At 31.1% G+C, this 144,179-nt stretch overlaps 3 protein-coding genes, 2 long non-coding RNA genes and 1 pseudogene across 5 annotated transcripts; 3 read left to right on the top strand and 3 right to left on the bottom strand.

Moving 5' to 3' along the window:
* Positions 1-65,289: 65,289 nt before the first annotated feature.
* On the top strand, positions 65,290-66,564 carry LOC136985433 (uncharacterized). The gene is made up of 5 exons (XM_067282719.1): positions 65,290-65,594; positions 65,669-65,766; positions 65,839-65,998; positions 66,146-66,259; positions 66,357-66,564. The coding sequence occupies exons 1-5, from the start codon at positions 65,333-65,335 to the stop codon at positions 66,491-66,493; spliced, it is 771 nt and encodes a 256-aa protein (XP_067138820.1). The 5' UTR covers positions 65,290-65,332; the 3' UTR covers positions 66,494-66,564.
* A 7,943-nt stretch (positions 66,565-74,507) lies between these two features.
* On the top strand, positions 74,508-75,710 carry LOC136985425 (alpha/beta hydrolase domain-containing protein 17B pseudogene; annotated as a pseudogene).
* Positions 75,711-88,003: 12,293 nt separating this feature from the next.
* Positions 88,004-104,071, top strand: LOC136985417 (deoxyribonuclease-1-like). Its single transcript, XM_067282696.1, has 4 exons — positions 88,004-88,787; positions 88,904-88,992; positions 103,467-103,556; positions 103,959-104,071. Exons 1-3 carry the CDS (start codon positions 88,623-88,625, stop codon positions 103,471-103,473), a joined length of 261 nt encoding a protein of 86 aa, XP_067138797.1. The 5' UTR covers positions 88,004-88,622; the 3' UTR covers positions 103,474-103,556; positions 103,959-104,071.
* Positions 104,072-115,228: 11,157 nt separating this feature from the next.
* Positions 115,229-116,182, bottom strand: LOC136985468 (uncharacterized). The gene is made up of 2 exons (XM_067282759.1): positions 115,997-116,182; positions 115,229-115,964 (listed from the first exon to the last, which is right to left on the bottom strand). Exons 1-2 carry the CDS (start codon positions 116,180-116,182, stop codon positions 115,383-115,385), a joined length of 768 nt encoding a protein of 255 aa, XP_067138860.1. The 3' UTR covers positions 115,229-115,382.
* A 24,166-nt stretch (positions 116,183-140,348) lies between these two features.
* LOC136985409 (uncharacterized) lies at positions 140,349-141,076 on the bottom strand. The gene is made up of 4 exons (XR_010882341.1): positions 141,009-141,076; positions 140,882-140,950; positions 140,566-140,655; positions 140,349-140,373 (listed from the first exon to the last, which is right to left on the bottom strand). It is a non-coding gene; the product is annotated as an uncharacterized lncRNA (long non-coding RNA).
* A 1,037-nt stretch (positions 141,077-142,113) lies between these two features.
* On the bottom strand, positions 142,114-142,731 carry LOC136985403 (uncharacterized). The gene is made up of 2 exons (XR_010882339.1): positions 142,689-142,731; positions 142,114-142,336 (listed from the first exon to the last, which is right to left on the bottom strand). It is a non-coding gene; the product is annotated as an uncharacterized lncRNA (long non-coding RNA).
* Positions 142,732-144,179: the final 1,448 nt, after the last annotated feature.

Below are 144,179 nucleotides of genomic sequence, written 5' to 3'. Positions count from 1 at the left end.
CAACATCCCGTGAGATATAAATATATACGACATAGTATTTCATTAACATCGTAAAGTTACCAGATACGATATTTTATATTTCGTATTTAGGAAACACGTCACAGCATTTACAACAAAACCGAAGAAAGTGATAACAATGAACACATTTTGCCTGTTGTTTTTAGGTGAACTAAACATTTGGCTTGCAACAAGAATTATGTTCGCATTTTGGTTGGTGTTGTGATTATCTTTGGTCACTTTCGTAAACATTTCTGAGACTATACAGAAATTACTGAGCTGTTACAGAAATTAGATTTCTGAAATAATTTTTCGTGGGTGTCCAATGATCCGTATAGGTCTAAGTGCGTTTGGCTTGTTGCCCTCCACTTGTGCACTAACAACAACAAAAATAATTATTTAAAGTGCGATAATTTTGAAAAAATAAAAGATGAAAAAATAATAAAAGAATAATTTTCATTTATCTTATAATTAGAGAAATAGCACAGGAAAGGATGCAGTATTTTGACTTCATTAAGGGAGTTTGAGCAGTTGAAGTGGTTATCGATTTCTTTTATATAATCTTTGTACTATCTTTTGTTATTTTCGCATGAAATAAATACGTTTATAACATAAGAATTATTGTAACGTAAACTTTAACGTTGGTTTTAGATACAGTCGACCTTTCTTTGAAAAATATTATAGTTTTAAGACTTGGAAAAATAAAAATCAGTTTCTCAACGTTACAAAGGGCAAAAAATCTATACACGCTTATATTTTATCACAAATAGCCGATAGTTATGTCTGGACGAGTTCTATTGAATTCACTGTTGTATGTTAAAATATATATTGTTTTTCTTTCAAATACATCATAGAAACATGCCTGAGAAATTCATATAATAATAAGAATAATAAATAGAAATGAATTTTTATAAATTATAGAACAGATAATGATTCCACAAGTGCCAGAATTATTTTGATTGAAAACGGTATAAAATGAGAAAATATTGTTAAAAATGGCATTATTGCTCACGATATTATTGATTATGATTTCGGTATATTTCATAAGTTTAATAGGGATTCATATATATCTAAAGCTATAGAGACGTTTCTTGCGTATTTAATAACTAATATTTTTTTTTTCATTCATTCAATATCTTTTATTAGGTACAAAATAGTACATGCCCGGTACCGCAAAGCATTGCCGGGAGTGGAACAGAAATGTGATATAACACGTGGTGGCAAAAGTATAGTTATTACAGGAGACAGTACAAATACAATAAGCAATGTTTACATAGGTGAACAGTGATTACAGGATAAAGCTAAATGGTTACAGAATATAATGAGATGATTACAAAATTATATAGTAATAAAATAGCAAATACAGAATGGTTACAAAAATAAAAGTAAAGATAAGATATAAAAAACAGGTATAATACAATAGTATATACAATATGATACAAGTGCAAAGGTACGGTACACATTGTAGGGTTGAGCACAACTAGAAAGACAGTCAGTCAGTCCCTTGTGGTGTTGGTTGCAATCCTCGAGTAGTTGTGAGCGAGTTTTTGAAGAAGAGGATAGAGATCCTTATTGTTAATAAGTTCGTGGTGTGGACAGGGCCAGGGAATGTTCATATCTTTGGCAGTGATCTCGATGGCTAGCCTATCCCGCTCAAGACACACACATCTGTACAAGTAGTGGTCTGGACCATCAACCTCCCTGCAGATGGCACAGAGAGGGGAGTGTTTGCCCGTGAATCTGTGGAGATAACTAGAGAATTTACCGTGTCCAGTGATGAGTTGGATAGAGTCAGGGTCAATGGTAATCTTCTGGTTGAGGTACGTAGTGATGTCAGGAATAAAGTTGAAGGTAGAATTGCTATGGTTTTGGCTCCAGGAGCTTTGCCAGCAGTTAATCAGGTCTTTATGGAGTAGGTTTTTAATTGTAGACAGACTGAGTTTACTGTAAATGGGTTGGAGTGAGTTGTCATTCGCGGCCTGCTTAGCAAGCTGGTCAGCTCGCTCGTTGCCGATGGTACCCTGATGTCCTTGGGTCCAGCTGATGTAGTATCGGTTGCTAGAGTGGAGGACGGCTTTTTTGATGGCAATGGTTATGGGATGAGGTTTGTCGCTGTTGATGAGAGAGATAGCTGACTGGCAGTCAGTGTAGATGGTAATCTTCAGGTTGTTGTAATACTCTTCAATCCAGATTATAGCTAAGTGGATTGCTTTCAGCTCGGCCTGAAAGACCGAGCAAAGACTGTCAAGCTTAAAGCCCTGATGAAAAATTTCGGAATTGTTACCATAAACAACAAAGGCACATCCAGTATTGCCGTTGATTCCAGAGCCATCAGTGTAGATGTTTAGGTCAGAGTCCATGGGAGAGTCAGTGATAATATAGTCGTTGATGTAAGGAGCAGGGAGATCAGCAGTAGTGCACATACCCTCATACCTGGCTGCAGGGATAGTGAGGCTGGTGGTATGTATGTCTTGCCCCATCTTGAGGCTTCAAAGCTGGTACCTATTGTTGATGATATCAGTGATGGGTGGTTTCTTGGTAATCACCTGAAGACTAGTATTGGGAGTAGTTCTGTAGGCTTTTGAAATGAGGATGAGGCCTTTGCGCTGCGAAGAGATCAATTTCCTGTGAGAATGGACCTTCTTGGCAGCTCATCCCCAGCTGCCGCAGGCATAAGTAATGATGGGCATATAGATGTAATCGTAGATGACGCCCATAGCTTCGGAGTTTAGACCCCACTTCCTGCGGGCAATCTGAGAGAAAGCCTGAAAGATTAGGTTGGTCCTGTTTGTGATATATTTAATGTGATCGTCCCAACCAAGGCGATGATCCATCCAGACTCCAAGGTACTTAATAGATTTTTCGACTTTGATGGAGTGGCAATTCATACGAATGGTAGGTGTACGAAGGTAGAAGTTCGGATGGCCGGGCTTGTTGAAAACAACGCACTTTGTTTTATTTGGATTGAAGTCAATTTTATGTTGTATTCCCCATTCATGAATTTTTGTAAGGATCTCATTGCCTTTAGTTTCTAGGGCAGCACGAGAGTTGCCACCTACGATGACCAGAACATCATCTGCATATGCGATAGTGCAATCCTGGCCAAAGTTCTTCTGTAGAAAAGTGTCAAAAAGGAGGTTCCACAACAACGGCCCGCAAACGGAACCCTGGGGGCAGCCGCGGACAATGTTTCTTTTGATGTGTTGAGTCCCCTGCTGAAGCACGGCCTTCCGCTCGTTAAGATAGTCTTTAAGTAGATAGTAGAGATTTGCTGGGCAGTTAATTTCTTTCAACTGATGAATAATGAGAGGCCACCAGGCCGAGTCGAACGCCTTGGAGATGTCGAGGCTGGTGGCAAGTACATATTTGTGGGTATCAAGGAGGTGATTGATGTTGTTGGTGGCTTGGTAGCTAGCGTACGCAGGATGATCGCTGACGGCGAAAACCAAACTGAGAATCACTAAGAGCGTTTTTTTTTTTTTTTTCAATTAGGAAAATCATCATTTCCCCTTACGGGGATCAGAATACCCCTCTGTTCCGCATTAGCACTGCAGAGGGCTTCCCATCCTTTATTAGCATTAATCTTTATGCCATACAACAAATAAGACAAGTAAACAAAACAAAGGTATATACAATGTTTACATTGGTGCGTTTCCAGTTGAACAAACACCGAGAGGTGGCCTCACACCACCAGAGCCACATGGGAGGCCTACCCCAGTGACCTAGGTCCGTTTAAAAATGGCGTTAATAAGCCTTGAGAATTCCGGGTAAGTAGATTTAGTCCGAGTAACGTTGTAGAGGTCAAAGGTATGACTTGGCTTTTCATGATAAAAGACACATTCCAGCTCCTGCCGCAGAGCGGCGAATTTGTGGCAATTAAAGATAAGGTGTAGAACAGTTTGCTGATCTTCCCCGCAATCGCACTCGTCTGTAGGGCTCCTATTAATCCTATGAAGGTAGGAGTTACAGATAGCGTGCCCAGAGAGCACTTGAGTAAGGGTGAAGCCTGTGGGCATCCACCATAGGTCTTCCAGCCTTTCCTTGATGTTCGGCAGGATGTTATGAGTATGCCTGCCTTTGGTGGACTCTGTCCACCTAAGCTGCCACCTATTCCTCATTCCCTCTGCTATTTGCCTTTTTATATAAGTGGCTGGTAACACTGTGTAGTCTGTGTTATTCTTGTTAATTGCTGCCTTAGCAAGCTCATCCGCCCTTTCGTTGCCTATCAGGCCAACGTGGGCTCTGACCCACCTGAATTTGATGGTTCCACGTCCTCCACAGCTTTTAATAATATTCTTGATTTCCATCGCAAGATGGTTGCTGTCTTTAAATTGCTTTAATGCATCTATAGCACTCCTGCTATCTGAACACATGGTTACATCCTCGTCACTCATCTTATCGCTATAATACTTGACTGCCATTTTAAGAGCCAACAGCTCGGCCTGAAATACACTGCATCTTCCGTCAAGCTTATATTGTCGGTTGGTCAGCTCTTTCCCGTGTTTGAACACTACGAAGGCTGCCCCGACTCCTTCATCCGTCTTGGATCCATCTGTATACACTTCTATATTCTCGTGTCCGTTCTCTGTTGATTCCATTATAGTTATCCGATCTGGTGGGCTGGGAAGGTCGATGAGAGCCGGCCTGAAACCATAGGTGCCGGCATCAAACCTGAGATCCCCAACACTGATGGCATCCCCTTTCCTGACCCGATAGCGTTGGGCCTTTTCATGTAGCACAAGGTCAATTGGTAAGATTCCACATATCACCAGGAGAGCCTCTGTAGAGACAGTCCGGAAGGCTTTGGCCATACGTAAAGCAGCATGCCTCTGGGCGGCCAATAAGGTCCGTTTGTTCCTTACCTTGTCTGCTGCTATATGCCATGCATTCGCAGCGTAAGTGATCTTGGGAATAAAGACGGCATTGTAAAGTTCTTTGATGGCTGCTGAGTCTAACCCCCAGTCAGCTTTGGCCACCCTGGCAAGGTGATTGAAGAGTAAGTCGCTTCTGGTCTTGACCATAGTGATGTGATCTGTCCAATTCAGATTCTTGTCCAGAACCACCCCTAAGTATTTCATGGATTGAACTATTTTGATCGAGTCGTTATTCATTTTTATAGTCGGGACTCTCTTATAAAGGTCCGTTTCTCCCGGCCTATGAAACACTATGCCTTGCGTCTTCTTTGAGTTGAATTCAAGCTTGTAATTATGCCCAACTTCCGTAACTTTTTCAAGCAGGGTTGTTCCAACTATCTCTATCTCCCTTCTGGAATTGGCACCAAATAGAAGCACCGTATCGTCAGCATAGGCGTATTCTGTCACTCCTTTGTCAACCCTCAAGAACCCATCATACAAGACGTTCCAGAAGAAGGGGCCTGAGTTCGACCCCTGTGGGCATCCTCTATTGACCTTCCGAGTAATCTGGACATTGCCGTGTGTGTAACTGACGTTCCGGTTATTGAAGTAATTCCTCACAAGATTGTAGAGGTTTTTCGGACAGCGCCATTGCCTTAGATGCAAGAAGATCTGCGCCCACCAGGCGTGGTCAAACGCCCCTCTAATGTCCAAACTTAGGAGGCAACAATACTTGTATGCTTTGATAGTGTCTTTGACATCGGTAACGACTGAACAGATGACATCTTCAGTAGATTTGCCCGGTAGGAATCCGTATTGTTTCGGGCTAAACGCCTTTTCATGCAGGACTTGGTAAGTTAGCCTTTGGACGATAAGGTAGTCCAAAACCTTTCCCATCACGGGAAGGAGGCTGATTGGCCTGTAACTGCCCGCCTCGTCTCTCGCCTTTCCTTCTCCTTTAGGTATTATAGTCAGTTTTCCCTGTTTCCAGCGTTCTGGAAAAACGCCATGTTCAAGACATGCGTTGTAAAGCGTGACCAAGGTGTCTGGTATCATCGTCCAAATCTTCTGCACAATCTCACTAGTCAGATTATCCACGCCAGGGGCCTTGCCCCTCTTTAAGTGACGCACTCCATCTTCCACTTCTGCAAAGGAGAACGGAGGCCCATCCTCTGCCTGATAACTCTCTTCGATGGTTTCCCTGACCTTCCTATGCTCTGGACGGTCAGAGTCAGGGTCATCGACCGGAAAAAACCGGTCCATGAGGGCATTGATAGTGCTCTCAGTATCCATCGTAAACTCGCCGTTGGCATTGAGGCTCCGAAGAATGTTTGTTGTTTTAAGCTTTCCTGTGCAACTTCTATATAAATAACTCCATGGCCTGTTGGAACTAGAAGTACAAAAGTCCTTCCAGGAGGCAAGCTTTGTGCTCAAGATAGCCGCCTTATATTTCTTCTCGTGTTCTCGATAAAGAGTATATTTCCTTTGCCGTTCATTCTGGTCCCTTGCCCTTTGATAACGCCGCCTGAGGCAGTTGTTCTCAGACCTTAAAGCCGAAAGCTCAGGGGTCCACCAGGGGACGGCCCTGTCCCGTTTTTTCTTCCTTGGAATTGTCTCACAACAAATATCCTCGAGGACATTAATAAAAGTACTGATTTTATATTCTGCAACTGTACTGTCCTGAATCTCATCCAGCCTAAGGGCCTCAACCGTTTCCCTAAGCTTTGATTCAAGGGTGGCCCAGTCGGCCCTTTTAACATCGTATTTCAGGACACCTTCTTCAGTCTCTCCCGTAATTCCGATCTTGTAAAAGATATAAGAATGATCACTAAGACTAGCGTGTGCCGACACTCTCCAGTCCGTAACATGCCCAAGCGACCTGCCGTTACAGCAAGTGATATCCACCCAGCTTTGCCCTATGGCGGCATCAAACGTGGGGAGGGAACTGGGGTCATTAATAACGTACAGCCCTTTGGCGCTGACAAACTGTAAGAATTCGTCGGCCCGGTCATCGTTATCGGGGTCGCCCCACAGTTGGGAGTGGGCGTTAATGTCCCCTCCTATTATGATCCTCTCTCCTCGAAACTGCCCAACGATATTGTCCAATGGGGCAAGAATCTCCTCAAGATCTTCGGTTATTTGGCAGTAGATGCTGACCAGAACATACTGGTTGGAACCAGTGCCTATAGTGGCGCAGGCCACCCTACGAGTGCTGAGGTTCCCGTGATAGAAAACTGGGATCCTGGCGTTCCTAACCACTATGGCGGCTAGTGGAGAGGGCTCGTGCAAAAGCACGTATTGCTTCCGAACACAACCTATTGAACCCCTAAAACAGTAGGGTTCCTGAATAATAGCAACATCCACTCGTTCCATCGTTTTACATAAAGCTGCCATGGCTCCTTTAGACTTTTGTAGATTAACTTGTAAGACAGTCATTTCATTTTCTTGATTAATGACGGGACTATTGTCCATAATCGATCTTTGTCATTATCATTTTTCTGATTCTCATTATTGATGGGCAGCTCTTGTCGCATGAATTATGGTTAAAGTTACTTCCCTTTTCTTTCTTGCAGTTAACACACTCCTTAATGGTCTTTTTGTTTGGACACTCACGATATGTATGGTCTTGGCCGCACTGACTACATACCCGTTTTCCTTCCGGGCAATCCTTGGCGAAATGCCCGAGACGACAACATTTAAAACATTGTATTACAGACACGAAGTCGTCGACTCCGCATCTGATCCACTGTATGTTCACTTTCTTGAATTTTTTAAGAATATTCCTGTAAACTGGGGTAACTTCTAGTACCCAGTTTGTTCTGGGCTTGTCTCTCCCTCCCAGAGGGAACTTTGCTATGACTTCTGCTTTATATTTCTTGACATCGTTATGAACTGCGGCTATTCCTTCATTTTGGTGGTAAATGCTTTCTATTACTTCTTCCTTGGTGTAATCCTTGGGGACGCCATATATTATCACCCGTGGCTTCCTCTTGGTGGGCTCTGATGTTTTAAGCCCGACCCCTTCTATTTCCTTCCTTAGTTTGACTTTCTCCTCTGCGCTACCCACTTCAATAGCCACTCCGCCTTTCTTCAACTTTCTCACGGCCTGAATACCTACCCCAAGACTTTTGGGGTCAATCTTCTTCTTCAGCTTCTTCTTCGTCTCTTCGGGGTCATCCCCCTCTGCTTCTGGTTCAACGAAAATGACTTCTTTAGTAGACACCGCTTTCTTACTCGTCACAACTTGTGAATAGAGCGGTCTGGTTGGCTGCATAATGCTTTCTATTTTATCGTTAAGTTCTTTAATCTGGACTTGCAGATCTTCTCTCTCTCCCTTCCGAAATAAATCTATGATATCTCCTACCACACCCATTATATAGTCGTAATGTTCTCTCGTTCCCATGCAAGATCCTCCATTTTTAGTCAGGTACTTTCCTAACTCACACTGGAGTCTTTCAGCAACTGCAAACCTGTCCCCATCGGGACCCAACACCATCTCCCCTTCCTCCTTGCCAGCAGAGGAACTTTCCTCACTACAGCTGTCTTCAGGTTTTGGCCTATTAGCCATAAAAGAGCCTTAAAAAGGCAAAAGAGATGCCTGCTTTTAGCTTCACTCTAACGAGCTACTGACAGGACGCACCTCGAGAAGGTAGCAGACTTTCCCAAAAAGTCAGTACGTGTGAACTACAGGTAAGCAAAAAGGCTCGCAAACAAACGCTCCAAAAAAAAATCGCAAAATCACCTACGACACGTAAACGACTTCAGAAAACTTGGGATCGCGTCCCTCACTAAGAGCGTTGTGAGATTCGACGTGCCAGGTTAGTCTATTTGTAATAAGGTGCTCCAACACCTTGCCGAACACGGGAAGAAGGGAGATAGGTCTGGCCTCATCAGGCCTGCCAGGTTTTGGTACAGGTATTATTTTCGCTGTTTTCCACTTGGTAGGGAAGGTCCCAGTTTGAAGACAGCTGTTAAAGATGTTGGTAATTTGACAAGGGTTGAGGTTCCATATGGCCTTAGCCAGCCTACTGTCAATGCCATCGATGCCTGGCGCTTTGTTGTCTTTCAGGCTAAGGAAGGCCTTATTGATTTCATCGTGAGTGAAGATGGGAGAATTTTCGGTAAGAATTGGATCATTCATACTTCTTCTGATGAGCTGATGCCAGGGAGTATCATTGTCTAGGTTGTCGGCGATGCAGAAGGAGTTCATCTGTGTGTCTAGGATGTCGTGGTAGTTGCTGTTGGCTGCATCAGAGTTGTTGTTAACCAAAAACTGTGTTTTCCTAAGTTTGTTTGTGCAAAGTTTGGTGAGGTACCCCCAAGGGTTACTCGAGGCAGCGGTGCAAAATTTCTTCCATGACTGTAATTTAGCTATCTTAATTTCATTTTTATATATTCGTTGGTGGTCAAGGTAAAGTTGTTTAAGGTTGGAGCGACCTGGATCAGAGCTGCAGTTTTGAAAGTTTTTCCTTAGTCGGTTATTTGTTTTACGAAGATGGGTAAGCCTGTCTGTCCACCATGGAACAGAACGGTGCCTTGGAGTAGACTTCGGAATGTATCTGTCGCAGGCTTGTTGAATTAAATTGATGTTGTGTTCGAGAGCACTACTTGCTTCGTCCCTGTCGTTGAGATTGCACTCGGTCATGTTGGTGTTCAAGAAGGTCTGAATATCATTCCAGTTAGCGAGTGCGAGGTTGTAGTTAACTTTCGGGTAAGAGGGAGTATTGGCAGTGCGGTTATTGTTAAGGAGATTGAAGGAAATGTATGAGTGATCACTTAAGCTGCAGTCACCAAGGACCCTCCAGTTGTCAAAATCAGTAACACAGTTTATACTGCAGGCAGCAACATCTATCCAGGTGTCGCCCTGATAGGAAGTGTAAGTAGGTTGGGAGAGGGGGTTGTTCAAAACTTGAAGTCCGTTGTGGGCGATGAACTCCCTGAAAACCTCTCCACGTTGATCTAGATTGTCGCCTCCCCAAGCAGGAGAGTGAGCGTTGAGGTCGCCGGCGAGGATTATATTAGCACCTGCAAAGTTGTCGATGACTCTCTGGATGCAGTTAGTGGTTGCTTCAACGATTGTGACCAGAGGATCGGCACCTCTTTAGTGCCTCGTCAGGACTGACACTACTGTGTCTTCTAGGATAGACACAGAAACCTTAACGGCCGCAAATTTGTAATTCGTGAGAGAGGTCACGTGTGCGGGCGACCGGATTCGGGATGGAGGAGAGTTGGGAGACGGCAGATCGGAAGAAGTGTACACTACACTAAATTTAAACGGAAAATACCCGTTTATTTATGTAAATATTTACACGTATACACAAAGTAACATAGAGTTCTGGTTTGCTTTCTATTAGCGGCTTAAATTGTCTTTAGCTATATAGCTGATTAAGTATTGAGGTTAACAGGTTCCTAGCCGAGAAAGAGAGCTTACAATATTACACGCGATACGAAATACCTTGATCGGCAGCTTGATTATCGTTGTCGTTGATCGAAGATCGTAGAGGTAGCAACGAGAGGGTAACTTCTCAGTCTCTTTTTGTTTCTGGTGTGTGTTTTGAACTGGATCGTCTTGGATCGTTGAGGGAATTCGTCGTCTTGTCAGGTTCAGGAACGGCAACAGGATCGGAACGGCGATCGAGAGATCGGAGAAAGGCGGACGAAGCGGTCAAGAATAGAGCACTCACGTCAAAAAGGAAACAGGATCGGCAAACTCTCGGACTCTCGACGACCCCTTGTCCTTGGATCACTCCTTTTGTATCCTCAAGCCACGTTATCCTTTTTCACCAATAGTGAATTTTTGTTATTAGTTCCCAGTGACACATTCGACGAGTTCCCTGGGAAAGAAAACCACTCCGGGGAGAGAGATGAGATCATTCTCCGTTAATAAAATTGAAAAACTTTCGAAAGACGAAAAGTGAATTTTCTCTCCAAATTTTCGTCAAGTCCGACTTTCACAATATAAATTCAAAAAACTAAAATACTCTACTATAATAAAGAGTGTATACCTTCGATGATTTCAAAGAAACAACAGTATGAATCGCAAATAAATGAATTTTATCAAAGAATCACTGTAAATATTCGTAATTTTTGTCTAATTCCTAGATATAATATATCGCGATAGATGTTCGACTGAATGTTAATGAAGAATTCTGATACTGTAATTAATATTAAATATTATATTATCCGTTCACGAGCATGTCTTAATGGAAACTGTAATGTAGGTCTAAATATTTATCATCCATGTTTTCATTAAAATTAGGCTGTCTTTTTCAATTCGAAAAGATTTTCTCTTTCATAATATTTAAAATTATATCCCATATAATAATATCATTATTAATAAAATTTATATAATCATGTTAGAATTCAATAATGTTTAAATTTTCAAATAACATATGTTTATTTGGGACTACAAAATCAAATTTATTTTACGTATTATTTATTACCAAGTGAATAAAAACCTTTTCTATCTTATGTAATTTCACGCAAGAGACCGCAGGACATTTGAGGACCTCTCAAAACATTTATTAAAAATTATTCATTTTATTGCATTTCTTGTGTATTGAAGGAAAATCCTTTCTTTTTTCCAATGCTCATTAAAGAAGATTAGGCAGGTAAGGAGACAATACAATTTTTAAAGAAGAAATAAAGGTAAAACAATTTTTAACACGTTTTATATTTTCCGGAGCATTAAAAAATGATAAATGACCCAGGTCTCACTTAACATTTGTAAAACACTTATAGAAAATTTCTATAAGTGTTTTACACTTATAAAAATCTTTATGGAAAATATTGTAAGAAGTTTCATCTCGATGAGATAGGATATAGCAGTGTAAAGTAAATAGCATAAATTACAAAATTTATCATCGGAATTGGTATATGTATTAGGAAATGCTAAAACTTAGTGTCATCTGGTATTGGCATAAAGCTTAGAGATTATACAGCATTAGTCACAAATATGAAGTCCCGTTCTTCGCTGAAAGTCATAAAAACAGATTTCTTACCATTATCTAAAAAATTTTCATTTACATCACTTTCGTATTATATTTTTTACATGAAAGATCATATATCATACATCAATAGTACTGTATTTTAATCATAATTATCGTCCTGTATTTTTGAATCACCTCTTAGTATCAACAACATTTTCAAATTTAATAATTTCGCGTACGAGTGATTTGAGACTGGTTTATAATTAAATAGAATGAAGATCCTATATGATAACAGATGGTTTGCTGAGAAAATGACACCACAAATAATAACCAATGTTAATAAATATATAAAAATGTCAGCAGTTTATTCAAAGTGAATACTGAAAATGTCAGTTATTGGTGACATGTCAATTATCCGTGCACACACCACCTTTAGTATTAGGTAATTATTTAATCACAGAATAAATAGATTTTTGTGGATTCATAATTTGTTTATGATATATAACTACGTAGTTATTAGAGAATTACAATCTTAAAATTCTATTTTATAATATAATATTGTTTAATTTTATTTAGTGATAACTTACAATATTATTGTACAGAAACAGTATGTTGATATTGATAGAATAAAATTTATTTTTATCGTAAATTTTAAAAGTATTAAAATTTACATAAATTCAACTATAAATATTAAAAGATATATTAAATGACTATCAGATACCTTCATATTTTAAGAATATATTCACAAAATAAATGGAATGTAACTTAATGGAAAATTATATAAGGGAAGACACAAATATTCTGTATTTGTATGTATAGATAATGGTTTTTTTGTTTACAGTAACTCGACACATGGGCAATCTGTCGAGAGGTAGGACTTTCTATGGAAAATGGCCACTATTTAGGTAAAGAAAACCCGAAAAACTCCACGTGGCCGGTCCGTAGGTGAGGTGCGAATCCACGACCACTAGCGTTCAGTGATTTTATCCACTCGGACACTGGTGAGCACGTATACATGGATATACAGTATAATCCTCGTTACAAAATATAAAATAATAATTTTCCTGTTTAATAACAATTTATTAAGTTTTTATAATTTTTAATATTAAAACATGAATTGATAAATAACAATTGAATTAAATATAAAGCTTTTTATAGTTATTTGGAATGTAATGATTTGTTTAAACACATTAAATGCCTTCTCCTGTGTTCAAGAATTGTTTAATGAGAGATTGCGAAAAATTAATAAAAGTATTTTAAAATTCGATTTTATGAACGTTTAAATTCGATAAAGGAATCTAATAAGAATTTTTGTATAGCTGTAATTTCATATTTAACATTTGTCATATTTAACTCTTTTGTCTATACGTCTGATATTTTACTTACGTTTGACAGAAGTAATGAGTTTATTAAACAGTTTGTAACATTTGATTTTTAGAATTTTCGAAAAGTTAAATTGAAGAATGAAATGTGATCAAGTTTTACTGGATTTACTGAAAAACGAAGTATTCAAGAAAAAGTTATTTGTTTGAAAGGTCGTTAGTAGATATAATGAATAGTTTATAGTATAGTATATAATGAATAGTTTATAGTATAGTATATAATGAATATTTGTACAGTATAGTTATACATGAAATGACAAACGAAAACTAAAGAAAATAAAAATTACTCGAAAGAGCTTGTAACTCCGAATAATAATTCTGCACCCCGGTTCATAAGTTCAGAGGTTACTTAAGAGTAGCCCTAGAGGTAATTTAGAAAAAAAAAAAAAACCTTACAAAATATAATGGATATAAATCCAATTCATAAGAAATCGGACAACTTCTTTTCTTTTTTAATGGACCGAAAATGGCTATTTAGAATTGTTATTGATCCAGCAATCTCAGATTTCTCGAATTGCCATTGGAATCGATTGATTCTACGAGAGTAATTTAATGATACTTCGAATATCGGGAAATTATTATTTGTAACGTATAAATTTAAACATCTCAACAAATAATATAATTTAAGCAAATATTATTTCCGAATTTTATAACACAAAAGTTCAATTATTGCTTAACCCTTTGTTTAAATAAAAAAAATAATTTTAATACCTAAATTATTATGACTGTATTATTAACCATTAATATCTATACTAGACCAAGTATGTTTATTAAAAAATAAGATAATTATTGAAAATATATTCCATTTTATAATCAAATTTATTAATCTTTAATAAAATATAAAATAATTAGAATATTTGCCCACTTTTATGGAAAGTAATTACCATAAAAGTAAACATTAATGACAAATATTCACTAATAACTACCTGATATGTTTTAAAATAAATTTTATTTTTTTGAAAAAAGCATGAATAATTCGATTTTGTATATCTTTTTTTTATAAACTGTACATAATCATTTGGATTTTGTATCTTTAATATTTGGATATTAAATGTTATTTAATTATCATACTGTCGTATTCAACTTATCTGTATCACAAGAGGAAATCGATCTAGATTTCTTTTAAATCTAATCTTAGTCTTAATTGATGATAAACTAAGAATAATGCATTACGAGATTGCTCATTTTTACACTTAAGAACAGCTACTAGACAAGGAATGAGAGATTTGAAAAAGACTTCAGACAAGTCGCAAGTCTGAAATTCTATTCCTTTTAAAAATTGAAAAATATATAATAAAAGTCTGATTTTTGAATTTCTATTTCAGGGCTCCTCTAATTACAATACATATAATTTTAAAGATTACAAAGATTTCAAACTGAACAAAAGTATTTGACTCAGTCATAAATAACGTCGAAATTATTTTCTAAAAACTCTTCATTGAACTCGCAGAAAACAATTTTTTAACACTTGGTTACCTTTTGTAATGTGTCAAATTGTCATTTCTTCTGTTTTAATGACAAAATAGCTTTCATTTCGGAGACAGAACCATTAAGAAGAACTAAGTTTAGCCTATGTTTATACAGAAAGATAAATTTAAAATGGGGATATTTTATCGACCAGTATATAAAAAGTAATAAAAATCTCATAACAAGCATCTGATACTAAAAAATGGAACAAAATAAAAGTATTTATAGTGTATTTTTTCATTTTTAAACGGCTTACTATATTATATTGTGTTGACAATTTCAAAAATAAAGGATAATAATTTCGTCATAAAAAAGTATACTAGTTATATAAGATGACACTTATTGTTTTTCAGAATTATCCAAAAATAAGAAGAAAAAATAACTTCTAAAAGTTAAAACAATAATAATTTTTTATGATGAATATTTTATCTTTATTCACTTAATTTTGTATTTTTATTTTAAATATTTTAAACAAACTTAAGGAAAAATATATATTAACTCCTTCTATCCCCTATTCCCTCGAGTTCCGTTCTCTAAAATTTAAAAACATCAATGCCCTTTATATACAAGTTATCATGCCAAATTTCGTTTTTTTTTTTAACTTTCTGAGATATTAAACTAAATAAAAGCCAAAAATTTTCTTTGCTTTTTGACATTTTAGACTCGGGTTCTTATATACGTAACAACTGGAAAAATAAAATGTTTTAATATTCATTATTCAACTGCAATTTGGTAGAAAGAGACAAAAAGTGTTTGCTTTATTTCTAGATATTAAAAAAGCCTACGATTCGTCATTATTTCTAATTAACAGAGAAAATTGAATAAATATCAGGTAGACAAACAACTTATAAATATGATAGATATATTTTACAATGTAGCAATTAAACAGGAGGGTTACTCCATAATACAAATCGCGGTTATCTGCAGAGTGAAACCTGGCTACCGCGTATATTCAACTTTTACATGTTTGACTTTAATAATTGCTCTGAAATAATGAAAAATGGTCTTTTAAGTATAATGTACTATACATTATATTTATTCATTATGTCATACGTGGACGATATTGTGTTAATTCTGCCGAGAGCATCTGTGTTACAATGGAAGATATAGGACTATACAGTCTCTGAAAAATTAAAAATAAAAATTAATTCTACAAGGGTCGTTCAAGGTTAAACGAAACTTTTAGGCCTATAATTTCGAAAAGTAATTGTAGCACGATAAAAGCCGAAGAGAGAGAGTAGCATTATCCATCCCATTCGGTAGCAAGCATGACGTATTTTGCGAATGCGTAGCAGTTTCAGCGATTATGGCAAAAGCTAATGTGTCCGCAACGGTGCGTAATCAAATTTCTCGTGAAGGAAAAAGTTAAACATTCTGAAATTTTGAGAAGATCGAGTGCACAGTATGGAAAACAAACGCTGTCGTAGGCAAGAGTGTACGAATGGTGTCAACAATTTGGTAAAGGATGAGAACAGGTGACAAATGAAGCAAATGGACATGTTTGTCCAACTGCAGTAACGCCAGTGAATATCGCACAAGTTGAGCAAGTTATCCCGGAGAACCGGCGAGTAACCATGAGACACATTGCCTCGACAGCTGATATGTGATCAGAAATGGGAACCCAAGGAGACATGTGAGCAGCTTCTGAATCAGTTTTGTATCGAAGGTAATTAACTCCCAGCGATTATCATTTGTTTGGGCCTCTGAAAGAGCAGCTGGGAGGAACGAAATTCCTCCCAGCTGCTGATGATGAACTGCAGCAAGTTGTCCTGTGCCGGCTATGACGTCAGCTCACTTCTTTTTACGAGAAAGATGACAGGGACCTATCCCGCCACTCGGAACAGTTTCTACGTACAGATGGAGAGTATGTCGAAAAATTGGCGTAATTTATACATGTTTTGGACATTCCTTTTGGTCTGTAGAAATAAGTCTCGTTTAACCTTGAACGACCCTTGTAATAAATCGTACGTGATGGTGTTTCTTAAACTCCAAAAGAACATATGTACTTTTATATTTAAAAAGTGATAGAAGAAATTAAATTCTCGGGAATCAAGCTGTATTTTATGCTACTGTGAGGACCGGGTTTAACCTGGCCCAAAATCTTTTTTTTTTTTTTTTTTTTTGTTCAAACCCCCTCGTGGGAAATTGTAGAAAAGGTCGAAATTCAAAGGATGTTCAGCCTTCCGCCGCCGGAAAGCACTTCCTTTCTCTCCGGATCCAAACTCTTAGTCACAGAGATCGAATCATCAGCGATTCACCAACTATCGTGGTTGGTGATCGAAGATAACGTGACATGTAGTATATAAGGGGGAAAAGGCTGATAACGGGGTCGCTGAAGGTCCAAATAAGACGCACGTCCCGTCTGATCCGAATTGAGAATCGAGGGCCGAACCCCGAGGACTCCGAAGCCCGCCGGAGACGAGCCGCCACGACCGATCCTCCTGCCATCCTCAACGACCGGAGAACGACCGATCCTCCTGCTTATCCATACGATTACTCCAGTCGATACATCCTAGGAAGAGGTATGACCCCGAAATTTGTAAACTCTCTCTCTCCCCCGCGGTTAGGAACCGGACACGTTAGAGTAGAGCTATTCTCTGTATTTTGTTTGTCTGTCTAAATAAATCGTTGTTTGTTTTCACCATGGTTCCGTTTATTCGAATATCGCCTTAAACTTATCGACGAACCCTGACCACTCGACCTGACAAATAATTACCCAATCCCGACAAGTCGGGATATCATAAAAAGGTTAATATTACCTATGGTATCGAAGATGGAGACGGGGAAATTTTTTTCCCTAGCGACTCGTCGGCGATGGGGAAATTTCTCCCCTCTCTACTTTCAAGATGGCCGCGTTTCCGGTAATCTCGAATCAGATTCTCGAGTGATAATCTCTACTGGGGGCGTACCCGTACTATCTGTCGCATTATGCAAATTAATACTAATTTTTCGACGAGAGGAAAGTTTCGACGTGCAGTACGTCTATCGAAAACCGAAAATTTATTCGTAAGAGAAGTCTTTTTTTTTTTTTTTTTGTGATTTAGGTTTGTATATTTCGAGATAATTCGCATTTTGTGTGATGATATTATTAACGATAGCTTTGTTATTTAATTTATAGTTGTTTTTTTTAACTCAAGATATAAGTGATATAGATATTAATTCCGAAGAATTTTGGGCGGGATGTACTTCCCAGACTTTTTTCCAATTGTTGGAACACGATTATACTGAACTTGGACTTGACTCGCGAATAGACAGAGGGTTTAAATTAGCTGTCAAATTGGGGTTACAGCACACTGTAGACATTTGTTCGAAATGTTCCAAACCGTGCAAAGTAGTATATCGCAACGACAGAAAATCGTGTGCGATGAGATGCCACAAATGTTGAAACTTCAGCTCTGCCTTCGACGGTACGTTTAAAGGTAAATGTGGAAACTTACCGTGGAATTCGATTTTGTCGTTTATATGGCATCACCTTGCGCTCGATTGCACTACAAATATTTCTGCTAATGCCGCCGGAATATCTAACAAAGCTGCAGTCGATTGGCCGAACCATATCAGATTTGTAATGCTAGTAGCACTACATAATATTCTATCGTTCAAAATAGGAGGACCAAATAAAACTGTCGAAATAGACGAGACCGTTATTTGTAAAAGAAAATACGAAAAAGGTAGAAAGCTTAAAAGCACAAAATGGGTCGTCGGAGGCATTTGCCGAGAAGATAAAAGCTGTTTCGTTTGCCAAGTAAACGACAGGTCGGAAAATACTCTCAATTGGATTATATCGAAATTTATTAATTCGGGCACTACTGTATTGACTGACGAATGGAAAGGCTACTACAATATCGACAAATTGGAAGGAATCGAAATATCACACAGGATGGTTAATCACTCTGAAAATTTCGTCGATCCAAAAACGGGAGTCCACACCCAAAATACCGAAAGACTGTGGGGATATTTGAAAAATAAAAAAAAACCTTCCAAAACACTATACAGAAGACCTTTCCGATTCTTACATGTACGCATTTATGTATAGAAAATACCTGAATTGGCCTTCAAAAAAACTAGGAGATCGTTTTTTTACCTTCGTTCGACATTTACGGAATATATATCCCGGACGTGGAAAGGAACCAATATGGAAGGAACCCGCGACAGTCCCAGCAGCCCCTATAGCGGAAAACGGAAAAAAAGGAATGCGGGGGGGGCAACTAAGAAGATTGCAGAGAAAAGTACTACTAAAAAGAAACAGAAAAGAACGACGACATCAAGTATTTCCGAGTCTTCAACATCGATTTCAACAAAGCGTCGAAGGACCGCGAAGGACCAACGCTAATGTAAGTTTATTTATACCATCTATATATATATATATGTTTAAAATAGTTTAAAATATCTTTTAACATCTAGTTAAGTATAATTTATTGTCGTCGTCGTCGTCGTCGACGGTCGCCATCTTGTTTGCACGTTAGCTTGCGTGCAGACAAGACGGCGACCGGAAACGCGGCCATCTCGAACGTAGGGAAAAAAAATTTCCCCGTCGGCGTCTAGTATCTAGGGGGAAAAATTTCCCCGTCGCCATCTTCGATACCACGGGTAACATTAACCCATAAAAATTTAGCCATCCGCCACAGTGGGGTGGGTCTTGCCGACCTGTTCGCCAAAAAAAAGGAGGTACGACTCCGTCCTACCTCCCGGCGTTCCCACGCTACTATTGATAGACAATGTAATGTAATGTAGTGAATTATGGATATTCTTAGGTTATTTAGATAGTTAAAGTTCAGAAAACTTATTGCTCAATTTTAGATATTTAATTCTATTATCATAATTTTATTTTTAGTTATGCTTCACTTCACCTGTTGGTGTTAAAATAAATGTCAAAAGTTAGAAACGGTATAAAAATTTATTGGTTTATTCTTTACATTATAATTTACCCCGTTAGTGCTCTCAGACAAAACTTAAACATATTTAGATTGTGTCCAATATTTATTACGGTGACCAATTTTCTTTAAAAGAAATAGAGGATAGTGATTTGTTACCATCTAATTTATTTAAAATGTTATATCAAAAAATGAGAATTAGTCCTGATAATAAGAATAATTGGGTTGTCTAGGTTTCTAGTATTTTGAATGGGTTTTCTATAGAACCATTTATGGAAAGGAATGAATTTAGAAAAACTCTATTTTCAAACTTAATCCAGAATTTTTTTGAGAAATTCTTGAAATAAGATATAGATGAACTGAAAAAGTTAAAAACCATGAATGTTACACCATTATTTTATATTATTCACAGATCAATAACTATTTATTTCTTAATTTATTATTTATTATTAAAATTTTTTATACAGATGGGATTTAATAGGGATTTTATTATTAATAACAGTATATATAATCTATCTAATGATAATTGTTATAGATATTGCTAATATATAAATTACGATCTCTGTTTGTTTGTTCGCTATACACCCACAGGCCTTTCGACCAATTGCTACGAAACTCGGCAGTTACGTTTATACACTTCTAACTTAGATAATGTCGTACTGTACATTTCACCCCAAAATATTTATTGAATTTCTGTAAATCAATTAATTTCTATCTACATTCAATTTGCTCATTTATATGTAGCGCCATGTATTGGCGAAAAATTTAACAAAATCATAAACTAAATATAAAAATATAATTCTTCAAAAAAGACATAATTTTTAAAACTTGTATATTATATTCACTTAATTACTGCGACAGGTAGCATATAGCACTTTCCAGTCGAATTTTTTCATTTCTGAACGATACTTTCTTAATAAGTGCCCTCCAGTAGCCGAAAGGATAAAACAACCGAACACCTGTAGTTAGTTTGTCCTGGATTTGGACGTGGCCAGTGGGCTGGCCACGTGCAGTTTTCCGGGTTTACTTCGCGTTAGTAACACCTAAATAGAGACCAGCTTTACATAAAAGTCTTCCCGGGATCCATTCCCCTCGGCAGATCGCTCACGTGTCGCGTTGCTGTAACCAAATAAATAATCGCTTGTTAGAATTTGGTTTAGTATGACAGTCACAATGCCGGCCTGAAACTTTTCGTCACAATATTCTCAATTCTTTTATGGTGGTCTTGCCCCTGTATATCATACTCTTTCCTGTTAACAATAGTCTTATCGGTCATATATCAAACTTCGTTCAGAAGAAAATTTTGAGTCGAAGTAACGTTACTTTCGTTCCAAACCGGAAGTTTATGTATATAGTTAATCTAGATTCTAGACCTACTATCACCCTTAGTTTCCACATCTGGTCTCGACTTTCATCTACCTAACCCCTTTCTCGAGATTAAGAAAGGACAGACGGGACGACAGTGAGAATTTATAGGTCTACAAATTTTTCAAATTCCAGTCCAATAATTTTTCTATAAACGCAATAATTAAGAGAAAATATCTCCCACGTATTTTTTCAGTCCTGTTTAATTTATTGTATAGTTTTATTTTTTCCTTCGTTTAGAAATTGTATGAGAAACTATTGCAATAACATAGTTCTTAAAACTAAGAATTGTTATATAATCCTCCTATCCTAATCCTATGTTAACGGAGAAATTGCTCCTTATATAATAAAAATGCATTGAATTGAATTGAATATAATGTTTAAACGTATTTATATATTTTCTTTGTTTCCAAATATTAGTAAATAAAAAATAATCTAGGTAAAAAGCACTCGACTTAAATATAAATTAAGTTAAATGTAAAAATCTTGTTTTTGCATGAAATTGAACTTTTAAACTTTAACAAAAAATCGATTTTCTAAAAGTGATACGTTATAGAATTTGAGATTGATTATATTTAAAGTTAACTTTAATAAATTTTAAATTTTAATGAATTTTTTAGCGGGAAAGTTTATCAAGTTAAGAATTTATTTACATTAAGCTAATGAGTGTCCTAAAGTGTTTCGTATTTTAAATTAAATTTTAGAAGTAAAAATAGTTTTCATTTAATAATTTCGAACTTATTTCATTAATATACTCAATAAAATTACTACAAGAGTCAATGATTAATTTCATATTTTCTTAAACAACGTTATTAACTTGGGACGGCGATTAAAAAGAAAATAGAAAAGGAAACTAAACGGTTTAATTGAAATTTTTATAAGAATGGAAACGAAAGCGAAATAAATAATTTATTACAATAGAAATAGAACCTCGATTATCCGAGATAATGTGAACCGATAAGTCCGCTGATAAAACAGACGAGCACAGCCATTTGGGATTAAAAATTACAAATATAAAAGAGCCTTAGAGAATTTAATTATATATAAGAACAACAGTTTTTATGTTATTTATTATACAGCTAATACGTACAATAGTTTTAAAAATGAAAATGTGTTTTATTGTAATTATATTCTAACTAGCAGATAAGCTCAGCGTTGCTCGGGCAAAAAGTAACGATAGCGAAGATTAAGATTATTACATTACAGCCAATCTTACCCGTTTTCACAGAATTCAAGAATTAGGTCCCCCTGTTTCCAGACTAATTAGAGAATTTTTAGATGGTCTAAAAATATGTTCGATTTCCCGCAAAAACGCAAGAAACCGCATCTGCTCCTGTAAATCTTGCAAGCCGCTTTCTCTTAACATTTCCATTGTTAACAACCTCTTCCCGCGGGGGAATTTCGAAAAATCCTTCTTAGTGTACATTCTCGTGACGTACCCTATTAAAACGCAATCAAAACGCAAAAAACCGCATCCAAAATAGTATAATAGAAGCCGAGTTTTTCACTGTAAGCCTTAATCCTGTCCCTCTCCCCTGCGGGGGAGAGGAATTTCGAAAAATTCCTTCTTAGTGTACGTTCTCGTGACATACCCTAAGTGTGTACCAAATTTCAACTTTCAACTCCTAACCGTTTGGGCTCTGCGCTTATTATCATTATTATTATTATCAACCCATCTCGATTATACCTCGTATATATAGATATGAATGATTTAGATCATATTGAAATTAAATAATAAAAGGTAATAGAAACAAAGCATTTGATCACATTATAACATGAATTATAATACATGTTATCATGTGATCAAATGATTTGTTTAAATGATAACTGAATACACTACTTTTCTTATTCTGTGATCCATAGAAAAATGTTTAAAATGAAAACATGTATTATAAACGTGTTAATTGTATCATAATACATGTTACCATTTGAAACTTTTTTCTATGAATCACAGAATACGAAAAGTAGTGTATTCACTTACAGATTCGAATCGAATAATGCGGAATTTCTAATAATAGAAACTCAGATAATGATGATTTTACTGTAGAATGAACTTTCTATTAAGTAATCTTGCAGATATTTCTCGATACTTAAAAAATATGAAAATAATCGATCTTAAAATATTTTTAATTAATATAATTTATTCGGTTTTAAACAGAAATTTTTATTAATTATCTTATTAATTTTCAGAATTTCAAATATTCTACAATATAAAGAAATATACTTTGTAATAAAAGCATGAGATTTTTACTTCGTAAAAAAGACAAACAATACATGCTTATTATTTCTTTGCTATTTCTGAAGTAGTTGGAAAAATTATTGAACAATGATCCACATTTCTGAACTCGCTGTACACTTGAATAATCATGCGAAAGATTGAGACACACTTTACTAAATATTATAGGACTGCCCAACAGCCCGATTTCAAGTTTATTGACATAAACTTTTAGATATGATTCATATGAGTATTTTGGATGCAGAGGTCAGATCGCTGTCATTGTTGCTAAGGATTTCAACATCAAAATCATGCGATGTCATTGCATACAGAGATAGGGTGGCCATTTCCAAATTTTTAAAAAGGAAGACGTAGCTACCTACGTGGTTTCATTGCTAAATATAACATTCTCTCAGTAAGCTTAACTCCGATGCAAATAACTAGCTTTTACAGATCTTAAATCTTTTTCTCTTATAAATGAATGCGAAGGCGAATTTTTGACAGAGAAACTTGTCGTAAAACCATTGTTTTTCAGCATGTTTCTTAAAGTTTAATCTGTGAAATATTATTTGTTAAAGTAAAATGTATTCTCTAATCCTTTCAATATTACAGAAAGAATAAAGAAGTAATTCTGTGCGTATTTGTCGTTAAATTCTTGTTTATCTAGATAACATTCTGAGAAGCAATCACCTCATATACCTCTTTGAAAAAATGTTGTAGGATTATAACATAAAATATATGTGATATAAATAAATTACAATTTATTAAGTATATGTGATGTCATCACAGGCCTGAACGTCACTTTATTAAGTGATTTTCTAAAATAACTTATCAATAGTACTATAATCGGTGAAACTTCGTTAATTCGAATTAACGGCTAAATTTAAGATTTCCACGAGAAACTATTTTACTTTCATGCAAGTAAATCATTACCTAGAAATATTAAAAAGATGAAATCTTTGATATATTTCGTATAGTTAAACATAATTCAACGAATATCTCATTTTATAATTACTCCTTCCTGCGATTTATTTTAACTGCGAAAGGTAAAAAAGAATTTACGATAAGAACAGAAATCCATTTAGATATTAATTAAGATAATAAAAAAGGTATGAAACATGTAAATATGTAAACGTTTTTAAAAAGTATGATTATATATTTAAATTTAGCATTCGTATTGTTCTTATTGTCTTATTGTAGCATATAGAAAATGAATTGACTAATCAACCAACAATTAATATTATTGAACTTAATTTAACTTTTAAATATTTTTGTATAAAATAAAATAAAAAAGTAATTAAAAATTTAAAATTAAATTAAATTATTTTTATAAATTAAATATTTTTACAAAAGCAAAATGTTTAAATAAATGCATGTATCATGTATATATTTTAACTACTTAATAATATAATTTGTTTATTGTACTTGATCATAACACACATAAAAATACTCGATAATATATTATATTTTCTTTTTCTATATATAATTTATAGTAACATATTTTTGGTCTCTTATACGAAATAATTTTTAAATGAAGATAATAAGAATCATAATTTCTATGTAATCGGATCATATCGTAATCTCTGTGGTTTTTCTCCATATTTCAATACTTGTGAGTTTTCAATCATTCTTATTTTATAAATAAACACCCTCACGTACACACATAAAGATATTTCTATGTGTGTACGTGAAGGTGTTTGTAGAAAGAGAAAGTAACGTACGAATAAATTTTAATACGACAGAAGCAATAATAATAGTTTATAGAATAAATTTTATAAATTATTGCTGCAGATTAACGTGCCGTTTTTGCCTTGCCTGTATCAAGATTATTAAAAGTAAAGATAATTATGTAGAAGTCACTCTCCTTTTTAGCTTAATTCATAAAAAAAAAATCGATAAAAATCAAATTTCTGATAAACTGCGAAAGAAACGTACGACATTATTCGTTCTATCTTAAAAACTCAACTCATTGATGAATTTTGATTAAAATGTCAATATGACAAATATTTCAAAGAATAGTATATCAGGTTATTGTGGAAACCTCCAGATAAATTTAAGAAAAACATTTCAAGTCGCGCACAAAATCTTTTCCTATTCAATTATACAATACCACATAACAAAATATTGTGATTTGTTGTGATCTGATACCAATTTACCTATTAACTAAGTTAATAGGTAAAAAAATTAGGTAACTAAGTTAATAGGATTAGCTATATAGATTAGTTATAATCTATATAGCTAAGTTAGCGTATAACACGTTAATATATTTTACCTATTGAAATATTATAGTATTTAATTTCGAGTAATGTTACATTTATAAAAAATATTGCAAAGGTTGTTCCATATTTGCTACGTCTTAATATGAAAATATACATAAATATTCTTTGATAAACTTAGATATATTTTATATTACTATTTTTTAAAAATAAAACTTAATTTACCTTTATAATATTTTTCAGCGTAATGTCGTACAATAAGAAGATGTGTTGAGATAAGAAGTAAGTTTGATAAAACAGGAAACGTTATTTTACCGAATTGTTTGTACAATCGTTTGCAATCCCAAAAGATATCATCAGAATGGCTTACTACATACTTAAATAAGTAAGCTCATGTTATATAGAAGAGTTTATTCGCCACATTAACCACACAATTTATATAATAAAACATTAATGAAAAATCCAGAATAGCTACTTCTAGAAAGACAAACAAAACTTTCTATAATAAATTCAACTATAGTCTGGCAGAATTACAGATTTTAACATTATTTAATACCGAAGCATCTTAAAATTTCTGATTATTTGTATTTTTTAAAACTACAATGGGCATAATTTAGATTAAATTATAACTATCTAATCAAGAAAATTCAAATAAATTTTTTAATTTTTAAATATGTTTAACCTTTTCTTTTACTATATTAATTTTATGTATTTTATTAAATTAAATTACATTAAATAACAAACGTTTTAAACAACCAGATCGTTAATTATTGCCGGGCTGCAATTGTTATCATACTTTTAATTTATTTAATTTAAAATATATGCGCTCCACCTTAAATTAGTTGTGGCTTGCCCCTGTGAAATATACTGTTCCTTTAACAATGTAGTCGCGCCAGAAACGTTTTAATTAATATAGCGTGACTTCTGGTTTGCCTAGAAAGTTTCTATATAGTTAATCGGGGCCTTTTCTTCTTAAGGTTTCTATACCTCTCTCACTTTTTATTTATCTAACTTCCTTCTGCGATTTAGGAAAGATAGTGAAAATTTATAGGTTTACAATTTTTTCAAATTGCATCTTAATAATAATATACATTCTGCATATATCTTTGTTTTAAATAAATTAATATTCGAATAATTATACTGTTATGTTGTATTGTTTCCAGACAATTACTTTCCAAGAAATTCATAATTATTTGTAAATATTGTGACTTTCCTTAACATAAAAAAATTTGAAATAATTTCCATTTATATAGAAATTTTGTATTATTAAAGATCAGATTGTTTAAAATACTTGTTTTAAATGGTAGTTTATATGATTAAATTAGAATAGCAAAAAGTGTATAAATTATCTTATTCACAAACGTTATATACAGGGTGGGTGGAAAGTAACTAGGTAATGAAAAATGTTATAATTTTTGTAATAATAACTTAATCATTGTAAATTTTATGTGTTCATGTACATCAATGAATGGAATTTTATAATTTATGCATCGTTGGTGTGGACACTGACCGAAAGAGGCTATACGCACAGTGGCGAAAAAAAATGGTCGACCGCCTTAGTTCAGGAACGAGCTCAGAGTGCTGCTCGCTATGAGATATGGAAATCTGTTGATATGCAGAGATGGAGGCGTACGACAAGAGACGTCATGCCACAATCCTTCCGGAAACAATCAAGAATTGTCATAGTTACCTTACAGTTTTTGAATATTTGTCTTTAAAAAAATAACTTGAGCTGCACAGAGAATGAGTTTTTATACAAAGTATCTCTATTAAACACTCGATCAGGATAGAAACATTTTAACAAAGAAAATTTGTTTCATAATCAATAATACGTATAGCTTTAGCTTTTTCTTAAACACAAATTTGCTGAAACTACAAATTTTTGAGACTGTTGGGTTGGTTTGGGTATTGGTGGTTTATGGCGCAAATGCCTCATGGGCCAAACTGAGTAAACCACAAGGTAAAATGAGAAAAGAAACATAAGAAAATGGTGCTCGTAAAGCGAGTAATCAACATAAAATATAAAAGTAGATGTAATTATAATGCTGATATAATAAATTGTTGGATAGTGAACAAAATTGAGCTCTTGTGCCCTCCCAGTCTTACTTCGGAATGTCTTCATTATTATTTTTTATAGCAAAAATTTAAGTATTTATGTACATAAAACATTTCTTTGCGTAAAGTTCGCGTAATGTCCAATGTTTTTCTTATAAATTGGTTTAATATAGGTGATGTTACCTCTACAAAAACCAATTTTGAGTGTGAAACAAGTAAATCATTCTTTCTTTATTCGTTTCTCTGCGAACGTGTAATTTATTTGTATCATAATGCTGTAAATATAAAATAAAAAATGGAAAAATGCTTATATAATAATTATAATTCATCAAAAATTGTAAACATAAATTTCTTAGAATGCTAATTTTAATAAATAATAAATATAACTTTGAACAGTAAAAACATAAAAACAGACTTTAATTATAATACGATTTAAGAAAATAGATCACTAAGCAAATCCAATAAAAACAAATATTTTGTTACAAATCAGGTGAATTTTATGAAAATAATAATTTTTATAAATATATGAAGGATAATAAATAAAATGTACAATGTTTTCTTAATATTTAAATATATAAAATTGGTAACAAATAAATAAAAAACATTTAAAAACAAATTACTAAGAGAAAATAGAAATTAAATATTAGAAAGGGAAATGTATAAGAAGCGCAACTGGCAAATTAAAGCAATAAAAATACTTTCAACGAAGAAGAAGCACATTTTACGTTTTGTAAAATGAGAATTTTTAGAAAATTTTCCCGTTTCTTTGAAGTAAGAAATGGAAAACCGAGACAGATTATAATAATTAATACAAATTTTTATAAAATTATAACAATTATTTCATTTGTAAAATTATTATTGCGGAAATGTAAATTATTTAAAATTTGAGAAAAAAAATTTTCTCCTCTTTCTTCTATTTAATTAAATTAAAAATGGTAAATCTTAAATATATTTATATTCTTGTTGAAAACTTAAGAACTAGCATGAAAGAAACAATAATAATAATAATAAATGAAAATCAATGCGTATGAAGATTCATAAATATTGTATGGAATAAGCAATATAAAACATTATATTAAAGTTTAATAAATATATTTATTAAATTCTATTTAATTTTAATAATTTAAACTAAATTAATAGTAATAAATTTTAATTTATTTAATCCAAAATATTGTGAAGGATACAGTATATTGTAATTTAAGAAAAGTAAAAGCTTATGTAATTTAAATATTAAACCATTTTAATAATAAATTTTCTTTTATATCCCCATTTTAAGTAATAAATTGTTTTATTAAATATTATCACAAGATAATCTTTGATTTAATTAATTTTCTATTCAAGAGAAATCACATCTTGAATGGAAAATTTCTTAATCATTTCCGTGTAATCTATGTAAAAGTAATAATAAACCAATGATTTAATTGAACTTATGGGAATTATATTTCGTAATTCCATGTAGAATTAATTCCTAAAATTTTCATTCGTACGGGAATTAAGTATTATCACGTGAAATCTGCAGGAATTTTATTCATAAATATTATTAAATTTAACGAATAAATATAAAAATTTTCATTTTTATTTAATTAATTTGATTAAATTTTTGTACATAATTATCTTAAAATAACTACTCCGCAATATAAATTAATGCAATCAATACCATACACAGTATATTAATATTATTTTCCATTCTAAACGTACAAAATTTTAGAATAAAGGTAATTATTTAAATGAAAATCTATATTCTTGTAGAAACTTTAAAATCTTTCTTTCCGTCGAAAAATCGCATTGTGGTTCGGATTTCAGAACACCGTTTATCCAATTTATTTTCTTTTCTAGAATAAATTTCTGGATAATATTTTTAAAAGATTAAAAACACTCTAAAAGTAAAACTTAACGAAATATAAAATAAAATAGTTTACTTGCAGATAATACATTTTTCTACTTGCAGACAAACTTGGCAACTGTTTTCAAACTCCAGTTACCACTTTCATCATGTAAGTAAACCAAAAGAGTATAATTTTCTTTAACATAACTATTCCCTTCTATTAGCACTACATGTTTCCAAGCATTATAAATAATAAAATTTCTTCTAAAATACTCTAAATTTTTTTAAAAAACAGTTTTACTGAAATACTTTAGAAATCTTCTAAAATATCCATTAAATATCTCCTCATAATAGAAAATAATATAATTTATTCCGGAAAAAAGTCATAAAATAGCAGAAAGTATTCTTAATTTGTATATATAAAAAGCAAGAAATAAATTTCAATAACTTTACAAATTCAATTTTTCCAAGTGCTTAAACATTTTACAAAATTGCTAAACTCTAAGAAATATAACTTCTTAAAAATAATGAAAATAAAAGTTATTGATTTTCTTTCGTAAAAAGTTTATATTATTATTATTATAAATTGTTTTATTGTACTAAAGGCAAGCCTTGTTTTAGGGGAGAAATCGGTTAATACAGTTCTTGTAAAAAGTTCATATAAAAATACTAGATTTAAAAAAAAAATTAAATTTAGAAAATAATTATCTTATGTGAGATAATATATAATAGTGAGGAAGAAATGTAATAAATTTTTTTTGTTTGTGACCTCAAAAAACAAGTTAAACATACCATTCAAGAAATATTTATTAGAAAACATAAGAACGAGATGTCAGAATCACTTAGCATCTTTACTGATAAACAGTGAAAAAGGAATTGTCGATACAGGTTATTAATATTTCTTCTTTTTATTCTAAAATTGGCATGCATGACAAGAGAGAAAGCACTTTCTTAAATGAGATTGTTTGTCTAAATTTGCTCGAATACAGAAATGGTTTTACAAGAAACATACTAATCAACTGCATTACGTATTCCTATCATCCATTACGATTAAACTTGTAGTAAGTAGCTTTTAACAGCATGAAAGAAACGTAATTCTCTTATTGAATATTCAATTGTACAGTACGCACGCCTTTGATGATGATGTCTTAATATGTTAACTACTAATAAATGTGAATTATTTTCATCATAAAATATAATTTAAAAAACGTTATATTGAATATTTAAAAGTATTGTAGTAATTGCATTTTATGGATATATATTTTGAAAACTTAATAGAAAATTTCGTAAAAATAATTTTATATAAATTCATGTAAACACAATTTAATAATTTTGACAGTTATAATTAAAAAGTTTATTTTTAAAATATACAACTATTTTATTTTTTATAATTTTCTTTGAAGATGGATTATAAAAAAATTATATTTATTAAATTATTTATTTAGATATATTTTTAAATATCTTTGAATCTAGAAAGAAAATAAACAACTTAAATTGAAAAAACCACAATCAATAAATTTTCAAATATATTTTTATAATCTATGAACTTAATTATTTAAAAATTATATAAAAATTTTATTGAAAATTATTTGATATTCGATAAACTTCGAAGTTATTAATTATTTTATAAACAAAAATATTTTATCATGTTACATTAAAACTATTTTTGATCTTAAAACGTTGAATTTGCGTTAATTAATTAAAAAACTTTCTAAAGAATAAAATGGTAATAAAATAATCAAAAAAATCTTTTAAAGTTTAAATTGTTTGTTAAAATTACAATAAAAACATTTCAGTTGACAAAATTTAACAATTTACTTAACAAATAATTCGTTAAATGAGTTTGATAAAGTTTCATTTAAATACAACCCATTTATTCTCACATTGAAGTAAATAAATTACACTTTCTTTCCATTAAGTCTAAAATACTCCATTTATTACAACAACTGGAGAACATCCAATTTATCTCTTCCAGATTGATTTGAATAAATTTGTTGAAGGATATTTTACTTCTTCGTTAAAGAAACTTTAATGATTTCAGTAACAATCGTAAATAAATTTATTTCACATTCCAATTGAGTATACCATGGATAGATTTACAAGTAAGCTATATAAGCTGTAGCTAAGGGGCTCGGGTTCAAAGGGGCCTCAAAAATTTCTACAAAAAAAAATTAAAGCCAAATTTTGTAATAATTTTTTTACAATTCAAAAAAATATACTTTACTTTTTTATTTTGTGTAGTATTTAATTGTATTTATAACCAATATCGTATATTAAATTTCTAGTGATTTATTCCTTTTAATATAAAATTCATCTGAGTTTTATAGGTAGCTTCGCGATAGATTTAAAAGTGGATACAATATAGTTTTTCATAACTAGTAACTAGTGACGTTTAATATGTCTATGAACATATCGGCTGAATATCTGCATTTTTACATAGAAATTAACGGCCTTTAACAGTCGTGTAAATATAACCTTAGCTTATTTTTTTATACCGGTTATAGTTCATTAGTAAGATTTTTATGTGTCTCTCATTATATAAAAAGATTTTTATGTCTCTCTCATTTTTTAAACTTAAAAATATTTATTTAAAAACAATAGTTTCGTGTCTAATTTATAATTGTATTTGTAGGTTAGTGTGGAGTCAAAGAATTTTATAGAGGGTTCGTCAGGGGCTTCACACAGAGTTAAGCTTAGGACGTCGAAATGCCTAAATCCGGCCTTGAGTATACTGTTTATTATATATATTTATTTACGATTATTATTTATTAATAAGAATTTATACGTATCTATTTATATTAATTATATACGAAATTATAATTTTAATATACATACGTTAAATAATTACTTAAATTTACATATTATTCATTAATTAAGCAATTGTACAAATGCTTATTTAAACATATTATAAAAATAAAATTGTTAAAATAACATAACGTACGGAAAATATGCGTTAAACTAATGTTTCTGTTTATTTTCTAATGTCAGAATGGAATTTGTTAAAGAATTATAGCAAACATCTGTCTCCTGTAGTCGGAAAACCTTGAAAAATAGTCATATTTAAATAATAAAATATTTAAAGTAAGGAATTATATTTACTTTGATATTTTGCATTTTTCATTTTTTCCATAATTGCTTCTCCATCTGTAAAAGATCCTCCTTCTTCCAATACTTTTGTTAAAGCTTTGACTATTTTAAATATAATTTTATATTATTCACGCTTCCAATCAATTATTCATAGCCTAAATAAGTAAATAAATAAGTTTTTATATAGTTGTGAATTATTTATGTATCGTTTGAAGTAAGGCACTTTAATTTATTTATTCATTTATGTAACGTAAATAACATTATTTTATTTTATTTTTAAAATAATTATAAAGTTTTTATTTTGTTATAGAAAGTTTATATAAATCTATTCCACTAAAATACCTATTAAATGAAGAAAGTGAATGTGTCGGCATCTTATATTCTTGTTTGAATGTAGAAAGATCTCAAAAAGATTAAAATATATCTTATGAGTAATATTTTAATCAAATAACATTAAAAAAATATGCATACACAAAATATTTTATGCATTTGGCACTAATAGAAATGAAGAACCAAGTTGTTTTCGATCTTCATCCGGTTCAAATTCAATTTTAATATATTGGTAATGGAAAAACATAATGACATGTTTCATTAAGTTACAAAATTAATAATTTGAATAAATTTAATCCGTAGGCAAAGTAAATATATTTTTTCTTGTAGTTTCTGTTAAATTTCTATCTTTTATTCGGTTTATATAACTTTCTCTTGTGGCCAAAATGATATATTTTTTTTTCTAATCATGTTTTTTTAATCAAAGATACAGATAAAATCCAAATACAGTCAAACCTCTTTTTATGCGGGGGATAGGGACCGCATAAAAGACAATGCATAAAACAAATCGCGCGAAACTTCACGAGTGGCTATAAAAAATAGTTTTCGCAACACATTTTAAAAAATATTTTTTTATGCGGTGAATAGAAACTGCATAAAAAAAAGTCTCACGTAGAAAATAACTCGAAACCGTACGAAATATCTAGGAATTGCTTTTTTAACTCCTTGGGCCTTTTTCTGCAACACCTAATGGGGGAAAAAATCCTCTAAGAATTTTAATTTTTATATTAATTAATTATTTCCACTTAAATACGAATCTAACATTAAAAAGTTAAAAATAATCGTTAAATAATGATTTTATTCGATAAATATAGCTGCAGGAAGTGTTATTTCATTTAACAAGGCGTGAAATTTCAAACCTGCAGTCTAAAGCTGGAGGGGAGCTAACTTACCGCATCTGTTCAAATATAACATAATATTTATGGTTTTTATGCTATTAAAATAAGAGGGGACCGAAATAAACGTATGAGAAAAAAATTTTACTGAATAAAAAATGAAAAAACCTGCTGATGTCATAAAAAACAACCAATAGAGTTTTTAAAAATTTTACAGGAGTCAATTATGTTCCAATTTGATTGAAATTTTCATATACCGCACAAAAAAAATCGCACAAAACAAATTGCACAAATAAAAATCGCACAGAAAAAGACCGCACAAAAACAGATTTGACTGTATACATATTTATCAGAGTAACAATTACAAAAATTAAAAAATTAAATTACTCTTAATATTATCAAGTGTTGTTTTTTGATAAAATATTTTTCTGTAGTTGTCGAAATTAATTATTTTGAACTTCAATTTTTTTATTTCCTTTATTAAATTTATTCATGTATTTTTATGGCTTTTAGAAATATTTTAGGTATTTGCATTTCTGACAGGCTAATCTGATCTCGCTTCTTTCAACTCCCTGCTCCAATTGGAAAATATGTTGCAAATATTTCAGTTGAGTTTTATAGAAGAAAATTCTTGAGTTTTTATTTAATTTGAATGAAAATGTATATAATTCCGCACGAAAAATTACATCTAAGAAAATCCTATATATAGTTTATTTCACGTCAGATTATAAGATAAATTAGAACAATAATTTGACATGAAAGATATGTAATTTGATGATATTAAATAACCTAGTTCAAGTAGAAATATAATTTTTCAAATTTTCTGTATAAGAATTTAGGATAATTTTTTTTATAAAACTGTAACGATATAGCCTATTCTAAGTGCAATATTATTTTAAAGTTTGATGTATCTTTGTCATTACATAAAAGTTTAGTTTAATGTATAGAGTATGCATTTGATATGTATGATGTAAGTAGATATCTGCCTTACGATCAGTTTATAAATGTGTAAAATATTCTATTTAAATATCTCGTGTTTTATTAGCCATTTCATTTGTTAATATATGCTTGAGAATTAATTACTAAAAACAGATCTTCCACCGGGCCTAGAATATGTTTGAATTCGATATACGACTCCTCGCTTCACGACTATATTCTCTTCATTATATATCAATGTAATATTATTTTCTATATATATAGTGACGTGAATATATCCACTTTTAACATTATCACAGAACAAATTTCTGCTTCTTTTCAATTAAGACTAAATTTAGAAATGATCCATTTAAGTCTTGAATTTCTTTAATACAATATTTAATCGTTGAATGTCATTATTATACTATTATTTTGTATATGTTTTATTTATTCGTCAATGCCATTTTTTTCGTAAAATATATATATTTTAGAAATTTATTATGGTAATAAATATGCCATATTTTTATTAGGCATGCAAAACAAGTCATTCTGTAATATTTCGTCCAAAAACACCTTTTAAGTGATTATAAAAGTGAGTGATTATATCCGACAAATATTGCTAATTTTAGCTTTTTATTAAAATTTGTTTAGTTACATTAACCATTTTAAAATCGCGTTTATTGCGATTTTAAAATGATTAATGTAACTAAACAAATGACAAAATCGTATAAACTTAGAATTTTTCAATTGACAATATTTTTACGGCTCTCAAATTTATTAATAAGCTGTTGATTAATTTAGTGCTATTCTGATTATATAATAGGCTTATTTTTTTAAAAAGGCTTTTAAATATGCTTATTTTTAAAAAAGTACTAAGATATTAAAAGAAAAATAAACGTGAATATCTTCCAGAGATAACTGAACCCTTGTATAATGATTGGCTACACTTGTAAGATAAAAATCTACTTTAAAGAATAAGAAATTTAATATCTCTGGTTACGTACAAAACCCAGAAAAAGAATGAAAATATAAAAAACTTATTAAAGTATTCTTTTTTCCTTATGATATTTGATATTTTTATACCAATACTTATTTAATATTAGAACGTATGCACAAGCCAGACACAAAACAGATAATAATGCCTCAAGTTCAGAAATTAAAATATCTAGTTTTAGAGTGCAAATAGTGTTTAATAAAGCAGTACCTACAATTCACGAAAAAATTATCCTTTGTTGTTTAATATTTTAAAATCCACTATAAAAAAAATGCTTTTATAAAAGTACGATGAAATATTGACATAGACTTACAATATTTTATAATGCATTGATAAATATAAATTTTTGCTAGAACCTTACAAATTTCACTTGTCAATTTATACTTGTCAGTTGAAAATTTAATTTGTCTATTTAAATATGAAAAAATTCCGTAAATATGACGAAATTTTATTGAATATCGTCTGATAAAAGTTATAATTTATTTTATTTAGAATTTATTTTGATAAGAAAAAACTGTTTTTGGGGATGATGTTTTTAAAATAATTAAATTTAGGCATGCAAAACAAGTCATTTTGTAATATTTCGTCCAAAAACCCCTTTTAAGTGGTTATAAAAGTGACTGATTATATCCGACAAATACTGCTAATTTTAGCTTTTTATTAAAATTTATTAGTTAAATTGACATAAGAGTGAAGTTATTATAAAAGTTAATAATGGCGTTTTCTCATCTAATAACTTGAACATTTTTAATTTCATATATGTGAGAATCTTCAGTGCAATATTCACTTTTTGAGCCATATAAGGTGAAATCCATCACATTAGTTAGTATTGAATAAAATCCCAAAATTAAAACTTTTAAAGATTAAATTCAAATAAATATTCTCAAAATTATACTGTTTTTAAGCTGTAAAAACTTTAGGTTACCTCACTTCATCCTTGACACATATTAATACAAATGTTCACTCAGTTGTATTGTTTAACGCAGACATTGTCTAAATTTATCAGTTTTCGCGCAATCTATATATTTTCATAATACACAGTTGAACCTCTAATAGCTGCTGCCTCCTAACAACTTGTAACTCTAAACTTTTTTAGAAATACTTTTTTTCACACAAAAAATTGCATATAAAATAACCACCAAACAACGGACGTTTTCAAAAATAGCCCCAGCCACTAAGATTCCGATTTTTAATCTCTCAACGACAGCCACTGCCCTCAAAATGACGCGAAGAAAATAATATACTGCGCAAAATTAGTCGTTATCAATAAGATAACTATGTCTACTGGCTTTATAATCTCCATTATATAATACTGTGCCAAAATTTTCACTATTTATGTGGTGAAGTAAGGTAAGTATTGAACGCTTACGAAAAATCAAAATGCAGTGCCGGATGAAGAAAAAGAAGAAAGAGAAGGAGGAGAAGAAGAAGAAGAAGAAAATACAACTTTTTTGGCGATTTTTGCACTTTTCAATTGCTTGTATGTCAGCAACCGCATTACAGAAAATCCTTAAATTTTGCACGCTATTCAAGAAAACTATTTTCTTTCGAGAGAGATATTCGGAATTACTTCAAGTTTTTGAGGGGCGGAGAAATCGACCCTCGAAAATCAGCAACTCTGATTCATATATATACAGTCAGTCAGTGACTTTTTTACTTGGCGAAAAGTCACTGCCGTGACTTCTGATATAAATAAAAAGATTTTACTAGTATAATTATTGTTCCATTCTATATATAAACATCCTGTTAATAAATAAATAATTATAAGAATTTGTCTTTTAATGTAAATGCTTATAATTATTTATTTATGACTATCATATTCATAGCTATGAATTAACTTTAAGTTATAACAAAGGCTAGTACATCTAGACACTAAAGTACTGTACATATCAATAGATGAAAAAATAATATAAAATTATAAATTGTAACACAAGTTACAACTTTTATAATTCTTGTTATAACAATAACTGTTAGGCCTAAAAATCATATATATAGTTATATTTGTCCTGCTCATCATAAAATGCGACATAACGTGAAATAAAATTCATTCCAATTTCTATTGGAATTCCATTTCAAGTAATTCTCTGTTTAAATATAAAAATCTAATATTTTAACTCAAATATTATTTATAAAATAAAGAATAATCGTCGTTTTTTATAGTCATTGTTCTTTTCTATAACATACACATTTCAAGCTACTGAAAAACACATTATTTTTAAAATTTTTTCATTAAACATTTCTGAAAGAACGTTTGTTATAAGTATAAAAACTAATAAAGTAAAAATTGAAGTAATTTTTTCTTTTTCTGTTTTTATTAACTTTAAAGATCAAGGAAAATATCAAATTGCAATAAAAGTATCATCTCCAAACATAAAACCTAACATGGCTTTTAGCGTAAGTAACAAATATCATGATTCAATTTGGTCTGCAAAAACAGAATCCAAGGTTTGTCAAATCAATTTGGTGAAGTAATGTGTCCGCTGAACCAATCGAATTCTTCTAAAATCTAATTTCGAAAAAATATATATGTAACAGCACTATTCATTGAATATATTTCTTCCTTAACTACAAGATTAAATTTTAATAAAAATTAACTATAAATAAAATTAATAGGATTCGATTTATATTCTTTATATTTATTTCTGTACTTTTATTATAATATTTTTATATTTATTTTATTAATTTCTTATTTTTAATCAAATATTTTATTATTGAATACTAGAGTGGTTTAAATACCTTGTAATTCGAAAAATTAACGTTTAAAATCGCGTATTTTTAAATATGTGTAAAATATTTCAATAACAAAATTCAGAATAGATTTTACGATAAAACTTTATTTTAAAAATTTGTATTATTCGGCATTAAAGCAATTTCTAATTTTATTTCTATGGAATACATCTAGTTATACAGCGATTTAAAGTTTTCTAAATAAAAATTTTTATATATAAGTTATTTATTTAGAAAATTTTAGAAAATAGTATTTTTTAATGCACTGAATAATGTAGCCAATAGTCAGTGAAAGTCTTATAAAACAATAGAGTTTAGAGCAACGAAGAGCTTTAAAAACTTTTACCAACTGTAGTTGTTTGTAATGTCTTCATTTCATTGGTTTTTTTTCCTCCAAGGAGACTATTAGAAAATATGGCAAGTTAAATCTTATGCACAATTTATAAAAATAGAATTTTTCGACGATGGTAATATTCAAAAAATACATATTTCTTTGATAACTATGATATATTTGATAACTTTCGGCTATTGAATTATACATATGAATTATTCAAATGTCACTGTTTTGAATAATTAATGAATAAAATATACAAATTTCTACTTTTTACAGAAATTTGGAAAATTGTAATATATATATTTTAATTTTATGAGGTATTTGAATATTAATATTTTAGTCGATTGTGAGTTGAATGGATGAGATATCATCCATAGAAAAATAGCATAATATACTAAGTGAGTAAATTTATTCAATATACTCGAATAAAATTTTTTCAATGAAATAAATTCGTGTTTATAACAATAGACCAAATAACGATTTCAATTATAAATTTTTATTTTTAAATATTATCTAAATATATAAAATTACTTATCCTGACTGACTGACTGAATGATTCATCATCGCCTAGAGCAAATCGCTGAACCTAAAGAGGTGAAGTTTGGTACATGGTTAGGGTACGTCATGAAAATGCACACTAAGAAGGGAGTTTTGGAAATTCCCCCGCGGGGGAGAAAGGGAGAGGATTAAGGCTTAACCTGAAGAACGGCTTCTACTGTACTATTTTAGATGCGATTTTTTATTTTTAACTACGTTTAGTCTTCTTTGAGTACTTAGGTGTATTAAATTGATAACATTTCAGACATTGTTATAAATGTTTTTATATATTTCAAATTTTTAACCATATGCTCGAACCGTTTTAAATTCAAACTTGTTATTGCATATTGGTTCGATTATAGAATGATTGTAAACGTTCCAGAAATATGATCAAATTGAAAACAGTTCGTTTGATTCTCGGCAATTCTCATCATTCTCAGCGGTACAATATTTCAACAACCATAGCTATGGTTGTTGAAATACTGAATATAAATGGTGTTTGCTTGCAAAATCCGCGCGGGCGAAGTCACGGGTAACAGCTAGTTTACATATAAAAATAATCAAAATTCTATATACTAATTAGCCTTTATACAAAATAATATAATTATTATTTATATTTTATATTAGAGTGTCAACTACCGAGATTTCTTAACGTAATTATAGTATTTACTACATATTCTTCATTAATTTTAATTCAATGTTCCATTTTATAGAACATTGTAATTCGCATTCGTACTCCGTACACTTTTAATAATTTAAAAATTTGGCGGCACACACGGTTACTTCTGTAAGTACCGCAGGACAACCATAACAGTGACGCCATAACAGTGATTTTTAAACACGGTTGGTTATTTAGGTCAAAGTTTTCTAAACGCCTTGGTAACTACCGGTAACACCGGTTACAATTTCCAAACGCGCCTTTAGTAGGTAGGACTAATTGAACCACTTGTCTGACGTTGCTTATGTATGGGTATTTTCAGTGGCGGCACACTTCAAAAATCTCGCGGCACACTAAAGTGCCGCGGCACAGTGGTTGAGAATCACTGATATAGGGTATCTAAAAAATGTAAGGTATATGCATTTCGAAAATTCCAAATTTAGACAATCATATTATTCAAAAAGGAAATTTACAATACTTAACAGTTAAGTAAAGCAACAAAATGCCAACCTTGTATGTATTGTATAGTACAATATATTACATTAATAAATAAAAAACCGGAAAATTTGAATGATACTCATATTCCAAAATTTCCAAAATAAGCTTCTATATACATTATCGAGACGTGTCCAAACGGATAGGAGTTGAAAGTTGAAATTTGGTACACAGGGTACCAAATTTAAGTACCAAAGTGTTAAGTAACAATGGAGAACAAGAGAAAGCGACGTGAAAGATTTACGGGCGCTGGAAAAAAAAGAAAAAAGAAAAAAAGTAATATGTTGGAACATATTCGATTTTCAAATTTAAACAGATTAGTTCGGTTTTTCTCGACCTTTCTTCTTTAGAACATTCGATGAAAATCGAACGATATAATCAGAACACGTCGTGAAAATCGAACAATATTAGAACATTCGATTTTCAAATTCGACCTTTCTTTAGAAAAACTTAGTTCGTTGATGAAATTACCCTTTTTTGTGACTATAATGTAATAATCTCAATCTTCGCTATCGTTACTTTTGTCCGAGCAACGCCGGGCCTACTTGCTAGTTAATAATAAATCAATACTGATATTTCATAGGAAAGAATTGATATTTTAAATTTATGAAAGTTCTTTTATTTTAACAAATATTGTGTATATTTAAAAATTTATCTAATATTAAATTAGAGAATTAAAGTTATTCTAGATCTATAAAATACTTTATTTGAAAATTATGTATTTAAATAACACAGAAGTGCGATCTGTAAATATTTACTCTGAAAAATCTTCTTACACCGTCTGCTTTCCGTATACAGTATATTGTTTCTATACTGTAATGTATTTTTTTCACATACGAATTAAAATAAGTAAATAAATTATTAATCCATCAAATTACTTGCAGCTCATATCTGGAGTATTTGTGTCAATTATAGAGATAGAATTAATAAAATATATTAAATTTGATTTGTTTGAATGTCGCTATATAATTATCTTTTATAATATTTAAAAAAGTTTCCTATACAGTATAATTACATAACTCTTTCAAAGTTTGTTATTGCAAAATGATTATCCGTTCTGAATAGAAATTATTTGAATTTCTATTCACATCACCTCAATCAAGTCACCACTAACCTTTAATTATACATTATTATGATTGATGATTTCTGTAATTGTTACGATTGACGTCTCCACACTTTACTAAACCGTACGAGCAATAAATATAATTGTTTTTAATTAAAAGAATCGTGTGCAATTGTAAACATTTGCACAGTAAAATTCATAAACATTCAAAATCTACATACAAATAAAGAAAATATTCCATTATTCGGCTGGACTGACTGCTACAGACTTTTTGCTTATGTGTAAATACAGATCTTCGTTAGATTCAATGAAATAATTATCAGCTAAGATAGGAATTTTCATCGATAGTAATAATAGAAATTATTTTTCATCTTTATTTTTTCGAATTTTAAACATACCGTTTTAAATTCTTTCGTACAGTTTATAAGATTCACCAGCAATTTTTCTTTCAAAATTGGAAAATCTAAAATGATGATCGATCTTCCAGTTCTAAATGAAAAAACTGCGGGAAATTTTACTTATAGCAAGAAAACGTAAAGTTAACACAAAAGAAGTATTAGGTGATATATCCTTTATCTTATTTTTTGTTGTATTTATCCTCGACGATCATAAATACTCTGTCAAACGCATTCAAACAGTTTATATGACCTATCATATATATGCTTGCTTTTTTCGTGTAATATTTGTATTTTTGTTGTTTGAAAAATGTTGCGTATTAATATTTTATCTTTATTGCATGCCCTTATTGTAAAATGAGTAAAATTATTCATCTGAATGTAACCGCAGAAAAATAGCCATAGTCAAAGCCACGATTAGCTTTCAATTGTTTACTTTAATTTTTAAAATATTTGTTGTAATTTTTATGTACAGAATGACCTTCAGCTAAAAAACTGTTGCCAAAATATTTTTATGAAAGATTCCCAACGTATTCGTTGTCTAAAACCCATAAAAATGCTTTTATAATAACAAGATTTAAACTCGTGACTTTCTTATCTCGATGTGTATTTGAGTCAAAATTAGTTGAAATAACGTTTATCGGATTTAATTTTGAAACGAAATAACATGACTGGCAGTTTCTATCGGACGTTCTTATATAGTTAATCTGGATCGTTCTGCTTCTAAGGTTTCCATATTTGGTCTCATTTTTCATCTATCTAAGGTCGTTCTCGAGATTTAGGAAAGACAGACGGACAGACGACAGTGGAAATTTATAAGTCTACATTTTTTTTCAAATTGCAGCCCAATAACTGTAAATAAATTTGTATGCAAAGTAATTCGATAAGAAAAAAATATAAAAATATTGTAAATAATTGTATTAAAATGAAAGACGAAATAAGAGGCAAAAAGGTAGTTTAAAAAGGGTAAAAATAAAATAATAATAAGATTAACTCAACAAAAAACATAAAAATTTGCAATGGTTTTTAAAAAACTAAACATTTCGGAATAAAAAGCGAAGCAATGTAACTGAACGTAATGAAGTGAAATCCTCTTAATCAACGATAATTTGATGTTAATATACTATTTATTTTAATTCGTATAAAAGTAAAGTCTGACACACAACCGATTCCTACTCCCCAAAGAATTACGAGAGACGAAACAGCAAACATTCAACTTTATAAGCTAAAACTTTTTGTTTTAATAGATTTTAAACTAATTACATATTTTACAGTCATGTTTAGGAATAATTTTCTTTTTTATTATATCATATTTATTAATTATAGACAATGCTAAAAATTTGGCGAATAATATCCACGAGTACTGGAATTCTAGAAAGTTTTCGAGATTCGAAAACTTGAATATTTCATTGAATGAAATTCGAATGCTACAAATATGTAGTATTCAAATTAAATAATAATTTAGGAGTGCACTCGGTAAATTGAGATCAATATTTTGCTATATTTTCATACGTATTTTATATAAATTTCTTCTATATACAATCGGGTCATGTTTTAAAATGGGAGTGATATAAATGGATTCGTGTTTTCGCAGATGGTTAGACCTGAATGTACTATTCTGTACAGCACAAGGGTAAATCTGACTATTAATGAACACGCTATTTTTATTATAAAATTCATTTCGGAGCAAAAGTAATACAACAAAAATTACAAATAATTTTCTGATCCTATCTATTGTAAAACTTTTTAAGTCAAAAACCTTCTGTAGTTCTTATTTAATCATTTCAAAATTTCTAAGATAAAATAGAATTAACTACATATAACATATGACTGCATAGTACTGATTCATATCATAATTTAATTTTCCGGTTTATAAGCTAGAATAAAATTAGATATCTTCACAACTACTTGTTTTAAAAAGAAGCATGAAACTAACTTTAAGCTGACATTAAAATTTCAGACATTTTATTCAATCAGCTGAAATCCCTTGTCAACTGTGAATGCTCGTTTAAAAATATTGTTTACAGTTTTCTAAAGAAGTTATTTTATTATGGAAATGTATTCCTGTCCTATTTTTTAAACTATTTGTTTATCCGTGTGCCTAATGCTTACGTCCAAAATTTACATATCAAACTAATGATTTGTTTATATATTTATACACTATCACGTGTCATGACTGATCTTATCAAACAAATTTGTTCACCATGCAAATATTTCTGTAATGTTGTTTATAAATTTTCTGCTATACTATAGCAGATTCAAGATGATAATTATTCAGTTAAAAAGTACATAAAATAATAAAATTATAATTGTTCTTTAACAAACTTAATTTAAAATTTTATTTGATGTTTAAAAAAATAAAATTTTCGCTTTTAAATATTTTAATTATTTCAACAGCCTAGACACTTAATTACATTTTAAAAAGTTTTACACGTTTAAATGAGCATTAAATACAATATTTGAATAATTTTTTAATCAACGTTATAAAAAATAAATTCGAAAACTATTAAAGTAAAAATTAAATGATTTTCTGGTAGATAATGTAATTATCATTGAATCAATCTGATAAAAATGAAAGATAAAGTAATATTTTACGTGTATTCATTTTATATTCGAATAACAATTATTTAAAATTATAATACAGATAAATATTTTAAACTTGTAATAAATCAGGATGACTTCTTTAGTGTGCATTATATACAGGCAATGTAAACAAAATCTCGTATAAAATAAGAATATTTTACTTGAAATAAAATATCTTCGAAAATAATAAAAATTAATTTTTTTTTAAATTCATTAAATTCGAAAATATTCAGTTACTATTAGACTTAAAAACACATTGTTTACGATAATACAGCAAGCCATAAATAATTTTTCAGAAAAAATTTGAATCACAAAAATAAAAAGGAATGAAACTTTACTTAGAAAAAATAAATACTAATAATGTTAGAGTTCCTAACAAATTTTATTCTTTCAAACAAAATTCTATATAAATTTGATTCCTATTTTTTATATTACTCTTTAAAAACATTCATGTATTAAGTTCACTTCTTAATTAAGGTTTTTTCAACTCCTTTTTGAAATTAGTATCAATTAAATTTTTGTCAGTTAATTCCAATGTGTGTTTGTGTGTTTGTTGTGTGTGTGTGTGTGTGTATTTGTGTACGTTTTGTCAACTTTTCAACATAAGAATATATTCATAATATATATTTATGCTCAAAACAAGCAGTTTTCTTAATGTCTGTTTTAAGCATAAATGCTTTATGTATTTTTATTATTCTGTGATTTTCAGATATTTTGATTGGTTTCAATAGCAATGGTAATACTGATTATGGTTATCTCGTGGTTCGCAATAAATCGTGTTGTTGCCATGGATTCTCTAGAGAATTGTGAGCTACTGAATATGAAACAGTAAATTGTCATTCACTGAGGGACTGTACATCATATTCTAAGGTAATGTCACGATTTTCAATTCTGCAAAATGGAATCTTTGAATACAATCTGTTGGGAAATGTTAGCTTTTCAATCAATGTCACGATGTAGATCTACATATAAGATAAAATGACATAAATACCGATTTTTCCTTAAATATTTTATAAATAATTAATTTACGTTGTTCATTAAGGATATCGAGTCATCAATCTTAATTGCCACATGCATTTTTCCTAAGTCGTATAACATAAAAGTATTTTAGGCTTTGTAAAGTTTAAAGCTTAATTAAGATCAGGAAACTGATTAAATAATGATTAAGTCCATACAAAAATCCCTATTTAGAATTGCATAGAAATAATTCAAAGTCACAGTTCATAGCCAAAAAATAAGCAATTTCATATATTTTGTCAAATAACAGCATGAGATAAAAGTAATTTAAAAAATACAAAAACAATTATTAATTTAAGTTTTAATATTTAGCAAAATATTGCTAATTTTCTACATAAAATTTCGAATACATGAGTATTTTTATGTGTATTTTTATTTATTTTTTACTACTACTATCGCATTATCCGTGCTAATCTGGAAAATCATAAAGCAAAAATAAGATGTAATTGTAGAAAATAAAGAAATTATAATGATTACTTTTGTTTTAAATAATTTATAAATTGAATAAATAAATATAGCTACTATTGACGATTTATTGATATAATAATGATAACGTGAAGTGGATTTAAGGATTCAAAGCTGGCAAGTGAATATGAAGACGAATAATGTTGAAAATTATCTTCTTCATTCATATGAAAATTAGTAAATTATTAATAAGGCTGGATACAGGTCACCATACCATAAGGGAATAGTTCAAAGCGGGTATCGATTTATCAGCATCGACTGACATCAACTTAATTAAGTTAATCACTTTTTATATTAAAAATTATAGCAAAATACGTCGTTTTAATTTATGAGGTAATAATTTGAAGCCAGTTGAAAAGAAAAATCCTTTAACTTTCTTACAAAAGACATAAATTACACATCGCAAAATATGCTACAATAAGTAAGAAAAAGAATTTAATCCATTAATTTTAACCTTTAAATTTATTTTAAATTTAAAATTTTTATCAGATTATTTTATAATTTATTGAAAAATCCGCGTTATCTATAATCTACAATGACTAAGTGCATACAAAAAGTAAAATAAAAAGAAGATACATGTCTACGAAAAGATCATTAATATTCTACATAATGGATTTATTATTTAAAACCACGATTATACAATGTAGATATTTAATTAGATATGTAGAAAAAAGAAGAAATAATTAAGGAAGTAAATCATTTCGGTACTAAAAAATTAGTGAAAGGATTCTGAAAAAACTTAAAATGACAATAATGATAATATTGCTGTTTTACTTCAGGGCGTAATTGAGTCAAAGCAAACAGAATCATGAATTAATTCTTACATGAAAAGAAATAAGGAGGCGTAACAAATATAACAAACAGATATTTAATATTGATGAATTTCTATAAATTTTCTTTGAAAACATAAAAGTTTCTTAAACAGAAGAAAAAAACATTATAATTTTAAAGAACAAATATAAAATCTGAAAATTCATCACGCTATATGAACAATTTTATATTTTCAATTCAAAAAACAGGATGTATTATAAAAATGTATAAAATATTCTAAGGAAGTAAGTTTCCAACTTTGTGATTTTTAAGAGTTTCGATCTATTTGAAATTTTAATAGGCGAAATTTTGTCTAAAAGAGATTCGTTCTATCAGAAATTTCTACATGCAAAAAAAGAAAAAAGTATGTCGTAACTGCAAAATTAAAATATATTTGCCAAAGTTCAAACGTTGTATAAAAAACTTAATACACCAAAGATTTATTTAAAGAAGTTTCTGAATTTTTAGTAAAGTAGCAAAAGACCTAAGTCATTAACAATTTAATTATTTCAACAGCCAAGACACTTAATTACATTTTAAAAAGTTTTACACGTTTAAATGAGCATTAAATACAATATTTGAATAATTTTTTAATCAACGTTATAAAAAATAAATTCGAAAACTATTAAAGTAAAAATTAAATGATTTTCTGGTAGATAATGTAATTATCATTGAATCAATCTGATAAAAATGAAAGATAAAGTAATATTTTACGTGTATTCATTTTATATCCGAATAACAATTATTTAAAATTATAATACAGATTATAATTTTATATAACATATAACATATGACTGAACGTGTAAAAGTTAACAAAAGAACGTGTATAGGTTTGATGTGAATAACACAAAATTAAATACGGTAATCTAAATAATAATGAATTTCTCTTGCATTATTTACAGGAAAAACATTTTAAAAGCTTTTTCTGCTTTTATGCATTAAAGAGTTGATGCACATTAATGATTTTCTTATATTTGCATAAGACCTGCATATTATAAAGTTTACTTTAGTCAGTGTGTTTATATATATTGGTATTTAAATAATACTTGAAGAAAAACCCAAATTTAAAGAAAATGAGACAATTTTTATAAATCTATTTATCAAATAAATGATTAAAAATGCGAATGAAGATGGAAAATTTGGGTTCGTGAAAAGATTTTCGACTGTTATTTCATTTCGAATGCCATCTGGTGATTACAGAAATGATCAATTTTTAATTTTCACTGAAAAGGACAAAAAGAAAAACGTGAACAGTCCGTCCATTGATCACAAGTTTTATGTTACTTCCATTTAAAACAATCGATATTACATTTCTTCCAAGTAAAAAGCCAAAACAATGAATCAGAAATAAAGCGAAAAAGTTTGTTTTTATATTTATAAACAATGAAAAATTGAAACAAATCTAAATTTTAAAAAGATATAAAATTAATAAAATATTTCCTTACCATTAACAAATAAATGATTTTAAAACTTTTTGTTAGTTAGTTAAATATATATAAAATCGTCAAAAAGACTCTTTTTAAATTATTTATATTATATAAATATGAACAATAATAACTTTATATATCACATTTCTTCAGAAAAATTCAATTTTAATAAAAAACTAATGTTCTTATTTTTCAAATCTTTGGATAGGAAGTAATAATGGTATACGAAATGTATTAATAGAAATTAATAAATTGCGTTATTAATGTTCGAGATATTTTAACTTTTAATTATTTAATATTTTTAACAAAGTAATTTAAAGTAGTACACTATATTGATTTCATATCCTTTTTTTTAAATTTTAGATATAAAAATATAAATAATTTATAGAAGAAATTTAAGTAAATTGTTTAATCTTAAACATAATTCATTTTAATTGCACTTTTAACAAATTTATAGCTTTTTTATTGTTCTATAATTTACAACTATTAATGTCTTCAAGCTATTAACTTTGTAACATTAATAAACAGTAATTATAGCTATTAACCTTTTAAAGATAGAAATAAGTACATTTTCGGTCAATTTTTTATATAAAAGAAATAATAATAAAAATTGTAACATTGTAATCACGATTTAAAATATTGTTAACGCCTTTAGGGAATTTTCAATACTACAATAACTTGCAACAAAAAAATTTAACGAGTGTCAAGTGAGAAAGAATGGCATTTTATATCCAGAGCAACATGAAAGACAAACAAAACTTTGGAGAGAAATAAATATAAAAGTAAAGAAAAATACATTTCATAACCTAAAAATATTTAAAATAATTAATTCAAGATTTAATTTTTTAGAGTTTTCAATAAAACTAATTTATACATGTAAAATTCAGTGGCGTGCCGTGACATTTGATGATAGGGAAGCTGTGTTTCTGTAAGAAGCCGACTTACAGGGGCAATCAATTAATTGCGCGTCAGGGCCCGTTCGTATTCGTTTGTTCGATAAACTAGTAAAAACCGTATACTTCTTTAAATGTATTTTTAATAGATTATCTGATGTACTTAATAAATAACAGAGGTAATTATATCGAACTTTCTTATTAGATTCAATAAATTCCCTACGCCCTCTAAATGCCAATTCTCGCTTTGAGAAAAAACATATAACATCTATTAATTTCGATATATCTATTAATCGTAATTATCTTGTTATAATTTTCAATATTTATTTTATATTGTCTACCATTGTTAAATTCTATTCTATTTTGATTTCCAAATTGCTTCAATTTTACGAAAGAATCGTCATTCATCATAAATTTTATCGTCAAAATGTCGAAATTCTATTGTCGACATATTTATATTTAATTTAGGCATTGGTCTTTCTCTTTTAATAATGTTTTCTTTTTCATTATATGGTCTTGAGCCAAAACTTTTTTAAAGTAAATTTTTGAATCACTAGCCACGATATAAGGGCTAAAATTAAAATTATAAAATAAGAACTTACTTGGTAAAACAAAATGTGTGATGAATATACATACCTAGTACAAAAAATTCTTCAATTGTATGAATATACTTTTAAAGAAACTAATAATTAAATAAAACTTTGTGAAGAAACGTACATAAAAATAACAAAATATTCTTTACTTTTTAAATCTTAAAACAATCCACTTACAAGTTAGTGAAATAGCTCCCTACGAGTGGCTAATGAATGGAATCGGAGACGGTCCAGGTAGGTGTGTGCGTGCCAAATCCCGAGGGTGCAGATACGGTCAATGTCAAATGCCTCTTTTGTCACTAGTATATATCAAAGGACGCCACAGGGCCGTTGTAAATTTTAAACGTTTCTCACCATAGATGTAAATATGTTAAACTTAATAGTCATTTGTTTTCTAACTACTGTAATTCGTTTTAGTACCAGGTGTACACGGAAATCAGTTCCCCACTGTACTGAGCTAGTAATTGGTTCGGTTAAGCTTTTGTTTGAGTAAAATTCTGGCTCTTTCGGCAGGGTTTTATTTATGTCCCCATTCCCTAATCTCTTAATTATTTAATTACTTCTTAAGTAGAAATAAGTGGAAACCAGTTACTTTGTACCTGAATATCTGTAGTCTTGGGAAAACATTGGAAAGACAAATTTTTATGACAACGGATATATAAATCGTAAATTTAAGGAAAATAAATTCTAGAGCTTTTTTTGTACCATTGTACGTCTCATTCATTAAATTTGGTTGTAAATGATGCTGCCAAAGTAACAGTTAATTTTTTAACACTACTAGAATTGTACACGTTTTTTCTCCATCCCCTTACAGATGGGACGTACTAAATCGTAATATCACCGGTTTAACATTGAAATTCGTAAGTAATATAAGATGGAAGAGCAGAATAAACGCAGAATAAATACAGTAGAGAGTCGAAAATCGGCATCAATTGTGGACTGGGGTTGTTCAGATTAGGGATTTGTTCCGATTACGGTCTATGTACGAAAAAATATATTAACCTGTCCGATGTTCAAATTTTTTTTCGTTGCGTGTCGCTTCCTGTTGAATTTTTCTCCGTTGCGTGTCGCTTCGCGTTGAATTTTCGTCGATTTTAAGCCTAACGAAAATTTTTATAATAATAATCGAGGCTATCGTATCGTTAAAAATTATTTCTTTATTTTGTAAAAACAAAATAAATATATTGAAGAATATAAAAACATGAAAATTATACTTTAGAAGTAAATTTAGTATCAAAAACGTTCGATTCAGCACGACACAGTCCGACAGAAAGCCCGATTACCGGGGTTCCGATTAACGAGTCTCTACTGTATATCAAATATTTTAATGGAGTTTTTTTTTAACTCCTGTCAACTATACAGAACTATCATAAAAACATGCCAGTAAACTCCTATCGGTTGGGTTAAGTTATAAATCTAGTGTAGGGTGGGCAACCTTTTTTTATAACGTGGGCCAGAATAAATTTTACGTTTTTTCCGCGAGCCGTAGTAATTAATTGACGCCTTCTTGTGACTCGTAATTTTTTTAGTCTGCAAATATGAAATAAATAAATAAAAAGTTAATTACTACATTTATTTCTCTTATCGTTTTCGAAAATTACAAAGAATTGGAAAAATAACCATTAATTAGTTATTTTTCCAATTTAATAATCTATTAAAGATCTCGCGGGCCGGATAGAAACTTTTCGCGAGCCGTAGCTGGCCCGCGGGCCGGGGGTTGCCCGCCGTTGATCTAGTCTGCTCATGATTCACATAATCGGGCGAGGGTGGCCGAATATCTAGCAGGCGGCTAACAGCTCACAACCGGTCCGGGATATAAAATTGGATGCTTTACGCGTGTGTTGCTTCTACCAGCTAAACCGTGATGTTGGTGCTCTGTAAAGCGCATCTGCCAATGCCTATATAATCTGGCTGATTGGAAACTGACCCGGTTTCGACATTCCTTCCTCCACCGAATTATTCGAATATACAATAGCAATCTTATCGTTTTTTTCACGTATAGTATAGAAATTTGTAAAAGATACATAATGCAGTTATAATAAAATATTAATTTTAATTAATTAAAAGTACGTTAAAATATGAAAATTTATATTTTATAAAATACAAGGGAAGATCATTGGAAGGTGGAAGTGGCGCTTCCATTGCTTCCAATGACGGCACGCCACTGATGTAAATGTAATAATAGTAATACATTTTTATTTACTTATTTTTAGTAATAATAGTAATAAATAAAACAACACTTCTGAAGTGAAAACTATAAAGCAAGGTTATTCATATATTAAATATCAAAACAAAAATCTTTTATAAAATCACTGATAACCTGAAAAAACAGATAGAAGTAATTCTTTAAACGTTATAACTTAAATTTAATTTAAGATATTTAATATTTTTGTTTTTAATATTAAAAGAGCAAAAGAAGCAAAAAACAAACTGAAGTTTATAACAGAAAATTTTAATAAAAATTTTTCTTCTCCCATCAAAAACCATAAATAGATATTTTATTTAATTTTATAATATTTTTATATCTCAAATTTTCTTTATCCAGAAGTAATTTAATCTAATATTTTATGTATAAAAAGAAAATTTCTCCGAAAGAATTAAAAATAATGTGATTCGAAAAAATAAATAAATAAACTGTAAATATAAATTGCATTTTATAGTTTAATTACATGATTTAATTTGAAACTTTTGCAATTATTATATTTATGAAAAATGAGTAAAGATACATTTAACATTGTTTAAAGTCTATCCAATATCCTATTGTGTAATAAACACTATGTATATTTATATGTTTAATCAAATTTTAATTAGATATAAAGATAAATTGGGACCTAGTTTACAAAATCATATTGCATTGAATAGTTTAGAATGGAATTTTTTTTTTTAAATTAGGAATCAAAAAGTAGAAGCATTTCAAAAAGATATCTTCCTTTTGATTCTTAGAGAAATTAATAATAATCTAACGTAATTAGCCATAAATTGACCTTAATATATAGTACTTTTACGCCTTTAAACATAATTATTTAACTTATTTTGCATTAAATTGATGATTAATTTATATAATTATAAATTCTATTTAATCAGCAATGATATAGAAAACGTGTAATTTAGTTTAGATTTATTTGCAGATTAATAAAACTTCAAAAATTTTAATATAATATAAATAAAATATACTAAGTAATTTTCTATAATTAAATATATTATATATGTTATTATGATTCATAGTTATATCTAATCTTTAATATTATTATATCTTCCTTTTTTTCCTATAGATTTGTTTTCGTCGTAATATTTTTAATTTCATGAAATAAAAATTAAAAATTTAAACATTTCCGATAGAATATATATTATTTGTTATTAATATAACTGCAAAAATATATCTCAATTTTAAAAGAAGTACACGTAATAAAATTTCGGTTAATGTTACCTACGGTTTCAAAATGGCGGCTCGTCTCTGATTCCAGCAAATAGAAGAAGGGAAACCAGGGCCGGATTTACCAATCAAGGGTCCCCCCTTTAAGAGTAGGCAAATTTGATGATTTAGAAAATTTACACAAAATACTGTACTTTCAATTAGATTTCAACTAGGAAGTTGTAAATTTCATTTAAAAATAAGATTATTGTAAACATACATATATTTTATTGTGTAAAACTAATTATTTTAATTTAACTGAAAAATACCTATGTGAAATTTTTTCCCGAAATTTTCCGATGTTTCATAGGTTTTTTCCCGGGTTTGGTTTTCTCTGCCTGTTGCCCTCATGATTAGGCCACACTAGGCTGTCGCTGTAATAGAAAAAAAATTATGTTTAAACATAATTTTTTTTAGTTTTGTGGGGGCCCCTATTTTGTGGGGGCCCTGGGCACAGGCCCCAAATGCCCTTATGTAAATCCGGCCCTGAGGGAAACAGTGGGGACACACGCTCTAACTTAACCTAACCTATTCTAATAATTTTGCTGGTAATAATTATGGTAATTTATTAGAATAGGTTAGGTTAAGTTAGAGCGTGTGTCCCCACTGTTTCCTTTCTTCTATTTGCTGGAATCAGAGACGAGCCGCCATTTTGGAACCATAGGCAACATTAACAAAAATTTCTAATAAATTTTCGAAGTTATTTTCATTTTTTAATTTAAATAATTATAATTTGTATAAAAATTCATATAAACGTTTTGTAAATTATTATAAATATATCGATACGTAAAATCTTTTCATTAGTATTCTTTGTATATCGTTCATTATATTTTAAGACAGATTGATTTAAAGTTTATGAATTAATTTATAATAATAACTAATGCATAAGTACGTAAGCTAACGAGCTTATAAATATAATCAATATTAATACATATTAACAAAGTAAACATAAAACCTTTCTTTAAAAGTTTAGGGTATAAGTATGTTATAAATTTTATTATCGAATAAAATATTATAATTAATATCATAAGCAGAACACGTGGTATACTATCTCATACAAGAATTTTCGAAACACTTCACAGACTGTTACGTCAGCAACTGAATGATAGGAACTAAACTTGTTTCACCTTGTCACGCAGTGTGTCGGTGATAGTGTTTCAATAACTTACTTTCATTGTTTTGGATCGTATAATCTGATTTTTACAACACATTTAGTAAACTACAGTTTATATTTGTATAGATATAAAATATATATTATACTTAACATGGTTCGAATCAAATATTTTAGTGTTATTGCTGTATCTTGATTCTGTAGCGTATTAGTGCATTTAATTCTCGCTTCCTTCAGTAATAAACAGAATTATTTAGTATTAGGAAGGGCGTAACCCATCGATTTATTTAAATTTACCCATCAAATAAAAATTTCAAAAATTCGGTCATAACAAAGACATTCAAAATGCATTATTTTTATTAAAATTTGTTTTCAGGAATTCATTCAAATCTTGAATTTATTCGCGACTTCTCGAGTTATTTTCGAACAATTATCCACAAAATTTCGTTACGATATAAAATAGGACTAAATAATTTATTATTAAAATAATCCAGAAAATAAATTAAAAGAATTAAGTTTTAAAAAGAAATAATTAAAGTAATTAAATTAAATAAAAATACATTTTTATAACAAAATTAATCAATTAACATGTAACAATATTAACTCTATTCTTTCTTTCCCAAATTTAAAATATTAATAAGTTAAATAAGAATCATTTAAGATAAATAATTTTATATAATTTTAATATTATTAAAAAGAAAAGAATATTTTAAAATTCAGAAATTGATGAAGAATTCAAAATCTGAATTTTTTTTCTCATTACAAAATAATTTTATGCTATTAAACACATTATTTAAACTTTTAATTATTAACTATTCTATAGCAAATTTTTCCAACTTTAATTATAATAAAATTGGCTTTAATTATTCATTTTAATGAAAAGATCAAAGTTGAATGCACTCATACCAACTTTGCATTTTGAATATATAATATATTATTGAAATATATTTCCATAAGTTTATTACTTAAATCATTTACTTTCGAGAATAAAAATATTATATTTAAAGTTTTTTATAAAAGAAATCTCGTGAGTTATTTTATATCTTAAAATGTGAAACTAAAATTTTTAAACTTTTATTATAATTTTAAAAATATATATTAGGAACATTCCATTATTAAATTGGCACTGACATGAAAATTTTTAAAATAAACGTAAAGTGTAAAATGTCAATTGTTACATACAAAGAAGGAAAAATATTGATTTATCTCCGATTTCATTTATTATTCTTTTTTAAATTTAAATCTTGGAAGATTAAAATCATTTTTTTAAATATAAAATTAATTTATTTACAATAACTTGTAAATGTTGAATAAAATTGTACATACATGTATGTAGGAATGTGTTCTTTTATTCAACATTTGCAAGATATATATATATAGATAAATATGATTTAGAATTTTTTAAATAAATGTATTATTATGTTAATATATTTTTGTATAAATTTATTTGATTTTATAATTATGAAAACACTTTAATAATTTATTTCTTTCAGTTTAAATAGCAATTTACTTTTAATTTAATTCCTAAGTTTTAAAAAGTTTTTTATAAAAACTGAATTTTGAACTATAAAATATTTCTACTTTAATAACTTTGTTTTTTAATATTTTCTTCGGTTAGTGTTTTTGTCAGATTCGAAATCAAATACTTGTTTTCTATAAAAATAACCAATTTATTTTGGCATTAGTTTTTTGTTTTTTTTTTTTATTTGATCAAGTTCAGAAAGTTGGAAAACTAATTTTAAAAAATATATATAAAATATTGTATCAAATAGGCTATATATTAATAAAATCATTCATGTTATTTTGTTAATTAGAGTAAACATACCGCATTTCGAATTCATTCTCGTAAGATGAGATGTTTCTATTCTGTTTTAAGTTAATTAGATTTTAATTAAATTAAGTTAAGAATGAATTTTAAGTATTGAAAAATTATGCTCGAATCTATTATATATTTTTAAGCATTTATTGTGCAGAATATAAAAATATCTATTATCATTAATTATAATTTATTTAAATTTTGTTGTGTTAATCACAACAAACTTTAACTGCATTAAAGTTTGTTGTGATAATTTTACTCGTGTAACCTAATACAAAGTCTATTGTGTTTTTCACTTTGATATTTTTCTGTAGACAAGGTGCATCACGTATGTCGTCAGATTACTCCTTTTTTGGCTTTCCTTTCAGCTGTGTATGTGAAGAAAGCACAGATTTTTAGATGATATTAGAAATAAATTAAACTATTTTAAGTCAGTACGTTGTCTTCACTTTTATCAGAAACCATTGCATACGATCTACACTACCTCACATAACAAAGTTAAATATATATATTTTTAAATATATATTAAATTAACAAATTGACAATAAATTTAAATGAATAAGTAAAAATTATTAAACTTTTTACTTACAAAATATTTTATAGAAGTGAAGTTTCTTATTATTGTTATTAGGGGATATTTTATTGATAGTGATTATAGATTTTGATTTATTTATTTATATTTTTTAGAAAATTCTTACAGTTGATAGCATTAAATTTAAATTTGATGCTATGAATTATATTTTATAAAAAATACAATTTTTCCTTTGTTTATCTTATTCCGTTGTTCTTTATGGTTCAGTTGGTGAAAGGAAGGGTGAAGTTATTTTATATGTTCTCGATCTTATGCTATTCGAAATGCTGTCAATGTTAGTTAGACCAATGAGATTTTATGATCTGATCGGAGAATTTCATAGGAGAGCGATTTCTAAGTTTCTGATTGTCAACAATCCCTATCAATATAACTTTCTTGATTATTATCACGTCTATTAACGTGACCAAAGACGTTCAGAATTCATTTCTAAACGCAAGGATCGGTTGTAATGTTGGATATTGAGTTTCTGTAAGATTGAAAGGTTGTTTGCTGTTAGACTTGGGAGATTCGAAGCATCTGCCACCAACAGAATATTTCAAATATCTCAATGTATTTGTGAAATTTCATAGTTAAACTTTATTTGTCGGATCCATAGATGGTAATAGGAAAAATTAAGACCAGCATTTATACAGACTAGTGTATGAATTTGTTTGATATTTACTAATAAAATATAAAAGGTTTTAGACAATTGTTTAAATTTATTAAAATCCAAATATGGAAAAAAATAGTGGACTATATGTCATTAAATAATTAATAAGTGATTGAAGATATGTTAAAAAGTAGCACTCGTAATGTAGGCTTCCATGAAATGCAACTGTAATGTCTTCACAATATTTCGTCAGGAATAAACTGTAATTTATCATGTTAATTTAAAGATTGAAAATTAATTAATATCACATTAATTAATGGGTTGGATTCATCGGATATTGAATACGGATATAGACGGGTTTTGACAAAAGGAGAGTTATATAAAAGCAATCTTTTTAAAATTAATTCGAAGGTTATGGTGAAAACAATTAGGTACAGAATTCATTGGTGTCTTGCTGTAAAAGTAAAGAATTATTATGTTCCGCATAAACGAGATTGAACAAAAAAATTTGTCACAATTTCAGTATGCCTCTGTTATGCATGTGTTCAGTATTCATAATGATTATTCATAGACATATGAACAAATTATTGTGATAAAATTAAAATAATTACATCATTATAATATCATTATCAAAAGGCATCATTTTCAATCTAGGTTTTATCTGTTAACTTATATAGTACTACAGTAATTTTATTTCGGCGATGATCAGTTAACGAAAACACTACTATTCGCTGTATGATATTTTGTGTAGTGAAAATGGATTGAAATTTAAATTGATTTATGTAATATCAAGTTAAAAACTAATGTATTTTATAATATTCTTTACTTGTTTCGGTTAAAAAAATAATTCAGAAAAAATAGCTAGTTGTTAAACAAAAATGTCAAATAGTTATAACAAAAAGATAGCATTTTTGAGAGTGTCAACTGTATTTCATGAAATTATTGCTAATATCTAGATGATAAAAACTAATAAAAATTTATTTCTAATAAAAACAATTAAAATGATTATTCGGTTGATAATCTTTTTAATTGTTTCTTCAATTTTCTTTTGCTTTTCTGATGAAATAAATACGATTGCACTACAGAAATGAATAACATTTCTTTAGTAAAATGAAAACAACAGTTCTTAAAACAGTTGTTTTCATTTTCTGTTGGAAAAATGTAAAACAATATATTTTGATGATTAAAAATAAGTTTTGCTAAACCATTATTATTTATTTAATGATATACCATTATTATTTATTTAATGATGATACAACTTACAGCAATCTATTTCCACGTCCAAATGCATTTCAGGTATGTTGTTCTTCGTTAATTCTCTATTTTAAATAAAGCTGATAAATAACGTCTAGAACAATTTAATTTAAATGGGCTAATGTGCAAAAATAATAATAATTACCTAATTAAGTAACTGATAAATAGACACCGCTGTGAGGGAAAACAGATCTGAAATGTGTTTTGTCATGAAGGTAGAATACTACAAATTGTATCATTAAATAAGTAATTTAGCAAATCTTACGTTGATAATTAGTTATAAAACGTGTTTTATTGTTCCTTGACAAATAATGCAAATTAACAAAGGCAACATAGTCTCAGATAAATAATAACAACAGTTTCTTTCTATTAGAATAAAATGAGAACGAACAAAATTCAAATGGAAAATGTTTTTCTAGAAGAACTAAAGTATAAAAATTAACTATACATAGTACTTAGCATAAATTTATGACTAGAAAAATATTAAACAGTTTATATATATATATTTTTTATCAAAACCGATGAAAGACCTCTCTGTTCATTATTCAATATTTTCTTTTCCATATCTGGTTAAAAAATGCTATTTTCATAAAATTTTCGAATAGTATTTTCAATGAAAAAATTCGTAAATTTTAATTTATTCCAAACACAATATGATTATTATTGAGGCAATATTTGTATACCTTTGTCAAGTATTGAACTATACTATAATTAAAAAACTAAACTAAATATGATTTTAATGTAAATATAATTATAATGTTAAATTATCATCTTATTTAATAACTATTGATATAAATAAGTATTCAATTCAAACTAACATTTTGATTTTCCTTTATTATCATACATAATTTATACAATAAGTTATGTAAAGTTTTCTCCATATCCAAAACAAAAATGTTTCCAATACCTTTTAAAATGTATACATATTTTAAAAGAAGCAATTGGCACTATAAGTGATATCGTGTTTGATAATAACGTCTATAAGTGATGAGTTATTATCAAACGGTATTTATAGGTCAATGATGCTTTGTAAGCATGCGAATGGCTATGAAAATCACTTTGAATCACGGAAGTTCAGTATTTTACACATTTTATGTTAACCCCTTTAAAGTTAATAACTGATAGTTGAATGTCATTTTCGCGTAGTTTTTGGTATTAATTATAATAAATAATAATTTTAAAAAAATATACTGTTGCACGTCATTATTCAGACCGCGTGTTCTTAATAATTAAATTGTTTTATTAATTTACGATTTCCGAAATGGAAGTAACTGGACGTGAAGTTAAATGCGTTATGGTGTTTTTGGGTAGAGGATCGATCTGTAGACAGACATCACAGATTCGATTTCTAAAATGAATTTTTATGGCCATTTGAAAGAAATGTGTTGGCTTTCGCGAATTTTTCTATAACAAAAGCATATAAATAAAAATAAATTTTCTGAATAAGTTGAAAGAAAAACAGAGGAAATTTAACGTCACTGCGAGTTCGAAATAAACGTTTCCCCAATGACCTGAGACAGACATAACACTGTCAAAAACTAACTTACAAAATTTCTTTTTTCTTTATAAGATTTTATATTTTTAGGTATATTTTTTACGTTATAAGGTAATTTATGAAAGGCCGTTAGGCACTGAAAAAGTGCCGACAATCTTAGGAAGAGTCATCCTAGAATATTTTATGATAGTCGTTTGAAATTAATTCATAATAATTTCAAACGACTTCTTAAAAATCCAATTTTATTATTATTTTGGTTTTTAACAAAGAATAAATAAAGGAAAATTACATTGATAAAATTATTATTTTTAAACGTTAATTCTCATATTATTCTGAGAACAAAGTAATTTTTCGTAATCGTATCTAATTTCTTCACATTCGTTACATAATAATCACTTCATGTTACATGTAATTCATAACATTATAATATTAGGTTATTAATATGGTTGGAGTTATTTAATTAGATTTTTCGTCAATATATAAGAAAATATGAAGTTATTTTTAAATGCGTTTGTTACAATAGTTACAGGTTCTGTTAGATAGGTATAAAATCGTTTTAAAGTCAATAAAACTCAACTAATTGTAAAATCTTATTTTCCTTTCTTAGTGTAATCGTTGATAATCATATAAATTGTACTTTGTGTCAGATTATGTTGTGTAATTAGATATACCTACATTAAATCAAATAAATTAGTTTAATAAATGAATATCACACAAATAATTATAATGATCATCGCACGTCATGTCTACAACTAGTAAATCGCCATTTTAAGATTAATTAGTTTAATTGATTAATGTTTCTAGTCTTTTAAATAGTATTAAATAAAACGTGCCCAGCAAAAATTATATAAACAAAATCTAACACCTTATCTTCGCTGAGAAAGTTTAATTTTAAACAAACGTTTTCAGCCTATTCTATAGGCCATCATCAGGCTAAAAAATCGAATAGTATTGTTCCATAAGAACGAATACAAATATTTAAACTTTAAATTAACAACGGATTAATACAAATATTTAAATTTAAAAATCAACAACGGATTAAAAGATGATACATAATAAACTAATAACGTATAGAATTAAAAACAAAATAAAAAACAAAATAAAAAACAAAATAAAAAACAAAATAAAAATCAAAAATAAACTCATAAAAACTTCTAAACACAAGCATAGAACTATAAAATAAACATGTAAATTAAGAGTTCCTTGCAGAGTTCTTAACCATATACTTCCAGGCCGATGGAAGGCCCTCAGCGTCCCTCGCATTTATACACGCCCCTTCCAGCTTGCTCTTGTAAATCTCTATTTTCTCAGCGGTCCTCGCCAACGTTGGGGAGCTTACGGGTTTTATAATGTCCGCTTCATCCCATTTATATCGGCGTTACGACAAGGAGTTTGAGTGTAAGACTCAAGGAGCACAAATATAACATCAGAAAAAGCTCCAACGCCACGGTACTATCCCAAATGGCTCAGACCGAAAGCTCGATAGTTAAATGGGATGAAGCGGACATTATAAAACCCGTAAGCTCCCCAACGTTGGCGAGGACCGCTGAGAAAATAGAGATTTACAAGAGCAAGCTGGAAGGGGCGTGTATAAATGCGAGGGACGCTGAGGGCCTTCCATCGGCCTGGAAGTATATGGTTAAGAACTCTGCAAGGAACTCTTAATTTACATGTTTATTTTATAGTTCTATGCTTGTGTTTAGAAGTTTTTATGAGTTTATTTTTGATTTTTATTTTGTTTTTTATTTTGTTTTTTATTTTGTTTTTAATTCTATACGTTATTAGTTTATTATGTATCATCTTTTAATCCGTTGTTGATTTTTAAATTTAAATATTTGTATTAATCCGTTGTTAATTTAAAGTTTAAATATTTGTATTCGTTCTTATGGAACAATACTATTCGATTTTTTAGCCTGATGATGGCCTATAGAATAGGCTGAAAACGTTTGTTTAAAATTAAACTTTCTCAGCGAAGATAAGGTGTTAGATTTTGCTTTTAAATAGTATTTTATTAACGTTAGTCCATTGTGACTATAATATATTAATAGGACTTATTATACTGATTTAACTTGCGAATGAAATTATAGAGCTTGAATTGGTTCAAAAAAATACATTTTTATATGCACCTGTATACATTTTCTTGTATTTCTCCATTTTAAGGATTTATTTCTCGAGCTCAAATTTTATTATTAAATTTCAATTGTAATATTTTACTCATTTAATCAACATTTTTACTCAATATTTTACTTAGTTCTTTCAAATGGATTCTTCTTCTCCTCCTTTCTCTTCGTCCATCAATAGCCGACGAATAAAACCACTAAATCTGTCACGACGTGCCTATCCTGTTCGTCAAGCTGGACACGTGGAGTTTCCCGGATTTTCTTTACCTATCTAACACCTAAATAGGAGTCAGTTTCTTATAGAAAGACACTACTCTTTGGCAGATCGTAGATATGTTGAGTTGCTTTATTTAATCAATCCAATCCAATCCTCTTCCGTTTCCTTATTATCCTTCTTCTGTGAGAATCAAACAAAACAAAGAAAAACAACTCGATCATGATCTATCGAGTTGTTTATCTTTGTTTTTTTTCAGATCAGAAAGTTGACATATTCCGGCTTCTGATGAAGAAGTCGGGATATGTCAACTTTCTGATCTGAGAGAGTGTCAACTAACGCATTCTCAGAGTCGACTGTGACCCTTTTGACACCCTTCCCTCGATCATTCACCTCGGGAGAATTTGCACCTTTGAACATGACAAAGAATGGCCGATTTTAGTTAGTCGCCGCCCGTTCTTTAAGTTTTTAAGATCTGTGCCTGTGTACTATTATCTCTCTGCAGTTTCGTTTGTGCGCCTCCTTTGAATTTCTGTGGATTCTTCGGATTTCTCGTCATCCTTGTGGTTGTGTGCTATTTCTCTCCGACAGCTGGAAGCTTTTCCACGACGAGAACTGTTATTCGACGTCAAAGACTGATTCCCTGTTCTTCTCGCCGTGAAGGTTTCTAGTTCATATTCGTAAGATACCGGAATTTTTAAACTTTTTCTCTCCGCACTGATAACGCGCCTAACACTATAATACTTAAATGTGTAACGTACTGTAGGAACTTTCGTGTCGTCAAATAAATTTTTAACCGTAGTTCACTGTGTCGAGTGAATTCTTCCAACTGAATCTCGTCATTCCTTGCTCCGTCTTCTTGCCCCTACTCTCATATACGACATCTACGATAACGCTAAAAAAACTCGATTAGTAGACGTAACCTACTTATTATCAGAAATTTCCGGTAAGAAGGCCGTAAAAGCGGTAGCCACCTCACATCTGGTGCCAAATCGGCCATCCTAGCTCTCATATTCATTTCTTTCTTTGCCACATCCTCTGTTTTTTACAAGAAATCAAAGTTAATTCAGGGAAAAAAATATCTGGCATTTTTCTAACATTAAATCTCATTTCTTCCACATCAATGAATCATTTTAAGTGCAGTAGATTAGTAAAACAAATAATGATTTCTAAAAGAAAATTTTTTTGTATAAATGTAAATATTTTAAAATAAATTTCTAAAATCTGATCTGTAGAGGAATGGTAAGCAAAACAAAATTCAAATGTGTTATTTTCGATTATCATTAGATTCCTTACTGCTCGTAGTTAATTTTATGAAAATATTTAAGAAAAAACAATCATTCATAAGAAAAATGCTTCAGAATCATGCATAGTTTACTAATTGTTAGTTCTTGATAATATAATAAAGAAATCGTGATTTCCCGTTCCTATTTTTTAGAATTGGCTATTTTTTAGAACTTAAGAATATTTTAAATGTAGATATGTAAGCATTTTTCTGAAGTTTATGGCATTGTAAATTGCTGTCTGCAATTTTTCAAATTCGGGTTCTGCATCAATTAAGAAATAATCACAGATAAGAAAATAATAAAAAGAAATAATTTCAATAAAAAGTCTATTGAGAGATAAGAAGAGTTGCAAATTATCGATTGACGATTCTAAAGAACCTTGAAAGAGTGTAATTATTTATCACTTTCGAATTTTTTAATCAGAAATATGCTAAATATTCTTTAAGGAATAAATAAATTATTTTATTAGTATTTAATTCAAGAAGAATATGTTCAGTATATTTTTACTATTTAATAGTTATAAAAACAGAAAAGTAACCAAATTAAAATTCAAGATTAATGAAATAAAAAATATACTTAATTACAATCATATGTGCATAGATTATATAATAAACAACTTATATTATATCTATAGGTTATTTCAGTTTGTCGCAAAATTAAAAGCTGAAACAGTGCAAAAATGTTAATTAATTACAAGAAAATTGGATTGTTTGATTAATTTTTTTAAGAGACTGACTGACTCGAAAGTGGAAGAAAAAAGTCGATTTGGAAAAGTCAAACCAGACTGGATTGATGGGATAAGGCGACCAATAAAAGGACGACTTGCCAGGGCAGAGTGCTTGTTAAGAGGGCTTTTTATGGGAAACTAGCCCCTATCTAGATAATAGATATGTAAAGTAAACCCGGAAAGCCAGCTTGGGGCCAACTTTTGGTAATGAACTTGCTACCAAATACCAGAGTTCAAGAGTATTGCCTACTCGGCCACTGATGAGAACGAACAACTGAAATTGAATAAATTGCTTAAAATTATTAAGTTTACTGTAAAAATTATAAAATAATATTTTACTTTTTAATTACTTGAAAATTATAAATTATAAGTAAAAGTGGTAGATTGTTATTATTTCATTCTCTGAATTGTTTTTATCTTTTAAAAGTCAGTTTCATATTAATGCATGCATCAATGTACAGTACTAGGATAAGGATAATCATGTTTACAACGTAAAATTTAATGGTAACATTAAAATATGTATAAATAAAAAAAAGCACAAATTTTCTCAAGTTCTTCGAAATATTGAAAAACTGATATAAAAATATTGAATTTCTCAATACATCAAAAAATTTTGAAGAAATCGGTTTTCCAATATAGTGTTTCGGCTCGGTTGTGAGGTAATTGACTATCAAATGTTGGAAAGGATCCAAGTTAGAAATCGATGTGAAATCTAAATTTGCCCTAACTGGATCAGGCCTTCTAGTCGTGGGCAAAGGATTTAGAAGTTAGAATCTTATAATTAATTTCTTAAGGACTTTCGGAAAATTCTATTGTCTGTCTCGCTTAATAATACGTAAATTACCTGAAAATAGATTGATTAGACTGATTTAACCAATATGTAATTAATTAAGTCTGTGGAAATTAAGTGGAGACAAAAATAAAATTTGAGTTAGCAAGAATTCCGAGTTAAAGAGGTTCGATTTATCCAGTATCCATCGTAATAATAAAATAATTACTTGATAATATTACTTACAATTTTTATTTAGAAAAGAATGTTAATATATTTTGAAAAATTTTAATTGAGTAATTTTAAAGTTTAGAAAAATTATTCGATATCCTTTTTCTGAAATTATTTCCGATTTAAGAGGTTTAAATGAATTTAGAATATTTTAGTAATTATTTAATGAAAGAAATTTAATAAATATCTTAATTACATTAGATAGAATTTTATTCTTGAAAATATTAAGAAATGCGAATTGTGAGCACAGAAATTCTACGTATTTAATAGTTAATTATAATAATCCAGGTATTAAAATTATATTTTTATTTAAATTGTTAAGCAATAATTGAACTTTTGTTTATAAAAAATTCATAAATTATTTGTTGATCTACGGATTTATATGCTACCAATAATGGTTTTCTGGCATTCAAAGCTTAGTATTAAATTCTGGAGTAATATTATATTACTTTTTTTATTTATTAATTTAATATTTGGACAAGAAAAACAACTTCCAACTGCAAAAGAGACAGAATTTTCTCTTATAAAATCATTGCATATGGCTATTGATTGCAGAGATCTGAGGAACTGGAACCATGTAACCATAGGATTATCACCTACGCGTCTTATTCAAGTATATGCTCTAGTTAAAAAATTGAATAACGGTAAATCTATATTAAGCAAACTCTTATAACGCACTTAAATGAAAGTACTTAATTTCTTTAAATATATTTTTTAGAGAAAAATTGTCAAACTAATAATTGGCATGACTTTAGATATTTTGACATTAATGATCCTTCGACTTGGGAACTCTGCATTGCTGGTTACTGTCGTGAGGTAAATATATAAATTGCTTCAATTATTTTATAATTTTACGGATAATTCTATTTTAATCGTTACTAAAATCAGGGAAAATGCCATTGTATAACGATGATGGAAGGAGAAAACTGTATTATTTTTAATGGAAAATGTTGGATGGTATATTGCAATTTAACAGATTGCGACTCGGAAGAAGAAAAGGCTCTTCTGTGTGAATGCAATAGTAATTTCGATGCTTCAACTATGCATAGTGAGTGGTATAATTTACATCTAATTAAAAATATATATGTAAACTTATTAATTATAATGAATAATTAATATTAATGATGGATTTCATGTAGTTAAAATTATACAGTAACCAAAAATTTGTTTATATGATAAATTTGATTTTTTAAAGCTAAACTTTATTGGTATGACGAAGGTTTAGAGCCATCATTTATAAAACCTCCAGAAGATTGGGAAGATACGAAATTTATACATCGAATTAAATTAAAAAATATCGGACCATTGGGTATCTATATTTTAAATATTAATAAATAAATAAATTTTGTATAGGCCTAAGTTTAAAAAATTTCTTATATAAAATCATTTATTTTTATATTTATCAGTCGAGAGAAATTATGAAAATCTACATTTATCTGCTGGTGGAAAGTTTTCGATAATTGTACTAAGAGAAAACAAGCTTCTGAACTTAATAATGACAATTATTATTATTTATCAACGATTATTTATTACAGCAGTTTGAATAATAAAAATTCTATATATTTATATTAATATTCGTTTGCTACATAATATTACAATAAAAATTAAAATTATCAAAGCATTTTTAATGTAATGTACTAATTTCTATGATCTCATTACACATCTACAGTATTGAGCAAATATTTTTAAATTAAATTGAATTATTTAATTTATTTTAATTATTAATGAGATATTTACCTTACATTCCGATGTTTAGTCTAAAAATTGAAAAAATAATTTTTTTATATTAATAGGAAATGATATACCTTTCTATATACTTAGAGGTATTTTTCATAATAAAATAATACTTATTAATATATTATAATAACCCACTTACTAAACATATTTTGTATTATGTCATTGTTTTAGCGTAGGAACCTGTTAGATTAAACTGCTCCAGGAGTTAATTAAAATATTAATAAATATATATATATATATATATATATACAGTCAAATCTCGGTTTTTAATGTAATTCGTTCCTAAAAATTGTTCTAAAATCGTTTTGTTCTAAAACGTAAATAAATTTTCTCATGAGAAACAATATAAAATGGATTAATCCGTCCTTAATTCTCAAAATAAAGCTTTTTTTTTTTTACTTTTCTGCTGTATTTTATGATAAAAATGCCTAAAAATGCAATGTAATATATATATAATACAATACTGTATTTTATATAATAAATTTTTATCTAATTTGATTTAAGCACCTTTTAAACACAAATTCTTTGATTCCATTTATATTGCGTCAATTGACGTTATTAATTAATTTGATTTAAATTGAGCTTCGGCGCGCACCGAAAAACGGAAGTCGTATCTTTCTCGCATGCGCATTGAAATCTAATTTAAATAGCAATGTCGTCGAAATTCGTGTCGTGACGTCTAATGACGCGGAAGATCTCAGAGCCACGAACTTCTGAATCGGTAGTCTTGTCGCTGATTGGTCGAGCCATCGAGCTTGTTCGGCAGCCGAGGCAAATATGAGTTCTGTTCGTGAACCGAGGAAATCTGTTCGTGAATCTATTTGTTCGAAAATTGAGTCTTTTTAAAACCTAAGTTTAACTTTATTGAAATAAATATAAAAATAATATATTAAAATAAAGTGAATAGTTAATACGATACAATTATATGCACTAAGCAGATCAATATATTAAATCTGTAATTATGAAGCTTAGAAAACGCATCGATGATTGATCATGGATAGTAAATGAGTTTTAGAAAAATAATTATAGATTACAAAGCTCCAAACATAGATAGCTTTTAAAAAGCTAAAACCATTTAATAAGTTACATTATATCTCTTTGCACTCAAAAGGTTAGTTTTTTATTAAGATGAAAGACTACAAAACTTAATATATATAGTATATATGTAAAGGTATCTGGCAACGTAGAACAAGCTTCGACACGAGCTGGCAACACTGAAACAGAAGTTTCGAGGTCAAGAAGGAAAGACCACGTGTTAACGACAGAAATCAAAAGGCCGGAAAAGAAATTTTACATATACAGTATATATATTTATTTAGTTAGTTATTTATTCTAGCGTAATGTTCATATTTGAATAACTACAAAAGAAACGATGTAGTTTTATTTATATTTTAGTTTAATTGTAACTTTTATCAATCCAATTTCAATCCAATTTATATCATAATCAAATTCATTAACTTAATGAATTTGATTATGATATTAATTGAATTGCTTAAGGAAAGAATAATAAATATATCAAAACTTTTTATATTCCGTTAAACAATTCTCCATTCAAGCGACGAAAAATTATAACATTTCATGAAATTTTATCAGCAATGTTACATTACATTTTTTTTACAAATATACTTTTTAAAATGTTAATGATACCTGATAGATATTTTAGCATTTATATAATCTAACTAAATTTTAATACTATATTTCTTTGATTATAGGACCAAGGGCGTCGCCAGGGGGAGGGGCAGAGGGGCAGTTGCCCTCCCCTAGAAATTCGAAAAAGTTATTTAAATGCTAAGTTTTAATTAAAATAATCTTCTTAGGCTTCTTGTAAGTTAAAGAAAATGTTTTATTTGAGATATTTCTTTTCCGGTACATAGTAAATGATTAAAACTTTATGAGTCGTTTCTATTTTACCTACATACAATTCATATCCTCTATCAATTTACATCATCTTGCCCCCCTTACCCATTGGCTGGCAGTCGTCCTATAATAGGACACACTGTTTGAAATAAAATTTTAGGATTACCTTTTTTATGAAGGAAAACATTTTAAAAGTGACAATCGTAACCATAATTGTAAAATTTAGAAGTGCTGATCTTATCGTAAAATTCTGCATTATATAATTCTATTATGTACTCGAAGTCATTCTTTTTAATAAAAATTTTGTGTACTTTATTACACCTGTAGAAAAAATTTTAATAGTAAAAGGATAATGAGTGTAAACTTTTTTACACTTTTTATTAATATAAAAAGTGTAAAAAAATATTAACACAGTATAAAATATTAAATGTTAATATAAAAAAATGTAATATATTAAAAAATTCTACCATTTTATTTTCAAAGCAGACATTTATATTAGTGTACCTATTTGACTTAAATTCCTCGTTACATATTTTGCATTTCTTTAAGATCAAATAGCTTTCTCCAAGGGCTCTAGCAGAACGAACACTTTTGCACAAATGGACCTGGTCGAACTCACGATGGGTTTGAAAAAGCCTTTTAGTACTTACAGGCGGAAAGAATCAAAAAAGCTTTGAAGCTAGACGTTTTTTAGCGAGAGAATGCGTAATTTCTCACTTTGCCACTTTGGCAAGAGAATAATAATTTCTTTTTTTTCTCGGGGCTTGTTTCTTTATTAGATCTATCCACAATCTTAAATCTTTTATATTCTAAAGATCGGTGTACGTTTTGTATTTTTTATTATTATTGTGAATTCATGAGTAGCAGTGAACATATTCATGACGAAAATATCATCCATTACGGCAGTTTAGTCCTATAATTGGCTATTATGGATGAAAGAAGGAAAATAATTCACTGTATTTTTATAATTAAAAAAAATGTGTGATTTAAAACGCATTTTTTTACATTTTTCGTTTTTATGTCACACAACCTTTACACATTACATAACATAATTTATAAAATGCAACTTTTATTATGTAACAGAATAAATTATACTCTAAAATTACTGAAATATAAGTTATAATATTTTGTTTATTCTATTCGGTGGATGATGTGATGTTTTAATTCTACATTTTATTGTGAAAATATTATCGTGATTTCACTTTCTATAACATTTTTATATAATCCATTCTTCCCCAGTGTTAAGACGTTGTTTGTATTTAGTTAAAAATAATAACTGGGTTATAATGGATTGTTAATCCATTCTATTTTTTTGCAAATATTTTGTATTCTGTAATATGTCTCGAGTTAAAAATGTGTTCTTTAAACTTAAAATAATGATATTTCATTAAATTTTCCATCCTTTACATTATGCTTTCTATCGTAAAATAGTAATTTAAAAACATAAGTAAATAAAAATAAGAATTATAATAATAATAAACTAAAGCCTAAAGCTGTTTCTTAAAAGCTAAAAATGTAAAATGAATATAGTTTAATATTTAACTCAAATATTTTTCTGATAAAGGGATAAATTCGCCATGAAATTTTTATTTTTCTAAAAACATATTTTAGGTTTTGAATAAAATTGTAATATAGTATATAATTATATTATTTTAATATTAGGTTTTTACTTACATCAATAAATCTTTTGAACTGTTAATAATAAGTATAACTAGTAAATTTGAAATTACACTTTCTGGAACCTTTTACCGGTGTTAGACGCAAAACGAAAAAATTTCCGTTAACGTTTTCGAACTTTGTAGTTCTTCTTCAGACGGTAAAAAACGAGGAACGCAGATCGAATAAAAGAACGAGTTATTTTTAAACCGAAATCGAATGCTTCACGATGCAGCTGGTCAGACATGCGCATACGGTGCAAGCAGATGGCGATTAAAGGTCCGTGTCGATGAGGGTCTGCCAGGCGGTGGACAAATTGAGTTCCTCTTTATAATTAATGCAGGTGGCGGTGCGGCTGTGTTTGTAAATGGAGATAGCCTCCAACCACCTCAGATGTTCAGGGTGAGGCGGTGCGATGATAAGCCTGGCTTGGTTGAGGGCCGCTTCGATGTCCGGATCAGTGGCGTAAGTTGAGAGTGCCGTAGAATTTCTCTCATGCATAATATCAGCATTGTGCTCACGTAATCTGATCCCCAAAGATCTCTTGGTTGAGCCGATGTAAACAAGGTTTCTGTCAAACCTGTGATCCTTAAGAGGAATGGAATAAACGCCCGGAAGCCTGTTGGGGTCGGGGGGATCCTTCCCGTTACGGAGTATGTCCAAGATGGTGGGACGTCTTCTGTATGCGATCTTAATACGGCGCTTGCGGGTAATCTTCTTATATAACGTCGCCACATACGGATTATACGTGACGGGGATCCGTGACTCATCTTCAGGTTGATTGGCGAGACGGGATCGGATGTCGGAGATACGTGCTGTGCGACGGTGACGATTAACCGATCTGTTAACGAGCTTGTGGATGGTCGCTACGCGTCTGACATGCTCCAATTCGGTGGCCAGTGCTGCTGGAGTGGACGAATGCGAAAACGCCCTCTTAATTAAGGTATTGAAAGCGGCGGACTTGTATTGGAATGGGTCACATGACCCAACAGGGATGTAAATTTGAAATTATACATTTATTTAAAAACTGTAGCTGTTAACTTCATATTATATTTTCTAACTATTTTTATTCATAATTAATATAGAGATAAATATATATATATTCAATTTTTCTTTATATACATATATAAAGAAAATTTGTACAAAGAGAAACTGGAAAAGTTGAAGCACATTTTCAACATTTCTTATACACTTTTTTTAAAAATTGGAAGTTTCACAATAAGGCTATCGACCCATCTCCAGAGAAAAAATAATAATGTCCAGATGTAATCATCGTCCTCATCTTTTGTTTCAATAAAAACTTCTTTCACTTCTCAGAAAATAAGAAGTGTGAAAAGACACTACAGGGTCTAATCGACTCTTTCACTTTGACTTTCACTTTATTTAACACGAAATATTACATCAAAATAAATAGGTCTATAGCTTATAGCCTACTGTGTAGTGAACTATGAATAAAAGAAAATATAATTATAAAATAAACTTATAATTTATAGAAAATAAAAGATAGTACTCAATGAAAATAAAAATATGAACTATCATAAATAATAATTATAAATTGATTTAATGAATTATTGAATTTTAAAGCACTGCGTAAAATTTATCGTGACTTTATTTAGAATCCAAAAGTATGCTAATTTATTTTTAGTTTATTTTACTTTTTATCTGAAGTTTATTCTCTGTTATTAGGGAAAAGCCGCACTTATTCGACCTGCGCATAAAATAGACCTTTGTAAATACGAGAAGCCAACGAGCCACAAGTAAGATCTATCAGTCTCAATATGAAGTTCGCGAATCACTGTAGTAAAAAGTGTGTAGAAGTAAAATGGCAGTAATAGAGGAGCTGATAAGGATGCTTTTGTGCGATTGCGATCAACGTGAGTCTGCAATCTAAGTTCTGGATCTTTGTACTTGCGGTTTATTCTTTGCTGCCGTGTCACTGTATTAACAAGCATTGTTATCTCACAAATTACCGTATTTTACGGACTATAAGACGCACTTTTTTCTTCGAAAAATTGCCTCCAAAATTCAGGTGCGTCTTATAGTCCATAGCGTCTTATAGTCCGTAAAATACGGTAAGTCAATAGGCATATACGACAACTCTCGTAATTGTCGTTTTCGAGTGGTTGGGAGATATATTCAAGATGACGAAGAGTTCTAATTAGGACCGTTAGGTGTTTTTGATATGGGACACCGGTCCAATATAGGACATTATTATATGACATACAGTATTTCCAATAGAACGTATGTCGAATACCAAAATATAAAAATGCGGAATTTAATTTTCAAAAATTTATTTGGGCGAATGTTGAATTTCTTGAAAAACATACTTCCGAAGTACAGTGGTGCCTCATATAACGTATTTAATCCGTTCCAGGTGCACGTCCGTTAAGTGAAACGTCCGTTATACAAAACGCATTTTCCTATAGAAATACATGTTAAAACATCTAATTCGTTCCACAGCATAAAATAATCGTACTGTATCATAAAAAAATGAACATGGGGCGCGTTCTTTTATTCCTCCGCGTAACTCTGCGCGAGCGACATCCGTTTAAAAATTCCCGAGGAACGCGTTCCTAAATTCCGGTGGGAGTGCGCGCTGTCGAACGGCGAAAACGGCCGCTTGTAGTAGTAGTTTACGGTGAAAAGCAACATGGCGTCTTCCATGACTAAGATAGTTTCGTTTCCGGGTCCATTATATGAAAGCGCGAGTTAGTGCACGCGGTGATGTAAGTGTCTTTACGAATTTTTTTTCGAGACTATTTTGAATGCTCTTTCAACAAATAATTCATTTTATGGTTAAATTTTACAATTGGGACCCTTCTTTTGCCTTTTAAAGCTCATATTTTAGAATTATAGATTCCTCCATCACGAAACTATCGATAGTGCGGGCGCCGCCATCTTTCTTTCTTTCACCATCGTTCCTAAATGCCTGCAAACAGCAGCGCACTCCCGTAGTAGCGGAGGCGCAGAGCGACCGCTATTAAAGAACGCACCCATGGAGCAGTCACCAATTATGCCGGAAGGTCCGTTGTTCGCAGCCAGTCCGTTGCTCGAGTCACGTAACGGCCAAACAGAAAGTCCGTTATTCGAGGCACTCACTGTATTAAATTTCGCAAGCGACAATCCCTTTGTCCTAAGAGACTCGATATCCGTGATACAATCGAAAATGTTCTGACACTGAAGAAGTCGAGAAAATGAGGAATTCCGGTTTTGTTAACTGTGCCGTGAGATAAGCAGAAAGCTACGTTACAATGTATGCCTTGCCAGGATTGAATTGATCAAAATTTTACAAAGATTGGGCTAAGACAAAAGCATAAGTCTGGTGACCTTAAAACCATTTTTTTTTTTAACTCTTTTCGCCCTGTGGGCACTAAGAGGGCCTCTTTTAGTAGGCCCATAATGGATTCGGCCAGGCCCACAATGGGGCGACCGGGTGGTGAGGGACGGGGCCCGACATATCCGAACGGACCACCCCCCGAAAAATTCCTGGGGATTTCTCGACCCGTTTGGATTCGATCCCGGGTCCCCCAGAGCGGTAGTCTGCCACCTTGACCGCTCGGCCATCCGGCCGTCTAACCTTAAAACCATTGACCGAATGTCTTCGAGATTACCTCATCAAGGTCGTCGCCAGGGGGAGGGGCAGAGGGGCAGTTGCCCTCCCCTAGAAATTCGAAAAAGTTATTTAAATGCTAAGTTTTAATTAAAATAATCTTCTTAGGCTTCTTGTAAGTTAAAGAAAATGTTTTATTTCAGATATTTCTTTTCCGGTACATAGTAAATGATTAAAACTTTATGAATCGTTTCTATTTTACCTACATACAATTCATATCCTCTATCAATTTACATCATCTTGCCCCCCCCTTACCCATTGGCTGGCGTCGTCCTTGTACCTCATTGTGACTATTCAAAATGGAGGTGAGTCGGAGCACCGAGTTGGAATCACGATCAACAGAATCGATCCATAATTGACGAATGCCCGTAGAATCCTACATTAAAATTATAACCTTTGGGTTTTCTTCTAAAGGTTGGTTCATTTTTCTAATCACGTCATCGTTACTAGAATTTCATTGGACAATGCTGGAGTATGTCACCCTGATCTCCGCCTAAAACTTGTAGTCATTGCGGTTGCATTTACCTGGGCTATGAAAATTGCAAAGTGTGAACCGCTGCTAAACAGATTTAATTTATAAAATTATTTTTCATTAAAGTTTTCACACGGAATAAATTACGTATCATAATTTTATATATTTATAGGTTTGTAAAATAATTATTAAATGTGACGTATTTAAACAATATGTAAACTACTTTATTGGATTGACAACAATATAACAATAGGCAACGAATGGCGATGTAAAATCTAGGCAGAGATGAGTTACTTTCCGAAGCTAAGGAGCCTCATCTCTATATTCTGTTGCCCATCTTTACCGTGGAAAATCTTTACTAAATTAACATTAGTGCCACCCACCAAAACGAATTACGTCTTTAAACTCAATAACGAAAAGACTAAATTGAGTCTATGCCTTAATCCATGTATCGGTTGGATTTTCTCAGAAAACGAACTACAACGAATTTTCGATGTATCTTTTACCAGAACTTCTCGAGGCAACAAAATTGCTTGTATGTACATCAATTGCAATCCGGATTCAAAAGAAACAATACTTTACAGTCACGACAACACTTCAGATCTCGGACTTCTCAGTTATAATTTACTGTATTTGGGTAGAAGAATGGGTCATAACGTATTCACTTACGATTATTCCGGATACGGACAGAGCACGGGAAAACCTTCAGAATGCAATTTATGCGCGGATGCGGAAGCTGCCTGGGGTCTTCTTCAAGTTAGACACAGCATCGGTCCCAAACGAATTATTCTGTATGGTCAAGATATAGGAGCGATACCTACCATCGATCTGGCTTCTAGATATAAAGTGGCAGGAGTGGTTCTACATTCTCCTCTCCTTTCTGTATCTCGTCTGGTATTACCCATATTCAAGAATGTAAAGTATCGTTTCACATTTCCGAGTGAGAAATTAGAGAAAGTGTCAAAAATTAAATCGCCGACTCTCATTATTTACGGCACCAAAGACGAAAAAATCGGTTTCGATTGCGTATTTTCAATTTTTAAGAACTGCTCTCGCGCGGTTGAACCTTTATGGATAAAAGGTGCCAAACACGGAAACATCCACTACTACAGACAATACATCGATCGTCTGAAGACGTTTCTTAACAACGAAATCTGGAATAATAAACTGACGAGATTATCTGTATTGACTATTCCAACTCTGAATAATCCACAACCTTCGCTGTCGGCGTAACAATGTCGATAGAATCAGTTAATGCTTCGTTAAATATCAAAAATTTCAATTGCATTTAACATTTTGATAACAACTAAATATATTAAATGAAATATCGAATAAGTTTTTTTTTGTTATTTTATGAATATAAATTATGTCTTTTTCGTAAAATAATTATTGTTAAAATTAATTCCGGACAGAAAAATGGAGAATAAAAATAAATTTTTATAATGATTCAGAAATATTCGTCTGTTAGTGTATGGATGCATTGAGTAAGTATATCCATCATTATCCTGAGCGTCGATTTTAATTCTTCAGGTTTCTACAGTAAGTGATTTATTCGACAGTAGGACATTTATTAAAATGCCTCAAAATCGTTTAATTTCTGCTCATCTATTATTGAAAGACAACAGTTACTCTCTTTAATTCATTTATTTCGTTTGTAATGGAAAAAAAAAAACTTGAATTTTAAGTTACACATATTTCCTTTCATTCCTAGCATGTGCTTTCTGCTTCAGAGATGTTTCTCATGGCACAAAAACGATGGATAACATAGACGATTTTTATTTTCAAATTTGAAATTTTGAATAGAAGCGGTTGGTTAAAGTTAAAAATAACCGATTGTTTAATAAACTCTATCAAAAAAGCAACATATTTGCTGAATGTTAAGTGTAATTCCTCTGTAGAAGAAGGAATTTGTGTTTTTATTAAATTTTCGTACGTAATTCTTACATAAGCTGATAATTAATGCATAAGGGTTGTCTAAATGTGGACACATATCAGAACTGGCAAACATTTATTGCGAATCTAAAAGAAATCTCTATGTTTATTTAAGCAAAGATCCCAGTGTCTCACAAGCAGATCAATGCCACCACGTAGAATTCTGGTGGTTGCTGGTAAGAAATTCTTCGACTTATTCTTTACCTCATCGTCTGACATGAATCTTTGTTCTGGAAAGTTTTCTTGAGGTCCGAAAATGGCAAAGTTATAGTTTACGTTGTAATTCGTCTGTCACTTCTGAGTGCCGTCCACAGCGGAGATTACGATGAATGCCTGACTTGGTCTCGATTTATCCTAAATTGGCCTTCTCTGTAACTCTTGCACCACTTATTCACTACTGTTCGTCCTGAACGATGTTTACTGTAAGCGTACTTCATTCATCTATAGATGTCATCACACTTATTCCCTTCAGTCACTTAAAACTGAACTACAACCCGTTGTTCGATTCTGAACGCTTCCGTTATAACTAACTTCACATTAATATACCGATTACTGGAGATAATAAAATCTATTCCCGCCAATGCTTAATGCACGCTTCTTCTATGTTGAGATTACCCGCAGTTAAGGTAGCCTACCAATCGCTACTTTGCACGATAGAATAGGATGTATCCTCTTTCCAATTGGGCAATCCTTATACTTTCTCTGATAAAGAAGAATTAAAAAACTATGGTAAATTTTTTTCAATATATAAAAAAGTATTGTTACTATTCTTACATAACTTTAAACAATTATAATAAAGCTATACTAGCCTTTATATTATTTGCTGTACCTTGTAAAGAAAGTTTCTCTTCATGATCACTTACTAACAGAAAAATAAATATAAATGTTTTAATTTATATAGCATATAAATAGTCTACTAGCAATAAAACAATAAATTTACTCTTGATATTGATTAAAATATAATAATAATGATACTTGGAGTGATAACTATAGGAAAAGTTCAGAAAAATTAAAATTGGAAAATTAGGATATAAAATCAATAATTCAAATGAAAGAAAATAAATATAAATCAAAATATTCAGAAATAATTCTGTATTTACAGGATAAAATAAGTTAAATACGCCGTTTTTTAAGAAAATTGTTATTTAGATATGACTAGAGAAAATATCCATAAAGGAATTTATGAAAGTATTTGTGAAAACAAAAATATCGAAAATGCAATACAACTAGACCAAAAAACAATAAAATGTGAAATATCAACAAAGATATTTTTACTGAATCTATCTGAAAAGAAATGCAAAAAACTTGTATTGTGCTGGAATGAATGAAGACATGTTGTGTTCTATGATAATGATGATAAAAAATAACTTCATTAAATTTGTCATTTATATATAATAATTTTTACTTCGTTTAAAAATATTTCAAAGATCAATTTGTATAAGTTTACGAATTAATCTACGAAGTACTTTTTTTAATAATTGGTTCTATGAAAATTCGTAATGCTTCTCTCTTGTGTAGAAAACATTAATATTTTATTATAGAATTGTTTAAAATAAAATAAAACTTTTATTACTACAACTACTGCGAAACTTCAACTATATTTTTGTAATTTTTGTTTTTATATTTTTGTTCGAAGACAATTTAAAAATTGATAAAGAGATTGCTGTTATCGTCAAGGGTGGACTATGGAATGAGCAATTTTAAATTAAAGGAAAAATTTGTTGGAGTGAAATGCTCTGAAGAGACTTTAACATTAGAAAAAAAAAATTGTCTTATATATTTTACTTTTGCAAATTTGAAATATTCGAGAATAAAAATAGGGCGTCTCTGGTAATACTGAAGTACGAAAGAGAATGAAAAAAATTGATGGATTTTCTTCTGACAGGAAGAACAGACAATGCGAGAAATTCAAAAATTTTAAATAAAAACAAGCATTTATTTTGTGGAAAATAAATGTTTGTTGATATAACATTTAGATGCTGAGTGCGTAGTTTGTTTCGTTTGATTTTTGTATTTTAATAAAAATTGAGTTTCCTGATCGAGTTTTTGGTAAGATACAAATAGATCTGGTATGGTAATGGCACTTATACACTAACACACAAATTAAATATTTAAGATTTTATATATACAGATATCCCTCGTATAACACGATTCGAGAATTAGAGACGTCCCCGTACAAAATGCCACATTTTTTAAGTCCGAACTCTGTCATTCAATATTTCTTTCATTCAATCAAGCGTGCTTGTCGTTTCATATTTGTCCATGGATTTTAAAATATTGAAAATTTCAATCTTGTTTTGTACCTTTCGGCCGGTTTTCTTTAATGACAACTGATTGTACAATTTTTCTTCTTCTTTATTCTAACTTTCCTATAAATCAGGTTGTGTCGCTGTCGTTGGTGATAGTGCTCTAAATAAACCCGAAAGACTGTCATTGTGTTTTATTTTTTTTAGATTTAATTAAAAGTTGCTAAATAAAATATTAAATTTTTAAAGCTCTCTTAGGCAAATGCAAGCAAATAAAAATATCGGATTTTATGGAAAAAGTAGAGAAAAATCAAAGACGTTACTGATAAAGTATTGTCAACAGGAAGGCTTAGAAGATGATATTTTTCCAAAAAAAAAATGTTTATTAGTGAAATAAAACCTAATATTAACGTGCAATACTTTTGATTTAATTGTTAGTTAATTAATGATTGCCTTAATAAGCATATTTCTCTTAATTATGAAAAAAGAATAGTATACTTTTGCTAACTTTTGAAACCTCACCCTATGTTTTGCATTAGTCCCTTGTTTCTTTGTTTCTTATAGCACGGATTCGCATAACATGACACTTTTTCGGAACCTAACTACCGTGTTATACGGGGATGTCCGTACTTAATTAATAAAATATTTGTATATTAAATATACATAAATCTTTTTATTAACTACAAAATTCAAAGTAAATGCATGCAAGTTTTTCTATTTTTGACTCTCCGTCGGTCACAAAAAGAATTTTTTATCATGCCTATTATGGGTTTGACCAGACCAATGGATGCAACAGGGTGTTGAGGACAGAATCCTACAAATTCAAGACATCGGCGATTATCTATGAAAAATTTTTGCTTTAATGCGATCTCGGATCCATCGGAGACTCACTGCACCTCGGTCATTCGGCCATGCTAAACATGCAATTTGTGAATGTATCCACTACTTTCTAACAATTTAGTCAGAGTGGAAACCTTTGTCTTTAAATTTACCTCATGCAATGAAATACAAAAATTTTCTTAAATTCTGAATAATTAAATGATTTAGTTATGTAATATAGCAACCATAGCGTAACATACCGTATAAAAAATAATATTTAATCGCTTTATGAATTATTTCATAAGTTCAAAGTACCCTTAATAATTGCTGGAACAACACACATCTCTGGAAAAACTTCATCTTTCAATCTTGCCTAAACAAAATGTTTACATTCAACATTAATTTCTGAAAAGAAACCAATTCATATCACATTCTTTCCTCTTGAATACCATTTCACTGAATCAGTTGCCATTCCATTAACCATCTTTCCAATAAGACTAAATCGTGAGTTTCTTCTATTGCAGTCACAATATTTTAAGTCTAGTTCTAACGGCATTCCAAAGTTTTTGGGTGCTTAAAATTTCCGTCGTCTGATTCTGTCGAGATTTTTCTTCATTCATCAGAATCTATCTCGTTTGAGGTTGCCGAATTCACAATTTTGAGTCAAAACGTACACAAATAACCAATTTCATGTTTTCGTCTGAGCTTGATGTTCTCAATTTGAACTCTTTCTGGATGTTCGAATCTTCCGAACTCCGTCCTGAGATACTCTAAAAACAACTTTATGCTTTGTATAGTCTGTTGCAAAACGTAAACAATTTACAAATTAAATTTATACGATTATCGTAGAATCTTAACACGCGGATAATCAAAAACTCGAATAGAACCGAATTTTTGGTAAATGATTTAAGAAATACTGGATTTGGATGCTTTAACATGTACGATAACAGCTTTTAAATTATACAATAAAACACTATTTTATTTACAACTGGTACAGTTGTAAATAAAATGAAACAAATGAAAACCTCATTTATCTTTTTAAAATTATGGAGAAAAGTTTGTTTACAAAATAAACTCCCACCACAATTGACATCTCGAATGATGGGCAACTCCGTTAAATAGGTCTATACTGTATTAAATAAGTATTAAATAATAATTATTAAATATTAACTACGGTTGTTGATCTGGAATAGAATTCAGAAGAAAAAGCCTCAAAATTTTTCGTAGACAGTCTGACTCGGATATGCTGGGTTCCGTTCTTCACTCCATTGTGAGCCTGATAAAACTCATAAATCTAATGAAAGAAAGGACTTCTCAGTGCCGTAGGGCGAAAAGATTCAAAAAATAAAAAAATAAATAAAATTATTAATTTTTATTACTAAATAAGTGAGTATATAATATATGTATATTATTATTTTAATATATATATATATATATATATATATATATTTATTTATTTATTTAAATTGTTGTAAAGTAAAATTTCAAATCACTTGAAACTTGTACACATTTTTCAATATCTTGCTCTCTCTATATATATATTTTAATATTCCCAAGTTAAAGTTTTGTTTTAACTTTCGATAGTCATCAATCAAACTTATTCCTTTTCTAATATCTGTCAATAAAACTTTTTCATTCAATTTTCGCCATTTCTCTAAAGTGCGCTTGTTCGTTTTATCTATTACGTGACATGTATTCAAAATTCTAGAAAAAGAAATTTTGTAGATTCATGCGAAGACAAGTCTGTAGATTCAAGTATGAAGATTAAAATCTGGAAAAAAAAAATATGAATTTTATGAATTCAATTTCAGAAAATGCGTAAGGAATGATAAAATTCTAGATTATTATTTACAGAATAAACAAATATTAATTGCGAGATATTAATATTTGTACCGATTGGTGTTAAGAAATCATTATAAGGTATATGAATGCCTAAATATTTATTTCTTTATTTAACTGAAAACATGTTTATTTATCACCTAAATAATAAAACTTCTCAAAAGAAGAAAATGTAATTTAATATATTTTTGTTAAACATATTATAGTACCGACATGAACAATTTCATCATGTCTATAATCATGTGTTATTTCCTCGTAATTTGCACAATTGATATCCACTACGCTATTCGCACTTCATTCGTTTCCTTTCTGGCGGAAAGGAGAATAAATTAAAGATGGATGACGACAACGCGATCATTTAAATCACATACTTGTTCTCCGTAGAAAAAAGCAAAACGAAACTCCCATTTATTATTCTTTTTGTCATTTTTTCAATTTTATACTTTCCATCCCTTTTGTCAAGAATTTCCGGTAAATTGCGAAATTTTTCAGTTAATGTGTTCATCCACCGAGTTGTTTTGCAGAAAATAATGTGAAAAACTATCTCAATGATTGGATGCATCTGAGTGCAATTTAGACACTCATTTTTCTAGGTCACTCAAGCGCAATGCCTAAAGCGTTTTCAATTGTGCCCATACGGATACGCAGCTTAAATAAAATACATAAAAAACTTCTTAACTTCAATAAATACGTGTAAATATTTATTTAATTCACATAAACAAATTAATCTACTAATCTGTATAGTGTAAATTTATTTTTAAAAAATTATCCAAGATTTATAATTATCAAAAGTCTATTAGCTATAGATAGAATAGCTATAGATAGAAATATTTAGCTACAGAAAACATGTATTTTGGAGCAAAAGTCATCGCTTCAATGACGCAACTGAACCTTACAGATGAACAGATTAAATTTTTTTGACTACGTTGTTTGGATTTTTACATTGAAGGCTGCACCCAAATTACTGTTAGATTTCCTCTTAAAAACAACTTTACAAAAAAATTTAGTTTTTTGAACTCAACCGTTGTTAAAAGTGGGACTATACATACAATTACAGATGTTGCTTTGTTATTTCCTAATCTCATAACCGATCGCGAGCTTCAAAGTTTAGATTCCGAATGGAAACTATTAAGAAATAATCAAGAAATACAGTCGTTTAGCAGAGATGTTAAAGTTTTCTGGCGAAATATTAAAACTATTACTCTGGGCGATGAAACACTTGTTTTTCCAGTGTTGTCTCGTTTTGTTGAGAATATCTTGTGTCTGCGTCATTCTTCAGCTAATGTGGAAAGAATATTTTCGTCAATAAATCTGTTAAAAACGAAACAAAGAAATAAACTGAGCTCTGAAACAATCACTGGCTTACTTCTTACTAAACAATTAATTGGAAAAAATTACTGTTACGATTTTCCTGTGATAGCTAATTTAATTTCAAAAATAACAAATAGAGTGTTAAACAACATAGAAACGGAAGATATTAAATAATAATTATTATTATTATTATTAATATCCGAAAAATAAAAGGTAATTTTTTGTTAGAAAAATAAGACAAAATGTACCTACTTAATTAGTAAATTATTATTTTTTTATGTAAGTGTTCTTTATTGTTTTATAGTTTATAATAAAATAAATGATAAAAAACACGTTATTGTTTATTTGGAACCCCCTTTCTGCCACAAAAAGTCGATCTACCGAAATCTACCGATGGCAAGCAAATCGGTGTGGCAACAGTGATTTAAATTACAAAATGGCGGGTAAAGCGTTTCGTTGTGGAGATTGCGGCCGAGATTTTAAAACTTTGGATGAAATAAAACAGCATTGTGTTTCAGAACATGTATCTGCCCCACAAAGCGATCGACAAAATGTTCAAAAAACAATTTCGTCCGAAAATTCAGCCTTAACGGATGGGGCAGACGGACAGCATGGTCGTTGGTCAACAAATGCTGTAAAGTTACTGATTTCACTGTATAAAGAGCATGAAAATAAATTTTCCGATATTTGTTGGCCAAGCAAGAAGGTGTGTAAATATTTATTTTTCTTTTTCGAGTAGTTAAAGGAATTTTATTCATTAGAAGTCCTCACTCATAATGTCTAACACTTAATTGTTTAACAATTAATCCATATGGTTTTTCATATAAGATATTCATAAAAAAAACACCTCGGTTATTAAAGAAATAATATCAGAACCGTATAGAGCAGAGAGAAAAATATTAATTTATCATGACCAGTATTACAATATTGCTGGCTAATATCAAGTACTGTACAGTACAATAGATCAATGCAACACAGATAGTGTATGTACATTTCAAGTCTAAAAAGGGATTTTTTTTTTTTCTATAAAGGAATTATTACAGTCTGTCCCCAAATGATAGAGCCATTTTAAAGTAATGACATAATAGAAATACTGTAGTAAACAAAACTTAGAGGATTGATTATTGGTTTATCATATTATGTAATCATTTTATTAAAAAGTATTAAAACGAAAATATAAACCAATTTTAGTAATGTTGCACAGGACATACTTGCCCCATAATGATATTCATCTGCAGCATTTAAATTGCAATTGTTATGAAAATTAGTACACAGGGTGGTATAAAATAATAAGAGTGAATTTATGTAAAAATAAAAAGTAATATACATCAGTGGAATCATTAAAAAGGTGTAATAACTGATCCTTGGCATGAAATCACCCATAAGTAGAGGAAAGCTTTTTAAAAACTATGCAAGACAAGAGTTTAACTGTCTTCTAAACAAACATTTTAATCCTCAACCTATTATAGTTCAAAGTTTTTAATGAAAATAGTCATTCTTAAAATATAAGTATTTAATTATTAAATTCTGTGTTAATATTAGGAGCTAAAATTTAAAACAAACCAAAACGAAAAAAATTATAACACTATGACCTAAAATTTATATCGTTCAGGTGTGGAGTTTAATTTCACAAACATTGCAAGAAAATAATTACGTTGTCACAGGTAATCAATGTGATGAAAAATGGAGAAATTTAAAGAAAACTTATAGGAAAATTAAAGATGGGGACAAGCAAACTGGCCAAGGAAGAAGCCAATGGGAATTTTTTTCCATAATGGATGAGATTCTCGGACAGCGGCCAGATATTGAACCACCTGCTACTTTTGAGAGTTCTTCTTCAGCTTTACAGGTTTTGAGTAAGTGATTTGTCTGCATTATACAAGTAATTTGTCTGAATGTCATATTACAATATATAATTACTGTATCTTTATGTAGACATGGTGGAATGCCATTTGGAAGAGTCGGGAAACATCGGGATTGAGTCATCAACATCAACTGTCTCTTCTCTTCCCAAACTCCCACAAAATAAGTTAATAATGAATAATTTCGATATTAATTCTGATGAATTTTGGTCCGGATGTACCACCCATAAATTTTATCAACTACTAGAATCTGAATATTTGGAATTACGTTTGGATCCAAGAATTGATAAAGGGTTTAAATTTGCAGTAAGTTTAGGATTACAACATATTGAGGATGTGTGCAATATATGTTCAAAACCATGTAAAATAGTCTATCGAACTGATAGAAATTCATGTGTGTTGCGATGTCAAAATTGCAGGAGTAACAGTTCAGTTTTTGCTGGAACGTTTAAAGGTAAATGTGGTAAAATTTCTTGGGCTGGAATATTGTCATTTATATGGCATTATTTAGGTTTGGAATGCACTTCAACAAATTCAGCACATGCTGCAGGTATTTCTAGAAAGGCTGCTGTCGATTGGTCTAATCATATATGTTTTGTGATGCGGATTGCTTTGCACAATATGACCTCATTTAAAATTGGAGGTCCAAATAAAACTGTCGAAATAGTTGAAACAGTTATATGCGAACGTAACTACGATAAAGGCTGTAAACTAAAAAGTACAAAATGGGTAGTAGGCGGAATATGTAGGCAAGACGATAGTTGCTTTATTTTTCAAGTAAAGGATAGATCTGAAACTACATTTAATTGGGTTATATCTAAGTTTGTAAAATCTGGTAGTGTAGTTTTGACTGATGAAGGGAAAGGTTATAACCATATAGATGACTTGGATGAAATAGAAATTGAACATAGAACAGTCAATCACTCAGAAAATTTTGTAAACCCAAGAACGGGGGTTCATACTCAAAATATTGAAAGATTATGGGGATATCTAAAAAATAAAAAAAATTTGTCAAAGCATTACACTGAAGATCTTTCAGACTCGTACATGTATTCTTTTATGTATAAAAAGTTCCTGAAATGGCCATCAAAAAAGCCTGGAGAAAGGTTTCAAATTTTCATGAAGCATTTAAGTATGATATATCCTGGTTCCGGAAGAATACCTAAATGGAAAGATCCGGAGTCAATGCCTGCAGATCCAGTTTCTAATATTGAGAAGAAAGAAAAAAATGGCAACCTAACTGAGAAAATGAATAAAAATAGGAACAAAAAAAGAACGTCAGTATGTAATACGGAATCAACTTCGATAGAAACCAAATGTCGGAAAAAAGAAAATGATGATCAATAATGTGAGTAATTTTATTATTTCGTATTAATATATATTTTTAATATCACAAAAAGTCTAATTTTGAATAATTGTAACTATTAAATCTCAGAGCAGTATTTCGATTACTATGCATTCTTAAATCGCGTTTAAAATGGCGACCAAAGGTAAATCTAACTATCATTTCATTTGTTATTAACAGCTTACTATTAATGTAAATAGAATTCTGACTTACTATCAAGCACTCCCATTGAGGATCTGAACAAATCCTCGATGGGCATGGAAAAAAGGTCTTTTCAGTGCTGTAGGAGAGGGAGAAGCTTTCAAAACTAAAAAGAACATTCTCAAAACTTAAAAATGCACTAACCTCACAGTAACATTCTAGTTCTGAAAATGAGATATTAACAACCACGTGTGGCAGTCTCACTGACATATATTGTAATTTTATGTAAACAACAGTAAAAAATATGTGATAAATAGCTATAATTAACAAAATTTTATGGTAAAAATCTTAGATAAAGATCATCATCTCCATGCTTTCTACCAGCTTCTTAGTGTTGGCTCTTTAAATCCTTCTCCATTCCATTATGTTTTGGGCATCTTCCATTTTCACCCCACACTCTTTCAAGTCTTTCTACACCTCCTCCTTTCAAGTCATCCTTTCCTTTAATGCCTTCATCTTTCAACCTCATCACTCTTTGCTGGAGCATTATTCGGTCTTCTATAAACATACTCAAACCATCTCGACCTCTCTTCTCCCAATTTAACTTTTAAGTCAGTGACGTGTAAGCTTCCCCCAACATAAGTGTTCTTTATCTTGTCCTTCTTTGTTATCCCGCATGTTTGTCTCAACGTTTTCATTTCAGTCGTGTTCGACTTCCAAAAATCCAAGATAAAGAAAATCGTAAATAATGAATTTTAAAACGAGGTATAGATCGTTAATTGCATTATCCATTCAAAATCCATTGTTTTCATTGAATAATTCATAATTTAAACTGTAACACAATTATTTTATCTATTAAAATAAATACTATAAGCTACTTACAAATACAGTATTGTAATAATTGAAAATTATGATGAATTCTTTCCAAAAATTAATTATACTCAGTTGACAATTTATTATAGTTTGTTTCATATTCTGCAATTTTTTTATTTATGCAAAGCACGAATTGTAACATTTGCAATTTTGAATTGCTATAGTTGAAAATTTGTATAGAAAACTGTGTGGTTTTGTTATTTTGACAGTTCCATTTATGGCATACTTTAAAATATTCTTGTTTTAGTAAGTTGCTTATTATAATACAAATTTAAAATACTTATGTTAAATTTATTTGTATAAATATTTTATAAATTATGTAGAAAGTAACAAAAGTTTTCTATTATCTAGGTGTAACTCACAGTTATTAGTCTTAATGTTGAAACTGTTCATTGTTACTCACTTGAAAGCAGTGAAAAATTAACTTTGATGCCATCTAGTTCCACAACATGGAAAATTCCAAATTTTGAACAATGTTTAGTGACTAATGAAGACCTGACAATCTTATTTTATATTATTATTTATGGATTATGTTAATGAATATTTCTATGATTTTTACCACAAGCAAATAACTTGTGAAGCATTATCCAGACCAACATTTTAGTGACAGTCTTTTAGGTGTTCTTTCATGTGACTAATCAAACATCAGTTCAGTAATTTTTTATACTATCATTTTTAGTTTATAGTACTTCATAAGGCATACTTTGTTTATTGGTTAAGTCATCATCATCAACAGTATATTACTTTCTTTGACAAAGGAATTAAAAACAAGTTGTTTTGTTCGAATAACTGAAGACAAAATGATGTGAAACACTATATTTTGTTAAACAGAATTTCACTTTGACAAACCTGATTGAGAGATTAAAAACACTACTATTGAAAATATATCAATACTCAAAAATTTAGTTGACAAATTGAAAGAAATGGCACTCATTTACTGTTGCTTGTACAGTAGACCCCCCTGTAACATGGTAGATATGTTCTGTGTTATATGAATCCGTGTTGTACGAATCATTTAACTACATGAACCAATCACAGCCTGGCATGTGTGCAGTTTAGGGGTTACGGCTGTTTGAAAGCTTTTCTTCCATAAAATTAATCGATTCTAGACTAGTCTGACTCAATATTTCCAAATCACATATAATTTTTTGGGAATAATCCATATAAACTATGCTATAAACAAAAAATTGTAGGGTTTTTTCGTCGCGGTCGTCGTCGAATGGTATACCGAGTGTGCACCGTTTGACGACGCATTGCTTAAGTTTGTTTTTGTCGCAGAGAGGCTCATCGAACGGCGAATGCGTGTTTTCTGATCAGCGAATTTTTCGCAGAAAAATAACTTAACTTTGGAGACATCATTAATAAAAATATAATTTTTATGGCCATTAAATAATAAATGCTTTTTAGTAGGTGCAGTGCTTGTTTAAACTCAACGGTTTGTACAATATCCGCTATTCGTCCAGATTCAACCAATCTTGTTGCGACACGAGTCGGCGATGACATTTTATCGTGTTATACGAACACAATCGCAAGTTTTTCACCATGTTATATGAACCCGTGTTATAGGGGGGGTCTACTGTATTCTTGTTATTGATGATATAGTTCTGTTGATTTGCTATTGATAAATAATTGTTTTTCATATTTTATATTTTATGTAATATGAATTTTACTAAATTATGAAAAAAGAATTGAATTTCTATCAAGTATTTACCGCTATGAAATGACTTAAACATTTAGACATTACTAAAAAGAGATTAAAATATTCACAAATCAATTTTTAAATAATTAATAGAAATAATCTTACAGATAAGGTAACGATAATAAATGACCTGTTTAAATAAAAAAATTACTTGTTAAACAGGAAAGAGCAATGCAAATATAACTTGCAACTCTTCCTTTTTCTAAAGATTCCTATATTAACATTTGTTACAATAGAAACAGTTCAGTTAAAATTTTCTGTAATACAAGAAGCATGAAAAGTTTTATTTTTGTTCTTGTATTTTTATACACATATCAAATAAAATATTGTTCTAGTAAAGATGTAAGATCATCTTCATTAAAAATAGGTGCTTTTAATGTTCAAAATTTAGGGGCCAAAAAACTTAATAATGAAGAAATTGCAGAAATTGTTAGAAATGTAAGTAAATATAATTTAGAATTTTATGTTTATATAACTGAATTTAAAAAAATAATAATTTAAGTTCAGTTATATAAACATAAAATTAATAATATCTAAAATTATATAAATTCTAGATTATACTTCGTTATGATGTCATCCTAATACAAGAAATTGTAACCCATAATCAGAATCTTAAAAAGGAATTTGTCAATTCAGTTAACAGGTAAGTTAATGATATATGTATTGTATGTATTCTGTACTTTAAATAAACACTTCCATTTAATAGTGTAGTACCAAAATGAATAGTTTACGACAGTGGTTCTCAACCTTTTTTGTTGATGTACCCCATTACTCCATTAGTTGTTTCTAAAGTACCCCTTATATTTTTGTGTGTAAATTTTATAATTACTACATTAGATGTATACAGCCTTTATAACTGAGTGCGGTAAAAAAAGCTCTAACTAACTAACTTAACTAAAAGTGGATTATTAATTTTACGTAAATAATAATAAATTTAATCAGGTACATACATTTATTTATTATTATTTGATAAGTATAGTATATAAAATCACAGAAGTCATTTCAATACATGCATAAATTACATTTCCTAAAAATAATTATAATTAACGATAAACAAAATTTAAATTATTCTATAATAATTTATAACAAAATTTAATGGGATATTTATTGCGATAAATCTTCAGCAATTTTTTCAAAATTTGGTTCCCATGTTGTTAACTGACAACGAATGTCTGCTGATGCGTCAAGCTTGTTTCTTTTTTTAGTTTTTGTGTCGCGGTATTTGGCAAACCCCATTCGCACAAATACATTGTTAAATGTATTTGTGCGAATGGTATTTTGTACAAATGGTAAAAGTTTTCTTATGGCTTTATCAGCTATGTTTGGATAAGCTTTCATTAGACCAGCCCAGAATGACAATAAAGATACAGTAGAAAACATTTCTTTATATGTCGTATCAGTAGAAATGTCAATCAGTTGCTCTTCTTCTTTTGCTGACAAGCTATAATTTTTTTTATTTGTAGAAGGAGGATTTACTATCCACATATAATTTTCAATTTCATTATCGCCAGGAAAATAATTGTTAAATGAAGTCAACAAATCCTCAAGATGTTGAATTATAGCTTTTTTTAAATCAGTATCAATGAGAATCTTCTTTTCTAAAAGATAAGAACTCAATTTATCAAAAATTTCAAATTCTCCTGCTTTACATCTTTTCTTCCACATTGAAATTTTCATCTTAAATGCAGAAATTTTGTCATTGGCAGTGAAAATATTATTATTTTTGCCTTGCAGTGATAAATTTAATGCGTTAAGTTTATCAAATATGTCACACAAAAATACTACACATTGTGAAGTGTAGTCAGAAATCATAAAATGAATGTGTAGTTGTATTTTTTCCTTAGTTGATTTCTTCTGAGCTTCACTCTTGCATTCGTTTAAAAATGCTAATACTTCAGAACATAATTCATATATCCTCGGCTCAACCAACATATTTCTGTATAAAATAGTAGACAGTCGTAATCACTACCCATTTCAGTACAAATCTGCCTCAAAAGTCTAGTATTTAACAAACTTTTTTTTATAAAGTTAACTATATTTGTCTTAAATTTTGCCTTAAAAATGTCTTTTAAAGACTGAGGAATGTTTTTTACCACTAAATTTTTTCTGTGCAGAATACAGTGGCTACTTGAACAAGATGGATGTGCCACTTTAATCCTTACAACTTCTGCCAGAAATTGGATCTTGCATAGCTTTAGCTCCATCAGTGCAGATGTTGATGCACTTTTTCCAATCTATTTCATTACTTTGAATGAAATCATTGATTTTATTGAAAATATCACAACCCATAGTTGTATTTTTTAGATTGTCACACATTAACAAATCTTCGCAAAGCTCATCATTGTACTGATATTTCACAAAAACTAAAAGTACTGCCAATCCGCTGACATTGGTGCTTTCATCTAACTGTAACGTAAAATTGGCAGAAAACTTGATTCTCTGCAGAAGTTCATTAAGAAGATCGTTTGCACAAAGTGCAATTAGCCTTTTTACAGTATCATTAGAAAGTGACAACTGTTTTATATTTGTCACTTCTTCAGGATTGAATAGTGTTTGACAAATGTCAATGACGTCTTATTAAATTTTCTGCAATAGCACGAGCTTCACCTTGCTGAGCAATACGATAACTAACTTTCAATGAAGCTTGTAATAATTCTTTGTGAGGGGTTGTATATGTTGATTTCATTAATTTAGACTTATTTAAATAAATTTTTTTTCTTCGAAATAACTAAGTGGTTTATTTTTAAAATTGGAATGAGCATTTTCTAAATGTCTTTTTATCATACAGGGTTTTATTGAGTTGTTGCTAAATGTTTGCTCACATATTAAACATAAAGGCAATTGATTTGATTCCTTGCAGCAGAAATAAAAACCAAAATTTAAATATTTGGTTTGATAGGAACAGCATAGGACTGCTAGTACAGTAGAGCGTCGATAAGTGGAATGGCCGGAAAGTGGAACGATTTTCAGTCGGACTGTGTCGTGCTGAATCGAATGTTTTTGATACTAAATTTACTTCTAAAGTATAATTTTCATGTTTTTTATATTCTTTAATATATTTATTTTGTTTGTACAAAATGCAGAAATAATTTTTAACGATACGATAGCCTCGATGATTATTATAAAAATTTTCGTTAGGCTTAAAATCGACGAAAATTCAACACGAAGCGACACGCAACGGAGAAAAATTCAACAGGAAGCGATACGCAACGGAGAAAAATTTGAACATCGGACAGGTTAATGTATTTTTTCGTACAAAGTCGGAAACTGGAACAAATCATTAACTGGAAGGACCCCAGTCCCCAATTGGTTCCACTTTTCGACGCTCTACTGTACTTGCAGTTGGTATATCGCATTTTTGTAATTTTGGTTCAGATTGCTCAGAATTTTCAGATTGTTTACCGATAGTTTTTTCCTTCTCTTATCACAAACTTATCCATAATTGTATTTTTCGGATTGAAACTCTAAAATATAAAATTTTGTTTTAGGAAAAATTATTGATTCACCTCAAAATAATAATAAAAAACACTATTTTTTAGAAAAACTACAGAGAGAAAACTTATTAAAAAGACAACACACATGTAACTCTCATATGTTGTCAGGCATGCTACACCCTTTGGGGCAGCCATTTTGGTCGACTCATAAGCCACATATATTTACTGGCACAAGCAAATACAAACTAAAAACAAGCCGTAAAAAAGACCCTGCACCTAACAAAGAATTAATTAAATAGAAATTATAATTGTGTACTGACCTTGAAAATAATGGCTGCGAATTTATAACGTGCAGAACAATACAAGAATCTTTCAATTCTTGTGTTGGGATTGGAATCGTCAGGACGTACGATTCTTGCCTTTTTCTCTATTTCAAACGAGCAACGGTCGGCGTTGGAGAAACGATCGTTGGATTTGAATCCATGGCTGCTGATTGGCCACGGATCGCCGGACCTACGATGGAACTAGAAAGTGCTGATTGATCAGTTAATCCTAGCTTCAATCCATATATAAGGAGAGAGTTTTGGCAGGAAAGGGGTTGGCCAAAACGAACTTGGTTAAGAATGTTGTCTTCGTCTCGCTGTTTCATCGCCAGACATTGAAGGAGTTTATGACTAGCTAAATCTCAGCGATTGCTTCGCAAGGTGGTTTTCCGACGAACCTGTAAGGAATTTGGTGGACTATTCAAACTTTAATTTATTTTTGTGTGGAAACGTACATTGTACACATTTTAACGTCGTATAAATCAAATTTTTTTTTAACATTGTAATTTTCATCTTTTGTAATCATCATTGATTTGTAAACTTTAATTCATGTTATAAAGTTTGTGAAGTTTTATGATAAACTTGACTTCTTGCAACAAATGTAATGTCTAAATTTGCTAAATATCAAGTAATGCGTGCATGCAGCAACATGCATTGCATGGTGGGGGTACAATCCAGGCTTCATTATTCCTAATACCAGTAGTCCAGTAAAAACACGAAAAGTCCTATCTCATCGAGCAATAATTTTATACACGAAAAGCCCTATCTCATCGAGCAATAATTTAATACTCAGTTACACCGTAATTTTACTAGACTGCAGGTTCACTTGGTACTAACGGCACAAATAGACAGGCAAATCAAGTGGATAACCAAGTTGTTTGGACTGTTAAAAGGGAAATTGGTGTTCATACTGTGATATTTTAAAGCAAATTTTTGTCGTTTCTTGTGTTAATAATTTACAGCAAATTGATTAACATACACCATTTTATAATGAAAGTTAGATGTGTCCCTTCGATTTATACTCGTATCCTTAGGGGTACATGTACCCCCGGTTGAGAACCACTGCTCTATGGTGTTGAATTTTTTTCGAATTTAGCATTTGAACTCTGGAATGTTCGAAGTATGAGATACCATTGAAATTACAACACACAACAATTTTAATTGTTGAAATTATATAAGAAATATACTATCTAAAAGTTCTGGGAATTTCTTACAAAATTCATGGATGGTAAAATTATTTTCTTACATTAAAAGTATTAAAAAACTTCTGCAATAAACCTTACATATATAATTTGAGTTTATCTCAAAAAAGGGTTAATCCATATTTTTTTCAAATCCAAAATTATATTTAATAAAAACTACACATACTTTGAGAAACTATCAGATATAATTTGACTCAATCGTGATACCAAAAAGTACACAAATCTTACACAAAGAAAATGTGACATTAATTACAAGCATTATATTAAGGAACTTTTCACTTAATACTTTATTGTGAAGAATGACTTCAAATTTCTAGATTTGATGGTAGCTTAATAGCAGTTTAGACATCGGGTGATAATCAAGTTAGCTACAATAAAACAACTAAAGTGATGTCTGAAGAGAGTATTTGAAAGTGGCAGAAGGATAAAAGTGTTTTTTTTTAATCAAGGGAACATGCAGATAATGAGTAATTTTGAATGGCTTATCTGACTCCTTTGATTAGATAGGTTTAGACTTTGCTATGTAACCTTAATATAAGTTTCGTTAGCAGTAATCTTGATAATCTAGAAACTAATTATGAACAAAGTCTGTAACTTCTTCCCAATTCTGCCATATAATATGAAAGTATAAACAACAAGGACATAAAAATTATTATATTTTGCATAATAATAACTTGCATATATAAGAAACATATTAAATTTTTAAGCATAAATGAAACCGAATAAAGTTCTAATTGCTTTGAAATAAATATTAAATTCTATCATCAAAGTATCATAAAAATAATGCAAATTAATAATTGCTGTATATTTATATATAACAATGTACAGAAATGTTTTAGTTTCCTTATGTAAAATAAAAAATTAATTAGGTTATAGCCTGCTATACAGATTCCTATCTCGTTTTAAAGAGATGCTCTAGTTTATAAACTTTAAGAATTGCTGGCTTAATAATCGAATATGGAAGAAAGACGTATCTATTACAGCAATCTTGTATATTTTATAAACATAAAGTCAATGTTTAAAAAGTGAAGGTTAAAGAAAAAATTGAATACTGTAATAAAATAAGAAAAATTCTACGTAAACTAAAAAGATTTTCTCTCTAATTACAAAAAAGTAATCTTACACCGAAAAGTATTAATCATTATTCTTTATCAAAGATTATTTAAGTAATTTTTTCAATCAGAATTCTATCAAGTCTATCATTTATAACAAGACAAAGTGTAGAGTTACTACAAGTTATTTATTTATCTCTGTTTATGTTTTTGTCTTGTATGGAATCCATTTGCGAGTCCAAATTACTTGCATTGCCAGAAACAACTCAAATAAATTGAAGTGTTATATAGTTTCTGAAAATACAAAAAAAAAAAAAAAAAAAAACATGTTAAACAAAACATATTATATTGAACACCATGTAATTTATAATATAATGACAACTAAAATAATTTAGCATTTGTTTATAAATTATAAACAAATGCTAAATTATTTTAGTTGTCAGAAATGTATTAAAATCAATCCTTTCTTAGATGCTATTTATAACAAATATCAGAATTTTTATGTAATGAATGATTCAAGAAATACATAAAAATTTAATAAATTTGTTTGTTTATTTGTGACAGTTACAATTATTTAAATCTGGGTAGAGCAATTTCATTCTAATCACAAAAAAAAAAAAATTATTCTTATATATGTTAACATATATATAACTTAACAGTTTCAACTAAAATTATAAAAACTTTGAAAATTACTTTATAATAATAGAATGTTGAGTAAGTAAAATCAAAATAAAACATTTGTTTACGTAAGACAAAAGTAATTTATGTAAAGTAAAATGATTTCCAGTAAAATATTTAAAACACTCATATATAATGTAATCAGATACCATGTGTGGACAACATTAAGAGTTTTGTTTACTTGACACAGAAAATGTTTAGAAAAGATCTCAATGGATTTATTTATATGAAATTTATAAAATTAAATATATTATCGTTCTTCGCCATTAGGTAATTCATTTATTTTAAAACTTGTGTTATTTAAATAATTAAAAAGTTTCTTTTTAATTATTCATAACAAATCATAAAGATTCTTTTTTATCAAACAGCATCAATTAGATTTGATCACGCGAAAATCATCGATTAATCATCATCAGAACTAAACGATATTTTTGTAAATTAAGTCTATTGTGAATGAGAACATCGAAAGTATCAAAAATAATTTGAATATTAATTAATGAATATTTTATTAAATAATATGTGTACACTTCAAAGAAACGAACAGATTAAATATAAATATAGAAGTCTGCTTTCGATTATCAAAAATGTATGTAATTACCATTTAACATGATTAAACGTGTCAAAATATTTCAAAACTTATTTATAATGTCCTCAGATAACATATTATAAAATTATTAATTTCATAATGCATAATTAACGATAGGTTTATGATAAATTATTCGTAAGCAAAAGATATTGATTTTGTCGAATATACAAAATATTTTATAATTGAAATAGTTTAAAAATAGAGAAATTGATACTCGTACTTTTATTAATTATAAAATTTTCAATTAAGTATTTAAAAACTGAAAAGGAGGAGGAAAAAATTTCTCAAAGTAAAAATTGAGAAAGTTTTCTCAATTTTCTTTTACTTTGAGAAATTTTGATTTGTGATTAAAAAATATTTTATTTATATTTCGTGTTATTATTACAGGTAATCAACATTATTTAATTATTCGAGATTGTGTATTGCTTTAGAGAATATATAAATTTAAGTTTCCAATATCTCTACCAGATCTTTGTGATGAAATTTTGGTTAATGTTACCTATGGTAGCGAGCATGGCGGTTTGTCTCTGAAACAGTGGAGATGCACGTTCTAACCTAACCTATTATAATAAATTATCCCTATTCTAATAATCTGGTTGGCAATAATTATGGTAATTTATTAGAATAGGTTAGAACATGCATCCCCACTGTTTCAGAGACGTGCTGCCATGTTCGCTACCATAGGTAACATTAACCGAAATTTCTTATTCTGTATTATTCCTTTATTTGATTTCTAATAATCAATGCTACTTTTAGAATTAATCGACTTTCTTTAATTTTTTTTTATAATTGAAGAATGTATATTTTATCAAGTAATAAATAAAAAGTTCATCTACGAAATGGAAGAAATAAGAAAAGATTCCAAAGCCGAGAATGTCTTATCTCTGCTAGAAACTTATAAGTTAAAGAATGAGACATCAAAAAGAAATATAAAGTTGCGTGGTTTAAAGGTCTGTTCGTCTGTTCGTACATGGGGGGAAATCGCTGATACTTGTCAGAAGAATTACATCTGGAAATTTGACCAAAGTCGTGCTTTATTGTCGTCAACTTTACGGTATCAATCACTAGGAAGGAAACTTGTCAAACGCGTTTTTTACATCGTTCAAAGTTGAGATTAAATGAACCAGCAATGAGTTTCCCCGCAACATTTAAAATTTTGGTGGCGCCTTCTGTTGTTATATTTTTAAAAACTTCTTATACTTTTAACTATTATAAAATAGCAAAATGCCTAATTTTGAGAGTAGATGGTTTTATAAAAAAAATTGTAAATGTTAATAACGAGTAAAATCGTCATTAAGTCCGACCCTACTCGAGATATACACGACAACCATTATCTCCCCATTCCTTCGACCTTTAATTACCAAAATTTAATAGCATTACTTTCCCTAATAAACAAACCTCTCGGCAAAACGTCAGAAATTTTTGACAAAAAGCACAGAATTTATTAAGCTTCAAACAGGATGAACAAAATCGCGCGCCCCTTACAAACACATCCATACATACAGAAAAAACTCCGAATTTGTTGCGTTCCTCGACGTTTTGAGATGTCTTAAATCCAAAAATATAAAAATCTTGGGGTCATTTTTGACCGACCGCCATACTTCCCCCTCTGTTAGCCAGGAGAGTAAAAATTGTAGACTTAAAAAAACTTTTTAAGCAAAAATAAATTACATTTTTAAATGCGTTGTATATTAAATTTAATTTTCTATAAAACACAAATATTTTATTAGAAGAGACGTTCTTACAATGCATTCTGTATTATTTATTCTCTTATAAAAACTATATATAAGTTAGAAGTGATCACTAAATACGCATTATATAACTACATAGACAATGATGTGTTATATAAAAGTTGTCTAGATAATAACTTCGTTGAATTATGAGAAAGTATAAGAGGATATTAAACCATAAACATTTCTTATCTTGAAATAACATAAATGTAGCGTTTCCTATTTAGGTATATCTATTCACTTAATTTTCTATTATAAATAAAATAAGTTATAAGATAAAATAAAAGTTCAAAATATAAAAAAAATAAATTATTGTGAACCAGTTTAATGCATTCTTTTTTACAAATAAAAATAAATAATTTACAATACCACACTTTGAATTATTATTTTTACTTCTATATATGTAAGTACGTTAGTAATTAATGAGCTTTTTTGCGTTTGTATTGAGTTTAATTATTATTTTCTTTTAAAATATTATATTAATATAATATAACGTTTTAATTAAAAAAATATAGATAATTTATGTATTTATTTATGATAATTTATATTTATAATTGAATAGTTTGGACATTCGAAATAAATCCGATATAATATAGAGGTTAGAAGTACGAAATAATCTAATAATTTTAACATTTGCTGTTATTTTTTTGTTTAAGGTGGTGCTAGCAGATGAGCCCGGGCAACGTCGGGCTTATCTGCTAGCACCACCTTAAACAATCATGGCAGTTCAAAAAGAGTATATGCTGTGGACAGATTGTTGCGTGCTGACTTACAGCGACTATTTCTAGTCTAATTGCTATGTATTTAGTCTCGAGTGTGCAGGAATTGTCACAGGAGCTTAACAGGAATGCCACCGAATTGCCTTGCAAGTAATTGTACGGCAAGATATAAAAAAAAGATCGGGTATGACGTTTCATCGGTAAGATATAGTCTAGTTGCTCTAATACTATATCGCCGATTGGTGATCAAAATCTCGTTACTCCTTTCGGAGAAACATCAAATTTCTTTCAGAAGTCCATTATTACCCTACCTTTATTATTTCTTTATGTATTAATTAAACTAGGTTTGACTTAGGAGTAGGTTTTAAACATCATGGAAAATATGGATAGCCGGAAGCAAGGCGGATGACTTGTCTCTTTCTCGGCAACAGTTTGGTGGAAACTGCCCACTTGTCAGTGGATGACTGGTTTACGTTTATGATCCCGAGGGGTCGGGATTCTTTTTGTCAGATCGAGTGGAGGAGGAAAGAGGGTCGTCGGTAAGGCATAGGCAATAAACGAGCAAAGGACACCATTTAACAAGGAAATCAAAAATTTATTGAATAACAATCGGACGATCACAATAATTAACATTAACTATCTATCGACATTTTCTAACTTCCGAATAGAAGGAAGGGGTCGAAAGAGAGTTTACACGATTCCTTATCATACCTCTAATATTTCCACAGAGGTTCGAACAAGTCCTTTCTGTCGTCGAGGCATAAGTTAAAAAAAAATTGCGACTGAGATTTCCTGCTCGCACTTGATAAAGAAACGACGGAGATACGACTCCTCGAAAAAAGGTGCTGGTTGTCACTGAGCTGGTCTTGATGAGAGACTCCCCTGAGGGGGGATGAAGCGGACTTATATTGATTTGGCATGGAAAAATACGTTATGTGATTGACTGTTAGAAGTAAAGGTTACTTTAGCAGGTGTGGAGATTAAAAGGTGTTCCCTGGACCATAATACAATGCAGAAATCGGACATAACTATAAACTTATATCTTCCAATATTAACTTGACGATGTTTAGATGAGTGACTGTTTACATTTCTGAGGGAGAATTATAACATTCTGTCGTTGTGGATGGGACATTCAATCTCTTTTCCCGGCAATGTTTTTTTTTTTTTTTTTTTTTCATAGAGTGAGTTAGAATAGGACGGGAAATACTTCGACACAGACAAAAAAAAAGTCTACAAAAATTCCGGATCCCACAAAAACGTGTCGTTATTCACTAATCTGTAATTCAAATTTGAGCAAATATTGGAGTTACGAGGTTTTGATCGCCTATCGATAATATGTAATCCTTTTTTGTACGTAAAACGATTAGACAACTGATATCTTATTGACGGATTTCCTAAAAACAAGTAATGTTTCGGTCGGTAGCTGGAACGATACCCCGTGTCAAATGGAAATCATGCAATAGTAGTGTTCTTTATAGTCGGCACTTTGAACCTGACTGTTTCTCCACACAAAACGGATACACGTATTTTCATGAACATCGTTCCTACAAAGTTTAATTTTCTTTAGCACATACAGAGACAACCAGTAGTGCCACGAAAATCACTGAGGATCTTTGACTTACATATCAAAAGATGATGATACCCGACAAATTAATGATATCTATGATGAGCTGAGTATGCAGCGGCAAGATGCCTGACCCACCATATCAAATAATCAGGCTCATGGTAATGTTTCTGTAAGACAAATGTACATCAAACTTGTTCATTTTAAATGCCAATAAAATATCGTTTATTGATTAGTTACTGCATTTGAAAATATTCATAGGGGCTGTCCATAAATTACGTGTATTTTTATGTGATAAACAGTAGTATCTGTATTAGGTATATCCTGTAGGTGCTCGGCTATCTGCCTTAAAGTGTCGTGGAGGACACATGCTCAATTCGTTTCAAAGATGGAGGCTCAGTTCGGAGTGTAATAGTTATATGTCGCTTCTATACATAACATCGGCTGAGTAATTCCGTCAGTTTGTGATCAGAAAGCAAACAAATTGAAAAAGTTATTAAAAAAGTAATATAACCGAAACTAAATAAACTGATGCTTGGAACAGAAAAGGATTAGGTTAAAAACGATGACATCATAACACCTAAGATCAGCAACGAACTGCATTTATTAATACATAGATGCGATAGGCCGGATGACTGAGCGGTCGTGGCAGCCTTTCGTTCTGGAGGACCCAGAATCGAATCCGGACGGGTCGAAAAATCCCCAGGAATTTTTCGGGGGTGGTCCTTCCGGATATGTCGAGCCCTGTCCCTCACCACCCAGCCGCCTTATTGTGAAGCCTGTCCGAATTCATAATGGGCTTGCTAAAAGAGGCCCTCTTAGTGTCCACAGGATGGAAGAAAGAATTAACAAAAAAAAAAAAAAATAAATACAATAAATATAAAACTTTACTGGTATTCATTTCAGGTCAAATATTATAAATAAAAACTAAATAAAACTTTTGACAAATACATTAGAAAATCTCATAGGCGGACATCTTTACTAATATACAATGAAAACAATCACTAATTTTAATTTTATTCAACTATGTGTAATATTTATTTTTAATTTCTAAAACTTTTAAAATATTTTATAAAGTAATTCATATCGTGATCGATCTTGTTTTAATAAAATCAGAATTTCAATAATACAGGGTGACAATAATTAACCCGTACAAAGTTTGTAGCAATGCTGCACCTGAACTTTTTTACTGTCACCAATTTACATACTATTGTTTAATTCTCCATGATTTCCTGCCCGTGTAGATGTACTTTCGATGTAATAAGGGTTAGTTCTTTATTTTTTTAATGGTGTCGAACAAATGTGCAATTTTGAAGCTATTCCGGCAAGGAAAGCATCAATGTGAAATTGTTTGTCTGCTTGGTGTTCCAAAAATGACAGTCTCAGATGCAGTTCGGCGATTCAAGGAGCTTGGCCACAATGGTGACCGTCCCGGACGTGGAAGAAAGTGCACTGTCAACACGTCTAGGAACCGCAAGATCATCACAAAGCGAGTTGACTGACATGCGAAGGTCTCCATGAGAAAAATTGCTCGTGAGATCAGAATCAATCGCGAATTGGTGCGTTTAATGGCGAAAAAGGAACTTGTACTCAAGCCCTACAAGTTCCAAAAGGTTCAGCTCCTCACCGATGAAAACAAGTGCGTGAGACTCCAAAGATCCCGTTGACTCAAGCGTCGGGCCGCAGGTCGACAATGGGAGTGCATTCTCTTCACAGACGAGAAGCTTTTCTCCGTACAACCATAAAAACGACAGGAACTGGTCCGCGGGGACTCCTGGATGCTCAGCCGTCATCGAACATCACAAAATCCAATGTCAGTCATGGTTTGGGGCGGAATTTGTGCGAGCAGCAAGACACCCCTTGTTTTCGTCGATCAAGGGGCCAAAATCAATCAAGATGTGTACCACCATGACATTCTCGAGGCTGTGGTACTTCTGTGGGCTCAGCAGCATTTTGGCAGTGCGAAATGGACGTTTCAGCAGGACTCGGCGCCGACACACAGAGCGAAGAAGACTCAGGAGTGTGCAAGGCTCATTTTCCCGATTTCATCTTGTCTGCGGAATGGCCACCATACTCGCCGAATCTGAACCCAATGGACTACAGTGTGTGGTCCATTTTGGAGGCCAGGGCCTGTTCTAAGCGCCATGAAAGTTTGGAGTCGCTGAAGCAATCCTTGCGCTGGGAGTGAGACAAACTGTCTCCAGAAGAGCGCGGCCCATCGCTGAGAATTTCAAAACGCGTTTGGGGCTCTGCATCAAAGCAAAAGGAGGCCACTTTGAAACTGGCTGAATATCTGATTAATACATAAAGTATTGTCACTGTTATATGCTGTTGTTTTGCTAATTTTCATTTCTTTAATAAATTTACGATACAAAAAACTTGTACGGGTTAATTATTGTCACCCTGTATGAATAAATTCTTTGATACGGTAAACAACTAAATGCATTTTTATTAGCAATGTAAACAGATTAAATAGGAATGCGTTTACTTACAGAATTACTATTAGCTTTAAAGGTATAGAGGAAATTAATTAGCTTCATTTGAAAGTATTGTTGGCATGTAGAGTTGCTTGCGATGGAAGCAAGTGTCATTATATAACCAGCAATTTTCAGTAATTTTCCATTATATTTTAGTTTCCTGTATACAGAGACAACAGCAACATGAATTCGAATATTGAAGAAGAAATTTGTACGAATTGTTTCCTCGAACCCTGTTGGACAACATCTTTATTTTTGGCATGGATCCTTTCCAAATTTGTTTCTATAAGCAGCCAGTTTACGAATTTAAATATCCAAAATTGAAAAACGTCTACATTAACTTTGTTCAGTTCATATTCTGGGAAATCACTATTCTTTCCTTATGACAATCGTTACCGGGTTTAGGCGAATATGCATTGTGTCTTGGATTGTTAGATGCATACAAAAGTATTGCCGCTATGATTAAGACTACATTTCTACTTATATTCCTCACGTGTTCAATCACTGTGACCTTTATCAGTCTCAAGAAGATCAATTTGATTACCAGACTAAGAAACAAATTCTTCTATGAAAAAAATGATTCTCCAGAATAATGCTCTAGTGAGAAAAGTCTCTCTTTATGTATTGTTGATTGTCATCACAACTGTGATTAATACTCAGATTTTAAATTTGATTTTGTATTATACTGCTTTAGTAAAGAAGCGGTACTTTCAATTTGAATTCTTTTGCACTGTTGGAATTGGATTTGGAATAATTTTTCTTATAGGAGGAATAGCACATATTTTACTCTTAGCTGCTTTAGTGCTCTTTTTCTGTCATAAAGAGTTCAAAAAGCTTTTTTGCGAATTATGTTCAATAAGAAGAACCAAAAGAAATGTGAAAATAAAATTAGAAAATTTCATGATCAGTCACCAAGAATTGTGGAATTTTATGAATCAGTTCAACACAATTCAAAATGGTTGTCATTATTCTTTACTTTGGAATAATTTCGGGAACAAGCTTTCTGTATTACGCCTGCTTGCATCTTGATATGCATGAGTATTTTAGAATTTTGGCCTTCATGTTGATGATTATTTTTTCATTCATTTATATTATTTGTGGCTGTATTCTGCGCTGCATCGTTTTTACGGTATTTATACATTCGATTTAATGATACATTGGTTATATTTATTAAATTAATATAATTTTAAATTTTCAGATGAAAATGGATTTCAAGATATTTGAAATTTGTGATTTAGGACTGCAAAAAAAATTTAGAACTGCAAAAAAAAAAAGCATAAAGTATCTCAGGAGTTTTTTTTATAATAAATGAGATTAAGTTTACTTAATTTAATAATACTATTTCTTTTTAGATATTGAACTTCATGAGGATATTTGGTAAAGTTTCCTTATGTCTATCGATTAGAGGTTTCTTCTGCATCAATAAGAGAATTCCTCTCAAGGTAGGTTTACTGATTGTTTTTTTTTTTCAAACTTCTCATTTTAGACAGAATTTTTGTTATGAGGAGTGAAGTGCTCAACAGACATTTGCTAAACTAAATTTACATTAAGTTTAAAAACGTTTTAAACATTCAATTTTAATTGTAGCTTAACTATGGTTTTACGTTTTGTCTGTATTATATGCTTTTTTTAAACTACATTTTTATAACACCCACCATTCGCATCTTTTGTATATTCTTTGGATTTAATTTACGTGCCTAAAACACAGTATAGCATGTTGTATTACTTTGAATTAAAAAATTCTACTTAAAATACTCGTAATTATTAACGAACTGTCGTTAATTTTAAGAATGTCAATAAAACAACTATTTTAATTAATATTATGTATATATTTCTATTTGTAGATGGCGGCATCTTTGCATTCTGTGTTTTCGGGATTATTGAAGTTGAAGAACTCATCAAAACTTCAAGAAAGATGTGTTGAGATCTTTGAAAATATTTCTCATTTGAATGAAAACAGTTAACCTTATTCATTTTAAACTGATTTTTCACAAATTTACAATAATTGTCTTAATTAGAGGCATGAACAGAATTAATTTTGTTTTGTGGATGGATATTGAGAAGTAAATTACATTTAATAACAAAATGAACAATTGAGAATGAGTTAATAAACGATTGATTGAATATATGATTGTAAACAAAATTACACTGAAGTAAATTTAGACATTTTCGTGTGAAAATTATTTACGATTACATTATTATTAATTGGAATAGATGTCACGTTACTTCGATTTAAAATTTCCCCTGAACGAAGTTAAATTGATAACTGGCACGACTCTATTGCGAACAGGAAAAGTATGATGTACAGGGGCAATATCACCGCTAAAAGACAACATTGCGGAAAATTTTTGTTTTCATTTTGTAATATAGATATATATTTCAGGAATTTATTTGAGTATAAATTACTTCATTTAAAAAAAAAAAACAATTTTGTAAATATAAAGAAAAAATTTATTTTTGTTTAAACGAAAATTTAGGGGTAGTTAACAGTTTTAACTAATTATTTTTTAATTAAAAAAACAACAGTTAAAATAGTTTAAAAATAGAAAAAAAGTGATTTAAATTAGTCATTTATGATTAGCTTATAAATGACTGTTTTACTCAATAAGTGTCTGTACTTACAAACAATTATGCGATGAATATAAGGAATCGATAATTCAATAAATGAGAATCGTTGTGAATAAATGTCTTAAAACTAATTATTCTGTATGACCGTGTGTATTACCAATATTTCGAACATGTAATAGAATTTAAAAGAAATGTTAAAAACAAATAATATTTTTTTAGATTAACTATAAATCAATTTAAATATATTTATTTATCTATTTTTAGAACGAGAATCATGTTTTTGCATAAAATTGTTTGACTTTCTTTTAAAGAAAAGGATTAGAAAAATATTTTTGAAAGAAAATCTTGTTGTATATTATATGTATATAGAAAAAGAAATTCAAAATCCAGTATTTTTATTCAAATAAAATAATTCAGTTTAGATGAGTGTATTTGTTTACGTTCTGATTTTGTATATAAAACCTGCAAATATCTAATCTTTATTTCTCTATGCTGCTTTAAGACAAAGAAGATAATTTAAATAATTTCTTTCGGCATTGAGATATCACGTCGTAAACTAAATTAATTTATAATAATTAAAATATCAAAAATATATGGGTAAAAATATAAGAAATATAAATCTGTATATGAAACATACAAAAGTAATCTTAAGTAAATAATATTTTATTAAGAAACTTGCATATAAACAGAGATAAAAGTAATATTTTTAGAAAAAATACTTTAGATTCTGAATATATTTGATTATAAGAAAATTGTCTTTAATTAGCTTACTTGGTGAAAGCATCGTATAATTTTCTTCACGAAAATAAAAATAATATGTAAAGTATTTTATATTTTTTAATAAGTGGTAAATTAATATTTGTTGTACAGTAATTAAATATATGAACATTCATATGAATAATTATTGAAAGAGTCGAAAGCATATTTATAAAAATTCCACTTTTTCAAACTTTCATTTAAGTTATAAATAAAGCAATTACAGAAGTTAATTGTGAGGTTTTAACTTAACGATGCGAAAATTAATTAATATTGTTTTTATAGTGCTATTAGTCAGACTGTAGAATTGCATTATTCAATTTCATTAGGGAGAAATGTCTTCGATTGCATCGCGAAGTGATCGATTGTGTAGACAAATGGCGTTTGTGATAGCAATAAATAGCACAGTTGTGCATTATCTCACTTGCAATAAAAACTTTTGATTTGGCATAATTGCACAGAAATCGGAATCTCTTATTTACTTTATCCAGAACGTTTCAATTGATATATCAATTCTCTTGTAGAAAAATTCTTTTCGAGAAATTTTATACTGTAATTTTAATTTAAAGTAGTATTAAAACACTTTTAGAAATGTGATTAAATTACAAAACATGAAATTAAATAGTCGATTGTCATTTATATTTTTACGTAACATAAAAATTATATACATTAAAAACCAATATCATAATGTGAAATATTTTTATTTTTTCGTAAAATATAAATTAATATACAAAAGTCTTGTCAAGATTAGAGTTATAATAAATAATTTTATCAAGGATAAATTAAGCTAAATGACATTATTTATCATTACATCTTCAATAATATCTATCGAACAGAGATTGCTTCTCTCGTGAAAAATCATTCTAAGGAAGTCACAAATAACCTGTCCAGAAAATGATATAAAGTCCTAAACAGAAGAAAAACTTTTCTATGTGAGAATCAACGCTTTGTCTTTTCTATATGGACAATTATTGCTGATATAATTTATCTTCTTATACCTCTAGCGTCTATCCCTCAATGGATCAGGGTCCGTTGAGTTTCGAATTTTATACTTTCTTTATGTTTTATGTTCTATACGAGTGCAGGGTAAGTATTGTGTTCTGTCGGCATCTGATTTGTCTTCATTTTATGCTCGAATACTCTTTCTATCGCCAATCCTCCCACTTTTCATCCGAACTTAGGACCGTGGCACTGAATGAGATTCGACAACAATATACTAGACATGGAGGCGACATGGAATTGCACACTCCCCACACTGCTTAAGGCACTGTAACGGACGTAATGGAACCCGGCGTGTTCAATGGAAGTTAGCTATTCCCTGCGGTTATAAATTATACAACTATAAATCTATTCTACAATGTTGAACCTAAATCAGAATGTAGTTTATAAATATTCAGGATATAAACTGTTTATCAAATAATAAATGTTCAAAAATGTTTGTTTATCAAATAATAAATGTAGAAGTATATGATAAGGTGTTTTGAGAAAAGAAACGATTCTATATAAATTTTGTAAGAAATATTTTTATACCTCTATTTATGGGATTTTAAATATAGCATAAAATTTTAAATAATCAGATATAAATGAAAGTCGATTAAAACAAACAATTATTTATTGAATGATAATGAAACTGATACAACACGATAATAATGCTAACTTTCAAATTCATTCCATTTCTATACTAAATTAAGAATTTGACAATTTTATTCGAAAATCATAAAAAAATGTATTATATTTTTACAATTTGTAAGCTTTAAAAGAATTTTCAATATTCGAAAACATCATACAACTTAAGATTATTTTTATCTGTAGCATCCTCTAAGTAGAGACATGAGCAGTTATGTACTCATTTCTGTCTAGAGTGGCATCTATTCCGTCCAGTTGCTAATGATCTCGATTCATTCCCTATCCCGTTTATCATCATCTCTGTTCTTCATTTGCACTATTACTTTTGACATTGCACTTTTTTCTCCTGACTTTTTTACACAGTACAAAAATCAGGCCAACATACCTCTTTTTATTATGTTTCAATAGCTTCCTGTTTTCGTCCACTCCAATGAATACCTTGTTATTCTTTATCCACAGGTCTCCAATTTATTCTCCCTATAATACAAGAGTGATTATCAAATACTGCACAGATTTATTTTAGTCTTTTTCATTTTAACAATTTAACATATAGAAATATAGAATTAAAAACTATTTCTCGTGTTTTGTTATGGAGTAACATCTTTCTTTGAGTTTTATAATAGAAAATTTATTGTAAAATTCAGAATCAGTCACGATAAATTAATTATAAATAATTTCATTCGTCTGATTAAAAATTTTTTATTGTCAAAAATGATTTTTTTATTAGATTTATACGAGCAAAACAGTATTTAATATTGTGATTTATTGTAACGCAAATGTTAAAAATACCCTCACCATTACTTGTATTAGAAGGAAATATTGTTATAGCCTCACCCAACTTACCTTAGAGAGAGTAGGCTGCTGTTACTAAGATTTTGAAAGATAATATGTACTGAAAGTTTGAGAAGCACTGGAAAAAATATTTATTTACTTTCTTACTTTGTATAATATTAAGACATAGTTGGTTCAATATTATATTACTCGATGATAAATTTAAAGTTGGTGCATTATTTCAAGATATTGTATATTGAAGAGTAAATAACTGTTTCAGTAAAAAAATATTTATAATTATAATAAAATTTATGGTTCAATGAATTTATTTATGTAAGTATAGAGAGGAAAATGTGAAAGAGAAGATCAACAGACCGAGAGAAGGTTTAGGTAAAAAATAAAAATAACAGGATTGGACTGATGTATTGTATAAGTTAATTCAATACATGGGAGATCTGCCAAGGGGGCCTCTCTCGAAAAAACATTCTATGTGAATTGGCTTCTATTTAGGTGTTAGACAGATAAAGGATCCCGGAAACTTCTACTCATTGGTTGGTGAGGCACAAACCCACCACCAATGAGTTTAAATTAACAACAAGTCAATGTAGAGATTATGCGAGTAGAACCGTATTGATGGTGCTTCTGGTGTAGAAAGGCCCAAAATTTAGTATTTTATGTAAAAATATATACGAAAATTACACAAATTAAAGTTTACGTTGACAACTGTAACAAAAGCATTGTTAGTGACAAGATTGACTAACAAGGAGAAGGAAGAAAATGTGTCCATCCCGAGCATACCGTTAATATCAACAGACATGTCATTCGACTTTAAAAGGATTCAATTTCCAGTTACGCTGGAATTATGAACGATAATGTTCTCGCCTTCGTAACGTCTTTTGTCCTTTCTTACTTTCGCGCCGTGTTCCCTCACTTCTCCTCTTACTCGTTCTCCTCGTCTCCCCCGCAACCCCTCGTAAATTTATTGTCTTAACGGCTTAGGAATGTTGCTCGTCTAAACCCCACATATATTTAATGCTTTGAGAGAAAAGCGTAGCCCCATTCCGTCTCTTTCAGATTCTAAAACAGAATAAATTCGAAATTGACCTTTAAAAAAGATTAATTTTAATACAAAAGATTTTATAAATTATTCTTTCTAGCATCGATTATTGATAAACGTGGTTTAAACAGAATTCTATCAAAATCTACAACTTAATTACTGTTTATAATTAAGTACTGCTAGTAATGTGAAAAGCATTCAATTTGTACGTAATTATATATAATAGCATTAGTATAAAAGGAACATGTATAATATACGTTAGCGTGATGAGGAACATATATTAGAGAAACAAGACATTAAACTGTAACGCGATCCTACATATCGCATTTAGAATATCATTTAAGTGTAAGATGTAAAAATAGAATAGCTTTGAAGCTATAAAATTTTACGACTTGGACATTCTCTGAAATGATTTCTGATATTATAATCTTTTAAATCAGTTTCTGCTTCGTTACATGAAATTTCCAGATATTATTCTCCTCGTTGAATATCAGAGAAAAAGAAATTCTTAATAAATGTTCGTTTAAATAACTATAATAAAACTTTCAACATAACAATAAGAATTTGTTTGAATATCAATATAATAAAATATTAAAAATTCAAGAGAATTTTAATGAAATTTTTAGAAAATTTATCTGAAAACATATAATAATAATAATACAGTAATTATTATTATTAGTTATTACTATTCCTTTTGAAGCCGATATCGAACCAACTTCTAAAGTCATAAATAAATTCTGCATAAAATATTTATTATGAATTACAACGTTTCATTTAATTTTACATTACTTTTAGATATTACAATAATAATAATAATGAAAACTTTTATATTAAAATTAATTTCACTTCTATAAAACGTGAATTTACTAAGTTTTTGATTCGAAAATGAAAATAAGAAATATATTTACATTATTTTTTACTTGATATTAAGCAAGGAAAGTAAAAGCAAATTTAGTTTGAATGATATGACTTGCATGATCTATCATTGTTTATCGGAAAAGAGGATCGGTAGAAGAGGGACTTCTACCTGTCCTCTTCCCCCTTTGTTAGATCCCTTCTAACAAATTCTGATGTCCCTCATCAACTAAGCCATTTGGCACAAAGAGTCAAAAATTAATCTTATAATTAAAACAAGTAGCCGCCAAAATGATATAAATAAACGTTCTTTTAATTAATATAAATAACTAAAAGTCTGCATTTGTTTTATTCATTTTATTCATACTAAGTAGTCCGATAGATCAATCAATGTTACCTCGCTTATAATTAAAATTTAAAACTTTATAAATCTTTAAAAAGCAGGCAAATTTATAAAACAAAAATTAATAAAATTACTAAAAATATTAAAATAAATTTAAATTGGATTCTTTTGTGCGAAACAACAATAAAACAATTTCTATAATCATGTCGGAAAAGAAAAAAGTTGCGATTAATTAAAAAATTGTAATTAAGGTTTCAAAAACTGCAGGCAAAATTAATTCAAATTAAATAATTTAATAATAATTAAATAAAAATTATCAAAAATAATTATAAAAACTAAACCTTAATTAATACTAAATAAATTAAAACCAAAAAATAATAATTAAAACTCTGGCCTTTACACCGAAACCGAAGCAAAACTAAAACTAAAATTTAAAATAAAATCAAAAGTAATTAATTAAAATTAATTAAATTAGTTTTATTAAATTAATTAAATTAGTTTTCAAATTTTTATTGAATTAATTTTAAATTCAATTAAAATTAATTGAATATTAAAACAGTGTTTTTAAAAACCGTTTAAAAGTTGTTTTGAAATTTTTAAATTGTAAATGAAATTAATTTTTAAATTTACATTATTGTGTGCGACAGTAACAGAACATTTTGCTTTTAATATATACACAGATATAGGCCTACAGATATTTTTATGCTTTACTGAAGTAGAAGGATTCATCTATCATTTAATCTCAATTTCTGTGTTTTTGATAGAACCCAAACTGGAGTTCTATTTTGTCTGTCTTGACCCTCGATGAATATTATAATCGATTATTACATTTTAATACAATTGTTTTTGTTTGTTTATATTAAATAATTCTTTTCGTTACTATTTACTTTCAGAATATTGCATTAATTATAATTAATTTCTTTATATTATCATATTTTCTTTCTCTAGTTTATTTTATCTGTATATATCGTATGTGTGTTTATTTGTTAGGTAAAGGGTTACCTCTGTATCGTTCAACTTATCCGCACCAAATTTGGCATGAACATTCTTCTACTTCCTATAAAAAAAATACTGCAAAGCCCTATCTCCAACCGCCTCTGAAGTCCATCCTCTTAAGTCCGAGCATCAAGCATCGATCACACTACTGAGGAATCTGGAACTGCTAAAGTTGTGTAATGGAATAGGATTGGACTTTAAAAAACAACTGTAACAAAAGCATTGTTAGTGACAAGATTGACTAACAAGGAGAAGGAAGAAAATGTGTCCATCCCGAGCATACCGTTAATATCAACAGACATGTCATTCGACTTTAAAAGGATTCAATTTCCAGTTACGCTGGAATTATGACAATTAACAATAATATTAATAACAGTTTAAATATGACAGTTAACAAGATCCAAGGACAATCTATAAAGTACGCAGATATTAACTTAGAATTTCCATGCTTTTCTATAAGCAGTTTTATGTTGCATTCTTTCAGATATTTGTTCGTTTTCGGTTCAAGCAAAAAAAAAAAAAAATATTATTTATAAACAAGCGTTAAAATAACATTGCAATTTCATCGGCTCAGGACAATAAGTGTGCATTTTACTTACTAAAACCATTGTTTTTAACTCCCTCTCCCAACCCAACCTCACCAATTCCCACCCACTTAAAGCCTAAGCAATACCAGGTACACACAGTTAATCTTCAATTCTTTAAAAAATACTGTACAAAGTGCAACCAGACCTTCTTTACCGAAAGCCCATCTTGTCAAAAACTGGAGTAACGCCGAGCATACACAACTAGTTATTTATGAAGTTTTAAAATACAGTCAAATGTTATTCATTTTAAACATTAATACTGTTTCGATTTCCTAAATGTTAATTGAAATCAACACAAAATTTGTGTTAGTAACAATTAACTAATTAGCATAACAGAATGATTAATTATGTATTATACATCTCCGAAAATTTTAGAGATATTGTATAAGAATTGGAATATAAACAGTGAAGATTGATACTAAAACTGCACGCAGTTCGATAATTTTATTTAAAGGCATAAAAGTAAATACTTTCAATCAATACAAGGTAATACTGTATTAGAAAATAATCTTTAAGGAAATAATATTTTTCAAAACTAAAATTCAAATATTTCAATGTTTTTGATATTGAATTTTTTCTTTTGATCGTATAGTTTTGTCATTTGTTATTAATTTCACTAATATTTATAATAAAATTACCACAAACTAGATGTATTTTGAGCCATATAATCGACTGTGTTAGTTATTTTTCCTTACTCGTATACAAACTGATGATAAAAGATTCTAATCATTTCTCTTCACATTTAATGTCAACTATCTAATGTCTAACTAATTAATGTCAAAATAAGGGCTTGATTTCTCATTAATTCAAATTTTCTCGGAAAAAATCGCTAGAAAAATGTTACTTAATTTATAAATTTTTAAATTTAAATTTTCTTATTATCTATTATTCAAATGACTTGTAATTCTTTAAATGGGATAGGATTTTTATTGGAGTTTTTGTTTAAAAAAAAAAGAAGAATAAATTGCTTCATAAATCAGTAAGTAATATCATTAAAAACGTTGTACAGTACGTAAAACTAATTTCTCATTAAAAATAAGAGAGAAATATGTCCATTCCAACGAACAAATAATAAATTGTTTTTAAAATTTTAAACTTATTTTATTTCTGACTTCAAGAGAACTTTTATATCGGTATAACGCTGCAAAAGAATAACACTATGAGAAATGATGCGTTTAAAGAAATCCGTTAAAATATATCGTCTATCTAAAATAAAAGTTTGGTTCTTATTTTGAGCGCTCTTCAGATATTTTACTTTTCACAGCACTTTTTTTTTTCTTTCAAAATGGAATTTTATTTTCATCTTTGAAGATTAAAATGCATGTTAAACGTCAGACAGAGTCTTATTTAGAGAGATGCATTAATGTAAAAATGTCTAAAAAAGGTAATAGACATCATGTCTTTAGTGTTTTATTATTATTATTATTAAAAACTGAAAAATTTTAAATAGTAACTCAGTTTTGAAATTTACTTTGCCAAATTATGTGTGTTAAAATTCTTTACTGTTAAATTAGTTTTCATATAATCGAATTGCTAGAAATAATAAAATTTATAGAATGTCTTTGATTAATAGAAACAGGAATAATAAAAAAGAAATTTAATTTATTTAATTTTTCTTCTTTTGTTTCTTTCATTTTTCAGAAAGAAAAACATTGATAAAAGTTAAAAACCATAGAAAAAAAATCCAGCGACGAGCTGCTTAACTTTCCCGACAACATTTGGTAGCGCCATCTGTTATGACATTTTATTAAAAAGAACTTATATTTTTAATTATTATAAAATGGCAAAATGCTTAATTATTAGGGGATGGATGGGTTTTATACAAAAAAAATTGTAAATGCTGATAACGAGTGAAATCGTCATATGACTCCAGATTAAGTTTCAAAGAGGGTGAACAAAATCGTGTCATACACTAACATCCATACATACAGATAAAACTCCGATTTTTTTTTTTTTTTTTTTTTTCATTTCTCGACGTTCTGAGTCCAAAACTGTAAAAATCTTGGTGGGTCATTTTTTGACCGATTGCCATAATTTTCTTCTGTTACATATAACAGAGCGTGGAAAATAAAAATTCTGTTTCTTAACTGGCTTTTAACTTTGTCTGACTTTTAGCTTTTTCTATTTTCTATAATTTTATTTTTATAAATTTCATTTATTGCATTTTATTAGTACAGTAATTAATAAATTCGTCATTATTGACGATCCGTTAAGTAATTACATTAATTTGTTAAATTTAAGATTTCTAGAATTTATCATTACATTAACCTTTGAGAGAAAAAATATAGACGGTATAATCATAATTTTGACACTATAAAATTTAAAAACGTTTAAAAAAAATTCATAAACTAGTTATTGTATGAATGTCAATATACAGTATTGAAATTCATACAATAAATACAATTGCATAACAAGAACATACAAAATTTCATAACTATAGTATATTCAATTTTTAGTTATGAAATTTTAAGATAAAAAATCTAATGTCTTGTTATGAAATTTTGTTATTGTTTTTTATGGTAACATAATTATGTTGTAAGTTATTCTATATTGTAAACCTTCATATTTTTAATTTTGTTTGATATTCAAATGTTGATTCGTCGTGATGTTGATTGTCTTGTATCGGCTAGTTGGACCCTGTGGTAAAGTGTGATGTAATAGTGGTTGTATGCTTTTATGATGGTCGTTACGCGGGGAATAATGCCTTCCAGGAGGTCTTTTAAGGGTAACTGGCCCATATTCAGGCGTTACAGACGTGGAGAAAATCCGGAAAACTCCACGTGGCCAGCCCGTCTGAGGAGATGCGAACCCATAACCAAACTCCGAGTATTCAGGGAACGGAACCGCTTGGCCACTGGTGGACCTGATGATGATTTGTGAAATAAATTGAAAACATTAATGAAAATTAAATGTTCCCCAGTAGATGACAGTTTATTCTAATAATAATAATAATAATAAATTTTATCAAATTCGTCTTAAATTGAATAAAAATGTGATTAAACCAGTAGTAATATATTTACATAAATTAATACGAATTTAATAGAATTTATTTTAGAAAAGTAATTAGGAAATTGGATATTTTTAAAATTTGTATTTCATACCAAAAGAAAATGTAAAATTTTTAAGAGCATAATGTTATTAAGTATGATATTATTATACATTTTAGTCTTTTTCTGGTTTATCATCATTACTGTATTAGTGATAAATACTTCATCATAAGGAAATGAATTATTTCTTAAAATGTATTGAAGACAATTTACTGATGTTGAACGATTTTCGAAAAGCTCATACATTTATATAGAACAATAATGAAAGTTAGAAATAGAAATCATGCAAAGAAAAAATTTAATGTGTAAATTTTAAAAATCTTATAGATATGAAATAAATAGAAATCTTACACAGCACATGAAAATAAAATATTTCTATATGGAAAGAGTTTAAGTAGAGTTAAAAATTTTAATTTTATTAATAATACAACTAAAAAATGAATATCTAAATTTTTACTGAATTCATGATACAGATGTGTTATCTGTATTATTTAACTATTCACAGGAAATTAAATTGAAAATGTTGATTTTATTCGCAATTGTAGGCTTCGTATTTTTTCTTTTCACTATTTGTGTAATAATATACGACAACAGCTATAATTACAATCGTTTGAATCAGCGTCAATATTAAGAGGACAATAATGTTAAGGTTGGAATCTCGGTTAGAAATTTTTTGTAAAGTAATGGGTAATTTTCGTTTTGGTTCCTCCCCAAATGGTGCACATGTGATAGGCCATGACGTCAGGATTGAAAGAAGACATATCGAAAAGTGCGCTCGTCCATCCGGGATCGCAGTGGCACCATCCGTAAGACAAATTAGCTTTTCCATTGTGACAATCTACGTGTAAAGGATAACCGTGCATCTTACTTAAAGCTGTACTCACTTTGCCTTCCTTAAACCATTTCAAATCGCTTTCTATTAATTTGCTACTTAAATTTCGACAAGTGTTACTTTCAGGAATGTAAACAATGTCTGGCAGATTTCTTTCCGTTTCCGAAACGCATTCTGTAATTTTTTGGCAGCGGCGAGTCGTGTGATTAAAATAATTACGTTTTCCGCTGTACTTTATCAAATAAATAACTGGCAAACAGTCGTTTAACGGATCTTCATCAACGCTCGAACATTCTTTTATTTCTTCGTTGGCGAGATAGTCCGATAGTAAAGGAGGAACTGCATGGTGTTTCTTCGGTAGCAACGTGTCAAAATTAATATTATATTCCATTTTATCGTTGTTGGATGAAATTAAAATTTGCAACAGCCTTTTCTGTCGTGTAAGTTAGGATACGTGAATGTTAAATTCCTAGTATCCCCGTGTTTCAATTCGCCTATTTCCCCTCCAATCAATTTCATAGTTACGCAGTCTGTTTCTTCTGCATTTATCTTCTGACAACAATGCTCTCCGTCTACTCTTAATTTCAATATATCTTGTCCGCTATTTGTTACAGTTATATAGAATATCATCACTTAATCACCTTGTTTTAGTTTCATTATGCCACTATCTCTGATAACAAGTGAAAGATTTTATGATCTTTTGAAAATCTTGTGGTACGTTCAGTCTTATTGTTCCGTTTTCTTAATACAGGGTGGTTATAATTAAAGTTCCCCTACTCAGACCTGTCTAGAGCCCGTTCTCGTAGACGTATTTTGATGAAACTTGGTATATATGTTATATGGACCATGGGGAAAAGGAAAATGCAAAAAAAATATTTAGTTCGAATTTTTACCACTAGGTGAAAAAATGGCGCTTGAAGAACAAGAAACACAACATGGAAACACGCAAAAGATTCTTATTCACAACATTGGTTCAATGTGCAATCCATTTGCATCAATTACATGTTCAAAACACCTTACAATGCAACCATTTGTTCAAAACACATTACAGCATTGTAAGGTATTTTGAACATGTAATTGATGCAAATGGATTGCACATTGAACTAATGTTGTGAATAAGAACCTTTTGCGTGTTTCCATGTTGTGTTTCTTATTCTTCAAGTGCCATTTTTTCACCTAGTGGTAAAAATTCGAACTAAATATTTTTTTTTTTTGCATTTTCCTTTTCCCCATGGTCCATATACCATATATACCAAGTTTCATCAAAATACGTCTACGAGAACGGGCTCTAGACAGGTCTGACAGGGCAACTTTAATTTTAACCACCCTCTATAATATGTTTTGTTTGTTTTGAAGTAGTATTTAATGATCCTCTCAGTTGATTAGTAAAATTACTTTTTATGTTCGCTTGCAATTATGCTTAATCTTGAGAAATCTTTAATGAAAATTGTAAATAAAATAACTATTGTTTTAACCATAAAATGTCCAAATTTCATTATAAAACTTCGCTTATGCATTCAGTTGTTATGTATTAACGATTGCAATAACAATATATCAACGATTAGAGTAACAATAAGAATCGAACCATAATTTTTAATTATTAGATTATTAGAGTATTTTATTTCTACAAAATTTGTACAGATTTAAAATAAATTTATTTTTACCGTAAAAATATAAACATATTTTTTCATATATCCATTATTATCGTAGATTTCTTATCTTTAATGTTTAAGGACTCCTTTCCATTAATAGATTTACTTCGTCAATTTCTTAGCACACTGATATAAAATTAAATTAAATTAGAAATAGGATTAGTAAAAATCAAATAAAAAATAAATGCAAACACAAATTTAATATAAGAGCAATAAAAATGAAAAATTTTCAAATTAAAATTAAGTTTTTTAGTTGATTTCACAATTTTTTAATTTAATTTTTCTGTAAAATAATAAAAAATAATTTATTAGATTTGCGTTCGTTGATTTTAAAACATTTTTAATATTGTAGTAATAATATCTTTAGTAAAAAGAAATGTTTAAAAATAAATTATTTTGTATCTCAGTGTAAATGTTAACTTTAAAAAAATTTTTTTATAGTCTGTTATTATATTTAACATTTAAAAAATTCAAAATTCAAAATTGGTATTTGTGAGAAAAGAACATTTTTATTATTCTCTTTAAATAAAAACACAACGAAGCATCTGTTTAAAAATAAATATTTGTTTCGTCGTTTATTTACTTTCTTATCTCTCTCTCTAGAGCCTGCTCCATAGAGAGATGCCCCAATCGTTAAATGATCCTGTGCGTGTGCAGTTTGTCCTAAATACTAAATACTATTTTATTTATTTAAATTTAAATATAAATATTTATATAAACTTTAAATGTGTATTTATACATAAAATTAAATGGTAAGAAATAAGTATTATTTAATTATTTGATGTTAGGAAGTTGTGAAGGTCACCTCTTTACCCATATAATCGTCGTGCCCTCTCTACTGCTACGTGGGGGGTGAGTGGAGTTCTGGGAACTGTTAAGGGGTAGTGTCTGTTACCCCGGGTTGTTGTTTTCAGTTGTGTCGTAACGTGTGTTATGTAATAAACGTACTTTCCTTCCTTTAGTCCGATGTTTCTTTGTTTAAGCTAGACACGACCCTTTCGCTATATCCACACATTCTGACATGGTAGCAGAGCGTGGTTAATTCAAGGGTTTGATGATCGAGGCTTACCACATGAAACGGATCTAATTGGAGATTCAAGTAAGTGATATATACTTGTTCGCTACGAAAGGCATAACCCGTTTGAACAACGAACAACGCCATGAATAGTGTGAGGACACAGCATGTAGATAAACTCGATGATGGCAACTACGAATCGTGGAAGTTACAGATGCGCAGCATACTTGTTTGTAATGAACTTTGGTCGTATGTAAATGGATGCATAGAAAAACCAGACGCTGATCCTGAACGAATAGATTGGCAAACAAGAGATGAAAAAGCTTTAGCATTAATCTTACTAGGCGTTAAGCAGAACCAGTTGAGCCACGTAAAGAAGGCAGAAACTTCCAAAGAAGCATGGGATGAATTGGAAAGAATACATAAATCGAAAGGTCCAATTAAAAAGGCAGTACTATACAGACAGCTTTATCAGATGAAAAAGGGAACTGAACAATCAATGTCGAGACATGTAAGTGAATTTATGGAAAAAGCTGAACAATTAGAAGAAGCGGGTATCCCAATTCCAAGTGAGTTACTATCTATAATGTTACTAAATTCATTGCCCGATGAATACGAGACATTTCGAATTGCCATTGAGTCCAGAGACGACATACCGAAACCTGAATTGTTAAAAATTAAATTAATTGAAGAAGAAACAACACGACAAGAGAAGCAAGAGTGTTTAGTCGAACAAAGTGCACTGTACATAGGATCGAAACAAAAGAAAAGTTCTTTCCGACAAAACTACCCAAAAGGAAATAATCGTTCTTCTTCACAATTCACAGGAACATGCTACATATGTAATAAACCAGGCCACCGTGCAGCTGAATGTAGAAGTAATAACAAATATTCGCAAAGGAACAATACACACAAAAAGAATGACGCTATGGCGGTCACAGTACAAACGGCCCAACCTCTAAACTCAACAGACTGGTGTCTTGATAGTGGAGCCACCGCACATATGTGTAGCGACCGTACGAAATTTATAGAGATAAATCAAGATATCCATAAAGAAATACAAACGGCAGGAAAAGATGCATTAAGATCCGTTGGAACTGGAACAATTAATATAAACGTGCGTGTCAACAACACCAAAAATACAATTAAGCTACAAGACGTGATAGCCGTTCCAGAGTTGAGAAACAACTTGATATCTGTACCGAGAATAACAGAACATGGATATTCTGTCACATTCAAAAAGGAATCTGCAACTGTTACTCGCCAAGATGGTTCCATCGCCTTGATAGCAAAGAAAAGAGATCAGCTGTACGTAGTAGAAACTACATCTGACGCAGTATTGAATGCGGAAGAAAGTGACAATCTTCTGAGATGGCATCAACGACTTGGTCATCTAAACATCAACGATTTAAAGAAACTAGCAAGCAAAAAAATGGTAGATGGAATAACATTGAAACAAACACAAGATAGAATTGATTGTGAAACATGCTACAAAGGAAAGATTCATCAATTACCCTTTAAGTCGTCCAACACGAGAGAGAAAACTATACTGGGATTAGTCCATTCTGACATATGTGGTCCAATGAGTGTGGAATCCCTAGGCGGCTCTAAGTATTTTGTGACATTCATCGACGACAAAACACGCTACGTCGAAGTAGCAATGCTCAGACACCGATCTGAAGTACTCAATGCATTTAAACGATACAAGGAAAGAGTCGAAAACGAAACTGGTCAGAGAATAAAAAGGCTTCGTACTGACAACGCAAAAGAATACTTATCAAAAGAATTTACTAATTATCTTGGAGAAAAAGGGATAAGGAGGCAGTTGACAGTTGAGCACACTCCTCAACAAAACGGAATAGCCGAACGAGCAAACAGAACTCTCGTTGAAATGGCGAGATGCATGATGATTCAATCCAAGGTACCTCAGAGTCTATGGGCAGAGGCTATCAACGCAGCAGCCTATATAAGAAATCGTTGTCCCACCAAGGCCTTAGAAGAAGAAACCCCATTCGAACTGTGGACTGGAAATAAACCTTACGTTGGATTTGTAAGAATTTTCGGTAGCAAAGCAATCGCTCTGAAAAAGGGACAGAAGAGGAACAAATTTGAACCAAAGGGAAAGGAATACATTCTAGTTGGGTACTCACAAGAGTCAAAGGCATACCGACTGTGGGAGCAAGGCACTAAAACTGTCATAAAAGCTCGAGATGTGCGTTTCGTCGAGAAATTAGAAACCGAAGACAGACAGGACTTGTTTAGTGCACCTTTACATTTAACACCAACCATGAAAAACATTGAAGTTGATGAGAGTAATGTTCCTTCCACTGATACACATGAAAATATTCCTTCACATGATGATGAAACACTAGATCCGCAGCCAAAACGCAAAGCGGGTCGCCCACGATTAATTAAAAGTGGAAAACCTGGAAGACCGAAGAAGGTGTATAATGAAGTAGCAGATATCGCAAAATGTGACGATTTGCCAGATCCTACAAGTGTAAAAGAAGCATTAAGCCGAGAAGATAGAGAGGAATGGTTAAATGCCATGGATTCAGAATATAAGTCCTTAATGGAAAATAATACATGGGAATTAGTCCCACGCCCAAAGGACAGAAAAATAATTTCAAATAAATGGGTATATAAAATAAAAAAAAACAGGATGGCACCGTCGATCGCTATAAAGCCAGGTTAGTTGCATGTGGATATGAACAGAGAGAAGGAATTGACTTTGAAGAAGTATTCGCACCAGTAGCAAGATATGAAACGATCCGAGCATTCCTCGCTGGGTGCGTAGAGAACGAAATGCATGTACACCAAATGGATGTAATTACGGCTTTCATACAAGGTGACTTAACAGAGGAAATATATATGGAGCAACCGGAGCACTTCAAAACAAAAGGAGGAGACGATAAGGTGTGCCGATTAACTAAACCCTTATACGGATTAAAACAAGCAGGACGCGAATGGTACAAGCGATTAGACAGCTACCTCCTAAGCATAGGCATGAAGAGAACAAGTTCCGATCCTTGCGCTTACACTCAAAATGAAGGCAGAGACAACATTATCATCATAGTTTATGTTGATGACATGCTAATTGCCTCACGCAACCTAGAGATGATAAGAAAAATCAAACACATTCTTCAGAAAGAATTCAAAATGAAAGATTTGGGTGTAGCAAGTGAAGTTCTCGGAATACGGATAGAAAGAGAAGGGACTATCGGACAGATGAAACTTACTCAAGAAAAGTACGCTAAAGATCTCCTAAAAAGGTTTAATATGCAAGCATGTAGACCAGTTGCAACACCCATCGAATCAAATCAAAAATTAACAAAAGAGATGGCTCCACAGTCAGAGAGTGAAATGAATGAGATGAAAGGAAAACCGTACAGAGAACTTATCGGGGGACTCCTTTATCTGGCGAACTCGACACGCCCAGATCTGGCATTTGCAGCTAGCATGTTAAGCCGTTTCTGCTCTAATCCAGGTATCGTTCATTGGAAAATGGCCAAGAGAGTACTGCGATACATTCAAGCAACTGTAAATTACGGCATACATTACGAGAAGTGCGATCAGAAGCTATGCGCATATGTAGACTCAGATTGGGCCGGAGATATTGACGACCGGAAGTCTTCATCAGGTAACATGATAATATTAGCGAACGGACCTGTCAGTTGGCAATCAAGGAAACAAAAATCTGTTGCGCTTTCGACGATGGAAGCGGAGTATATGGCCCTATCCGACGTGACCAAGGAAGTCATCCACATGAGAAGGATGCTAAGAGAAATGCAATTTAAAAGTTATGTCAATACGCCGACGATAATTTACTGCGACAGTCAAAGCGCAATTCAGCTGAGCAAAAATACCGTTCATCATGAGAGAAGTAAACACATTGACATCAGGTATCACTTCTCCCGTGAAGCTCAAGAAAAGGGCGAAATCAAGACGGAATACATCCCTACCACAGAGATGAAAGCGGATGTGCTAACGAAGGCTCTCCCGAGAAGTAAACATGAAGCAAACGTCAAGCTTCTTGGACTAAACAAAGCCTAGTTAGAACCACCGGGAACTATTTACAATAGTGAAGACAGTCAACACGACGTATGTGTATGTGTATGTATTGCACTGCATATATATATATATATCACAATCGATGCGAATGCTCATAAAGAAAATTATCAAATGATTAGTTTCAGTGTATACGCAGACTCCGGGCACACCGATAGAGAGGGTGTTAGGAAGTTGTGAAGGTCACCTCTTTACTCATATAATCGTCGTGCCCTCTCTACTGCTACGTGGGGGGTGAGTGGAGTTCTGGGAACTGTTAAGGGGTAGTGTCTGTTACCCCGGGTTGTTGTTTTCAGTTGTGTCGTAACGTGTGTTATGTAATAAACGTACTTTCCTTCCTTTAGTCCGATGTTTCTTTGTTTAAGCTAGACACGACCCTTTTGCTATATCCACACATTCTGACATTTGAAATCTAAACAAATGATTTATTTCTCTATGTAAATCATTTAATGAAATATTTTATTATATTTTGTCTTTTTTCATATACAGCAATTATGCATTTTATACTTGAAAATGATACAAACGGTTCGTTCTTATAATTAAGTGGTTCAGCATAGGTACAGAAATACATTATAAAGAAAAAACTAGCATAAAGATATCAATACATCACATTCTTTTGGATTTTGAAAAATTCCTTATTTCAGAGACATCATTTTAACTGATTGTTATAGAATTATTCAGAAAAACGTTGTCAAATTTTAAGTTTTTAAAATTTTAAATTAAAAATTCAAATATTTATTTGTCTAATAGTAATTTAAAACCAACCCAAATAAATCTTTTCAAATGTAAATCACCGCTCTTCAAGTTTTGTGTGTTGTGGTTCGAAGTAATATAATTGCTTTTTTATACCTATTTATAATTTATTACATTATTTTAATATTATAAATGAATATAAGTAAATTTTAAGTTTTATTTTACTTCCCTTTCTTAAATATTTCTATAATTTAAATCGGCCATTTTATTTTATCTTTTCCAAAAATATTAAAAATTTCAAATAATTGTTTCTTTTTCTCGAGGAAAGCATTTTAATTGCACGCAATGAAAAATATGAATTTTCCAATTATAGTTGTTGATTTATATTCTGTTCATTATTTTATTTGTTACATCATAAGACGATGGAGATTAATTATTTACATATTTTTTTTCTAAAATTGAGTTGACAAATGTAAAGTCGAAAGTATAATAACACAACACAAAACGTTAAATCACATTTATAGTATCTCATTCAGATTGTCTATGTACTACGTATGAATTAAAATAAAATGACTTTCGAACTACAATAATTATAAGTTGGATATTTTCCGATATTAATTTTTTATAGAAAAGAAGAACCTCGTAAATCAGTCTAGGTAGTCAACTTCAGAGGCTCCATTGATGACAATGATAATAATATTGTAGATTTATTAGAAACATACTGTAATTATGAAAAGTAATTTTCGCTCTCGATCCTTCCTAAATAGTAACTTACCTATAACATTAAAGTAAAAATATATTTCAAAAAACATACTTTCCATCAAAGATCAAACTCTCAATAAACATTTAGATGGCGTCCGAATGGCCGAAGCGGTTAAATATTACTGACACAGCAATCAAGATTTTTTTATTATATCAGTTACGTTTGCATTAGCATATAACTCTGGGGAATCCAGGATAGAATCTGGGCCTCGATAAACCTTAGAAACTCTCTTTCAAATATATCAGGTCCTTCCCTCACCACGAATCAGCAGATCTGACCAAATCCATAATGGATATGATTAAAATGACTTCCCACAAGGCGGAAAGTATAAAAAAAAAAAACAACTCAAACTCCGTTTTCCATTATGGTAATTCTTATTTAACAGGTATTAACAAATCTTTCATTTACAAATAGTCTAATTTTTTATTCCTTCACACTAAAACTTAAAATTCATTTTCTGTTTATTTCGATTAAAAATCAATTGGAACATACAAGTTAATGCTCAAAACTTAATACATTCATTGTACTTTAATTTAGTTTTTTAATTTTTTAAAATAATTGTTTACATAAAAATACAAAAAACAAATTTATAATACTGTATTCAAGTAATTTCTGTATTGGAAATCAATTCAATATAGCGTTACTTAATTAATTAGTTAGTTAGAAAGCGAAATAACAATTTAATCTCAAAAATTAATTAATTTAAAGCTGGAAGAGCAATTCTTATATTTTATGCGAAGATTTACTCAATTAATTTCTCCTTTGTGAAATTCTAAACTTCTTAACTCTAAACTAAAGTTAAATTGTAAAAAATCGATTTAATACTCAATATGTTAATTTAATAATAGTAAAAGGCCGTTCCAGTTTAAGAAAATTTTGTATTAAAAATTCAATTTTAATTTAGAATAATAATAATAACAAGTCTTTGTAATTAATTGTAGGAGTATTTATTTTCCTGGATTATATTACGCCCATCCCCCACACCTTGCTGCTTCCATTATGGGTCTGACCAATCCATAATGGGTAAGAAAAAAAGCCTTCTTACAAGTTAATGCCCATAGAATGGAAAGAATCAAAAATGAAAAGAAAACTGTAAGAATATTATAAATTATTTACGATGTATTTGCATTTTTAAATACTATTTTAAGTAAAAATATATTTTTGTATTCGGTTTGATTTTCTAAAATAAAATTTTTATTAAAATATTTATTGAAAATTGAATTATTTATTTATTTATTTTTCTATATTGTTTTCGTACAAACTACTAAATAAGTTAAATTTTCAATATTTTAGTCCGAATCTAGCTTGTCATTTTTTAATATTTATTGTATTAAGTCTGCCTGTAATACTGCATAATTTATAAGTAAAAATTCTTAATATAGATATCACTAAATATATTTTCTAATGAAACAATGCAGAATTTATTTATTCATCTATTTTATAAATTAATATGTTTTGGATTAAACTATTTCCAAAAGAAATATACACACAAAAATTACATCTACCCTTTAGATGCACGTGTTTAAAACGATACAAATATCTAAATTATTTTTAAATATGATAAATATATTTTTAAAATGATTTATTTATCTTCAAAAATATTTAATTTTTCATTTTGTTAGATTTTTAATTTATTTGTTTTTCAAAATATTGACTATTTTAATTTATTTAAGAATATCTAACACTTAACGATGAGGTCCATTAATTAGACTCAATTAGAAAAAATTGTAGACCTACAAATTCCCAAGGTCTGTATAAGAAGGTCAGGATACCCTCCCGTGATTCTATGCGGCAGCGGCCATGTTGGGGCATATCGATAGAGATCACCACACGTGGTTCCTGCGTGAGTCGACTATTATTACGTATATACATACTCAAAACGTTAAACAATGGGTTATTCTGTGGCACCTAATTATAAAAGTAAGTCTACCGACCTTCGATTGTTTAGATTTCCTGCAGATAAGCAGAGGAAAGCGAAATGGGTGCAGAACTGCAGACGGGATAAGTGGCAGACAACTGAACATTCTAAACTATGTGAGGATAGTGTATATTATGTATTTTTCTATAGGTACTGTCTTTGAGATGTATACGTGAGCTCACATTAAATTATTTGTTGTTCAGCTTCATTTCGAAGAATCTCAGTTTGAACTGTTCATCTCAACTTTTCTGTCAGTGAGATTACATATTTTTGCCAGAGATATGAACAGTACTTTGAATGTAAAAAAACTGTATGGAAGCAAAAGCTCATTTATGCGTAATTCTGCTGACTTTCGAAAATGGTGTTTATTATATTTGTATCTTGTGTGTTTACAGAGAAAGAAGTTATATCTCAGATAAGCTCTGTTAAAAATATCATCAAATTGTGTTTAATATTATCCTTTTTGATTAGATTTTATGTAATTAGGAAAATATGACGTTTAAGCCTTTGTAAAGTAAAAAATGTTCATTAATTAAACGTTAGTCCAGTATTTATTTTTTAATGAATTAATATTGTATTGGTAAATGCTTTAAAATAAAATTTTGGATAACTTATGTTATTGCATTACTTTACGAAGTGGTTATATACGTAATTGCATCAGTTTTAGCACCTATTTAATTAGTTTCATTCGCGACAGCAAATGATGTGGATGATTGTTTCTTTTAAACTATTTGATCGAAAAGTTGCATAAAATTGGGGTTGCATAATCATCCGAAATTATTATTATAATTTTGACTGGAAATCACTGAATTTATGCAATTTTAGTTTAATTAATGTCGCATAAAACTGACTGCTCGTACAAGTTAGCAAGTACAAGTTATTTTGAGTCGCAAACATGCGACTCAAAATACCCCAAAATGGCGGCTCAAGAAGTAGGTTACGCGTGTCCTGATCTTCTTGTACAGACCTTGCAAATTCCCACTATCGTCCGTCCGTCTGTCGTTTCTCAATCTCGGAAACAAAGTTAGACAGATGAAATTCAAGATCAGATATGGAGAAAATAGGGGCAGGAATCCCGATTAACTATATAAGAAATTCCGATCTATACCAGGAGACACGTGATTTCAACTCGAAAATTTTCCCCTGAGAGCAGTTAGATAGATGACCGGCACAACTCTACTGGTAACAGGAAAATATTATATACAGGAGCAAGACACTACTAATTTGACGTGGAGAAGCATATATTTCCGATTAAATAAATTAAAAATATGATTAAAATTGCACCCCAGCATTATAACGATGTCACAATAAGTAATTGCTTGTTTTACGAAAAAATAAATTCAGTTATTTTCGAATCCGAATTTAAATGATTCTGATAAATTTGATTTAATTTTCGAAAGTGAAACGGCTTACGAAATATGAAGCCAAGTTCATATGAATATATTTCAATGATTATTTTCATCTCTGAATGTTAAGACAAGACCATCAGACAATATTCATTATTGGCAGGCTGAAACGAAGTCCTAGAGTCAAATTCAGCCTTTTAGCCCCAAGATACAAAAGACTTCCAAAACTTAATCATTTTTTAAAGAACACAAGAATTTCTTATGACGTGTGGATAAAAAATTATATTTTATAGTTTTAGAGGAAGGATGAGATTCCAACTTTGTAAGTAGAGCAAGCCTCATCTCACTTCTTTCATGTCCTGATTATTAGATTTGACACCAGCAATTTAGTATAATAGGGTAGTCCCTATTCTGGAATTTACGCGTTAGAGTCGAAAACATTTTTCGACGTATAAATTTAAATCAATCATTTAAATTTATATTCCAATTACTTATATGTAGTACAATGTTGACTTAAGCATAATCTACAAGATACATCAATATGTTATGCATATAAGTTATGATTAAGTAAATATTTTTGATTCTAGTGAAAAAATCATTTAAAAATTGATATCGTTAGTGAAAATATGAAAAAAAGCAATCTTATAAAAATTATTTAAAATATAAAATGTTATTTTTGAGCTTTATCATTTCTATTTTAAGAAAAATTAAGTTTGTTCATGAATAAGAATTGAATTTTTTAAGTTCAGTCACGATTACTTGAATATAAGGTTGGAGAACTCCTTCCAAAAACTGTCTAGAAACAAGCTCTGCCACTAGGGCGGAGCTATCAGCAACTCTGGTCTAGAGAACCTGTAATGAGAGAGTGGTCATACGAGTAGCAGCCGCCATGTCTTTTCCAAGACATGGCGGCAGCTACTCGTATGACCACTCTTAGCCGCAGCCACATACTACACTTAATTGGGGAAACGGAAATAATCTAGCAATTATTTAAATGAAAATTCGAACGGAAATGAATGTCGTTTTCGATTTTTAGAATTAATTTTTACTGTTGTTATTCGGTTATTTAATATGCTATTTAATAATTTTCTTATTTGTTAATAAATTCTTTTATACAGTAACATTTAGACTTAAACTTTTTGTTTAAAAAAAGAAAAAAGAAAATAAATATAAGATACATTTAAAAAATGCTCTTTCAAATAAAAGTGCAACGATGTGCATATCTAAAAATGTGAAATAATGTTAATTACTATTTTTTCAAGATATAATTTTATTTTTATTAATTACTGTAATGATATAACTATGTACTGTAGATATTTTATGCGTTTTTAAAGTCTACAAAATGAAATGAAATTTTTATATTTGTTCAAATCTTTATTACTTATATTTCTACACAAATAAAAATTATAGTTTTCATTTAATTCGTTATCTTTTATATAATGTCTTTTATAATTTTAAAAATAAATGGTATTCGTTTGCCTGGTGAATAGGCGGGACGACGGGATATATACTTTTGTTCTCCGAGACGTTTCGTATCATTTTGTCACGTTTATTTAGTCTATTTTTAGAACACAAAACAACTTTAATTAACATTCAGGATATTTTTAAAAAATTGGCTCGTCATTCATTGCGTCGGATAAATGTTCTTCATTAACAAATTCCAAAAATTATTAAACAACATATTAAATAACCAAATAACAACAGTAAAAATTAATTTTAAAAATCAAAAACGACATTTATTTCCACCCGAATTTCCATTTAAATAAGTACTAGATTATTTCTGTTTTCCCAACTAAGTATAGTATGTGTCTGCGGCTAAATAAGCAGTTTGGAAAAGACATGGCGGTAGCTATTCGTATGACCACTCTGTCATTAGAGGTGTTGAGGCGCAAGGACAAACGTTAAACTTGTACGGCAAGCAGAAGTACACGTTTGACGTTTTAAGTCCAAGTAAAAGACCTTGCGGCGCTCGTTCACAACATCACGTGACTCAGTGAAAGTCGCGCATTGACTCACGGGAAATTTGTTGAAAAAATGGCGGATACATTTAACGTCGAGGGTTACCAGCGAAGATAAATAAACAAATTAAACTGTTTAAAAGTATTTATAGGGTGTTTAATAACACTAAATAATTATTTTTAATTCTCCTACCGTACGATAGGACTACCTTATACTTTTGTCGAGGGAAGTAGTGGCTTATGTAAATTCGGAAAATAATTAGAAATTTTAAGTAAAAATCCAATATAGGTACAGTACGTGGCCGGCGCTATTTACATTTAATAAAAATATAAATACGACTTTTACAAAGAAAAAACTTTGTATATTGTCCTCCTTATTCACCGTTCGCACCATCAGCAGTCCTTGAACAACTCACACAAATTTCGGAGACGACCTTCCTTTGTAGGCTGCTCTTGTTCTTGTTCTTGTTCTTGTTCGTGGGTTTATGTTGGAAGGTATGGCCGTTGTCGGCTTTTCTTCCGATGCGCCGCCTGGTGGTTAGGCGAAGCGGCCGGTCTTATATATGTACCGCTCAAGGGCTGAGATGTAGTGGCTCGGGTCTAAACCCGCGTGTGGCCAGTAAAGTTGGCTGAGGTGGCGAGTCTGGTTCAGGTCCAAAGAAAGGGCTTGGCCCAACTCCCGACGGGCCTCGTTGTACGCCGGACACACCAGCCAAAAATGATCGGGGGATTCCTCCTGCCCGCAGTGCTGGCAGTCCGGTGAGCGGCTAAGGTGACGAGAAAAAAGGAAAGATTGAAGAGGCGCCGTATTAGTACGTAACCTCGCCAAAAGCGATTCCGCACGGCGCGAGGAGGCCAGATGGTAAGGCCAAGGAGAGAACGGCCGGAGGTGCTCCCTCCCCTTGTGCCGGAGAGCAGCCGACCAATTGTCGGTGAGGGCGAGCACGATCTTGTCCCTGTTGAACCGACGTAGGTCTCTCGGGGTAAGGGAATGGCGCCAGGAACCAGTAAGATCGGTGTGACTGGCTGCCCTATCGGCCGCTTCGTTAATCTGAATGCCCGAATGTCCTGGGATCCAAACGAGGTCCAGGGGGGCGGGGAACCTGCTGACAATAGATGCAATGTCTGAGATAATGGCCGTCGATGAGAAAGAGACGTTCGTAATTGCCTGCAGGACAGAGCGGCTGTCTGAAAAAATTACGGTCGGACGATTATATTGAGAGGCGATCATCAGTGCTCGCTGAATCCCAATAGCCTCTGCCGTGAAAACGCTGCAGGCGTCGTGGAGACGCCAAGTCTCCCGGATACCCTCGCTAGGAATGACGATGCCGATCTGCGTCCTGAGAGTAGTTTTCGATGCATCAGTACCGATGCAGAACCTGTCGTACCAAAGTTTAGCGTGGAGCTCAGAGTAAAGGCTTTTCAAGCCCTCGGCGTGATCCGCACCCGCTACGGACCACTCGTTGAGGTGGACCTTGGGCCGGATCTGATCTGCACACGGAGGGAGGAAATTCTGGCGGTAAAGGCTGGCGACCGGGAGACTCTCCTTAGCGAAATGGGTAAAGACCCGGGCGACGTAAGGAGACTGAAAGCGGCGCCAATGGTGAGAGGCCAGACTGGGAGCCGCCTGGAAAAGGTGGAACAGAGGGCTTGATGAACCCCGAGATAAGTGTGTTACCGCATGCATTATCGCTCTGTGGCGAAGACGAAGCTGAAGCGGGATATACCCGGATTCCGTATAGAGAGAGATCAGGGGAGTCGATTTGGGGACCCCCAGCGCGGTACGAAGGGCCTCGTGTAAAGGGCGCTCCATACGGCTAATGCTGGAGGGCGGAGCCCCCTCCAGGAGCGGGGCGCCAAATTCCGCCATTGGGCGAAGCACCGAGTAGACAAGGTGCAAGAGGTCGGCGGTCCGAGCCCCATTTCGGCGGGAGGCAAAGTATTTTAAGTAGGAGCAGGACCGCGTTAGTTTGGTCCGGAGAAATTGGGCATGGTTGTCCCAAGTGAAAGTATGTGAGAGTTGGAGGCCCAAGACTCGGACTACCCTTTGCTGGGGGATGGTCCCCGAACTGAGGGTGAAAGATAAAGGTGAGCGATTGGTTTTAGCCGAAAAATCGATGGATGCGCTCTTGGTTGCAGAAAAGGACATGCTCCACCCCGACGCCCAATGTTCCAAGTGGTCTAGAGCTTGTTGGGCGCGGGCGTGGGCCTTGGTAGGGCTCGAGCTAGCTGAGAGAAGAAAGATGTCATCGGCATATACTATCACCGAAACATCCGGTGGAATAGCCCTCCAGAGATCGGCCATATATAAGGTAAACAGGAGGGGGGCCAGTACACTCCCCTGAGGGATGCCTTGCCGGAACGGGTGGGGATGGGAGAGGATTCCACGCCAGCGAACCTGGAATTGGCGGTCTAGCAGAAACGATCTAAGCCAAGAAAGAAACCTGCCCCCAATGCCATAAGTCCGGATCTTGGCCAGGAGGCCCTGCTGGTTGACCGAGTCGTAGGCCCCCTCCAAGTCGAGAGCCAACAAAAAGACCCACTTCCGTTGGGCCCGAGCCACTGCGACCTGATGGTGAAGGAGGAGCAAAGCTTCCTCGGCGCCCCGATAGGGCAGGAACCCAAAGTGGTGTGGGTGGAAGAAGGTGGAATTAGCCGCAGAAATATGGAAACGGTGCAGAACCATTCGTTCGAATAGTTTGGCCATGTGGGAAGTGAGAGAAATTGGCCGGTAGGAGGCGCAATTAGTCGCCGGGCGACCCGGTTTACGAATAGGAATAATATGGGCTAACTTCCACTCCTGGGGGCATGTCCCCGCCAACCATGCTCTGTTCAAGGCGGCCAGGAGGGCTGCAAGGCCAGACGGAGGGAGTGCACGAATGGCCTGGGCCTGGATGCGGTCCGGGCCCGGAGTGGTTGGGCGAAGGCCCCGAAGGGCCCGAAGCAACTCCGCTGGACGGAACGGGCCGTCCTCTAGGGTTAGCTGATCGTTGTGGTTCGCTGTGATTGGGGCGAAAGCGCCCGAAGGGCGGTTCCGACCAAAATAGGCGGCCAGCGCCTCGGCTTGCTGGGCTGGCGAAGTGATATCTTCCGTCGTACGCAGAATGAGGTGAGACGTTGGCGCGTCCGCGGGCGTGCGGAGGCGGCGAAAAATCCTATAGATCGTGGACGGAGAAGGAGGGGAGGAGCAGAGACGGCCCCACCACTCCCGACGCGCTTGTCGGGATTGCCGGCGGAGAAGGGCGCTGAGTCGTTTGTAGCGAGTCCAAAGAGCCAAGGAGGCAGATTGGCGGGCTTTACGAAAGGCCCTTCGTTTCTTAGCCCGAAGGAGGCTACAAGCCGGAGTCCACCAAGGTGGGGACCCAGGGGGAGGAGGGGCGCGCCACACCGAACAGTCCTCTACCGACTGCCGAAGCAGGCCGGCGAACTGGGAGTACGAAGGGGGGCGGTGGGCCAGTGAAGAGATGGAGTTCTCGAACCGGGTGGGGAAGTCGGACCAGTCAGTACTACAGCGAAAGCGTACCCGAGGCCCCTGCCGGGGTGCTAGAGCAGTAATGGAAAGGGAGACTGGGGCATGATCGCTTGATAGAGTGTCTGAGAGGACGTTCCAAGTAGTCGAGCCGAGCAAGTCCGGAGAGCAAAATGATAAGTCGAGGGCTGAAGCGCTAGAGGCACTGAACCGGGTAGGAACCCCCGAGTTCAGGCAACAAAGGTCTGCTGTGGAAAACCAATCGAAGAGTGCGCGTCCCGCCGTGTCGGGGTGGGTGCAGCCATCATCCCAGTAAGGATGATGCGCGTTCCAATCGCCGCAGATGATCCGAGGGCGAAAACCGTCCCGAAGCAAAGCGTCAAGATCCATATCCGGCTGAACACCTTGAGGGGCGTAGACGTTCACGAGGGAAAAAGGGCCCCCCGGGAGAAAGATCCTGAGCTCCTGGGTCTCCAGGCCCGCGATTCCTGGGGCGGCCGGAAGGAGGCGCGCGGGAATGGCCGTAGCCACCGCCGCTAAAAGACCGCCGCCGCGGGAATTGGGACGGTCACACCGGAAAATGGTGAACCCAGGGAGGGAGAAGGAGGCTGACGGGACAAGCCAAGTCTCCTGGATTAAAAGGACGTCTACCCCGCGGAGCCATGGTTCCGCCAAAAGAAGGTCCTTTTTAGCGCGTAAGCCTTGGGCGTTCCAGTGAACGATGCGAAGGGCCGAGTTGAATTGGGCCGGACTAGGCATTATGTGCCGATTGCGCTGACTGACGGTGGCGAAGTTTTACCTTTTCCGCCGGGTTGGCAGAGCCAAAGTCTTCCAACGATACTGTCCGGGTTGGACCAGGCGGGAAGGAAAGGTCCATGTCCGATGCTGGACCGTCTGAGTCGGAAGTAGCCTTTGGGGCCGCCTTCCTCTGTTTATTTCCTTTTTTCTTTCTAGGCGGGCCAGAGAGCGTAGGGCGTTCCTCCCGCTGCGGCGGACGTTTTTGAGCCTGGGAGGTAGGTAATTGTTGGGGTTGCGACGAGATGTTTTCGGGGAGAAGGAGTTCCGATTCCCTGGTGGGAGGGGTAGACCGAAATTCAGATCTAATTTGTCGGAGTTCAGTCCGTAGCGAGTCAATAGCCGCTTCCAGCCGGGCGATTCGCCGGGTCAAGGATTGGTGGTCCGGGCCCCGTGCTGAGTCGGCCTGATGGGTAGACTCTACCCTACCGCTGGGACCACTCTTGGCCTCCGGAACCTGGAGAGGTTTAGGCTTTGCCGCCACCTGGGCATAGGATGATTGCTCCGACGGCCGGAGACGCTTAGCCTCCGCATGCGAACAGCGGTGGATAACACTCAATTTGAGTAGCCGCGCTTCCGAGAGGTATGCCGGGCAGTTGGGCGAGTCCGCTCGGTGAGGGCCCCCGCAGCGAACGCACTTCTCCGCCGGGCGCGAGCACCCCGTGGAGTCGTGGTCCTCCCCGCAGTTTAGGCAACGACGGCGCCCACGGCAAGAAGCCGGAGCGTGGCCGAAAGTAAGGCAGCGCCCACAGAATCTGGGCTTAGGATAGAAGCGCTCGCAGCGAAACCGTTGATAGTACAGTTTCACCGACTCGATCGGGTCCGCACTGGCAATGGAGAAGTAAACCGTCGTACTAGGGGTCACCTCTGCCCGGTCGTTGAGTTTCCGCGTGAAGCGGCGCACCTCGACGACAGGCAACATGGCCTCCGTGAGCATTTCGTAAATCTCGGACGCGGTTAGCGAGACATCCACTCCTCTCAAGAGATACGCCGTTTGGGAGCATTCCGGGGCCAACCTGCCCCACACCGACAAATCCCCAAGAGACGTCAGGGCGAGAGCCGTTTGGGCGGTGGAGAAGTCCCTTGTTTTCAACAGAAGAAGCCCACTTCTGGAATAACGAACGTCCTCGATGAGCTCCGGGCGTGGGAATCGCGTCCGGAGTGCGGCGTGTAGCTCGGCCGGACGTAAACGACGAAGGGGGCCCTGGCCCTCCAGGAAGATCGTGAACAAGAAGTCCGATGGGAGGGACGGCCGAATAGAGCGGAGTTTATCCGCCTCCGCGAAAGGAGCCAAAAACCGCAGTCCCGAGAGATCGGGGCCCCCCGGGCCCGACTCCGGGGACCGGGGGCGAATGCGCGGGGGCGAGGACGCCTCCGAAGCCATGGAGCAGTCCACACCGGATAGGCCCGTGAATCGCGCTCCTACCTGGGAGAAAGCTGGGAAATACTTTAATTCCGGAAATCCTTTTTCGATGCTGAAGTAGCCACTCGGGGCACCAGCCACCAGGAAGTAATCTCTGCCTGGGAATGAGCAAAAACCGAACAGTCGAAAAGCCACCAAAAAACTTTACACTCCCAAAAACCAAAATATGAGAGAAACCAAAAAGCACAAGTCTAGCACTCGAATCTTCTGACAATTCGAAAGTCGCGCCAAAACCTGTACGCCATATTGGATCATTGGCTATCTCAACGTCTGTAGGCTGCTGCCTCCGCAAAAGAATGTAAAACAGGTAAAGCGTCCTCTGGTGCTAATGCCACAATCGTAAAAAGGAGAACGGTGAAAAAGGAGGACAACATGCAAAGTTTTTTCTTTGTAAAAGTCGTATTTATATTTTTATTAAAAATTTTTAGAAAATTTACAAACATATTACGCCGTTGATGGAAGAAGATGCCGTGGAAGAACAAACCTACCTTACGATAAGCTGCTATGAAGACAAATATATGTAAATTCTATAGGCACTTCACAACACTTACTAAAAAATTGAATTATTAAATAATTTCTGGATTAAAATCGTCTGTTTCTTTACAATATTATTCGTAAATGCTTAAATAATCATTATTTTAATAAAATACGTCAAAATTTTAATCCCAAACACACAAAATGAAGTTTAAATCGATCTTCTATTTGCCATGCTAGACTTACCAAACGCCATTATCAACCTTCTAGAATTGCCAGATGGCGGTGCTCGAACATCGGACGTACACGTTTTGGGTGAAAACGACGACCGCAACCTCTCTAATAAAACTGTCATTTAAGCATTGTTATTTTATGTTAAAATAACATGTTTTAAACTAAATACAATTATATTATTTCTTATTAACACAAAATATTCTCATTTTTTTTTTATTTAATCATTTTTTTCTTTTGCATTTTTATTTAATCACTATATTTATTTTTGTTTCTTTTTTTATTTTTTTATTTTATTTGTATAGTAACATGATTAGGTTGTAAGTTATTCTATAGAGAGGTTTCATGTCGACATCACGAGTGACGTCATGAGCATGCGCAATTGTCCAGCGCCATCTTTGTGACTGTTTGTGACTTGTTTACGTTTTGTGTGTGTTCACGTGCGTTTTAACTGGAGTTCTTGTGTTGTTTTTTTTCGTCGCGAATATCACTATGGTGATTTGTTGTGTAATTGGGTGTAATGCTAGTTCACTCAAGAACAAAGGAACATCATTTTTTAAAATTCCCGGCATTATTTGTCATCAAGGATCTCAAACTGAGGAGCTTTCACGACGAAGGCAAACTGCATGGCTCTCGAGAATTAACCGGAAAAATTTCGTTACGAATAAAGTGAATATCAATACAAGAGTTTGTCAGAAACATTTCATTTCAATATTTACGTTAATAAACACTAAGTTATATTTTAAAACCTAAAAGAGTTTACTGATTTGCTTATATTAATTTAGTTAGGTATAATGCATTTATAAACGAATAACTAACGTAATTTCAGGCTTTAGCTAGTGCAAACTTATAAACATTACACGTTAAAACGAAAAGCAAGTAGACTTATTATATGCTAGTTTCAACTAGAAAATAAAGGTACTGAACAATTTGAATTAAAAAATTTCCACGGCTGTTTTTAATTAGACTTTTACTTTCAGACAAAAATTCTTACTTAAGAAATACGTAAAAACACGAGTTTAAACAAACAAAAGAAAACATATCTTTCCAAGCAATATTACTTCGCTGTTATTAATTACTTTTACTTTTATATCAGGAGAAACCCAGCCACTTGTTAAATAGTTATGGGCCTCTAAAGATTTATAAGCTTTCATTTGTGACAGGGTGTAGAAATTTGTTGTAAAAACCAAATAGTTTATAATGTCACCAAATTCTACTTTCGGCCACAACTCTTGATATACGACGAAGTCTGATAAACTGGCTTCGTATGGATCGCCTTGACATAACGAAATTTTCTCTTCGTACAGAGCTGCATCTCGTCCTGTTAGACTGCTAGAATAGCTTGCAAGAAAAAAATCTTTTTTAACTTAATCCATGATAATAGAACTGCAGTATTTTTGTACGTTTAAACTAAAAAAAGACGTCGAATAACAGACTACGTGCAAGCTAAGCGAGCGAAAACTACCACAAAAATGGCGAATGGGCGGAGCAAACGTGTGTTTTATCACGTGACATGATTAGGTTGTAAGTTATTCTATAGACCCCGAGTGCAAGTTACTCGCGCGCCGCCCTGGTGGCAAATATTTACATAACACGTAGGAGTTCGCTAAAGAATGCATATGCGTTGTATCTGAGACATTTCGAAAACCGTACCTTGTGCAGTAAATCGCTTATTGTTTTTTAATTTGTATTTGAGTTATAATATTAAAAATGGGAAAATCAAATGTAAATTGTTCTGTGTTTGGATGTTCTAATACACTAGCAAACACTCAACATGTAACGCCAAAAGTTTCATTTTATTGTTTTCCTGCACGTCCACATCTTTAAGAAAGGCGCCAAATTTGGATAAATTTTGCTAAAAATTTATCCAAATTTGGCACCTTTCTTAAAGATAAAAATTAAAATAGCACAAAATCCTTTGTTATTTAAATGTGAGACAGCTATCAATTTTTTCAGCATCATATTCGTTGATTAAAGCAGAAAAAAATAAATAAAATAAAACTTATTATATATATCAGGCAAAAGATGTGATTTATGTTTTATTGATTACAGGAAGTGATGTGATAATGCAACGCTGTATCAGTTTTATTGTAACTTCAAGTATTTCTTCGTGTTACTCAAACAAAAGAAAGTTATCTTCTTTTTTATAAATATGGACTATTATTGGATCAATATTTTGTGTTCTTATTAATAACTTTAGGGGACACCGTGACGCATTAGGTAACTCAGGCATTGTCTAAGGGCGGCAAAAATCGAAAATTAAAATATATGTGACGTACTTTATTTTTCTTACTAGCTTCATAGAGATATTATATAAATAAATATGTATATATTTATATTTTTTCTCTTTTAAAAAATTTAAAAGCGCGGCTGCATCTAGAAAATTGATCGCTGTTCCTTTGTGTTTATAATATTAAATTAAAATAAAACATTATTTTAAATGTGCGAAAGTGCTTTCAAAACATTATTTAATTTTCATTGAGAGCATTTGTTTGTAAGCGACATGTACCCTTACGGAGACCCTGAGAAAACGTGACTCTATGGATGGATGTTAGTCTGGGAATGTGTGGGAATGTTAGTGTGGGCCTGTTTGAAGCTTTTGTGCTTTTGGTCAAAAATTTCTGAAATTTTTCAGGAACGTTTGTTTATTAGGAAAAAGATGCTATTAAATTTTGATGATTAATGTTACTTATGGCAGCGAACGTGGCGGCCGTTCCGACTGTTCGTGCTCTCGACTGACCTCCCGGAGGGGACCCGCCGGCAGGCCGCCATGTGCTAAACGTCACTAGTTATTGATTCACGGTAGTTATTGAACAAAGTAAAAAAAGGGGGAAACGTCTACTAAAGGCAATTTTAACGGCAAGCGACGCGACTCCCGATCGCAATAGCGAGGCCGACTTAGCGGAGAGAGCGACGCGACTCCCTATCATCGCGCGATCGCCGGAAGAAAGTATGATAAATTTTTTATTTTTCGTCTCCGGTCCAAAAGTAGGGTATCGTTGAACTCGTCTCGGTCCCCTCAGTTCAGATATATACTCAAAGTCCCGAAATTCCATAGATCCCCTATCTTTAGTATCCCCTACCTATAGTATCCCCTTATCTTTAAAATGAATTTACATATCTATCATTTCGAAATTAAATATTCAAAACTTTTAATTTATTATGCAAGTTTATTCAAGTAAGAGCAGAGTAAGGTCAAAGACCAAAACTCCATACATTAATGTGCGAGATATTCATTTGAAAATGTTGAAAATTTTTATTCGTTCACATATATAAATAACAACAAGAAGAGACTACAGTGTGAGCTGATTAAATATGAAATATAAATAATAGTACATATGAGCAATCAAAGGAAAATATGCAAATTCAGCAGTGTTATGCAAAAAAGTATAACAGCGATATTTTCCAGTCGAAATTTCTATATTCTTATGACTAATAAATTCACTACAATAAATTAAATTTAAAATAATAGTACATATGACTCCGCGACTGGCTCTGAATGTTCTGTGGAGTGAACCATTGCATTGCATGATAAAAATACTGATTTGTGTACAGGCGTTGGAGTTATCTGGATAACTCCTCAGATCTTTGAGCTCAAAATCTCAAACTGCCACTCAGTTAAATATATTTAATAAAACCTTAACAAAGATCAAAATGAAATTTTGCAATGTTTTAAACACAAAATTATGTCCTTTCCACACAGAGATATCTTGTAATGTGATTCATTTAATGAGATAAACTTTAAACATATTTTTACTAACTTCATGAAAAGAATAATTATAGAAAAGTAAATAGAAAAAGTTTATATAAAAGATAAAGTAAATGTTTTCTGCAGTTCGAGTCTTCATTGAATTCAACTAGGTGTATTAAGCACAAAGCAATATTAACAAAAAACAAAAGTTTCATTATTTGTGATAAAGTACAATAAAAATCATATTCGTATAACAGCGATATTTTCCAGTCGAAATTTCTATATTCTTATGACTAATAAATTCACTACAATTTTGCAAAATGTCTGAAATTGTGAATAATAATAGCTATGAAAATATCGTGTAAAAACCATTTCCACGTGTAGTTCCGACATTTAATTTGTGGTTGGTTTCTGCTTTACTTTAAGGAAAACTCTACGAATACATTTTGTTACATATACAAAAAAGATATAAATATTGATAGTTACAACACTACAATGTAATGTCTCCTGCTTAAAAAATACTTTCTTTTGTTTATTTTCGAACACTTATAACAGAGTTTGAAAGGCATTTGATATTGACTTCGATTTAATAACTATTTCGTTCTACAATCTGCGATGTATAAAATTTTTGTTGCATTATTCTCACATGCTAGGATATCTGTATTCACAATTTCATCGTGGAATCTTTTTGTTAATTAATAAAAAGCAGTATGAAAGATTTAATTGTCAGTAGTAACAATTGCATAAATTTATAGTGATAAAAACCAGCACTATTTTCGAAATTTGAAAATAACAATTATTTATTATTATTAAGTTTCTATTGTATACTAAGAGACATAATAATAATATTAATAATAAATTTTTCTTTTGATTACTTATCGTAGCACCGATCCTTTTTGAAAGTTCATTATTATTGCTCTGCTTACAGCCCTAAAAATTATTATTTCATATATGCTACTCTGATATATTAATATTACACTTTAGATTCCAATATGAAAATGATACGAACTTTAAAATTTGAAATAATATTGTTTCTCACCATATAAACTTTTTGCAGGGTGTATTAATTTTTATATTACAAATTATATGTAAAATATATTAAGGTTATCACAGCCTTTCGTGTTAAAAAGGAATTTGATATCATAACCTAAACACAAATGACAAATTCGTCATAAAATGTTTAGTAATAATGAAGTTTCGTGTGCTGTATACTAATTATATTCAGTATAATTAGATAAGAATATTTCGTTACATTGTGTGTTCCTTTTCGATTCCTTCCTTAACTTTATAAGTCCTGAAAAAACAGAATGCAGAGTACTCGCCATCTGAAAAGAACGAAAATCGAAATTATTTAGTTACATCAATATTTAGAAATGTGCTATAATTTTATGGAAAAGAAAACATTATATAATTATAAGCTGAAATAACCTTGAAAAGAATTTTAAAATTTAAAACTTTTTCATAATTTTTCAGAGTAAGGAATTTATTAAATATTTATGATTATAAAATGATATCACCTTGAAGATGGTTTTCTTGTTTATATCGAAGAAACCACCGATTGAAAGACACAAGGAAACTTTTCCAAATCTCTTCATAAAATCTAAAATCTGAGAAACGAAATGAACGATAACCCACAATAACGAATTAAATCAAAAGATGTAAACAATATTTGTTAATTAAATTTAATTTTAATAAATATTAGCTGGTGTTGAAATATATTAATTGTGATCATATAAAAATATGGCCATAATTTATTATATTTGGGTATTTAGGAAATACGCTTAACTTTAATAACACTTAATGCAGCTATTAGTAATGAATAAAAATATATACCTTGACTTTTAGTTCCAGTTTATGTCTGCAATCTGCAAATTGACGAATATCTTGAAAACCGTTTTGCATCTAGAAAAATAACATAATTAATGTTTGAAAAAAATTAAATATTAAAGAAAATACTTACCGTAAATGCAAAACAGGACAATAAACATCCCCAGATTACAAAGATGAATGTGTAAGTAGCAGAAGCAAGGAATGCAAGTTGTTTCATTGATTCTTTCATTTCTAAAAAGAGATGAGCATAAAACCAAAAACTCGTCAACCAGATGACAGCAAAGTACAGAATGCAAAATGAATAATTAAATTTAGTGTTGAATTGATTGATGATTATCCACAATTCTTGGTGACGTAGCATCAATTCTTTCAGTTTATTGGGCATATACTTGTGTTTCTTTTTCAATAAAGAGAGCTCAAACAGCGACATGTTCAAATTCTTTATACGCGATCAAAAAGAATAAAGTTATTAATGTTAAAGTAAATGTAAATCCTCCTGTTACAGTTATGATAACTATACCACGCAGAGTACTGCATAACAGGGGTTCGAATTCAAATATCTTTTTCCTTTTGACTCCGGGATAAGTAAAACATACATTTATAAATTGATTATAAATAATATTTATCATTAAAAAGAAAAACATCAACAGGGGAATTTTTCTAAATAAAGAATTGTTTTCGTTTTGTTGGAAGTATTCATTTTTTAAATCAATTTCTACATCGAGTTTGTTGTCATTTTTTGTAAGAATAGTTAAGCATACAGAATAGGTTAAGCGATATTATTGCAAAAGCCGTAGTGAATACTATGGGCTCACTGGTTATATCATCAGCCCACCCTTTACAAATTGCATATTTATTCAAATTTGGTATTATCTGCCAGAACAGCAATAAAGTCCATGTCCATAAAGCATATTTTACGAATTTCGCATAATATATTTTTAATTTAATCATTTTTAGACTAAACATTTTTTTTCTGCTGATACATATGTTGAAAGCATCGCAGCCAAAGATGATAGTCATCATTATGCAAGGTTCTAACAAACAGGTCAAACAAATTGTTTCTTGTAAATTAGAATACATTTTTCGTGTTTGTTACAAATTATTCAGAAAAATTTGAATCATTAACTTATGTTTGTATAAATTATGTTGTTAATAAACATTCTATAATAGTATATATTAATTGAATAATTATATGATTTGCGAAAGTTCATGATAAATTAATGAATTATAATCGGTTGCTCTATCAAATAATATTATTTTAATACTTTTTCCATAAAATATCATTTTTCGTTTCGTTTAAATTCGGGTTTACATCGGTTTATTACAGTTTTATCAATTCATTTATAAAATTGTCATCGGATTCATTTAATTCGTGTTGATTATTATTTGCAAAAATGTCATGCTGACTCTTGCTGAGGATTTAATAAGGATTTTTATTAAACACCGAAAAAAGGCAAGCTAAAAAATAAAAGTAAAATAAACATCAACAATATTCGATAATCAGCAAATAATATCTATATCTATATATACGTATGTTTCAGTCAAAACCCGTTTTTAGTTAGAACGCGTTTTAACTAGTTGAAACTATTTTATATTGGAAGTCTAGTTTTGTCTAGTTAAAATTAGTTTTAAATCAAATTCATTTTTGACTAGTAGTAAATTCTAGTTTTAACTAGACAAAACGGGTTTTAACAAAGACATCCAGTGTAAACAGTTTCAACTAGTTAAAACGCATCTTAACTAAAAACTGGTTTTGACTGCAACATATAGAGTGATTCGAGGTAAGATGGTAAGCGGGAAAGATGCCTACTTTTTGATATTTTCAAACGGTGACGTCAGATATTGTCGTGTTTGTATGATGGATCGTTTGGCCAATATTGAGTGCCGAAACCTGTAGTTGGGCTACCGTTACCTCATTTTCTACATCTGAGAAGAATAAAAGCAAGATAAGAACGAAGTTTTTGTTGTGAAATGTTTCTAGAATCATTTTAAAACTAAAATTTTTCTAAATTTTCGTCGGATGATAAAAATTTTTCTGTATAAATTAAAAGACACAGTCGTTTCTAAAAGTTTGTTCTAGAACAAGAAAGAAAATGGTGATTGTCTAAAGAACTTTTAGAAACGACTGTGTCTTTTAATTTATACATTAAAACTAAAATTTAAAATAGAATTTATTAAAAATTGCGAAAAACAATTAATGTGTGAGTTAATGTTCTAAAGTTTCCATTGTGAGCTACCGCCGATCCCGATCGGACATGCTAGAACACGTGACTCCACTAGGCAACTTACCCCGACAAATGGGAAAGATGCCACATTTTTCTTCGGGTAACATGCCTATTTTTTGTTAATTGAATTCCACTATGCCTGTTTTTAATAAATTGTTGTTTTCTCGTTTTATTGCAGGATATGCATAGAAATCATATAAGGACTTCTCAAAAAGGTTTCTGGACTGAAAAAAGCTTTCAGCTAGCTATAGAGCACGTTAGATACTTACTATGAAGTACTTTGTACTACATATGCAATAAATTAAATTTGGTTAAGATATTCGAAAATTAATTTTATGCAATTATATTTGTTATCTTACCCTAATGGCATTTGGCGTCTCACCCGGATACTTGGGGTGAGATGCCTAAAATGCCAGACAGTAAAAAAGTCGTCATTGCAAACACAATAAACAATTATTTTTCATATACTCCAAAATTTTATTAGAAAAACATGCTCAAGAATATGATAATTATGTTAGAGGCCTCCAAAATCCAAATTATCGCTATAATTTCCTTCATAAGCAAAATGTTGGGCATATTCTACGAATCACTATACATAACTATTTATTTCCCCGAAACATATTTATGTAGCTAAAATTAGTTTTAACTAATGTTAAAAGTTAAAACTATTAATAGTTTTATCTAAAATCAAAACATGTACAGCAGTAAATTAACTAGATAAAACCCGTTTTGTCTAGTTAAAACTAGAATTTACTGCTAGTCAAAAATGAATTTGAGTTAAAACTAGTTTTAACTAGACAAAACGGGTTTCAACAAAGACTTCCAGTATAAACTAGTTTCAACTAGTTAAAACGCGTTCTGACTAAAAACGGGTTTTGACGTGTTTGTGCCTATATTTCACTCTGCAGCTAAAACTACACATCTCATATGAATGGTGTTTTGTGTGTGGTAGTAGCTCCAAGTCTTCCATCGTGAAATATGGTGGTTACGTGTCAATAGCTATAAGGGTGTGGGAGATATGGGGGTTGAAAGTGGTTGACTTCGAAAATGTGTGACTCTTCAATAAGAATGTTCCA

The sequence above is a fragment of the Centruroides vittatus genome, unplaced genomic scaffold (genome assembly GCF_030686945.1).
Source record: "Centruroides vittatus isolate TY-2023 unplaced genomic scaffold, ASM3068694v2 contig_1210, whole genome shotgun sequence".
NCBI classification, from domain to species: domain Eukaryota; kingdom Metazoa; phylum Arthropoda; class Arachnida; order Scorpiones; family Buthidae; genus Centruroides; species Centruroides vittatus.
Note: the sequence above shows the minus strand (reverse complement) of the source record. Positions and strands in the feature narration are given on the sequence as shown.

Coding starts and splice junctions, on each gene's coding strand:
- LOC136985433 (XM_067282719.1), top strand. CDS start 65,333: ATGCTACCAATAATGGTTTTCTGGCATTCAAAGCTTAGTATTAAATTC. Junction 65,999..66,145: donor CGATGCTTCAACTATGCATA/GTGAGTGGTATA, acceptor GATTTTTTAAAG/CTAAACTTTATTGGTATGAC. Junction 66,260..66,356: donor AAAAAATATCGGACCATTGG/GTATCTATATTT, acceptor TATATTTATCAG/TCGAGAGAAATTATGAAAAT.
- LOC136985417 (XM_067282696.1), top strand. CDS start 88,623: ATGAAAAGTTTTATTTTTGTTCTTGTATTTTTATACACATATCAAATA. Junction 88,788..88,903: donor TTGCAGAAATTGTTAGAAAT/GTAAGTAAATAT, acceptor TATAAATTCTAG/ATTATACTTCGTTATGATGT.
- LOC136985468 (XM_067282759.1), bottom strand. CDS start 116,182: ATGATATTCTATATAACTGTAACAAATAGCGGACAAGATATATTGAAA. Junction 115,965..115,996: donor TAACATTCACGTATCCTAAC/TTACACGACAGA, acceptor TTGCAAATTTTA/ATTTCATCCAACAACGATAA.